At 40.8% G+C, this 119,179-nt stretch overlaps 8 protein-coding genes across 13 annotated transcripts in view; 3 read left to right on the top strand and 5 right to left on the bottom strand.

The window, feature by feature from the left end:
- The first annotated feature begins 12,520 nt into the window (after positions 1 to 12,520).
- On the top strand, positions 12,521 to 16,470 carry npas4a (neuronal PAS domain protein 4a). The gene is given in 9 exon segments (XM_054598121.1): positions 12,521 to 12,710; positions 13,089 to 13,237; positions 13,342 to 13,444; positions 13,565 to 13,874; positions 14,001 to 14,110; positions 14,272 to 14,407; positions 14,532 to 14,983; positions 14,986 to 16,320; positions 16,442 to 16,470. Coding segments are annotated over 9 exon segments (2,814 nt in total).
- Positions 16,471 to 20,261: 3,791 nt separating this feature from the next.
- On the bottom strand, positions 20,262 to 57,761 carry mrpl11 (mitochondrial ribosomal protein L11). 2 transcript variants are annotated; one of them, XM_054597766.1, is made up of 6 exons: positions 57,650 to 57,761; positions 45,791 to 45,965; positions 26,571 to 26,666; positions 22,750 to 22,843; positions 22,153 to 22,312; positions 20,262 to 20,498 (listed from the first exon to the last, which is right to left on the bottom strand). In XM_054597766.1, exons 2-6 carry the CDS (start codon positions 45,911 to 45,913, stop codon positions 20,387 to 20,389), a joined length of 585 nt encoding a protein of 194 aa, XP_054453741.1. In that variant the 5' UTR covers positions 45,914 to 45,965; positions 57,650 to 57,761; the 3' UTR covers positions 20,262 to 20,386. The 2 variants fall into 2 exon arrangements, with proteins under 2 accessions (XP_054453741.1, XP_054453742.1); XM_054597767.1 differs by having other exon boundaries at positions 20,268 to 20,498; positions 57,668 to 57,761.
- Positions 36,116 to 37,180, top strand: tmem265 (transmembrane protein 265). Its single transcript, XM_054597765.1, has one exon. The coding sequence runs from the start codon at positions 36,116 to 36,118 to the stop codon at positions 37,178 to 37,180; it is 1,065 nt and encodes a 354-aa protein (XP_054453740.1).
- A 1,888-nt stretch (positions 57,762 to 59,649) lies between the features above and the next one.
- si:rp71-46j2.7 (uncharacterized) lies at positions 59,650 to 70,574 on the bottom strand. Its single transcript, XM_054597724.1, has 16 exons — positions 70,237 to 70,574; positions 69,662 to 69,770; positions 68,065 to 68,278; positions 67,650 to 67,792; positions 66,492 to 66,666; positions 66,281 to 66,336; positions 65,146 to 65,336; positions 64,926 to 65,036; positions 64,662 to 64,787; positions 64,103 to 64,201; positions 63,852 to 64,010; positions 61,988 to 62,612; positions 60,854 to 60,917; positions 60,570 to 60,757; positions 60,399 to 60,487; positions 59,650 to 60,277 (listed from the first exon to the last, which is right to left on the bottom strand). The coding sequence occupies exons 1-16, from the start codon at positions 70,426 to 70,428 to the stop codon at positions 60,179 to 60,181; spliced, it is 2,640 nt and encodes an 879-aa protein (XP_054453699.1). The 5' UTR covers positions 70,429 to 70,574; the 3' UTR covers positions 59,650 to 60,178.
- Positions 70,575 to 75,077: 4,503 nt separating this feature from the next.
- On the bottom strand, positions 75,078 to 77,277 carry slc25a5 (solute carrier family 25 member 5). Its single transcript, XM_054597253.1, has 4 exons — positions 77,063 to 77,277; positions 75,854 to 76,340; positions 75,610 to 75,750; positions 75,078 to 75,504 (listed from the first exon to the last, which is right to left on the bottom strand). Exons 1-4 carry the CDS (start codon positions 77,171 to 77,173, stop codon positions 75,347 to 75,349), a joined length of 897 nt encoding a protein of 298 aa, XP_054453228.1. The 5' UTR covers positions 77,174 to 77,277; the 3' UTR covers positions 75,078 to 75,346.
- Positions 77,278 to 77,926: 649 nt separating this feature from the next.
- Positions 77,927 to 84,416, bottom strand: slc25a43 (solute carrier family 25 member 43). 2 transcript variants are annotated; one of them, XM_054597910.1, is made up of 5 exons: positions 83,945 to 84,416; positions 81,685 to 81,926; positions 81,387 to 81,559; positions 79,184 to 79,318; positions 77,927 to 78,672 (listed from the first exon to the last, which is right to left on the bottom strand). In XM_054597910.1, the coding sequence occupies exons 1-5, from the start codon at positions 84,214 to 84,216 to the stop codon at positions 78,460 to 78,462; spliced, it is 1,035 nt and encodes a 344-aa protein (XP_054453885.1). In that variant the 5' UTR covers positions 84,217 to 84,416; the 3' UTR covers positions 77,927 to 78,459. The 2 variants fall into 2 exon arrangements, with proteins under 2 accessions (XP_054453885.1, XP_054453886.1); XM_054597911.1 differs by having other exon boundaries at positions 81,685 to 81,921; positions 83,945 to 84,130.
- An 11,401-nt stretch (positions 84,417 to 95,817) lies between these two features.
- On the top strand, positions 95,818 to 113,814 carry lnx2b (ligand of numb-protein X 2b). Of its 4 annotated transcripts, none has more exons than XM_054597372.1 (10): positions 95,818 to 95,906; positions 102,870 to 103,459; positions 104,888 to 105,081; positions 106,678 to 106,877; positions 108,513 to 108,944; positions 109,983 to 110,129; positions 111,020 to 111,194; positions 111,961 to 112,204; positions 112,291 to 112,449; positions 112,546 to 113,814. In XM_054597372.1, exons 2-10 carry the CDS (start codon positions 103,053 to 103,055, stop codon positions 112,679 to 112,681), a joined length of 2,094 nt encoding a protein of 697 aa, XP_054453347.1. In that variant the 5' UTR covers positions 95,818 to 95,906; positions 102,870 to 103,052; the 3' UTR covers positions 112,682 to 113,814. The 4 variants fall into 4 exon arrangements, with proteins under 4 accessions (XP_054453347.1, XP_054453346.1, XP_054453348.1 ...); XM_054597371.1 differs by having other exon boundaries at positions 95,822 to 96,078; XM_054597373.1 differs by having other exon boundaries at positions 95,822 to 95,940.
- Positions 113,815 to 115,302: 1,488 nt separating this feature from the next.
- The window catches only part of chic1 (cysteine-rich hydrophobic domain 1), a 5,655-nt gene continuing 1,778 nt past the window's right edge, over positions 115,303 to 119,179 (bottom strand). The window contains exons 3-6 of the mRNA XM_054597723.1: positions 118,387 to 118,542; positions 117,938 to 117,994; positions 117,330 to 117,389; positions 115,303 to 116,743 (exon numbers count right to left, since the gene is read on the bottom strand). Coding sequence (XP_054453698.1) covers positions 116,693 to 116,743; positions 117,330 to 117,389; positions 117,938 to 117,994; positions 118,387 to 118,542 — 324 coding nt within the window. The 3' untranslated portion in view covers positions 115,303 to 116,692. The remainder of the gene's footprint in view (positions 116,744 to 117,329; positions 117,390 to 117,937; positions 117,995 to 118,386; positions 118,543 to 119,179) is intronic.

The raw sequence follows: 119,179 nt of genomic DNA on the forward strand, positions 1-119,179 counted from the left end.
TGAGATACTTGATTACATTGGAGCCTTGGGTGGATTTATATAAGGCTTTAAGCTAGACCTGCTCTACCTTCAATTTCTTTACTTGTTGCGTAAATGTGGTTACCAAGAAACGACAATGTGTTGCTATGGGTGTGTGGGTGTATAGCGGCAAAAGGGACCTATGCTGAAAAGACATTCAGCCCTGAGAAAAATAGTTCAAATAGGCAGAGCTGAAACTGAAAGGTGCGTGAACGGCGAGCAGCAGAAGCTGGAGAGGAATTTTGTGAATCACAAACAAACAAACTGATTATGAAACATATATTAATGCTGTGACTTTTTAGCTGAAAAGAAGAAGGCAGTGTGGGAACAAGTATTCAGGTACGTTAATTAAAAGTACCAATGACTTAACATTATTTTATAATGTTATGTTTTTATTTGAATAATATTTTGAGTGATCATAACTAAAGATTTGAACAATTTATTGTAGTTTTTGGGGTTCCTGGAAGCTTTATACTTTGTTAAAATGAGAAAATGAGACGTCATTTCAGAACATAAAAGTTTACTTAGAAGGCGTCTAACGGGGAGTTGTGTTGATCCCAAACATAACTCATGTCTCTTTGTACAAATTACTGTTTGGCAAACAAATGGAATATATGTTTGTTAAAGGATAGCCGATATAACTAATAGAACATAATAAAACATCCCTGTTTGTGATAATAGCAACTATTTATTGCAATTTCTATATTTTGTAACTAATCAAATATCAAATGTGCCAGCTCAGTTTGTGACAAAGGGAACGGCAACCACTTCAATACTCTACATATACTTGAAAAGGTTCTGCAATTATTACTGTTATCATACATACAGCAGTGAGGAAGTACGCAAGTAAAAGTAAATAAGTATTATCAGCATATTGCATAAATGTGTAAAAAATGATAGTAACAATATTTGTTATGCAGCCCAATTTTATATGGGGTTGAGCTCAGTTGAACAACTTTTAACTCTGTTAGGCAGCTGAATCTGTAACATTATGTTTTATATTTTATAACCTGATGAAATTGTCCATCTGTAAAATCTTAATCTGCAAAGTGACTAGTTGTTTGGTGAATGACATGGAGTAAACAGTAAAATATATTTCCCTCTAAAACAGAGTACATCACATCTGCCCAATAACTCTTCACAACTACTCCTGCAATAGATAAAACATTACACTCAAAAACACACAAAAACACTCTAATACCCACAACAATCAGGCTTCTCAAGAGGTAATTAAGAGACCACAATATTTCCAAACCTGCTTTTTATAGCCATCTCTATCAGGGTTTAATTAAAAAAAACAATGTGATATCAATATCCCATAAAATGCTTCTTTCCTAGAATAAAAGAGGCTTGTCTATAACCTGTTTATGGTTTCCAGCTTGTTGACATACAGGTCTTGTTTGTGTTTAAATGTATTTTTGGAGCGCTATAGATAGAAAGCAGGCTTCAATGGGGAAAGAAATGAACAAGCCCCAGCTGACAGGTAGTTGACCCCATCCATTCATGAATCAGCCCAGAATGAATGAATCAGGAAATAACTCGGGACAGTGGCCCACACAGACAGGGAAAGTAAACTGTAATGGTAGGGGAGTCACGTGATCGGTATCAAAACGCCAAGTCAATGGAGATGTAATTTGAGCAAGGACAGCGAGAGAAAATAAGTTTTATTGTATAGGTTTATTGGCTGATGTGAAGCCCATTCAGCACATCTGTTCCTCCCTCGCTCTCATCAACCCACTCTCTGCTTTTGTTATGCAACACCTTGCTCTATCTGCCTAACTTGAACATATGCCTGGATGGTATACGTTGGAATTAAGCTAACGCTAAAATGTAAAATGTATCCAGATATCGAGTCTGCGGTCTTTTGTCTTCGATCGAACGGAGCGAGATGCACACGGAGGGAAACGGGTGAGAGAAAAGGTAGAGAGGGAGTCTCAATGTAAGATCTGCTGCTAGAAGGGTCTCTCATGATGTAACACATCTACATCACGTCACCATGGCAACCCCGCATCAGCACCAACTCACTGTGGGGAGAAAGAGTCAGTGTCTGTGCTGGTATGTTACAGTAAAGCTTCTGCATGTGTCCACAATAAACAGAAAGACATATGGGAACAAATGACTAGATGATAGAAATACACATTGTATATAAAAAAACATATAATTATTACATTTAAATTATAGTTTTTCTTGTATTCAAATGTAAGAGTGATGCGTGTTTTACCCTATAAACTTCATCTTATCCTTGAGCACGGACACACATTCAATCTCATGCAGCACAATAAAGCCTCTCATGCAAACTCCGTCCTCAATAGAAATATCTTGGCTATTTATCGAGTTATTGTCACCATGTTCTCCTGTGAGTCTAAGTATAATCTGAGGGACCTTGGGGAGACAGAGAACTATGAACACTAAAGACGAAAAAAGAACTTGAGTGCAAACTTCTGGCCCCTTTTCTGTGACCTGGCTGCTAAAAATAAACGGGATATTGAAAAGCGAAGAGAAAAGGTACAAGGCTACTCCTTCACAAAGCCACACCGATAGAAGGAGGCAGGGAGTGATGGGTAAAGGCGGGAGGTGAGGAGCAGGAGAGTGGGTGGAGCTGTGTGTGGGTGTTTGTATGGTTCATATTCACAGATTGCGTCTGTCGACGGATCTGTCAGGCTTTGAATCAGACGGAGTCAAATGTAGTCAGAAGGAGCTGGTGTGTGAGCTGAGCAGCAGATAACGCATGTTTAAATAGCACAAACATATTGTAGGCACCATGATAACACATATGTGAAATTGTGCTCATTTTGTCTACATTCACAGCTCTATTCCACAACTGCTGCTGTTCAAATGTCGTTTTCTGAGTCTACAATTTGAGGCCCAAACTCATGAATCTTATATTTTCTACAACACATATCCTGTTGGGGCACACGATACATTTGAAGGGCTGCTAGTTGATTTAAAGGAATCAGAAAACATAACAAAGAAGGTCTTTTGGGCTTCAATTAAGTTGTAAGTTAATGTCTTTGTTTTAAGCGGTTGGGATCCACTAGGCCAGAGTTACAAATGTACTTGACCCTAATATCTCCAGCATGTGGGAGGAGCACCCACAAGACACATACATTTTTTTTAATTATTATTATTTCTCAGTCTGAAACAGGTCCTGTTATATCAATTCTGGTATCCCTCAAGACAATAATAATAATAACTTTATTTATAGATCCTTTTTCTTAACATGGAGGCCTAAGACATGTATGTAACCGCAATGCCAGAGTACAGTTTATTCTACTATTTATTCTCAATGCAGCAGACTGAATGATAATATGAATTCATCCTTACCGAGGTTTAGCTTCTACATTTCTACAGAAACAAATCCTAATTTTGATAATGTGGTAACTTGATTCATCTATTGCAACCCCCTTTTTAAAACTGATCTATTTGTTAATTTATGTAACAGGAGCCGTCCAGATAAACACTGTCACATAGGCAGATGTAATGTTCGGTGTATATGAGACATCAAGCTGAAACTAATTTACAGCCCCCACACCGTGCTTAGCCTTTTCAATTCAGTGTTTATGTGTGTATGTATTGTACATGACTGTGTTTGCATTTACATTTACATGCAAGTGTGTAAATGTAAGTATATTTATGTGGTTTTGAGCAACATGTACTGTATACGATAATCAATCTCCTTGTTCTAGCTTGTTTAGTATGTGAAAATTTAGATTAGGGTTACTATTATATCGTTATCGTTATACGAGTCTAGATATCTTCATAGATTTTAGATGTTGTAAATATGAATAAGTGTTGTCTTTTCCTTTAACTCTACGATATCATCACAATATCAATATCAAGGAATTATTCAAAAAATATGGTTATTTGATTATCAACCAGCCCTTATATTCATATAAAACACACTAATGTCCATTTTCGTGCTTTACAGTAAGTTCCCGGACTGCTCCCCTCTACCTCTCTGTCCCTAAATTTCTATCTCTTTCTTCCTCAACGCTCCTCTTTACTCCACATCCTCTCTCTCTCTTTTTCTCGCTCCCGCTTCGATGCAGGAGTGGGAGTTGTTGCTAGGCGACAGATTAGCTCTTTCCTTTCAAGAAGCAGAGCTCAGACCTCGACTCTCTGGGTGTAAAAATAAACAAAAAAAAAGAAAAGACAGTCTTAGAGGAAAAAGGACAAGTTTCTTTCACCTGAGATCCACATGAGATCCACATGAGACCCCACCCCCACCCACCCATCTGCTGCACTCTTCCCCCTGAAGTGTTCCAGTAATAATTAACTTTTATATATAACCCCATTTACATTTAAGATTAACACAATCTATCACTCATCGTCAGCAAAAGTGTTGACATTTCATCTGAAATAAACTGTGTTGGAGCTGCAGCAGAGACTGATGATCTATCCTTTCTGTTCCCTGTGATGTGATGACTAAGGTTGTGGTGAACAAGCTGCTCGTCCCTCATCCGCAGCTCCAGTCTATGCCAACGGCCGAAGCTGTGAAAGTCACACCTGTTGGAGACTGTACGTGTGTGCAGAAAGAGCCAGAACACTCCTGCGCTTTGTACATTTGCACAGTGAATGTGTGTGTGTGTGTGTGTGTGTGTGTGTGTGTGTGTGTGTGTGTGTGTGTGTGTGTGTGTGTGTGTGTGTGTGTGTGTGTGTGTGTGTGTGTGTGTGTGTGTGTGTGGAGGATAGTGAGAGAGTAAGTGTTGATGAATGAGTGTGTAATCGTGGAAAAGCTAAGTATATGAGTGAGAGATTGAATGAGCAAATTCTAGAGGTTGATCAAGGTAACGTGAGTGAGTGAGTAAGTGAGTGAGTGAGCAAAAAAAATAAATGTGTGGATAACGGAAACAGAACGTGATTTTGTGAGAAATCTGGCGAGTGAGTGAGTAACTGGCAAATCTAAGTGAATGGGTGAAGATATGAGTGAGTGAGCAAATAATTGTGTGTCTGAGAGAGTTAGTGAAGTGTGTGAGAAAATGAATGTGTGGATTTGAGCACAATTGAATAAGAAAGTGAATCTGAGTGAATGAGTGACAGGGTGACTTTTCCATAAGCTTCAGATGTACTCTGAGTTAAGAGCTAATAGCAAATGTTAGCATGCTAACATGCTAAAAGATGATGAACCTGTAAAACGTAATCCCTGCTTTATATCAGCATATATAGCAAAGCACCAGTGTGCCTGAATACAACGTCACTCATTTACTTCATCTATAGCTGACCCTTAGTACGCCGGGCTAATGCAACACATTAATTACAATGAATTTTCATAATAAATCACACAGCTCTGATGAATGTCCTTTATGAACGCTATAATAAAGTGTTGTCTGCATAGATTAAAGTGTGCGGATTTCTATTTTACCAGTTTGAGCTTTTTTATACTTCCATCACCCTATTGAAGATAAAGCTGGGTGAAGCGGTGGTTTTCCTGCATAATAAATCACATTAGAAAAAAAGAAACCTACCCCTGACCCAGACAGCGCATTCAGAATGTACCAGACATGTTTCTGTGAATGAGTTACTGAGTAAAAGAGTTATTGAATGGAGGAAAATGAATGACTCAGTGAGTGAATGAGTGAGTGCTTGGCTTAATGTGCCTGGGTGAGTGATTGTGTCTAAGAGGGTTACAAGACTAAATGAGCCTCCGTATGAATACTGAGGCAAACAGGAGTTTCTTTCACAAAGACGTCCTACTAATTGGATTCATTTGAGTCCATTTGCTGTCAGGGAGACGAGGTACTCATCCCTCAGACCCCTCGCTCTTCACCCATCCGCCTCTCCACAGTCATGTTCATCTCTGCCACCCACCTCCGATACCAACACAACCCTGTCTCATAATGGCAGGGATTATCATGACAACTGCAACAATGACAGCGCTTGAGACAAGAGAGTGTGTGGGACACCGGGACAGCTTAAGTACCTACGAGACTGCTGGGTGGAAAAAAATTCAAACAACTTTGAGTGTTTTTTGTTCTGGGAGCTCCTGCATAAAGATTTGTGCTATTTTTGCCCAGAGAAAGTCTGCCAGCGCTGTTTCTTTTTTTAAGGCAATCTCAAAAACACAACAGCTCGAAGAAAGTGATGGGTGCTTAGTCACAAATCCAGGGCAAATTGAGATTCACCTGCAGAAGCAGACTCAGAGTTGTGTTCTGTTCAAACAACAGGGAACCAGTATACTTAATACTTAAAACCATTGATCTGCTTGATAATGTTCACATTACTTATCAGGTTAGAGTGAAGAGGATTTATGCTGCTGTGTTGTTCAATTCATCACTGTAAATTGACTGTGTTTCACAAGGTTTGAATTTAAATAAATTCATTTATAGTTTTATGTCTTTGTGGAACTTTTACATGTGGCCTCTTTAGAAGCAGAAGTGCCTGCAGACTGCAGAAATTACAGCAAAATTTAAATGATGCATCAAATTGGACAACTTATATTTTACAACAGCACTTAAGTTTCCCCGTCTTCTAGATGAAAAGTCAAGGGATCATCAAAATTATTTATTTCATTAATTTATTTAATTCAATTTATTCAGGATATTCGCACTGAGATTTTGAATCAAAAGATGGCAGCGTAAAAGTTTCACTGAATAAATGCACATAAAAGAGATAACAAAACAAACCAGCAAAATGCATCAATCAAATAAATTTCATTCTGTGTGCCTTGGGTGCTAAAACTATCTTTAATCCTGTTTTTAAAATCTTGGATGTTTATAAAATCATCTAGTTTAAAATGTCTCTTGAGCACTCATCAAGATGAGGGTCCAAAAACTTTAAAAGCACTTTCTCCAAAAACGGGGCAGTTTCCAGGATGACTTACTTCATTTTTTCACAAGTTCAGAGGTTGCAGCTACTGAGTTTCTGGCAGTAGAGAACATCGATAACAAGGAAGCTCATGTAAAGTGGCCTTAATTCAATTAATTCCGAAGGAGACATGAATATGTCAACCAAATTTTACGGTAATCCATCCAATGGTTGTTGAGAAACTACAGTATAAATGCCAAACTGATGGTGGCGCTAGAGGAAAAGTCTGTGGATCTCCAAAGTCATCCGGTAAAATCATCTGGGGAAAATGAATCTGTGCCCAAAATGTTGTGTTGGTTAGGTCGTTGAGATGTTATGGTCTGGACTAAAATGGTGGAACGACGACTGACAGACAGACTGACAATGTTATCCCTATAAAGCCACTTTGCCGGCATGGCTAACATTGTGACAAACTATGTCCTTTCTCAACTTTCCAACAGCTCAAACAAATCATCTATTGTTTTATCTTCTCACATCTTGAGAATTGTAATGCACTTTATTCTTGTTTAGGACAAGAAGCTGCATATCCGTCTGAATATTCGCATGTAAGGCCAGTGCACTGCATCCTATCAAATAAAGGTTTAAATATAAAATAAATGTAATAACGTTAAAGGTACTAAACAAATTGCCCAGACTTTGTGAATGAATCATATCAAGGTAAGTGTTTAGCCATTGTGCTTTAGTAATCAAGGTCAGAGATTTCCTAAATGAAGTGAACCATTTCTGGCAGCTTTAATGCCCGTTAAGAAAATATGTGTTCTCCAAGATGATAACTTAAGAGCCGAGACATCATTTGAGAGCAACGCAGTGGGACAACAACGCTCGTCACATATAATTGAGAGTCTAAAAGTTTCACATATTCATAAATCTGAAAAAATACTTAAATAAATGGTCAGTGATAATAAATATGTGATTAAATAAATGAAACAAATCATGTACACCGACATGGTTCTATAAGTATGAAGAGAGATTCAATCTAAATAATTCACTGTCAAATCACTTTATGGTTGATGGCGACAGACAACAAGGTCAAACACGAGATGAAAGTATTTTAGAGGCCAGTCATTTGGAAAAAAATCAATTTTTTGTGCTTAAAGAATGTTTTCTGTCATAAATTACTCTAATGGTGGCCAATATGAGACAAGCCCACAGACTTGCTTACAGGCTAGTTAATGATGCAGCAGACTTAAATGTGTTGTCTGCTCAATTTAACGTGATTTTTTCCACATAAAACATGAATGCTGGATTGTTATGTTGCTAATGAGACCAAGATGCAGACGATTATATTTGGTGAATCTTGTGGAGAACAATTTGTTACCTAGTGGCAGCTGAGGAAAAAGAAACTTGAAGGTTTTAGTGTTCAACAACTTTGGATACTTTAACAGCCAAACTATTGGTGAAGGATCAAATGTTTCTGAGAAAAAATAACTCAGGGGGATGTAAATACTACCATGCAGTCTGAGGTAGCTCCTGAGGAAAACGTCAAGAACCTTCGAGTGGTTTAGTGCATTATTGAATGGGAAGAGCTGTGGGACGATAAAATAAACATCTTTCACAAGTATAAAATTGAATCCAACGTCATTACCAATAAAACGTGGAATCCAGTCGAATAAATAAGGACTGGGACGGTCACAACTGCAACATATGTGGAAAAAAACCTCTTAATGAAGAAAATCTGTTGAAAATAAAATGGATCTAAGAAAACATCCACAGGGCAATGAAAGACTATCGCATGACTGACATATAGAGACAGACAACCTTTCAAGCTCACATCCACACCTATGGGTCATTAAGAGTCATCAATTAACCTAAGCAGCATGTCTTTGGACTGTGGGAGGAAGCCAGAGAACCCGGAGAGAGCCCACACTGACACGGGGAGAACATGCAAAGTCCAAACAGAAGGCCCGTCTAGCCCAGGTATTGCCCATTTTGCCGTGAGGGGACAGTGCTAGCCACTACACCACCTTGCAGACCCTTTTCATTTTTGATTAATCTAATATTTTTTATTGTTTAATGATTGCTTGTTCAAGGAAGATAGTGTAAAATGTCCATCAGAGCCCAAGGTGATGCCCTTCAGTTTACTTTCTCCTTAGTGAGGCAGCAAATCCTCACAACTAGGAATATGGAACCAGAGAATATCAGGCATTCTTTGATAGAGAGAAATTGTAAATAATTTATTGGTCAATATAACTTTTGCTAATACATTTTTTGTTGACTGACTATCTGATTAATCAATAGTTTCAGCTCTAATGTAAATTCAAGGAGATTTCAGAATTTCCATGCCCTCTATGAAAATATCTATTTGTTTTCAGGTTTTTTTTTAAATTTGCAGAATAGAATTCCATCGCAATAACATAATTTCACTACACAATTACTGTGGCCAAAATAATTAACACATACAATATCATTGTGATGACTACAGAAAATTTGAACAAAACTAATCAATAATAATGCTATCAATAAAATTCATCCTTAACTTTATTTATTGTGTGTTTTGTCTTTTTGGCAAAGGAGTAAAGGTAGGAGGAGAGAGAGTCTGTAACCAAAACTGTGCAAAAGAGTGATTATCATGTTTTGTGTGTATCATTAGCATGAAGTCAATTTCTAAATATAAAGGTTATTATCAATAATGTCTCAAACTTTTACCCTCACTTTGTTTTTCCAGCTTTGCATTAAGGACATCCTCACTCACCTTTGGTCCTTGTATACTGTTGTAGTCATCAAGTCCAGCATGAGGAATAACATCTGGATGATCTTTGAGCCCTGAAACAAGAGCATGACTCAACTTTAGACCTTTCACCGGGGTGAATTAAAAAAAAGAAAAGATGTGCATAACCTCTATCCAATTATGTCTTCTGTGGATGAACTGCTCTAATGAATGAGTGTGACGCTGCATCCAGAATAGCCAAAAGGAGAACTGATGTCACTGTCATGACACACTATGGTCCCCACTCTGGCAACAGACTGGTGTGTGATGTATTTCTATCGGCTCTGGAGGCGCTGCTGGCCCATGTGATGTGCAGCAGAGATGGCAGGCTCATATCCCTCATTTCTACAGCTTAAGAGCTGAATTAAGTGAATATTATTTGAACTGTACATACTGAGGGTAAGGTCTGGGGGGCATTTTTTGTAGAAATATAGTCAATCAATAAGTACCTCTTGTTGCAAATCTGCCATTCTATTGACCAGGAATACAACTAGAAAAGGAAGCAGAGACGGCTGAGTCATCCAATATAAATATGAGAGAAAAACAAACCTCAAAGGAGAAGAAACATACACAGGGACTGAAACAAGCAGAGCTGAGACAAGAAGTTGGATGATTCACCAAAGAGCTATCTTCCGCATATTAAAAACTTTCAAAGAAGACAAACACTGGGACAAAGTAATCATTATTTTATTAATAAAATGGTCCTCATCCTGTTGACTCTACATTCATTGAAGTAGATGAGGTTTTATATTCTTGAAGAAATAAACTGCTTATTGAGAATAACAGAGACACATGTTTTATATCATGCATTGCATTGACTTACATTAATTCCCATAACATGAGTAATACCCATTCTCTCACCACACACACACATGCACACACACACACACACACACACACACACACACACACACACACACACACACACACACACACACACACACACACACACACACACACACACACACACACACACACACACACACACACACACACACACACACACACACACACACACACACACACAGCAGATCACCTTGTGGGTGGGAAACAGCCGGAACATGCTCTCCACTTATTTTTCAATGGAACATATTTGCCACCACCCCTCTCATCTCTTCACACAAAATAATTCAGAAAGTAGAAGCTGTGTGACACATGTGTGTGTGTGCTGGGCTCTACGTGTGAAGCACATACTCGGATCTATTTTTGGGGCTAAAAGTGAAATCTCCTCATCTATAAATAGGACAATCGTAGCGGGATACGGGGGCGCGCCTCTCAGTCCTCGTGTCGGTCACCGGTGAGAGCTATTTTTAGAACCAGCACTGCTTACCTCACGTGAGCGTGGCGACTGGTTTGCAGGTCTATTTGCGCGCGCCTCTTATTATTCATGAATTTCATTCATCAAAATGACTCCACTTTCATTGAGCTTCTTGAGGATCGTCCTTGAAAGTTTTAAACACAACAAAGCACCGCCTTGCGCATTAACGTCATTTGTTAAAGAGAGAACTATAATAAGATGGTTGCTGGTGTTTGATGGTCTAAGCTCATCTTTGAGCGTCATAACGCTGCTGGTGTGTGTGGTCTGTGCTGTTTCTTTCAGTATGTGTGGCGGGTCATGCTCTGATTGATTCCTATAGTCCATGTTTTTTTTTAGTTGATTTAGTTAATTCTCGCCTGTTCATATTCAAATCTGAATTACTTTAGGACATCTCAATGGAGATTTATCTCTGACGTTTATCCCAATGCTCATAAAATAAAAGAATTCATAGCGTTTCTGTGTATATTGAGAAAAAATGTTCACAAAATGAGAACAAGATTCCCTCTTGACAAAAATATGTATTTATATGACAATTCATTTAAGGTACTGGACATCCGCACCAGTCATGTCTAACAGTCTAAAACATGGAGGGAGATTCTGTGTGTGTTGATGTTTTCAGCGGCTCTGGGATGATCTCCATTCATAAAAGGCGACGGAGAAACCGAGAGATGTGAAACAAACAGCCTCAGCATCCACGTCCGCCTCCCGCAGCAGCGTCCGGCTCTGCACCACCAACCGGACACGCTTTAAACGTGAACACTAAAATGTTGTCGAAGTCAAATGAATGAACTGCATCTAACGAGCACCTGCCATGTTTACTGACAGGTCCCGGCACACAGGCAGTGTGACGGGTAGCCTACTTCAAGTGCCAGACACATAAACACGGATCCCTCGTTCGTATGCAGCCCAGTCCTTCCACCCCCTCCCTCCCTCCCTCCCTCCCTCTCCATCCTTCCCTTGCACCCCCCACCTCCTCCCCCAATACACCGGAGTCCGGTGACTCCGTTTACGTTTTTACGCTTGCTCCGCCCCTTACTCGGTTTTGTCCAAATCGGGCTTTTTGCGTCGCCGGAGCTCCCGATTCCAGCCCTACGTCATCACCGAGCAGAGGGGAGAGCTGACGTCGGAGGAGAGTCACCGGGAGGAGCGGGCACCGGGGAGGGCGGGGGAGAGATCAGCACTGCTCACACCGATACGAGACAGAAACATCCCCCTTCTTCTCCACCCCCTCCCTCCGTTTTACGTCGGTGGCGGTGAGTCGGGAGCCCCCCTACTCCGGTGGAGTCCCGGGCTATATAAGTGACCTGCGAGCAGAGTCCCTCAACCAGATTTACGGGTTCCGGACTTCAGTGCGAGAGACGGCTACCACAGCCGCCGATTCACCTGCGCTCCGTGAGGGGGGACAGACATCCAGCAGCCGAGCTGGACGCTGTGGCGGAGCTAAAGCAGACTGAGACGGGAAGGTTGTTGAAACCTTTCTCTGGAAAGAAACAAGCTGAGATGAAATAATAACACACCTCAGAGCTCTCCCCACTGCTACAGCCTGGCTCTCGAGTCCTCTCGGAGACAGGACACCCAGACTCCAGCCGAGGCTCCGCGTTAAACGACGCTCTCAACTCTCCAACTCAACACCTGGAGGAAGCTCGATAGTTCACCGCAACAACCCGACCGAGATGTACCGCTCAACCAAAGGAGCCTCCAAGGCTCGACGGGACCAGATCAACGCCGAGATCCGGAACCTGAAGGACTTGTTGCCCATATCCGAGGCAGATAAAGCGCGGCTCTCGTACCTGCACATCATGTCGCTTGCCTGCATGTACACCAGGAAATCCGTCTTCTTCAATCAAGGTAAGAACGAATCTAGTGTGAATAAAACGACCTGTTGAGGACAGTGCTGCATAGAGAGCCTGCGATCTGTCACAGTGGCGGAATCAACAAGTGGCTTAGTGGCACTGCAGGCAATTGACTTGATATAAAGCTCATTTTTAGATAAAGTGTAGCGCTGTGGGTTATTCATTCATCCCAAATAATCGATGTAGAAGCTCCTGGAGGCGTTTATCGGCGGTGTGTCGCTGTCCGTGGTGCTGAAGTGCTTCAGAGAGCCGCGCCGCTGTCCAGGGTGCTGAAACACACTGCGGACACTGGTTTCTTCATTGCGGGGGATCAAATATGTTCAGGTTTATTAACATGTGTCTGCTCGGTCTCTTTCCACATATTTTTTTTCCTCTCTAGAAGCAGGAGCTGGTCTCGAGGAGAGGGCGAGCGTTCTGTCTTTCCAAGAACTGTCGGAGTTGATGCAGGCGCTGCCGGGGTTTCTGATGCTGGTGACTGGGGAGGGGAAGCTGCTCTACCTGTCAGACAGCGTCTCCGAGCACCTCGGCCACTCCATGGTGAGTCTACACGCAACCAATTCATTCCTAGTTTAGTATGTATAATAAAGCTCTGCCTTAGACTTCATAAATAACGTTTCTGTTTGTATTTTTTTTTTTTTAAGGTGGATCTTGTGGCACAGGGGGACAGTGTTAATGATATCATCGACGCCTCAGACCACTTTATCATGAGGAGCAACCTGTCAACCTCCACCTCACTTGATATGGGTAAGACAAACATTAAATTCACATTTTTGAAAAAAAAAAAAAAAAGTCTCCATCTAATGCGGACTAATTGCCGAATATTATTATTTTTTAATAAACCTCCTCTCTTCTTCTCCTCCACAGACCGTCTCTTCCGTTGCCGTTTCAACACCTCCAAGTCCGTGCGGAGGCAGAGTGCTGGGAACAAGCTGGTTCTGATCCGAGCTCGCTGCCTCTCTCCCCTCTCCGCATCCCCTGCCACCGGGTCCTACTGGACATCCAACCCCGTCTGGGTGTGTTTCTGCTCCCCTCTGGAGCCCCACCCGACCCGCTCTGGCCCCGGGGCCGAGAGGGAGTCAACCTCCACCCCTCCCCTAGCTGACACCAACTTGTTCCTGGCCTGTTTCCACTCCCAGCACGGCCGGGACATGAGGCTACAGAACGCTCAGGACAGGTGAGCTCACAAAAATAACAGATCCTCACCCCCACCTGTTGCTTTAATATTTACTAGTATATTTATAACTATATATGGGTATAAAAAATGTCCTCCTAACACATCACCACCCACTCTCTCCTACAGTGTGAGCGCCTATCTCGGCTTTGATGTGACAGCTTTACGCTCCTGCTCCTGGTACAGCCTCCTCCACCCACAGGATCTGTCACATGCCTCCGCTCAGCACCGCAGCCTATGTAAGTGTACTCTTCACATATACCTACCAGTTACAACCCTCCGTGCCCACACAACTACACACACATCGTGCTCACTGGCCCATCCACGCAGTGAAAAACAATATGATGATTAATAGGATTACAAACCGATGCCAACTTGTGCTGTGACTGTTGTTCAACAGTGAGAGAGGGAGGAGAGGGCAGAGCTGAAATGGTGGTGCGTGTGCAAGCTCAGGACCAGTCGTGGGTTTGGCTCTACATGGTGCTTCAGCTGCAACCTGGAGAAATCCCCATCAGCAGCAACAACTACATCATCAGGTATTTTACTGCCTTCATTTCAAACCACACACCACTCACCAAGTAGGAGACAAAACACATTTGAAAACAGGTAAAAACACAATCCTTACTCACTGTTTCTCCTCTGTTTCTTCTTCTCTCTCAGTGAGTCTGAGGCCTGGTCAGTGCGACAGCAGCTCAGCTCAGAGCAGACCCAGCTGACCCTGGTTCTGAGTGGTGGTGCTTCTCAGCAGGAGGGTCTGAGCCTCCAGTCTCCAGACACCCTGTCCAGCCCAGACCAGGTCTTCACCCCGAGCAGCAGCGGCCTGTCAGCCCAGTCCTTTGACTTCAGCACCACGGGCTGCAGCGTGGGCTCCTCCGATGAACCCGGGAGCTCTGCTGCTGAGGCCATGCAGCTGGAGGGTGACCCTCGTTCCAGTATCTCATCCTTGGAGGAAGAAAGCTTCTTCCAGCAGCATCCTGCTGAAGGCCCCTCAGCCGCCTCCTCCCCCACTCCAGTCACTGTTGAAACAGTAGCAGACTTAGACTTTTTAACCCAGAACATTCTCCTGCCGCCTTCCTTCCAGCTCAACCCTCCTCTGCCAGCTCTCCCCCTGCCTCTCCCCCTATCCCCACCTCGCAAGCTCAGCAGACCAAAGAGTTTGTGTGCACGCCACCCTACACTCCCCATGTGGCCGGGTCTAGCTTCCCATTCGGTGAACCCCTCTTCAGCTTCGACCCTTCTGGCACTACCACTCCACCTCCCTCTGCTACAACAGCCTCCTCCACCACCTCATTGGCCCCTTCAGCTTCCTCCTCAGCCCCACCACCTTCCACCTCCAGCCCCTCTCCCCCAAACACTACCAAGCTTGCCCTCAACTTAGCTACTCAATCCACCGACTTCCTCTTCTCTGGCGAACACGGCAGCGGCTCCCTTTATGAGAAACTGCCCCCCACACCTGACAGCCCCGGAGACGGCGACTGCACAGTGATGACCCTTCCCGAGGTTCGGGGTCCGCTGTATGTAGATGTTCCACTTGGGCCCCTCCAGTGTCCCCCTGAAGGCCTCCTCACCCCTGAGGCATCACCCGGTAAACAGCCCTGCCTCGCCTTCTTCTCCCTGGAGAGAGAGAGGGAGAAAGAAAGAGCAGAAATCTCCCTCTTAGCTCAGCACATCAGCTCCCTTGCAGAGGGATTCTACCTGGATCCACTCTTGTCCAAACTCTCCCCTCCCTCTATGTCTCCCTCTATGTCACCCTCATCCTCCCCTCCCTCCCCCTTCCTGTCTCCCGCCATGGAAACTGCTGAAGTTGATTCAGTCTACATGCTTAGGGAGTTTTATCCCATCAAAGCATGGAGAGGTCTGGACATCCCCATGTTCCTCGACGACGATGACTCTCTGTTTGAAGAGAGCATCCTAGAAAACCTCCTCCAAGACAACTTCATTCTTCCTCAGTCCCCTGGCCTCTCACCCCCCTCCCCCTCCACCTCCCCAATGCCCAATTCCTCCAGCCCAATCTCTCCTCAAACCCCAGTTTGCTGGCACCAACCCTCCCAGTTTGAGGGAGTGGGCCACTTCTGTAGCGTCCAATCGGCGCAATGTAACTCCATGGCTGGGTGCGGGGCGACTGCGGCTGCTGAGGGCGGGGCAATGGAGGAAGGGGAGGGGTTAGCGGAGGAAGCAATGGAGATCGAGGTGGTGTCATCTCCTGTGTCCTCCTGCTCCTCCATCCCAGCTTCCCCTCCCCTCATCCTCACTGCATCCCCCAGGCCCGCCAACTCCACGCCCATTGTCTCGCCCACGCCCGCTGTGTCTTGCAATCAGTCCCTCCTGGAGGAACTGGCCGTCCTGGAACCCATGTTTGGGGCAGGTGCCTCGATCGCCCCTGGCTTAGGGCAACAACCTGAGTTGTATCAACTCCAATGTCATCCATCATCACAGTGCTTCCACAAAGGTAAGAATATGTCTCAAGTCTCTTTATTTCATCTTAGTCTTGTTAAATGAGATAAAAAAACGGTTTCTGAAAATACACCACTAACGTCCTCTTTCTCTCTTTCCCTTTTTTTGTCTTTCAGATGGGAGTGGAAGTGTTCCTCCGTTCTAAAATAAGTCTGTGACTTACTTCATTAAGTATGGCATATTGTCATATTTTGTGGAGCCCCTTTTACTGAAAAGTAAAAAATTATTAAGTGTATAAATATACATAATGTATATAAAACTTAAGGACTTTAACTCCTACATGTCTCCTGAGAACAAAGATTGGCTTTATATTTTTGTTCAGTCATTAATCTGTATACTACTACAAAACTGGTGCAACATTTACTTGATGATTCAAGCACATGGACTCATAACTGACTGGGTTTTGAGTCCATGTGGTGTCTCTCAGCTTCTCTGTAACACAAGCTTCAGATATGATCAAACAGAGAAACATCTCTGAACTTGTAAGCGCTGTTTAACTTCCAGATGCGCATTTGTATTCACTCGTAGTGAAAAATCTGTTGTGAACAAAAAACAAAACATTTCTTGCTATTTCAATAGAGAGATGAATTATAGCACTTTTGCCTGACAAGCAGCAACGCAAACCCAAACCTCAAATGTATTGGAAGTCAAATGTTTACAAATTGTTTACATCCTAATGAACACTATGAGTACATCAAAATACGTTCTTACTAAGAACTCTATCCAATCTTCAGAGCAAATACAGCTCTGATTTGATAGCACTCTTCCTCACAGCCTAAGAGGCAACATCCAAACTCACAAATAGAAATCAACTTTCAACCAGATACTTTGAGTTTTGAGTTTGCGGCTTTGAACCTTTAACATTTCATATTTATCTCTCCATCTAAAATTTTGTGTATCTTTGTGATGTGCAAACAAAAAAGAAAAACATGTGAAGAGATCCTGGCATGTGAAGATCTCAAGGATGTTGAAGATGTCCATTGCTTGACGAGACGTGACACCAAACAAGAAATTGTCTGGAAGTCTTGAAGCTCTGATCATGTCACAAATCCACTGCTACGCTGTACTGTACATTAGACTCTGAATGTGGGCTCTTCAGGTCCCTGCTGGCCTGAGGGCAGTCAGCTGGATATTGTTGCAGCATCAATATTTGCAATGCTGGCAGCTTATAGCGGCTCCTGTGTGCCTGAAACGGCCCTGACCTGCTGAACTCTGAACTCTTTATCATGTCCATTCAACGTGGACATTTACATCGTGGCTCCACTGGAGTGCGGTGTAGCGAGGCACAATTGACTATGTGAATGAGCGATTCTTCTTTTTTGAGAGGGGTTAGAATACAAAAGTTTTGTTTTAAAAAATGAAAAATAGGGATGGGGTGCTATTTCTATTCAGTTACTAAGCGACACGGGTTGAGAATGGTACTATTCCCATGGTGTCGACATGCTCACGTAGAGTTGTCTACGGTCAAGTAAAGGATTGATTCCTACGTTCTAGCTATTAAAGGCTAAGTAAATATACATGTGTAAAATTACTATATTGTATGTGTGATATTTGAAAACCATGTTATTGCATATGCATTATGTCTGTGGATATAGGCATATGTTCTTTTCAGAAAGGTTGTACACATTTGTACATTTGTATGAAACAGTTATTGGTCTGTATATATATAAGAAAGAGATTTTTATTGCATAAGATTGATATATTCTAAACATCTTACTTACTGCAGAATGGACATTGTGGACCAGTGTTCTATTGTGTTGCTTATAAGTGTATTTGATTGTCATACAAATGCATTTATAATAAAAGTGCACTTAATGCGACTGATGCGTTTGTGTCGTCATAGTCAAGCCCCTTGTTCCTCCCCCTGCCTCATCATCATCATCATCCCACCATCCCTGCCTCTTTTCCTCCCTCCCATACACTCTCCTCCATTTCTTCCCCTGGAGCGAGTTTCGCTCAGCAACAGCACTGACGCACACACATGACGAGACAGAATGAGACACTATCTGACTCAGACTGACGCACACTCTTGGCATCGAGGTTTTTGCGTGCGCACAGGCACAAACAGTTGGCCTCCCACTTATGATGCTCACACACACACACACACACACACACACACACACACACACACACACAGACACACACAATAGTAGGCATATGACCCCCCCCGCCGCCAGCCCTCTTTACAAATCACAGTAGCCCACATTCACTCGATGTACCTGCGACTCTATCAGCGTTCAGCGCGTAAGACTCCATATATAGGCATTCCTGCTCAAGAGCTCTGACTGAAACAGCCTCCCATCTATTCTCAGCCTCCATTCAGAAGGATCAGGGAGGGGAGGGCTGGGGAGAGAGGGGAGACAAAGAAGGAGCAAGAGGAGGCTAAAATTAGAGGTACAGTAAAGAGGGATGGGGGACAAAGTGATGCTCTGCCGCCACAGGATGGAGAGGTGAATATTATAAAGATACATGGATAACCCACTACCTTTACATTATGATAGATAAAAGAGAGAACATGCATTTATGGATCTTTTTCGGCCATATTTCAGCACTTGTACCAAAAGACAAAATATAGAATTCATAACATGCACTGAGGCAAATCTCTAAACATTATACTGGTTTCCTGAGAGCGAACATTTTGTTCCATCACTAGCTGCTGCTGCTGCAGTGTCTTTGATGGAGTGAAGATGAGCAGTGGAGGAAGAGCTGCTCGGCTGACTGACGCTATCTTCTGGTAAAGACAAGTACTGCACCAGAGAGGAGCGTAGTGTGTGTTGTGAAAGAGGCCATGTTAGAAAAAGGTCATGAAGAGAGCAGGGGAAAGGTCGGTTTAATACTTCATGTTCCCTGGACCAAATAATATTACAGGTGTAATAAATGACACATGGATTCAAAGCTCACATGAAGGTAGAGTCCATGTAGGGCTGGGTAATATGGTTGAGATCATTAGAATATAAAGGATAAGTTCCCATTTTTAAAAGCCTGACTTAAAACAATACTCACATGCTCACAGTGTACATACATGGACAGTTTTGTTCTTATGCCGACTTTCATGCCGGAAGAATCCCGGATTCAGCTGATCTTCAAAAGTTTGCACAGAGTGAGGAAGGAATTTCTTCACGTTCAGTACACAGAGGGAACAATCACAGCGACAAATAGGACTTTGAATGAACATGGAGGCATGTGCGTGTTCATTTAAGACCAATTGGAAAAAATTGTGAACCTTTTATAACAATATATCTTCTGAAAAATCAATAAAATGACATCGCAAATGCAGGAAAACACATAAAATAGTCTGATGTTCCAGGCAATGAACTGAGTTGTCATTTAAGGCTGCAATTAATGATTACTTTCAGTCACTTATTTTTCTGTTTAATCAATGATTCTTTTTTTATTTATATCAGTGAATCATGAAAGATCAGCACTAGTTAAAATACTATGTATTACATGGAACCGAAACGTCTATATGTGTTTATAAAAAAGTTTAGTGTTTCATAACTTAAAACATGTTTTTAATTACTTGGCTTGAATTTATCTCGGACAATATGGTCAATCGTCCATGTGATTTCTGCAATAATTCATGTGATGAACCCTTCAGTTCACAGATTGATGAGGTCTAATGTACAAGAAACCATCTGCACAGCCTGACAACAAACCAAAGCGCTTTGAGAGGTGTTAATAATAGATAATAACATCAAAGAGACTGAACATACAAATCCTTCCAAGACAGAGAAGTTACAGTTTCATTAGCTTGGCTCAGAGGAAATGAAACACTCAGGGTCATAAATATTTTTGAAACTTAAGTGGATGCTTTTCTTGCCAAAATATAGTCGATGTTAAATATTTGAAATCAATCTAAATGACTGAATCCGAACAACTAGCTGTAGAGAAATATATAAATATCAGATGTGAATAAGGACACAGAAAAAGAGAAGTCACACAATAACTAATTGTTTATTAACTGACACAAAACATTAACAGTGTTTGTTTGTGAATAAAGTTCACATATAGAGTCAATAGAAATAGGAATGGGGGTAACATAATAAAAATATTGCAGGTCTTCATTTCTTTTTGCCCAAAGCTTCTGCTGCAGCAACGGCAGCTGCTTCTGCATCAGCTTTCAACTTCTCCTCTCTCTGCTCCAAGAAGAGTTTGTACTCATCAGCTGAGAGACTGAAGAGGAGAAGGGAAGAAAAGAGAGAGAGAGGGGGAGAAAAATAGAAGGAGAAATTATATTCGGTTACCCCAAACTCTGACTTACTGCTACAGGAAAATCTAACCTTTTGTGAAAAGGTTAAGAGTAATTTTGTAGTTAATAAAAGTGGACAAATGTGGATGAAAAACAATCCTTCAGATAAGTGTTACATTAACTTTAAAGCTAGTTTTTGTCCCAAAGAATCAAAAAGCAATGATCTTCTTTTTGGGTTCACCACAGTGCAGCAGTGTTCAACACTTGTCCAGGAAGGAATCCATTGTAAAACCGGCAGAGATAACAATTTCTCCACATGACAGTACTTTCAATTAATCATAATGCATTGCAGCCTCAAGACATGGTGAGTTTAAAGCAAGGGGAGAAAAGGATTCTGGGAAATGTACAATATCATCAAGTAAAGAAGAAATAGATGCGACAGATTGAAGGGGTGCGTCTGTGAGAGAATACTGCACTCAAGCAGTTCATGCTGTGCACGAAATAAATGATAAATATCTGAAAGTAAACACAGGTTGATGTTAAGACAAAAAGCCTCTCATGGGGACACAAGTAAGTATGTAGAGGAGTGGAGAGAGTCCACATCTGTAAAATATAAAGTATTCTGATAATAAAGTAAGATGTGTAATCTTTGTGAAGCTTATAGCATTCAGTGCCAAAACATACTGCATACTGATTGTACACAGTAAACTATATACAGTGGGGCAAAAAAGTATTTAGTCAGCCACCAATTGTGCAAGTTCTCCCACTTAAAAAGATGAGAGAGGCCTGTAATTTTCATCATAGGTATACCTAAACTAATACTTGCCCCACTGTACTGTGTCCGAGTATATTGTTTGTGTAGTTAGTGTATCTAAATAGTCAAAATACTTATATAAATATAATGGATATAATGCAACACATGCACTAATGCTCTTCAGTTAAACTGTGACGAATCAACACAAATAGACACATAAATCTTTTTTCATGGGCTAAGTAGTTAATTTAATAAAGCTGTTTTACCAACGTCCACAACTTGTGTTTCTTGCAGATGAAAAGGACTCAGAACAGGAGTATAAACATATCAAATATGATGTGGAGACTACAACGTATTTTGGCTGCAGCGTTATTTGAAATACATTTGAGTATATACTGAACTGTAGGTGTTCATGTTATTGTGGCCGCTGAGGTCCTTTACTGTTCTCTTGTCTGACCTCTAGTGGTCGTTAGGAGGCATAGCAGCATCTAGATAGATAGATATTCCTTTATTGATCCCCATGGGGGAAATTCTGGTGTTGCAGCAGCTCAAGGACAGAGAAACAGATTAAGATAATAAATAAAACATATAATACAATAAAATAAAATAAAAAATAAAAATAAAAATGTACAGTATATTTACATGTGTGCAAAAATCTACACGTGACACTGTCTGCTGCTTCTTTGTATCTCTGCAAAATTATGTGTGAAGCTTTATGTTTCTGTGTGTCATCACATTAATACAGAATAATAACAAAAATCTGCCTCTATCTATTAACAAGTCCAGGACAGGCCTCTGACGGCATGCACACTTGTTGAGTTAATGGTAATTTAAGGCCAATAATAATAATAATAAATTGCACTGAGCACAGAGTCAGGACTTACTTGTTGACTATCTTGATGCCAAGCGAACGAGCCGAGCCGATGATGCTTTTGACGACGGTCTCAAGGGAGGTGTTCCTCATTTTGAAGCACTCGTCCATAGCTTTCACCTGGGCGATCTCATACACCGCCCTCACCGACACCATCCCCGCTGTCTCATGGCCTACACACACACACAAGATATGTCAGACTGCGAATAAAAAAGGCACGAATATTGAATAAACGTACAAATAAGTTTAGTACAAAATAGGACAAATGGTGTGTGTGTGTGTATGTGTGTGTGTGTGTGTATGTGTATGTGTGTGTTGGGGATGGTGCAGAGGTGGTTTTAGGAGTCAATCGCTGAAACGAGGCTGGAGATGGCTTCATAGCTTGGAGCATAAAAGGGGGAAATCCATAATTCTCTTTTCTCACCACTCCACCTTTGCTACTTCCTTCCTCTGCTGCAGTTTGCCCGCATGTCATGAATATAAGATCAATCACAGCAACGCTCAAAACCGAGCCGAGGGAGAGACGCCTGTCCGTTACAGGATGGACTCAGCAGGTGAAGATTGGAGAGAGAGAGAGAGAGAGACGCCTCAGTGCAGCAGCACATCTCACCTGTCTTTCCGGCCCCTTTTGCGATGCCCGCTGCCTGCTTGAGGAAGTAAGACACTGTGGGCTGCCCGATCTTCAGGTCATACGTTCGGTCAGGCTGAGGAGACAGAAGAATCAGAACTTAAACATATAGCCAGGATTCATTATTCTATAAAATGCTTTTCACATTTATTTATTCATTAATTTATTTAACTGCTCACTACCTCTCCACTTTAGTTTGCCTACTAATGCTGCACAAGTCAAACTTTCTGTTTTAGTAGGCACATACAGTATGTAGTGAACAATGAGACTCCAGGCAGATTTACTATCAAAATTCATACAAATCGTTGAAATAATAGGAGTTTAATTTCAGTCAGTGGTGGTCATCATTTGCTGGCTGAAATGAAAACCGTCCTCATCAACTGTTAGCTTCATGAGTTGGAAAAAAACACTTTTTTTTGTAATCTTTCTGTGTTAAACAGGCACTTGATGGGTTCATGATATCAAGCTCAAAAACTGAGGCTAAAGCTGTGTTTTCCAGGCAAGAAGTCATCAACCCCCCTTCTGTGATTGCAGCTAATGTTAGACAAGACAAACAAAATATGTTCCTCATAAATGTTTTTAGTTCTTCAAATGCTTAAAAAAAAGAAAGAAAAGAACACAACTCTCCGAACATTTCAAATTTGGATTACCCCATTGCTAGCACCACACACACCATTTCATCATGTGGAAAAATGTAAAGCCTGACAGATGTTACTGGTTACGGTCACTAAAATCTGCTTTAAAGCAGTCAGCTCACTGCAAGAAATACAACTCTGATGGAAAAATACTAGATTCATCTATTGGGTTTAAGTTTGATGCAAATAAAACCCCAAAGTTGAATGTAAAAAGCTTTTAAAAGCCACCATGTCTTTATTTTCCTGTGTAATTGGAGGATGTAAATTTTAAAATAAAAAGGGATTAAACCAAACAAAACTGTAAATATGTCCTCTGTGTCCATAACGTTAGCTACGGCAGGGACCAAAGAAACTGTTTCTCAGTTTATGATCCTTGATGATCACTGAAATTAATAAAACTGAGTAGATGCACAGGCATGAGTCATTAAGTTTTCCTGTGTATCTAATACTGATTTAAATCATTTTCTAATTAAAATTCAAAGCTGAAATATCAATTTAATAAAGTTTGGACCTACTATTCATGAGAGGATGAACCCCCCCAAAAAAATTCAAAGCACATTGCTTCATTAAACTGCAAAAAGTTAAGAAACATTTATAATTGAGGTTATATGATGAAAGCATCTCGCTGGTCCTCATCAGAGGTTTCAGCCTACAGTATTGGAGCTCCCTGTGAATCACAAGGTATTGCTTTTACTTTCATCTTTCTAAGGTTTAAGTAGTGCTTCTAAAAAGAAAAAATGTATAACTTCAGCAGCTCTGTAATTACTTATCACTCATTACAAAAGTTACAGAAACAAAGATCACACTATAACAACGTGTATTTTTTACTAAAGAATATTAGATATGTTGGTTCCCACCTCTAAATAAAAAGTAACGGTACCAGTTTATCCTCAAACGGAGAAAAAGCAATGTAGAAAACTTGATTGAAATATGACATTTCTGTTGTTTCATGAATTAATATGCGGAAGGTTGTATCAGATCTGTTTTAATCTGCCGCTATAGAGTGATGCAAGAATGAGTCCAACGACCCAGGAATTTGTTTACATTTTCGCACTTCCTGTTCTCTCTTCTCAAAGTCAATGTTTTTTAGTTTTTTTAAGTCATGCGACCGTAATGTAGTTTGTTTAAAGGCTTACGCTACCATTTTACTTCAGGCGTTTGCTTTTACGCCTCAAAAATCACAAAAGTGGTGTTAAACAGAGTTTATTTTCTGAAATAATCCTAAATCCAACAGAAATATCCCGTCGGCTATTTGTTCAGGGAACCATTTGGATGCTCACATCCGGGTTGGCCTACAAAAATACGTCATCCCTTCAAGTCCTCTACTTTTGGTCTCTTAAGCAGAGCGGAAGCTTCAATGATGATTAAGTCACATGCTTCATGTTTGTCATCAGAAAATATGTTTCCATATCACTCTGACAATTTTGCTTTTTTAGATACAACAACGTCTCCACCTGAGCCAAGCTTCTTGCAATTTCAAGGTTCTGTAAAATTTTTGGTGTTTCCACTTTTTTTTGCGCAAATTGCAAATGTGCATAAACGAGGTGGATGGAAACACATCTAATGAGCTGAAAGAGGCCATCTGCTCTCCAGCCCTCACTAACTCGCCCTTTCCATCCTCCCCTCTGGGCCAAAATAAAAATAACCTCATCATCCTCTTCAGCTACTCTGAGCCTTTTCTTTGCATTCTGATTCATTCTCTGTTGGAAGACGTTTATTTACTAAAATCTGACAAAACAGATAAAATCAATAAATCATCTGTGGAAGGTTTACTTTGGATCATCTGTTATATATAAAAAAAACAAAAAAACAATCATGGGGTAATAAGCTGTAGGCTGAGCTGAGAAGATAACACAGAGCAGGTGATTTGTCATCAGACTTGTGTTATCTAACAGTAGTGACCTTTCGACAGGGAGCAGAAAAGCTTTTGGTTGTAAAGGTCCGATGAGTCGCTATTGTTTCCTCCTCCATTTTAGAAGATGAAACACAAACATTTTTCTGCTCTGAGCTCCTTCTGACGGGCAAAATTAAGATAAAACCAAAAATAACGAAGACGGCAGGACGAGAGATAAGGAAAGTTATAGTGTGGGAACAATTATGCGAGTAATAAAAAAACTGTTTAAGGTTAATAGCTCCGTAATTCAACAACTTGAACTCATACCTTTCGCTTAAATGAGAGGCGTTAAGCTTAGTTTAGCATAAAGACTGGAAACAGATGGAAACAACTAGCCTTCTCTGTCACAGATAACAGAGATGTTAACATGTCTGCAGCCTCTTAGACCTGTTACATGTTTGTGAATTAAAGAAATTAGCTAGATTAACTAGTGAGGTGCAGGTAGGCTGATTTTTTATTTTTGGACAGAGCCAGGCTAGCTGTTTCCCCCTGTTTTAAGTCTTTATGCTAAGCTAATTGCCTCCCGGCTCCAGCTTCAGCAGAGTGCTATCAACCTTCGCATCTAACACTCAGGTGGGAAGTGACTTTCCAAAAATGTCAAGTTGTTCCTTTAAAGTCGAATGAAAAGCACCAAAGGATGTGATACCGACAAGCCTGAGGTGAAAGTTTAAACCTGAGAAACATTCGTCTCACGGGCTTAAACATATTGCATGCGCACGTTAAAACATCACATACAGTATTAAGTGTGAACAGAACAAACACAAAACTAAAAACCCACCAGCAGATGGCAGTGATGGGCAGCAGCGAGGTGCCACATGTGATGGCAGAGCTGTTGCTGCATATTGCACAAAGTACATTCACGCCTTTAAACGGATTAGGCTTCCCCTCCTTCCATCACAAACCTCATTACAACACATATTTATTCAGCCGAAAGGACGCAAGCTCCTACACACAGAGGTGGGAGACGGGGGGGCGGGCGTGACGAGTCAAACAATCCGACGTTGAGTAAAATAAAATCTACAAGCTCATAACACACACCTTTTTTTTGAGTAATTCACGTTTCTTGCATGCACTTAATGCTTCTTGACTTCAAGTTCCTCTGGGCATTGCTTCATTAATGAATGCTAATGGAAAGGATTACTTTGCTGGAAGAGTATGAATAATGGAAGTGCTCGAGTGATGTTATGCAGCTAGTGGAATTAACCAGGACGGTGGGAGGGAGACGGGCTAAGTGTAAAGGGTCAGCGATGGGTTAGAGAGACCCGCAGACGCACCTTCACATGGATCTTGATGGGGAGAGGGATGCCCTCCTTCAGCTCCTTGGTTTTCTCATTGAAGTCCTTGCAGAACTGTCCGATGGGGATTCCTCTCTGGATGGGAAAAATTAAAGAGAAATAAGCATTGGAAATAAAAAAAAAAATGATTGAGGATCACTTTAAAATGTATGAGAAATCTGAGCCTGCAACATCAGATGAACGTCACTTGTGTCACACGGTGCAGCCAGAATACAGATGCCTGAGCTGCTGTCAGTCAATCAATCACCAACACTTCACGGAGCTCTGACTATATTTGGAGAGTGGTTCGGGGGTGTGACAGTATCTGCATGTGACGTGTGTGTGTGTGTGTGTGTGTGTGTGTGTGTGTGTGTGTGTGTGTGTGTGTGTGTGTGTGTTTATATGGCGTAACATTTTGGTGGAGACATTTTCACACTTTATAGTAGTTATTCTTGTTATATTCACACTGAGATGCATCCGTGCGTGTTTGTCTGCAGCCTCTCTGCTGTTCCACTCAGTGTGGTTGTGTGTGTGTGTGTGTGTGTGTGTGTGTGTGTGTGTGTGTGTGTGTGTGTGTGTGTGTGTGTGTGTGTGTGTGTGTGTGTGTGTGTATGTATGTGTGTGTGTGGCTGTCACTCCAGCTATGACTGAATGCATGTTGGTGCCCAGAGCCAGAGAAAGCGAGTGATGAATGATCCTCCCATTTTCCAGCTCCTGCAAGGCCAACCAGAGCGAAAGCAAAATGGATGGGTGACATTAAGTCAACACTCGGCCAACGCTGCTCCTTTGCACCAATTCTTCTTTGGAGCTGAATTTCAGAGGCAAAGACTAATAAAGAATCTAATTATTACCACTGGAATATAAACTGACCTTCACCCGCCATTCTTCCCAAAGGCAACACACTGATTGAAATGTTCATTTAAAAAAAAAAAAAAAAAAAAAAAAAAAAAAAAAAAAAAAAAAAAAAGGCTTCTTTTTTTATTCGGCTTAATGGAGCCCCTCAGATTCAAATAAAGGATCTGATGAAAAGTCAGCCATCCGGAGAAATTTTCCAATGACAGCACGGGGAAGACATTTATTTGAACTTAACGGAGCAGAAAGTTCTCTGAACATCATTTCGACTAAAGGCTTCAAAAGCACCTGATGAATGTTAATCAGCTGCCTGATCTACGTGACCCCATCACTCCATTTGGGGGTCTGCAACGCTGCTCAATACTCACTGGCGCTTCTATTCATCCGCTAACACAATCATAACAAAGTGATTGAAATTTCAACACATCGCACGAGTCGATGCAGGTTATTGTTTCAGAGCTGATGGGTGCTATTTGAATTACAATATGCTACTAATGAAATGAAATGCTGCTTTGTCTCCGGAGCCCTCGCTAGGCTCTACCTTTCCTCCCCTCCCATGCTTATTTATAGTAATCCCATGTCAACCTCACTACCTTCTACCCGTGCCCCTTCCCTCCCTCCGTCCCCCATGAAACAACATGGCAAGGGTAAACAAATGTAGAGGGAGCACCGAAGGAAAGTCTAATTAAATTTGGATTAGTATAAAGGCTGTGATGTTGCGTATGAGTCGAAGCAAACCCCCCCGGCTCTGCCTCACGCATTTAGCTCCCATTCCCTCCCTCTGTTCAGCCCAACGTCGGATAATGATCTCTCCCACCGACTCAGATGGTCCTTTCATGCCACACAAAGCCATGAAAGAGCCTCCCTGACCAGCCGGAGATAATGCCTGATGCTTCTAAAGTGTGCTTAAGCACGAACGTCGAGACATTATGCAGACAGAGGAGCGACTGCTCTAAAGATAGACGGAGGCAAAGACTTCACATGGCCTCCCTGACCAGATATTCTCCTCTGTTGAAATAGGGCTTGAACAAATATTTTAAAGGGGCCTGAAGCGTGGCAAATAAGAGGATAGGGCACGACCACCCACTTGGGGATAGCAGACAGTTTGCCCCTCAGCTCTGCACACAATCAAGTATGCACCAGAGACATCATATTTAATCATATTTTAATTAAGCTGTGCCACAGGAGTCCAGGCATCTCGTCTTCTGAAGGTGGCAGCGTGAGGATGTTTTATTTTGGCCTCGGGCTATTAAATAGTTTAACCGAAGTAATTACTGTGATTGAATCATGTTGGTAATCACAGTCTTTAACTGAAAGCAAGGTTCAAGGTCAGCTCCTCCAACTTTGCATGACATTTAACAGAGAGAGAGAGAGAGAGAGAGAGAGAGAGAATGGGAACAATAACATTCATGCCCTGGCCAAATCGCCAACCCCGCTCACTGCATCTGAGCATCTAATCATCCTCGAGTCCGAGCCGCTGGATAAATCCTCTCTCCTCCACCATGACTGATTAGAGCCGGGTGCTCTCCAGTATAAAATGGCTGCAGCCCGTCACCCGAGGCGGGGCCTTCCACGCCGGCTGTGGGCGAGGACATTCAGCCGCACATTTTCAAAGACTTCTGAGATCCTGGGCACCGGGATTAAACGCTAATCTACGAAGATATTTTCTCGCCGTCAAATCCAGTAGCGACAGCGGTGAGTAATTGCTATGAGATCCATTCAAGATCATCGCTGCGGAGTCTTATTGCTCATAATTATGAGCAATTAGACGTTTGCAATTAAAATCTGGGAAGTGTCCATTTGATTTGACCCTTCCACCATATTCTCTGAAGCCTTTTTTGACACTCCTTCCCTGTTAATGTGATTGGCCTTTCAGCTTCACTAACTCTTTTTAACAAGATGTAGCACTGCATGGCGTGGCAGGATGGGGGGAGTGTGCATGGATGGAGGGGAGAATAGACGGGAACGAGAAAGAGAGAGACAGCTGAGGTGTATTAAAGTTGTCAGGATGTGGCCAGTGATCGTCGTGGTCAATATTTGAACAATGAGAAGGGATTTGTGTAACCAAGGTGAACAACGGGAGAGGAGACAAGTAAAGTGAAAGGCCACAGCAGGTCCTCATGAATATGGGCGAGTGTGTGCGTGTATGTTTATGTATGAACACTTTGGCCTCATTTGAATCTGACAAGACTATCTGTTCAAGAGTGGATATGTGTGCATATTAGGCTGCCCGGGACTGCTGACGGTGAGGAAGTGTTCACTGTGTGTGTGGTCGCAGGTGCCTCTGTATCTGAGAGAACAGGGCTAAAAAAGAAACGAAGGAGAGTGGAAGCGATGGAGGGAGAGATGAGAACGAGTGGGTGAGTAGGTCAAGAGAAGTATTGTGCTTATGGGAGCATGGCAAACATGGAGATAAAAGGACACAGAGGCAGGACAAGGCCTTTGGGGCAGGAGAAAGGATTAATTGCCCCTGGCACACAAGGCCACCTGATAAATTGCCCCGAGGCGATCGGCACAGTGGAGGGCCGAGATACGGTGGAAAAGGTGTAACAGTGGCGAGAGGCTGGTGGGAGGCGAGGTTAATTAAACTCTACAGTGTGAAACACTCTCATTCATTACCTTCATTACCGTGTTCATTTAATCTGCTCCGCTGTTGGCATTTTATCACATTCATCCCCATCGTAGCGTCATACAGCTGATTAGGTTTCATGTTGAACCCTTCAGCTGCAGAGGAGGAAACGGAGAGGCTGAACAGCCGCTCAGTTTAGGTCTAACAGGCACAGACACACACAGCACTAAATAAATTGAGTTCACGCTGGACATGCATTTTACTTGATTTTGCACCCTGGAATGGGTGGATTAGTCTTAAAAATGAAAACGATTTTTTCACCCCGAGTCTCCAGTGAACTGTGCTGAGGCCAATATACAGCCCTGCACAAAAGAGCTGAGGAGCGCTGCTCACACGAGCATGAGCGCCGACCTGACGGAGCGGACCAAATTCGGGACTCATCTTTATAAACAACCAAAACAAGCCAAAACTTCTGAGAAGTGTTATTGCCGTCTGGATCTTTTCCTTTTGTTTGTGCCTGGCACCAGAAGAAGTATTTGCTGTTTGAGGGCATTGGTGAAAGCAAGCAGGCGAAAGGGTGGAACAAAATGGATTGCATCACGACAAAACATCCCATTTTCAACTCCATTAGGTCCCCCTCACAGTCTTGACAGTGTTGTGCTTTTTGCCACTTCAGATGATTAATCACGTGTGGAGGTTGCAGCAGAAACACAGGAGCCTGAACTGCAGGCATCTGAGGCTCCACGCTGGGGATGTCTGAAAAATCACAAGACTTACTGACAAGTGGAGGAAAGACACATAAAGAAAGAGTCAGGGGTTGGAATAAAGTCAGACTGCAACAACATCTGATAGCAACTGTTTGACAAAGCTTGTGTTTGTCTTGTTTTCAGAGATAATAGTGAAATTTTGCACGCTAAAGGGTGTTATTCAAAGGGGAACTCCGGCAATTTTGCACATCAAAGTCTGTTTACAGGTTTCTGGGAGGACTACTGCATATGTGAACACAGCTGAATAAAGCCTTTTGTTGCTCCAGAGGGAGTCTGATAAATTGCCCCAAGTGATGTCACATCACTCGTGGCAAACATTACATACATTAACTGCCACCAGCATAACACACCCAAATCTCAGGTGTTGACAAGGAAGAAGAATAAGCGCGGAATAAAAAAGGACAATATCTCCATTTCTGCTGCATCAGGTCTTTTTTTTAAATTTATTTTTTTTACTGCCCATGCGTTGGACTAAATCAGTGCTCTATTAATTCATGCAAAACACTCTGAGGTGACACTGAGAGAAAGAGCCAAGAGGAGGAAGGTGAAGTGACTTAGTCCTCCATGTTTGTGGAGGTCAGTGTTGACGCCTTTAGCATTCTTGGACAGTCTGTGTCCTTCCAAACTTCCCCGATCATGTCAGAAGCTAAAAAGTGATGACTGCACAGTACTGTGGACAGCTTGCCTGCCTGGCTGCCCCTCGCCCTCCTCTGCTTTTCACAATGTTCTCTTGCTGTCCTTTTTTTTTTCCTGCTTCGCGCTCCCTCGCTCTCCTCTCTGAAAGTGAGCCAGTGTGCAGAATGACCTTCAACCACACCCACGGGGAACAAAAGCCCCCAAAAAAGAGGAGGGATAGTAGCAGGGTTGAGGAGAGAATGTGATAAACATGAGGAGAGGCGTGAGAGAGAGGCAGCGAAAAGAAAACGACGGGTGAAGAAGAACAAAAAGAGAAGGAAAAAAAAAAACACGCTGAAGTGAGCAAAATGGAAAATCTCTCTTCTCTTGGAAGCCAGCAGAGCGCAGAGCTGAATCTGACAAGAAAGATGACTCTCCATCCCCTTCCCTACCAGTCTGATTAAACCTCTCACTCGAAAATGAAGCCAGCACACAAAGAGCCTCAGAAAAAACGAGGGAGTTGAGGACTGGAACCTTTTGCTAAAGGTGCAGACGGGAATGCCTTCAGATACACTTGAAGGAGCAGGACCTTGAGGGAAGAGGTGACGATATGAAATTCCTTTGAATCGCATCTGCGGCTGACAATGGAACCAAAATTAAATTCTTGAACTGCGAAAGCAGCCGGCTCTTCTTTTTTAAAACAGTTTCGAAAAGATTAATTTTCGAGCAGATCCGTCTCAGAAATTCCCAATCCTTCTGTTTAAGCGCGCAGTAAGCCGGCTGTAATGAGTTAATCTACAACAGAGGGATGATTTCCTTGTGTGACTACGACAGTAAGTAGAGAGGACTAATTAAAGTTGTAACATCTGCCTTCTGGGCTCTCGGTGTGTCTACAGGCTACAAGCATCTTTCGCTCCGCTTCCCCCGCTCTTGTTTCAAGCGGGGAAGGGGCAAATAAGGTATTCGCCTAGCCTCAAAACAAAGCACCTATTCTTCTGCGAGTGGCATCATCGTGATTACCATAACCAATGAGTGTACTGTAACTGGGCGCCCTCAAATATTCATAGCATCTTCCAGTCTAACTTCCACAGCTGCTGGTGGAGCAGAGGAGGAGGAACTGAGGAGGGTGGGAGGTCTGGTAGTGGAGCACGTAGCCTGCTTACAAATTAACACCACAACCCAACTCGGACAGTGTGAGTGAGTTTCTCCTCGACCTCCTCTCCCGTTGCAGCGCTCTGCACCCCCCCCCCCCCTCTCTCTCTCTCTCCTTCCCTCCCTCTCTCTCTCTCTCCATCTTCTCGGTCTGCGGTCTCCACTTTAATGATTTGGCGTCGTCGCTGATGCTGCTGCTCCACTTCTGACCGACTTCCATCCCCACCGGCGGCTCTGCACAGCCGGAGTCCGACCGAGCAGCAGCAGCAGCCCCCGCACGGCTCTCCGGCTCTCCGCAGCTGTATCAAAGAGACACACCGAGCACGCAAAGCCCCGGACACTGCGGGAGGTGACAGATCCAGAGTCAGCTTGAGCCTCTGCAATAAACCCACGGAGACGTCGGCCATGCAAGATCTGCACGGAGGGCGAAATCTTGATAAGTATGAGGCGTTGTGTGTTTTTTTTTTTATTTTTTTTTATTTGGTTCCCACAAACTCGTGTCTGTGGCGATGACTTCCAACTCCTAACAGCCTCGAGATGAGTCTCCTCCTGGAGCCCGACTCCTCACAAACACCCGGACTATAAGAGCACCACTTTTATTTTTATTTTTTTATCACCGATCCCGGCTCATCAGCGACAATAAAAGAGACTTTATTGGTCACCGGCTGCGCCTCTACTTGGAAGAACAAGCACATTATTCGCTGTAAATCAAGCCAGGAAGATCGAGCCCAATACGAATGGTTTGGGTAACTACAGCCTCACTTTACTACCAGCAATGCACGGATAAACCCACAGCACTATACCTGCTGCTAACAGGGCAGTTATGAAACAGGTGTTGCAGAGAAGCGGTTTCATAGAGATTGTTAAATTGCCAGAGGATGCAAGAAGTCGCTCTGCATGCTGGGGCAGTTAATGATAATCATTTATTTCAAGGGGGAAAAAAACAAACGAGATAACTCTGTAAAAAAAAAAAGAAACAATAAAGCCCCCTCAGGCAGCACTGGGGCTGCTAGCTCACAAATCAACAGATGTTTCAGTCATGTGGCTTTAAGTCTGGAGAGGGGATTTATTCATCAGTGCATCATCAGGGATTGCACACTGCCTGCCTCTCGGTTTATTAATGTATTTACACATAATGGCATAGATGTTGTCCTGATGCCCTTGGTGCTCCAGAGGCACCTGTGATAACCTGTGGAGGATTTGGTCTTTGATGTGATTTGGAGCTTTATGGCGTCTGTTTATGGAGATAAACTGGGGGGTGTAAACACAAAGTAATCTGTGCTCCACATGGATTTCTGTCCACCTGGAAATCACCCAATATTGATGGAAAACAAATGATAGTGGCAAACCCACCCCTTGCTTCATCTCTGTCAGTGTGTGCTGCACAGAATTGGGGAGCTTTTATTTTGGTTTTGGACGATTACACTGGTGCAGATGGAGGGAGAGCCATGTGCACTGGTGTCATGATAAAGAAAATGATTTTAAAAAAATCGATTTTCTGTAGAAAACTGACTACAAAAAAATGTACAAATCTTTCACCTGCACACTATTACATGCCATTACTCATGCTTACAGCGAAATAGGCTGCCTCACCTTGTCAACCGCAGTGTCATTTCCCAGACAGGAGAATGATGAATTGGGTCATTATTGATGAGCACAGTGGACACACGGGCTGTCATCCCAGTCCTTCACTCAGAACAGAATAAATTACACGGCGTTGACAGGGAGTCAAAACACAAACACGGGGTGACAGGGAGATTTCCAGGGTTGAAATTTAAGGCTCAGGTTGAATATCTTAAGAGGCACGACCTGGAGAAAAAGCCAGCTGCAACAGTGGCTGTAAACTTCTCCATCTCCTCGCTCCTCGTTTTGTTCCTCGAGAAATAATAAAACAAATTTGAATTCCAATATCCCCTCAATCTGCTGCTTGGTGAAATTCATTCAATTTTGGAGGGAATGGTAATCAGGTTGCGGTAAGCGGTGAGACAAAAGGCTCCGAAGACAATCAGATATTATGAACGCTGGCATGAACCACGCTTGTCCTCCCACTATCCCTCAGATCGGATTAATCACTCGAGATTGTTCCTTTCCTCATCTCTTAGATTCATCTGTTTCAGAACAAACTCTAATGTCTGGGACATTTCAATAGCCTGTGTGATTAATACATTCGGATTCATCCAGGCCAAGCTGGTGCATGAACTGCGTGTCTTCATATAAGAGGGTGGAAGTCATTTTCTATCTGCATTTGAGTCTTCCTCTTCAGCACTTTCACCCCGAGCTTATTTATGAACTATAATGATCACGCAGTAACACTTTATTAGCATGTAGACAGCCAAGAGGCCTATTAATCTTTCACATGCAGTCCTGTGCTCATTCTCCCTCTCGACGGACACACACACACAAACACAATCTCAAACCCCCTTTCTTTTTTTACCCAGTGGAGTTCCTCAGCCCTCGTCAATGATTCAGACAGCACCAAGGAGATGGCAGAGCTCCTGTTAGTCTTACAGACAGGGAAGTGATGCGTCTTCCATCGGCAAGATATCAATACTCACTTTTCACTGGCAGACTTTTCTCAGAGGCCGCAATCATGCCGACAATCTCTCGCTCGATCACGCTGAACTGTTGCCATTACGACACATCTGAGCCGGTAGTGATTTTGTATTATAATGGCATCGATCCCGTTGAGGGGTTGACACCCCCCGAGTGGTGCTGAGCAGATAACAGACAGTCCACTGGTCTGTGCTGTGCTTTTCAGCCAAATACGATAAAGAGACGTTGGTTCGATTACACTGTAAAGTCAATGATGATTTCTCACGCTATATCAATACTGAGGTTTATATTGTCTCTGGCTGAGATATGAGCTGCAACAGAAAAAAAATTGACCCTGAGCCAAATTAGCATTGCCTGCATGCACTCACCCAGATGTACACCGTGTGTACACAAAGACACGAGTCAAACAAATCGCCAAACAAATAGCAAGTTATCATTATTCATCTGAAATGAGACGTGGATTTGCAATGATTAAAGACTGCGGCACAGTATGAGAATAAATACGGCAGACTATAGAGGCAAGGAAACTGCTTTGACAGGGCACCTAGCTGTGCCTGAACACAATTAATTAATAATGAATAAGAACAATACAAAAAAGGGGCAGAACCAACAATAATTCACAAAAAAAAAAAAACAGCAGTGAACTCAGGGGGAGACTGAGAATCAAACAGAAGCAAAGCTCGGATCTTTATGGAAAATGAAGACTATTTAATTCAAAGAGCCGCAGACAACCAAAAAAACCCACAATTTAGCAGGCTACTCAGCTTGAGCAGCCAGGCTAGATGTAGCTCCGACCAAAGATGAAGGGTCGCTCACTGCTTGCTAGGCAGCCAATGTCTTTAACCATAGCAACAAGCATCAAACTATTTTACATTCAGTTTTAAATTAGTATGAGGAAAAACAAGAATGTTCTCATCCCTTAAATCTGTGAGTTTTACTGGGGACAGATGGCTCCGTGTGCAGCGATGTGAGCAGAGTTTGAATTGTGACGGTGGAACAGATTTACCACTGTGCCTCTCTGTACGTCTCTTTCAGGCATGGTGCCCACGCCCCAGGTGTGCGTATCAACCCTGGTCACAGTGAGCACGATGGCAGTGGTGGACCTCTACCTGCTGGAACAGAGCATGCTGGGGGCTCGCGGTCCTGCGGGGCCTGGTGTGTGGCAGTGTGCGGCAGTGTTGCTAGGCGATGTGGGCTTCCTACTCGCGCTGCGCTTCGTGTCGGCCGGTGTGGTGTCTGAGGCGCATTCGCCGCGTCGTGGTTTTGCCAACGCCCTCTGGTTCCTGTTCCTGTCCCTGCTCCAGCTCAAGCTCTTCTTTGTCTGCCACAACTACAGGCAGGAGCGCCGGCCGCCCGACCCGCTGGCCAGGAAGACCCTGACGCTGCTGCTGTCCATCTGCCTGCCCTCCCTGTTTCTTATCCTGACAGGGGCCGACCACATGACCCCGCAGCGCAGGAAGCAGGAGGTGCGGGGCCGGCTTCTGTGGGTGGTGGTGGACCTGCTGGATGTGCTGGACCTGCAGGCGGGGCTGTGGGAAGCCCAAGGCGGGGCAGCATCGGGGAGTGGAGGGGTCGTTGAGCAGAGTCTGCCCATCTGGGCCGAGGGCCTGGTCTTCTTTTACTGCTACGCCCTCCTGCTGCTGCTGCCCTGTGTGGCCCTCACTGAGCTGGGGGCCACCGGCCTGCCGGGTCAGAGGGGGCCCCGTAAGGAGGCTCTGTACCCTTGGCTCAGCTTGGTCACTATCAACATCTTCACGCTGGCCCTGAGGGGCACGGGCATGCTGTGGTACAGGGACCCCCGTGTGTCCACCGTGTTCCTGGGGAAGAACCTGCTGGCTCTGGCTGTGAAGCTGAGCTCGGCCTGGGAGAGACACAAGCAGGAGCGCGGCGCTGCTGGAGCCGCGACTGTGTCTGGACCAGAACCAGGAGACTCGACCCTGCCAAGCCAGAGCTCAGAGCAGGGAGAGGGCCAGGCCCAGGGGAAAGCTCCTCCCTCTCATTATCACACACTGTCTCGCTCCCAGAGCCACACTCTCTCCCATGTCAGCCTGGAGCCCACAGAGACGCCCTTAGGACCCTCTTTCATCTCCCATGAACTCTAGAGAGTCGCTCGGAACATGCACGCATGCACAAAAAGCATGTGATCACATCCACACTTAAAAACTCAGACCAGCAGAGCCAGTATCTCATCCATACAGATAACTTGTATTGAATTTCAGTACAACAGTGATGGTTACAATGCCGAACGGTGGAAATGCATTTGGCAAGCTTGGCTTTCTGCACATTTTGTTGTGCTGAGAATAACTTAAAATGCATTGCTGGGATTTGTGGGAGTGTATTTTTTATATTGAACACTGTGAACAGATCTATCAGCCTGTAAAGAATATTCCCGAAATGTATATTGACGTCTAGTAGTGTTTCATTCCCTTCTTTGATATCGGCACAGCTGCCCAAACTGCCACAGATTTGTTGAATTTGTTGCATTTAGTCTCTTGCTAGTCAATTTACAGCATCTCATCAGTGTTTTACTTAATTGGTACATTTGAGTTCAGGTCAGGTGGCTTGTCAGAAAAATTTGATCAATACTCTTCTGCCGTAAGATGCCAAATACAGACTGTGACCTTTAGTGTACTTTTTTTCCCACTTTACAGGGACCTTTCACAGAGAAAGGTTTAATACAAAGGAGTGATGATTTATTTTTCCCTTCAGCTCCTGGATTCAAAAGCTGTCTGCCTGTAAAACTCACACTCTTCACGGTGCTCCAGTATTTCAATTTAGAGTCAAACCCAGTGGAAGGAGTACATTTCCTGTTTTTCTACAATAAAAAAGCAAATGTAAGAGAATTAAATAAATAAAATGTGTAGCAGATGTTTTCTCTTCGTATCCTATCTCTTAAATAATCTCATGAACTCCCAAATTTATCTTGCAACCCTTTGGTGGGTCCCTACAACGACGATGGGCAACACAATTCATCCAAAAAGCCTGCTAATATCATTTATTAGTTGTCTGAAGGGAAAAGTTAATCAGCGATATCACTCACTGTGGTGTTTGGAGTGAGTTTGCTTTTGGTACTATGACATATTTTACTTGATTTAAATGCAGAATATGAACATGATTTTCAGAGATTGCATACCATTCAGTCACTTTTATTTTTGGAACAACTTTTAAAACCCTCCTCCAGCGATTTCAACACAACATTTTAGCTAACTATTTATGAAAGATATCATTACCATAAATAAAATCTTCCCATGGTAGAGCTTGAAGATGAGCATTTTGCATCATCTTAATCCTATTGCAACACAAACTACAGTCTTTTTTACTACATTGTTTACAAAGACAGAACACCAATGTAAGTAATCCCTTTACTGTTTCAGAACACATTTAAAATTCATGTTTTGATGTTGTCTGTACTCGTCTCAAAGTGTCTTTCAATCAATTTCAAAAAGAAGAAAAAAAAAAAAACTGTCCAGCTGCCTGTCCCCCTAAATCCCCCTTTTCACTGGAGATGAAAGATAACGTTTTCATTCCATGAATAATGGATCGAGCCTTTCATTCCCTAAATTGTGAACATGTGGTTTTTGGGGCATCATGTGATTATGGGTCAGAGCAGTAGGTGTAGAGGATGTACAGTACAGTCAAGTGCCTTGTTTCCTCATGGAGCCACGAGGCCAACACATTATGTGTACCATGTGGAACTTGGACATATGCCATGTGTACACTGTGTTATTCCACAGCTGCTGTCTGCTACACCTCCAGGACAGAGTGCAAACTAATAAAAGTGTTTCATACTCGCCCTGTGTTGACAGTTCATTGACTATTTTGTAGGAGCTAGTTATTGGCAGCCTGTCGCCCACATATAGGGGAAAACAGGAGGAATCGGTCCAAATCATTCAAGGCCAAGAGGCCTTTGGGTCAAACAACTGCCTCATGTTTTTAAACTATATGAAAGTAAATCAGTTCGCATTCTGCTGTCACAGAAAATTGCATGTTTTTCTCTCATACCGGAGCTGGTGAAGTGAATGGATGCCCACCTCCTCCTCCTCCCCCTCACATATTCAAGCTAGAAAAAGCGTGCTCTTTGCTTCGTGGTGCGGCACACTGACAAAAGGCTGTCATTTATCACAATTATGCCTGCGGCCCCATCAGCTTGGATCCTCTCGCGGTAATCCTTGAATGTGCTGTCTTGTCTGTTTAATGTTGAAAGAGAGATGGGGTAGTGCCTGTCAAGAGTTGTAGTAAGTGTGTGATATTTTCAGAGTGAACTGGCTCTCTGCTCAGAGCGGCTGTGAATGACCCTGCCGGCCTCCCCTCTTAGCTTAAATGGTCCTATTAATTGAAATTGAGGCCATTCGTCAAAAAGCAAGCGCTTATTCTCAGTGCTTTATGCTTGATTTACAGGCTATATTAACAGGATGTATTAAGACTAATGTACACACTCAGGCACAGAAAAAAAAAAAAGGCATTCAAAGTTTCAGTGGGGGATTTCTTGCTTGTTCAGAGAAACTTTTAAGGGAAAACCACAGAGGGATAACCAGAGTAGTAGACAGCATCCAGCTTCTTGCCCTCGTTCTTTCATCTCCTCCTCCCTGGCTCACTCTACATTTCAAACATACGCATTCTGGATGCACTCCCTGTTGGGCAACTTCTCATATTTCTATTATACTAAAAGCAGCGACTGCATTGGCAGCCTCGGCAAATGACTACCTCCTAGAATTTGTTACACCTGTTAAGCTCTAGATACAATGCTCAGCATTTTCCCTCAGCTCCCACCGACTCTCTTAACCAGAAGAAAAGAGTCGCTCTCCTATTTTTCTTTCTTTTGTTGCTTCTATTCTCCCCCTCCACTCCCATGTGTTAATTTAACTCCAGTCTGTAATTATTCTCCTGTACCAAAGCTGTCAGTTTCACTTTTTTGTCTCCGGTTCCTTCTTTTATTTCTCTCGTTTGTTTAAATTTGCCCCGCAGCCGACAGGCGGCCTGCCTCTCTGCACTTCCCCTGTCAGGGGTGGTTAGACAGAGAGGAGGGGGAAAAAACGAGGAGGAGAGGCTGGGTAAGATTAAAGGGCCGGAGCCACCGCCTCAAGCAGAGTGGCTGCCGACTGCCATCTATTTACCGTTACACACAGTGTGTGTTTGATCAAGCACAGGAGCCCAGAGAGACCAACGCACACAACACGCCGCCTGGACAACAATGACATCCCAAAGGGTCCGACAGGAGGCACCTTTAGACAAACATATGGCTTTGTATTGCTCTGTTGAGCATTTGGTTACAGACCGTCTCACCTCATTACCCCTGACACGGCGACAGCTACAGTATGCCTACGAGCTCACGCCCCCGCGGTCTGGCAGAAAGAGACACATTTAACAGACAGATGTCTAAATCATTCATCAGAGCACACACCATCAGCTGCGAAGCTTTTGGGCAGAACTTCAAAATCAATTCTGGGAGAAAGAAATGATGCAAAAGAGTCAGAGATATGTAATACTGGAGACAAACGCGCACTAATACTGGTCTCAGGTGACATCTGGCTTAAAGAGGTGATAAGTACTGGTCAATTTACATGATACTCAAATGAAATGAAATTTAAATATTTAGTCGGTTTATCAGTAAGCTGGTTGACATTCATCATCATTATAAATCACAGGTGTTCAGTAAATATAAGAACATATCTTTAAACTGAATTGACTATTGTGGTGGGAATTACCTGTAAGCACACAAACACACATAAAATAAAGCACAAAACGCTGTTGTAAAACAATTATATTGTGATTTCAAAATGAGAGACCGTGAACTACATCCCAAGTCTTAAAGAAGTGTCTCACATAATTGTGTGCAATAGATTTTTAAAGCACTCCGAGGACAAAGAAATCACATGTTTAGCATCTCTGCCGCCTATACAAGAAGGTTGATTTGTCAACTGCTTTTCTGCTCCATATCTTATGTGAAACAAGTTTTACTTTGTATGTCCTATAGCTTGTTATACATAAAATACAGTGGTTGCATTTGTCTAAACTATAGATAAGATGATGCCTTTACATCCTGTCATGCCACACGAGCACACAGGAAAAATGATAAAACTCAAGTACCACGAGGACTCTCCCCAAATAATGCGCTAAACGTGTGACAGCATATGGTATTGCAAAGCTTAGAGAAACAGAATACAAGATTATCTATTCTAAACATGAATAAACGATAAACCTGATGCTTATATGGTAGTTTACTTTTACGCTATTCTGAAAATCAGTGGCTTTTAGCTTTGGCGCTCCATTAAGCAGTGACTGGGATCTCCGCTGTGACTCAACCTACTTCCTCTTTAAAAGTCTATTAAAAGACAGCAACATGGCTTGTCCAGAAATACCTTCTTCTGTTATCTTTAGTCTTTTATTAGGACCGACCTGAGCCCTGGAACAATTTTACCTGTATTTACTGATGTGGAGAAACTGCTTCATGAGGGAAATGTACATTAATTCATCTCTGAAATGTACTCCTTACTGCTGAATTGAGGGCCCAAAGCCAGGTTGGCATAAATCTAGAGCGAGATGGGAATCAGATCCAAACACAGTTGATGAACAGCTCTGGTCAGATTTATGGCAAATCAGTTTGTCAGCTTCTATTAATAAGCCAATACAAACTGGTTCACTAAAATGTCCTCCATCAACTATACCTCACTGCACAGAATTTACATAAATCCAAACCTGAATGTCAGAAATAGGTAGGTGTAGTTATAGAGGTCGGCTCCGTACTGCACCGGCTCTAAACAGCGGTGAGGCCCTGTTGGTTCTACTTGTGTGACACCTTGAGCAAGATCACAGGAGCCATTAGATCCTGGTAATTTGCTTACTGGGGAATTTCACAAGTGGCAGCAGACTAATTCAACTAATTCACAAATGAAATTGATGGAAATTGCTTTATGTGTAAAAGAAACACATTGCAGTGACATCTAAATCTGATTCCTCTCTCCTCGTTGATTGGTGGTCTTTGGAAATGAACAGTTGCATTCCTCTTAGTAAATGGTAACACACACGTACAAGAACTTTATGTTCATTTGGCAGCTTTATCTTAAGTCTATAGTACCATCACTGACTCCACCACAGGGACGTGATCATATAAGCAGAGGGACTCTTTAAAAGGCAGCCTGATCTCCTAAAAATTACACTTCCATTCACCGAAACTGCACTGTGAAATGCGTCTTGAGGGTAATGTATTTTGTCTTGCATTACATCTTTGACATATCAAAAATAATTTGGAATGAGTCTGCAGAAGTCCATGTAAGGAGGAGGCCTTACATCCACTATCCTTATTCTTGCCTGTTATCTTGAGCTGTCACATAATTCATATTCTTTCAAATGTTTAAATTCCAACCATCAAGCATCCTTTGGGAAAAGAAAAAGTGTTTTTTTGGGAAGAAAACACCCCAAAATACCACAAACGACCACTGATGCTGACATTTCAGCACTCGTGTCACTGCGACAGGTTTTATAGGATGTGAGAGACACGGAGGATTATTCAAAAATGCATGAGTGTTATTGTTTGGCATTTTATATGTGCCTATGGGGAGCTGCCATTAAAAACGATCCCTCTGTCTGTCAAGTAATGCAATTCTGCAATAAAAAAAATGTTTTTGCACCCAATGTTGTACAGTATTTTCTCTTATGCAAAATTAAGCAAAAGGGTTAAAAAATATTAATATTCATTAGGAGGCAGGACGCGCTACAAACTGAAAAATGTAATAACCTTTAGGGTTGAGAGTTGAGCGACAGTCAGAGCGAGTTTCTTAAATCTCAGCTTGGGAGGATCAGAAGGAACTCAGAGGTCTCCAGTGTAGCTGAGGGGAAGGAAGCTTTAGCTGAGCCTTAAATGTGATCAGTGAGAATCTTAAAATCAATTATACATCTAACTGGTAAACAGTGCAGAGACGGTAAAATGGGGTTATTACGGTCTCTTCACTTGGCAGCAGTAGAAACTCTGGCTGCTGTATTTTTCAGGGGCAATAAAAGATGGTGAAATTGGATGAGATTTAAGAATAGATCTGCCTCTTAATTACTGGGGGAAATGGCTAATTACTGTAACTACTCATTGATTACTATAAAAGAGAAGTCACTGTCAAACATCAGTCCAAACATTTTGACCTTTGCGTGTGTGCGTATGTGAACAATACGTCTTACATCTGTGATCATTTATATAAAAAAAAAAAAAAAAAAAAAAAAAAAAAAAATTGTTCATTTATTTTTTTCTCCAATGGAAACAAGCTATAATCACAACATCGGACACATCATCACTTTTTTAGTTGATAAAGCAATTGTGTTGCCTTGATGCAGATGATGAATTCATGCCCAGTATTCACTCTCTTTTAGCTCTACATTTGGGCAGCACAATCTCCTGAGAAAAGGTGACTTTTTAGCTTCTAAATGCTCAAATGTGTTCACCAGCTAGTCGCTAACTGTGTCTGTCGTCTGTCAGGTGTTGAGCATGTTGTGTACAGTGGGTTTTTAAAGCGTTTTTCAACTGCTGCAGACGAAAAAAACGTGTGACAGCATTGAGAGCGAACCAATACAATAAAGTTGTGGGCTGGAGATTCAAACAATGAGTATAAAGATGTAGAGCTGAGGAGAGCTGCAGAGTGCAGGGATAGTTATCTCGAGCAAAAGATTAGTTATTGGAGAAAATAATCAGCAAATTAATTATTAATGAAAGCATTTGTGAACTGCAGCCCCAATATTGGAATATAAAAGGTGAACACCAAGTGGAGGTGTAGATCAATACGGAGAAAGTTTAAACAAAACAGGAGAGAAATGTGTTTAATTAAAACTTCAGTCTTTGTGAGCACTAAATCATAGTCCCTGTCTGGCAGGAGGTTCAGATTTCCATTAATTAACTGAATTTATGTTAAAGTTGATGTTGTGTCGCTGGTGACAACAGAGTACATCATTTTAAACAAAACCATAAAGTAATGACATCGTAAGAGTCGACGCCAGATAAGAGAAATGAGATGTTTTCACTTCATTTAACTCCGTTGTGACATCTCAACATTTGCTTGTTCCTGACATTATTAATTACGTGCAGCTTCTTTCTCCCAGTTTTGTTCACTTTCCAATTCTCCTCCCCGAGTGTTGTCAGAGATGGATTAACTGTGAGAATTGATCTGGTTTCCAAGTGTGCACCAGCATTTGAGGCTGATGAGCTCTGTCCATTAAAGAGCCTAACTGGATCATTTGTATGTACACAACGAGACGTAGGGTTTTCTTTCATTCAGTCTCCCAGAGGACCATCAAAGTTAAATAGCTGAATGTCCATCAAAGCAGGAGCAGATTGTGCTTTTATGGTGTAAAATAAAATGTAAATTTTACAAGAAAGATTTAAAACAATACACTTGTGGTGATGAGGTTAACGAACAGAGCATCACAACTGGACACTTTTCAATGTAATGAGTCCCCGAGGCCCAAAGATGATCAACTGAGTGAGTTTGTTTTTTAACTAATTGTAGTGTTGAACTCATGCTTAACGTTATATGGTTTTTATTATGGTTATATTCAGGTATGTTGAAGATTAAACAAATGAAATCCCAAATCTGAAAACTTTCATTTTCAAAACATTAAACAAATCAAATGTGAAAATAAATTTTGTCAGAAATTATTGATCAGTCGGTTGTAGTAAAAATCTTTCCTCTGAAAGTCTGATGATGAAATAAAAATAAGCGGCAGAAAATTAAGACTCTCATAAGGATTAAGCCTATGAACATGAGACCATGTTATTAAAAGTACAGTGTGTGTCACACACACACACACACACACACACACACACACACACACACACACACACACACACACACACACACACACACACACACACACACACACACACACACACACACACACACACACACACACACACACACACACACACTTTTTCAGATTTAAATTGCGTCAGAGACACAGGACGTCTCCCAACACCATCACTGGAAGGATAACTTTATTTACAGCGAAAAAATAATTCACCCTCAGGTATTTTTCTCCACATAGTCCAATCCATCTTTGTTTTTGCTCAAAGCTTGAGGACTGCCGACTTATTTTATTATTGTACCAGCAGATACATACATTTTTCTAGTGAAATTGGCATCGCTGGGGAAAGAGTTGTAGGTGTGCATCCCTGAGCAAGAAAAAAACAATAAACAAGACAACCTCAGATGTCTCTCCGGAGTAATTGAAGCAGAGAGAACTATACAAGAATTTAAGACAAAACCTTCACAGGTTCAGTACCATTTCATCAACTGGCTTGTAAAGAGTGAGGCTAATGTATATGGACAGCTGCTGTGGGTGGAGGGGTTCGTGTTTCTGGCCTGTAAACTGTGAGAAAATAGTTGCAGACTGAAGCAGAGTGTGGCACCTACCTGCACAATGGAGCTGTGCGACTAGAATAAGAATGGGAATATGAATAGGGCTATGAGAGGAGACGGAGGTGGTGGTGGGGATGCAGGATGAGGTGACTGAGCAGAGCGAGAGAGAGAGAGAGAGAGAGAGAGAGAGAGAGAGAGAGAGAACTATGTGATTGGCAAAGTGAAAATAGGGAAGGATCAGGTTGTCTCGCAGTTAATGAGATCTGTGTGCAGTGGGTCAACTAATAAAATGAAGACCTGCTCTTGCAATTAAGTTAATACTCCTGATTATTTGGAGCGAACAGATGGAACAAGAAGTGGAATCGTAAGTAATTTTACCTGTCCCAGGATGGGGCCCAGTGGGGGTCCGGGGGCCGCTTGTCCTGACCTCACTATAGCCCGGATTACATTGCTGACATCCAATTTCTTCACAGCCTTAGCTGCCTTAGAGATCTTTGACATCCTGGTCTCAAAAGCCTTAAATCTGCCTCCACATCAACTGAGAATCCATCCACTGAGAATGCAGAAGAAAAAACAAACAAATTAGTCTTTCATGAAAACACAACTGCAACAAATCATTTACACGCCGGGCTCATTAAAACATCATACACTCAAATCGATACATATACCCACAGGCAAAAACTGTGCCTTTCCATTCTGCAGGGGGCGAGTAATTAAAAAAATCTTTGCCTTCGATCGGCTCAGCGAGAGCCACTTTCCTGGAGGTGTTTGCAGTGTGGATCAGTGCTGACGCTCGCCGTGTTGAAGAGCCTGAGAACTGGCAGGATTTAAACTTCTCCCCCAAACATCAGGGGGTGCATGCCAAAACGCCTCACCCCCAGCCTCACATGTGTCACCACTAAACTCCCCGTGCTGCAGCAGAGCTTCCTCTGCATCAGTAGAGGTCGAGAGTAGAGGGCAGATAAGGGATAAGTAACAATACTAATACACGGAGGAGGGCTGGAAGTGGCATCCCGCGCATGAACGCAAAGAGGGGTCGGCTTTTTCATTCCACCTTAAAATGCATTTGCCAAATTAGGAGTCAATTAGTGGAGTGGGGGGAAAGGCTTGAACTCCTGGCTTTTCTCCTGGGAGGCAGAAAGGCATAAAAGCAAGCCTATAATCCTCTGCTGGAATAAAAGTGATACTGACACAGCTGTAAAAAAAAAAAAAAAAAAAAAAAAAGGATCAATGACTAGAGCCAAGGGACAAATACAAGTTTTAAGGTTGAGCCTTGTGATTCAGGGGAACCCTGCATTCAATAAAAATAAGTACTTGAGGGGAGAGAGGAGGTCCAGCAATGATTCATTGTAGGCAACAGAGGGTATCCAATTAGATCAACAGAGGAGACAGTACCAAAAAGATATATGGGACCTCACGCTGCTTTAGAGCAACAAACGGGGGGAAACTGCCCCCAAGAAAAGTTGTGTTTCTATCTGCGTTGCTGATTATCCAGCCGCGGTTAAAGTGCAACCACCATGAGGCAATATTAAAGCATTAATGTGATACGAATACTGCAAAAAGAGTCCCAAATACAATCCGTTTAGTTTGAATTCCCTCTTTACAATGCAAGTCTCATACACTTCTACACTGCAGAGGTCAATTTCACGCTACTCGCCTAATGTGTTCAGATACTTTGTTGTAGAAAAACCGTGATGCAGTTCAGATCAATTTTGGAGCCAGTTAGAGAATGCAGAGCCCACTATGCATTAAATCTTAAGTGAGAAAACCTGCTGCTATTAAACAGTGACAGAAAGGCTCATGAATCCTAAATGGCAAGCTGCAGATAAATAAGTAAAATAGCAGTTTGAGGGGGGATTTTAAAAATTAATGTAACCAATAAAATGACATACTGTACATCCAAAGAGACAAAGCTTAACTGGAGTTTTGCAGGAGCGAGAGAAAAAACAATTAGGGTCCAGCATCAAATGTTGGGTTTAATTCCAATTTGGGGCAAAGGGAATAACAGTTCTGCGAGTGGGGAAATGACAACGTCATGCTTTAATGCACCGCAACTCCAATCTCTGTTGGAGTATGAATAATAAAACCGCAGTTCCCTCACAAAATGAAATCACTCATCACAAGGCCAAGAAAGGGAACGCTGAAGAAGAATTGACCTACATAAGGCCTCACAACTGCGCTGACGGTACGTTTCACACAGCAGCATTTACATTAGATTCAAGGAATAAAGGAGCATTAACTGTGCAGCGGCAGGAAACATGGTTTCAAGGCAAAACAATAAGCCGAAATCCAAGCTGGGTTAATGTTTTGCTTTGAATAATCAAATCAAAGCCGCAGTAATTTGAAAGGAACAGGCACAATTTTGAGCTGCTCTTTAGGCTGAATATTATATTCCTACAGCAATTACTGGCATCAGCGTCTTGGATAACACAGAGTACACAGCAAGAGCGATGTGTTTGGGCCGTGTAGATTTGAAGCGTAGAAGCACTTTGTTTAAACATGCTTGATAAATGACATGCTGCATAGCCAGAGTTTAAATTACCACCTAATAAAGGAGGGCGAGGAGAGCGATAATAGAGCAGAAAACACTGCAAATGTTGGACCATTCTCCAAATTCTCCAAACTGTTGTTGCACCCAACAATGTCACTCCTATTCCTGACATTTTTAAGGGTAATGTATTTATTTTTTATTGCGATTATTCCATTAGGTTCGGCATCACGTCTCATGTCGGTTCGGTTAATGAAACATGAAGTTCTGGATTTCCAATTAGATGAGGAAGAAAAGTAATCTAGCAACAATATAGCTCTTTTTTAAATGCATTTTTTCCACTTCGTAGTGAACAGACAGAAGACAGGAAAAATCTGTGTTGAAATAAAGGAGGCACAGCTCTGTATAATAAGGATGCTCAGGTCACAAAGTCATAAATATCAGGTCATATTCAGGAGTACTAGTTCAGCATACGCTGTAAGAAGTAAGGCTGCCAGGTCTTACATGGCTTTAAATATCCTCTCCAGATGAACCAAGAGGAAGATTTAAAAGTTCATACAGCGTTGTGATGAAAATGACATCTTAGTTTTTTAAAATCATCTTGCAAAAATTCATCCTTACAGTTATAAATTACCGCCAAAATCCAGACTCTAAATCCGAGTTGTTTCTCAGCCTATTCTATTTAGGAAATCTCTCCAGCTGCCTGTCAGACAAACTACCTGGGATGGAAACACAACATCTTTGACAGAAGTAAACATGTCAAAACTATGCACAGGGGGGCGAAGCTGGAGAAAAATCCCACCTGCTAATAAAATGTGCAGCTCTACATAAGCTGTTGTGGAAAGATAACCTGAAATTAGAATAACCTGAAACTCCCCTTGTACAAACTCATTACATCTTTTATCATCTGTTCATTATAATGAGTCTGAAAATTCCTTTTAGATTTTCACACGACAGCATCTTCTGTTTCAGCATAATTAACACTGACTGCACTTCAAGGATAAAGATGACTTTGATTAACGAAATTAATCAGTTTGCTATTAAAAATGTGCGTTTAATTGGACTGGTGAAGCACAACACTGCTTGTTGTTTAGGATATTAGGGCTCTCTTTAGTCTTCATTAAGGAGACACGTCAAACAGTGGCCAGCATCAATGGACCCTCCAAATCGGTTATTTATTTACAGTTCGAGGTTAAAGATATTGATCTGCTATAAAAAGACATTCTTGAAAAATGGAGGAAATGGACTTTAAAAAAAAGTCCCAGACCGTCCTGAATGTAAATTATACAGACACTGTATCAGCCTCGAGGAAATCCTATCTTCTTCCTCATCTCTCAGTCTGATGAAATAAAAGCTGAATATAAATTGATTTCTCACTGGGATCATGCTTTGTCCCTGCAACAACACAGAATCAAGTCTGGTTCAATAATCTTTGTTACACTTTGTCTGTTTTCTCATCTTCACATCTCAGCTAATTTCAAAGAGAATCAGTGAAGAAAACGAATAAGTCAAATATTTTCAAATAAAACAGATTTTGTGCTGCCACATGAAAAAAAAGATTAGAATAATAAGGATGATCAAAGATTATTATCTCATTCAACCCCTTTGACAAAGATTAATTTGAGCATAAATGCAGTATTAACCTGAAACTGTGCTTCAATGAAAGCTTTTCCCACATTTTATTTCTATCAGAGCACCTTTATGTGGTTGGTTTATGTGTCTCTACAGCTTTTCTCGATGTCCATCCTAAACCATCTTTGTAGGATTGGTTCTGCACACCAGACTAGAGCTATTAATACTGACTTGTGCTTCCAAAGCTTGATTACCAACACGGGAAACGGTTACTTTAAATCCTGTGGTGTCAGAATAATAAAACAAAAGTAATAAAAGTTAAATTATTGCTTATGGGAAACTTGGATGTAGGCATATAACCCTAGATTTAAGTATTTTGTATATTTTTTAGTCACGATAGCAGCTAGCGTTTTGAGGGATGGAAATGTCAGACCACCACTTCAGACAGAAATATCTCAACAACTAAAGGATGGAGTGACGTGGTATTCTGTACAGCCATTAATGATTCCACAAGGATGAATCCTATTGACTTTAGGAAACCATGAATTTTCCTCTAGTAGCGAAACCATGAGGTTGACATTTGCCATTTTCTTGCATGTAAACTCATCGCTCTGCTGCCTCGGGGCGACTGGTTGCCCCGTCGCTCAGAGGTCCCTGCGGCCGATCCACCCGGTCACAGCTTTTTTCTGTCCTGGCCCCTCAGTGGTGGAATGAACTCCCCACTGACGTCAGGACAGCAGAGTCGCTGCCCATCTTTCGGCGCAGGCTGAAAACTCACCTCTTCATGAAGCACTACCCTGAGCCTTCCTTGTAGCACTTATTGCATTCGTATTAGTTGTTGCACTTATTGTATTCGTATTCGTTTACTGCACTTATCCTATTCGTATTAGTTTGTAGCACTTATTATATTCGTATTAGTCTGTTGCAATTATTGTTTTCGTAGTAATTTGCTTCTGCACTATACTTTGGCTCTGGTTTATGCTTTAAGATGATTGTTCAAGAAAGGAGATGCACTTATGACTTCTGGTGACTAGTAGTTCTCTTGAATACCTATGTTGAATACACTTCCTGTAAGTCGCTTTGGATAAAAGCGTCTGCTAAATGCCTGTAATGTAATGTAATGTAATGGGTATGAAAGAGGTGACAAAGATGTGGTCGCTGCAACAGTTTTTTACCCATTCCAGAGATCAACACATCTGGGTGATGCCATCTGTTGTTGTTAGCATGTTGGATGTGTTTCCATTACATACAGCTTAGGAGCAACAACAACACGCCGTCCTCATCTTAAACACAACTCTCTCTCTCTCTCTCCAGCTGTTGAAGCAGATTGACTTATATTTGCCTATGTAATTATATTTTATTTTGCTAACAGATAATTACACAGCTCACAGTCATATCTTGTATTACTAGTTGCCAGATCACGCAAAAGTGTGTTGCTGAAACGGAATAAGATATTTTTTGAAAAATGAGAGTGTTATTATAGTGTCAGAATGTTTGGAAGATGAGTGTCTTGTGGAAAAAATGGGTCCAATATTTACTTTTGTGACTTTGGAGCTGAAGGTCTGTCATTGGTGTTAAGAGACTCCGGACTTTAACTTTTTTTAACAGGGGAAGCAATGTGACAATAAACACCACGAGATGATTCGTCTACCAACAGGGATTTTGTCATACCGGGTTCATCCCTATATTTCTGGGAGTATTAGTCCATTAAAGACAATGTTTAAAACCCCATGAAATATATACCGAGAGGATTTTTAGCAACATCTTTGGGGATATTTGATTTGATTCAAAGGTGTACAGTTAGGATGTGACAGGAAATTATGGGAAAAAGAGATTTAAATAAAAAACAGAGAATCCCTCTCTGAAATCATTGACAATATAAAGTATCCGACCAAACCACAACACCACCATGAAATGCTGTGATAGATGATTTTATCACCAATTCCTATTTTTTCTTTCTATTTTCTTCATTTACTTACTGTTCCCCACATGCTGCACTAACATGGTATTTATAGTGTAGCTGATAGTTTACAAGCCTAATAAGGATGGTTTTAGATGATATAATAAATTCAAGCAAGCAAGCTTCTATCTTAGGTTATGTGTAAAATGTGTGATCCATTACCTGATACATATTTCTTGTCCCAAGGGTCTAGGTTTGCGTTACTCTGATAAGCGCTGAATTATTTTTATTCTGGTCTCAACTCTCAAAAAATCCATTCTGTTTCCATCTCAGTAAAGATAAAGACCTGTCAGAGCTCATTCCCGAACAGAAACCATTATCAGTTTTCTTTGGAAATTAAAAGGAAATGGACAGAATATATTCTTATCTTCCACTGACATTAAAACTATGACAATCAGTTTTATTCAACTCTTAGTGTGGCAGTCCATCTAGTGGTTGCATTCTCCTTTACATTATATGTAAGACAAAAGCTGAGAGATTAATTCACAATAATTTAGCGGTAAATCAAGTGTGTGTGACTTCTGTGACCACTACAACAACTCGCCACCAAACTAATTGAAGATTAACAAGAAGAAAGGCCCTGGAGACAATCTGAAGCCCCTAGATACTAATAATAAAAGAGCACAGGCAAATTCAAAATTATAAAAGCAATTTCATATTTCTGCCCATCATTGCAGAAAAGTTTGAATACCATTAGAGCCACAATAAATGACCGGCGTCCTTGAATACACAAGATGACAAAATCTGTTAACAGCACAATAAACAGCAGAGGAAGGAACTTCACTGGCAGCAAGGAACTCTGGGATGCGGTATTTGTTTAGATGGCGCCACATTATGAATTAGGAGCTGCAGATTAACTGTAATCGATGAGTCTAATGCAGCAACCAAACAGAACGAACAAATGTACTGTGTCGTGATCATTCACCGAGCCACATGGGACCAGATTAAGAGATAAAGTTTCAGAAATAAGTTTATAGAGAGCCAGTCATATGCCAATGCTGTTCCACTGCATTAGTATTCACCCCATCAAACTCCGGTCCTGGAGCTATTGATTGCTGAATGCCAAGTGCTAAAGGCCAGTCAAATAAAACGTAGAACTCAAGAAGAGTCTGAATGATCCCACAAGACTGAAAAAGGGAACTTGCATGACCTGATTCAACTGAGACCTGAAGCTAGAGGTCTAGTCTCTCCGAGCTCTCGGCTAATCTGCGCGTTTCAGAAATAAACAACTCGTAATTTTTCACAGTATCAGGAATAAACATAATTTACATCAAATAGTCTGACGTAACACCAGCTTTAATTAGTTTTAAACTACAGAGTAAGCAGCAAGTCATAAGATCTGCTTCACATCACATTTTCAGGGTGCAATTATCTTGGGAAAATATATTCTAATTAAGTTATAACCACATAAATTCATGGTTTACATTAAGCTGGTGTTGTTACTGTGCAGACGGACATTTATTTTGTGCCAAAATATTAATCAAAACTGGAGTGACGGACATTTTCAGTGTTCAGCAAGTTTTTACAGTCCAGTACATTAATATACAATGCCTTGTTCCAATCGTATTAATATCCTCATTCCCATCACTGAGGTGCCCTTGAGCAAGACCCTTAAACCCCAACAGCTCACTGGTCGAGCAGATCAGACTGTAACTGTATACTATAGTTTCCAGGTGCAACAGTGTGTCCTTGTGGTAAATAATAGAGATGCCCCTACTACTGGCTTCACTGGTGACTAATCTATCAACTGTTGGTGGGATTGATTTATTCAGTCTAAGAAACAATAGAAAACAGTGAAACATAACTGTCACAATTGCCCAGAGCTCAAGATGATGTCTTAACATTATTATTTTGACCAACAGTCCAATCCAATTCAATTAAATTCAATTTATTGTCCTCAGGGAGAGCAACAGAGGAGCGATCCCTCTCTCAGAATTGGCAGGAGTGCAACAGAACGCAAATATATTCCAAAAGCTATAAAGTAAGACACACACACAAAACAGGAGTGGATCCTAACATTCAAGAAGTTGAGCCACGTTTATTCCTTTGAAAGTTGCTCAGCGGCACATGAAAGAAAAATAAGTTTAACTTCCGAGTACAAAATTCCGATAAAATTAATCCGATCTTCCATTGATCTGCCACATCCATGGGCCCATAGAGAAGTGAAATAATGCTTTTAATAAATCTGCCTCCAAGGAGAAACTAACTGGGATTAAATGCATTTACAACTTTAAGGACATACTGATCAAACAAGGGTTAATTAAGTGTAACTCAGAGATTGATTTCCATTTTTTTAAGGCTAGTACAAACAAATCTTTTCCAATGTAAGTCTATAGGAAAGAGAGTTTTTGGGACCAATGACACAACCTGACGAACCCAGAAGCTGTAATTTCACAGTTTGGCCACCGCTCTTCCTAAAAAGCTTGACCCCTGACACCATCCAACACCTCTGGTATGAACCCTTGCACCAACTGTGAGCCAATCACATACGCTTGTAATGTTTGGTGTCCATTACATTTGTGGCCACTGGCTGTATTGTAATCAGTTCACAGTTGTCAAACAGTCACGGAGCAAAAGTAAGACGGTTAACGAGGGCGGCAGCTGTTCTCTGCAACGCTTTGGTGCCGACTACTGAAGCAGCAGATACAGTCCCATCACTGCAGCCTGGACTCAAACCAGGACATTGTACTTGAATAGTGATGACTCCCAGTCTAAACTCCCTGCATGTATTATCTCTCCTCCCTGTGATCAAATCCCAGGGAGGCCGTTTTCCTTCCTGGCTCCCCTGAATACATTACCCTCTCTCCGTCATGTTTGAACGGTGCGACAGAATCTGCTCAAACCGCCTGCACCGTGTATGAATCTAAAAAAGCAACAACATCAGCAGCAGAGATGGTCCCTGAGAAATACAAAGAAAGGGAAAAGAGCCCTCAGTTCAGGGTACATTTTTTGCAGACATGCAGCATGTTTTTATATTTTCTGGTCTACATAGCCGACTGTTTTTCGAGTATCTGAGCATGAGGCACATTAATACCAAACTCTGGTGTGTCAAAGGCTGAAGTTACATTAGGAGTTCAACTGAAACTAAATTATAAGTCTGGATAAATGATTTATAAAGTCTGGATGTACAAAGAGGGGTGATCCATTGCTCACATCATTAGACTTCTTTATGTTGCGGCTGCTATTCAGCATCAACACATAAACAACAAGCAATATGAGGAAAAGGAGGAGGAGGAAAAGCATTGCAGTCACAGATTTGATTGCACACATACAAACCATCTCTAGGCAACATGTGGATGCACACAGCTCTGACATTATAACGTCCAGCCTTCAGAACTACAGCACAGAAACTCTAAGCCAACTGTGACTGCAGCCAGAATGTGACAGTAAACCCTCTGAACTCTGGAGCCATCGGCCCCCCTGGGTCTCAGCCCCGCTGCAGCCAGACCTCACATCCAGAATACTGGGGAGGCAGGATAGTAACAGCGTGGGTAGGTGGGTGGGAGGGTGGTGTACTAGGAGATGGACACCAGAGCAAACAGGGGTCAAATATTAATCGCTACAAGGAATCTGGGTGAAGTTAAAGTCAGAGCTCGATGTTGCAGCCAGCAAAACTTTTGCAGTTAGGGAATGACTCAGCTCTTTTAAAACACTATTGGCTGAAAATCTTTTTTTCACTGATGTTTTCTAAAATATTTAAACCATTCGGGGATATACGATGAAAACTTATTTTTAACTGTACTCAAATCTTTTCTTTTTATGTTAAGTACTACCAAACCTTTTGTGAGGGGAAAATCACTCTTCAACTGAACCGCTTTAAACATAGATAGACAAACACCCAATGATGAGGGGTCATAAGCAAAAACAACAGCTGATAAGCATTAATATACATCATCTTACGGTACGTACGGTATCAATAAAGCAATGACATTGCAGGGTTCATTATTTCACAAAAAAGGGATTTCTATTAAATAATCATCAGTAATGTGGATATAATAACTAAGTGACTGAAGGCAAATACTAAACCACTGGAAGAACAGTCTAGTAAGAAAAAAATGCATCACTTTTTTGTAATGCAGCCTTTAAAACCAGTTAAAAACAACACTTATGACATACGATAATATTGATATGTTTCCCATTTCTAGTGGAGGCTACAATCATAACCTTAGCTCAATGCTCTGAAGCAAAGGCTCACCTTGTTCTTTTTACCTACGGTTTAAAGCTACTACAAGGAGTTTACGAAACAGCCTTTATTAAAAACTGATCCATCTCTATCACCTAAGTAAGCAAACAAGACCATCAGCGAGAAGATTGTCTATTTCTACATAGTTCTTCTTAATGCCTGACAACGGGTCCCATTAGATCAACCTTCTCCTGTCACTAGTGGTTGCAAAAAGCAAGATGGTGACGGACAAAATGCCAAACTCAAGGCTTCAAAACAGCAATCTAAAAACAGATGGGTGACATTACAGTGAAGTTCACTTCTTATATACAGTCTATGAGCAAGATCAGCAAAGAGAAAAATAAAATAAATTGAGTGAAGATGGAGCACGGGCAAAAACAAGAGTCCCCCTGGTCGGTCATTCAACAGATTGAGAGGATTGAAGGATTAAAAAGGATTCAAAAACAATCCAGAATTGCCCCTCTTCCTCATAGACTGGAATTGTCCATTACAATTATGAAATACATTACGAGACGTGGTTTTACATCAATATATGAATTTACACTGGTGGTTAAAACAAAGCTAGCTAACACTTTGGCTAACTTTAGTTGAATGCAGCATTTAGTGAGCAAAGTAAGAACCGCAAAGCTTTCTGTGAATATGAGCATAATGACCAACTTAAACAAGGCAATCAACATACATTTGTATCACTGTGCATCCTGCAAACAGCTGTGTTTAATAATAAAAACAGTATTAAAAAGGAGTTGCTTCTTTCTTTCACTCGCTCGCCAGCACACACCAGCCAAATCAAGATCTTTATCACACAAGGCAGAGTTGACATCTTCATTTAGGGAAAACAACTGCTTTTGTCCACAATATCTGCACATTAACTTAGATCTGCAAATAAAAATATACTTCATAGATGTCCGGTTATACTGCCAGGTTACTAAAAGTACTTATACTAAATTAGAATCGAAATTTTTTAGTAATGATCTTGATTGACCTCTAAAATACAGGCTCCATACAAACAGGATATGTAGTTGATTCTCAGATAATATTTGGAGACTTTCTGAAGCAGTTCCAGGGAAAATGTAACCTTAAAGCATTGCCTCATTCCCGTTTAAAGATGGAAAAGAATTAGGTGATTTACACTGTAGTGTCAAACTGGGGGCCACATAGTCACTGCAGGAGAGCAAACATAACCAGACGATATGTTGACATATCACAATAACTATTGACATCATTCATTGCAGTAATTACAGAAGCGATAGTTGATGCTATTAGTTTCAATTGTGCTCTATGACAAGTCAAATGCCTGTCTTTAAAAAGAAAAAGTGAACACATCAGTCAAATACTTTGGACTGATGTGTTCTTACCATCTCATGGACCTTGTTTCTCTCCAGTTCACGCTCAATATAACAGAAGATCTTCTTCATAACATTGAATAATTATGATGAATTAGCAACAATGAAAGTAGAAGTTTTCTTAGGGAATGTTTTTATTAGAGTTTAACACTCAAAATCTCAGCTAATCTGCATCTTGGTTTGGCTTTTTATTGGCAGTGGCCTGGGAACATAAGCAAACAAACTCACACGGTCACCTGATTGGTGCATGCATGTACACAAAGTGGTTTTTTTGTTTATTAAAAAGAGCCTTACTGACAAACAAAAACACAAATGTCACAATAAAACATGTAGGACCGGTTTGCTCATCAATGGGAGCTTTGACTTTGAACACCATGGACGATTCTTTACAAACTCTTTCCACTGAGGACCCAAACTGTGTGATGGGGAACAATTATAAGACCAGTACAATGTGCGCACAGCATCATGTCATCTTTTAAAACACTTATTAGCGACACACTGCCTTTACAGCAACGTGACGCACAGCTGCAGCCCTCCGTGTCCACAGTCACATTGAACAGTGAGAAGATACAGCGACGTCTCCTGCGTTAAACTCACAGTATCCGGACACACAGATTAAACACGTTACAACAGTGGAAGGAGGGAAGTGTACAACTCTAAAATAACGAAGTAAACATCAGTGTTGTCTAACCTGAGACTTGTCCTGTACCTTCACGCCGTTAGCAGCTCCCACAGGGCGCAGACATCTTGGATTACTGGACGCAGCTGGCTGTTTGCTGCTGGAAACCACGACGCTGCCCCCTGCTGGACCGGAGGAGCAGCTGCAGCATCCGGGAGGAGTTAACTGAGGAGCTTATATTTAACTGTTTCATTTTAATTTCCACTATGACAGTATTTTATCTCCTATCCGTCCAGATGAACACACCGTTCATTAGCTGCTCTGGAGTTTTCCCAGTTTTGTAGCATCACACCATCTTCATCAGCAAAAGGAGTTATGGAAAATAATCTGTAAATGGAGGTGTTTTAAAATTGTATTTTTTCCCCCATGTTTCCAATTTTCCATTCCTCCAAGACCTTTAATGTATCAGCTGGTTCCAACTCTTCATAAACGGTAGACTAAATATTAAACTGAGTACATGTTTATACCAAAGACTTGATGTCTTGTCAGAACCATTCCATCAAATATTCCAGATAAATGTCCCCCAATTTCAGTCTGATCTATTTGCTATATTTAGAAACTTTTGAATCTCATCTAGAATTTTAAATAAAGCTCTGTGTTTGGGAACACAATCCCATCACCATGTCTTGTTCTGCAGCCTTGACTTTAGTTTCATTTAACATTCAAATGTGCCAACCCAGTCCCACAGCAGTCTAACTAATATTGTTACATCCAACACCATTTTGTCAGATCTGTGACCAACCAATGAACATTTTAATGCATTAATTTAGATTTTCTGCAATCTGTCTCCTGCTATTTTTCTACTCTTTTCACTTTAGCTCTTCTGTGTATTTTTTAATCGTTCTAGATGAATTACTGTGCAGCACTTCCTATGGTTACTCAATGGTTTCTTTTTCACTGGTGCTAGTCAACTTTGCTTCTTCCTATCTTGAAGGACTTATTTAACAGCTAGGCTTATACATTTATGAATACAGTTTTATTGTTACTAAGCATGGTTTCAATGGAATTGCATTGCTAGGCAACAGCTTGAGTCCATGTTTATTTCCTGCTTATGCGATTCACATTCACAACCAAAGAAGCTATAAATTATTCCTTGCACTGCAACCAGAAATAAACTGGGAATTAACTATTAATGTTTATAACTGTGACATGGCCTTCACACTTTTCCCTTTGGTCTGACTGTGATATCTTAACTCTTCCTGATTTGTAAACACTGCCTCTTTGTTGTCCAATACTGTTTTCCCAGATTCACAGTTGCTCCAACTGCTGTTTTCAACCTTTTGTGTTTATTAGAAAGAGGTCCTTATAGTAGCTATTCTGGGACCATCTCAATGAGTTCCTATTGAAAGCTCCAGAAAAGGCACTAAATGGACTTTGTGGTGAGCGTTTTCTCAACTGCTCTTTACAAGATCAAGAATCAACTTTGACCTTTGAACAATGTTTAGACAACCAAAATGAATGAGTAAGCTGAACTCTGGCAAGAGGTTGTTAAAGCACAGACTATATGCTCACCTGCACGTTAACATTTTAATCATGAGTTTGTCATTTTTGACAATCTCCTTCCTGTGACCTGGATAAGAATAATCCTGTAATTAATTATGTTACACTTACATAATGAAATAGCATGAGCCATTGAGACCACATTTCCATTAAGGGTTATAGAAATATGTCTAAAGTTGTTGGCTAAATTGTTTTTAACAGGACAGCAAAGCATTTCAAGTTTCTATTTTTAGTTAATTTATTTTAAAATCAGAATAATTTGTATTTTTCTGCAAATGTATTTAAATGTATCTTAATCCAGTAGAAACATGTAAGTGCCTGCGTATAATCATAACATTAGTAATATAGTCCAGTATGTTTATTAAAGTCATTATTTTAATACATTTCACACTTCACTTACGGCCAGGATTTCCCTTGTTGGATGAACTTGTTTAAATCAGCTGAAATGTCTTCTATTCCAATATTGGTAAAAAAGCAAATAAGTCACTTAGATACGTGATACCACAAATATAACCGAAAGAAAAGCTCTTTATTAAAATATTTTATTTGAAATACAAATCAAGTTATTTACAGTTTCCTTTGATAGTGGTAATTTCCACTTTAACAGATTAAGTTGATTGGTAATCGTGGGATATTCTATTTTATAAAACTTTGGGTCAAAAAAATTCAGAAAACAAACTCACCATACAAAAGTGCTCAAAGTGACTATTTTAGGAAATGTAATTTTTCTTTTAACATCAAGATGTAAATGGTGCAATCTAAAATGTAAATACAATATGCAAAGCCGGCTCCCAAAAAATAATGTTTCTGATTTCACACACATTTAAGTCAGGGTTAATCACTAACAACTATACAAAATAAAAGGAAATTCACAAAAATGTTCACAGTACGTTCGATGTTTGAGGTAAAACTGACAGAGATTTGGCAGTGATACAGAAATGATCACAATTATTTCAAGGCATTTTAAGATGTTTAATAAATAATTCTAAATTTTAAAAAAAATTGAGAAAGTACCATTAAAAGGATTAAAGGATTCACAGATCATTTGGTGGAGTTGGTCACTTTCTGTAAGGAAGCGGTGCTCACATTTAGGGAATTCTCATTGGGCAGAAATTCCCTCAATAGGAATGACAGGAGCATCTGTTATGAAAGATTAGGAAACACAATCAGAACATGATTTGTATATTATGTTGAATAAAATGTGACAATTAGATACTATAAACAAAGGATGGGGACAGAAAGTACATTTTGAAATACTTACATAAACCAGCGTTTTGTTTTCTTCACTGTTTTGGAAAATATTAAAAACAGACTCCATGTCCGTCTTCTTCAGGACAAGAGAGTTTGAATCTACAGAGAAAATAAATGGAGATGGATAATCAACTGCCAGTAATAGATGGTTATCCCCCCCGTGCAGAGAGGCGTCACTTACATCTGGCGTTGATTAGGTTGTGTGCTCTTTCCCTCGTCTCGTTCTTCTGCTCGTCAGTGCGAGGAGGAGAAGGAGAAGAAGGTGCTGATGGTTGAAAATCTGGCCACTGTTTTTCCCGCATGGTGTCAATGTAAGCGGCCATCTGCACCTCTGTCGGGTTCATCTTGTTCAGGAAAGAGTTCACTTTTCTGGAGAGGAAAACAACCAGAAGTCACTCATATAGAAAATGATCCAGGTAACCTATAAAACGCTGCAAAGGGTTTGGGATTCAGCACAAAACTCACTTTTTCAAGATGGGCATTACAGGTTTCAAAATGGCATCAAATATGTTTATGAGGATGGAGTTTCCTGTTAAGAGAGACGGACAGACAGAGTATTAGGTTCATCTTTGATAACATCGGAACAAAAAGGACCATTTCAGTGTTTTTTTTGCATGTTCAAGCTTACAAAGCTATGCAGCTGCAGAGTTGGGCGTGTTTTTTCCTCATCCAAATCAATCATTTAAGGTCAGAGAGTGTTGTATGTTTGTGAATTTCTCCGTCTTGCCTCAAAGGCAAATAAAATGGACTTGACCTGGCTTGTTAATTCTCTGCAATTTGGGCACTATAATATACCTTTTTACATACCAGAGTCAAAGTCAGCATAAGTAATTAAGTCTGTAAAAGTAGTAAAAATATAGATTAAAGCTAGTTAAACAAGACTACCAATTTCTATTGCTTATCAAATGTTGGTAAGCAATGTTGGTAAGGCTGATGCTTTCTTCCTTTCTTCCAGAGAGCCACTGGTTTTGGTTTATTTTCAGTACAATGTGAAAACACTTTAATGGGTCTGAAATTTGCCTGAGGTATCTAGCTTTTCTTTTCACCAAGGTTGCGCTATTGTTTAATGCAAAAAGAATGCTTCTGTTGAAGCTTCTTGGATGAGTGGTGAATCATTTAGTGAACCAAGCACTTAAAAACCTTTGCTCAGTTTTAGTATTTAACATTTCAAACAACCTTCATCTACATAAAAAAAAACCTGTCAGAGCATTTAATTATCAAGGTATAATTATCCTTTTCATCACATTAATGTTTGCTTATAGCTGTCTTTTGTTGTTCGGCTGCCAACTGTCAAAAAACAGGATTGTTGGAGCTCATCACAAGCACATGAATGCACCACCTAAAAGACTAATAATGGTGCATACTTACACCTTAAAATACCACATGATGATTAATAAAATAAACTGAATGTTCACTTTAAAGGATTACAATTTTCAGGCCTCTACAGGTTGATTTTCTTTCAGTACTAAAACAATGGGCTGTCTTAGAATTCAGAAAAAATGCATTAATCTATCAATAAAACTGCATTATGCTTTAAAACAACCTGTGTGATTCTGAAGCTCATAATGCTGGGAAAGATAGTTCAAACAATGAACAAACCAGATATTTCTTTCAGCAGATCAAATATGGCTTTGGTCGCCTCCAGCTGCTCCCAGTTGACCTGGCTCTTCTGACACTGGGAGTCCTCCCCTCTTGATGGAGTGCCCTGGTCCTTTACTTTTGTCTTGCTGGGTCCTCCTGACATCTTGAAACATGTTTTGTCCTTTTTATATGACCTTACACTAAAATGAGGCGGCGACGGGCTTTCTGCACTCTCTTGCAAGTCCCCATTCTGTTTCCTGTGTGGCGAAGAGTCTTGATCAGGTGGGTCTTCGTCACTGGTGTTTTTTGTCGAGACCAGTGACTCTTGTGACCTGGATCGGTTCAGTCCTTTGAAAATCATTTTCAAGTGAGAGGTTAAGGGGTTATCAGAGTCCTCGGTTTTGTCCTGGGAACAGTTTCCGTTTGAAGAGTCTGAGTTAACAGCAGAGGGAGTTTCTGCTTCTTCAGGCCGTTCTGAAGTAGAATCATGTTGGGAGATAACAATAGCTGGGATTGAAGCACCGTGAACATCACTGCCTTCCTCAGTAAAGGCACCAGGGCTTTCTAAAGGCAGAGCTGTCGATTCTGGACGTACAGATGGTTTTATGATTTCTTTAGGGGTTTCTGTTTGAGGGCTCGAGCTCTGCAGAGGAAAACAAAGCAATCATGATGTGACAGCTGACCCAGAGGCAGCAGACTTCATGGTTCAGAGTGGGAGACACCAGCAGCTAAACTAATCCATATATCGCACAGTGATGTCAGCTTGAATCTACAGAAAGTCTGTGTTGAACAGGTGATGGATGCAAGGTTTGAAAGATATGGATGTTTATCATGAAGGGACGAGGGGCTGCTACGTAATAGTCAAAAATTCCCTTCCATAAACACTTTTACTTGAAATCAAATAAAAAAAAAAAGCTCATGAGGTCAAGGAATTTAAGGTCTTAGGAAAAAAAAACTGCGGTGCTATAATATCAGACTGCACTTTTATGCTACGATGAATGCGCTTTGTTTTTTTAAAGCAAATCATTTACAACAGATACAATTAGTAATTGCAAAATCAACACTGTACGATTCAATTAACAATTATTCTTTCAAAACCAGAATCAGACCTCCTAGAAGTATGTTTTCAACTGACGTCGGATTTTAATTATGGGACGGCATTGTCTCCTTTTTTTTTTAATAAAGGATAGGCCATTGTATCCTTTGCTAAAGGCGATAAGAAAGGAAGCATTGAAGCACCTTGCCTTAGCAGTTAAGATAGTTCTTCCAGCTCTCATCATAAGGTATTTTATTCAGATACGATCCTTCCTAAGCAAAAAAAAAACTATTCCAAATCAAATTGCATTATGGGAAATGAAGGATTCATTGTTTTTGGAGCTCGACTCATAACAGAGGCTAGTCAGGCAACCCCAGATGGGTCTTATTTTAATAGTTTTTGTCATTTCATGACTGTGCCTTAACCAAAAAAAAAAAAAAAAAAAAAAAAAGGAATTGCTGGGATCCGAGAACACAGGGAACGAAACACAAGCAGTCAAACGATCAGACAAAACAACAGTTTATCCAGAAAACGGTATGTGCACACAACCGTGGGAAATATGTCAAAGTTGAACCAGGATCTGTAAACTGAAGGATGTTTGGACGGGACAGTTTGAGTAATGAATCGTATCTCTCGTTTTTTTAAACCCTGTCTGATCGTCTCACTTGTTCTTTTTCCATGACGTGAACATTTTTAGCATTCACAGATTTCAGATATAAACTTGTTCAGCACAATCTTAAAATAATGATAGGAATGAATCTACAAAAGTAAACCCAAGGTTGCAGTGAACCAGATCCTTCTTTAACAAACGCAGACTTGATGAAAAGCAGATATGTGAACCTTTACCTCCTCTTCCTCTTGACCGGGAGTCAGGAAGTAAGCCAGGCCGCTCAGAAGGCCCCACACGCCCCCATTATGTTCCTCCTCATTCAGCAGTTTGTCAAGAGGGCAGAGGAACTGGAAAACCGGTTGAGTGAGACCGATGAGATTATCGGAAACTAACTCCTGGAAAAGAGAAGAACAAAATGTTGACTCATGAAGATTATGATTTTAGTGTTTATCTGTCAGCACATCTAGATTTGTCTGGTGTCTTTCACCTGCAGAAAGTGCTCCACTGATACTCTGGCTTCTTCTTTGACCTCATTGTTGACCTCTGACTCCTCAAGCACCAGGATTGTTGGCAGACTGGTTGAGTCCTAAAAACAACAAAAATATTTTTGTTTTGATGATAAAATAGCCTCTAGACTGAACAGTGCTCGGTCAACCCCACTGTTTTTGACATCTGGCAAAAGTCTTAAAACTGTATCCCGTAGGAGTTCAAGTTGAATTTGAACTTAGAAAATAGTTGTGGTTTGTTTTCACAATAACACTTCTCCCGCTCTGGATCATGCTGAGCAGACAGTAAGCAACCAGTAAAAGTAAAAGAAAGAAAAAAAAAATCCTGACAAACAGTAGACCTTCTTTTTCCTTTTATATTGAAAAACATACATGTATACCTGCTGTAAAAGGTATAACACATATAAGGTAGCTGGGTGTACCTTATAAACTGACAATGATGGTATAGCAGATGTGATTTGGAAAAGTGAAAAGCAGAACATTATATATAAAACAAGAAAAGAAAAACACAAAACACTGTCCTTCCATCTGCCTTTTTACCTGCCATCTGTTGCGGAAGTATATAACATCCATGTAGGTCTTCCTGATGTCCCACTGGAGGTTCTCGGGGCTTCCCTTCTCCTCCAGGTGAACGGTGAAGATTAACTCCTCATCCTCCCAGTCGGCCTACAACACAGATGTCTCCTGCTCAAGCTGCAGCTCAAACATTAACATACCATCCGAGGACAAGCTTTTACAGAGCCTCAGCAGACAGATAACAAGCCTGCGGGATATTACACACTGTCACTGATATTTATTACTCACACGAGGGATGCTGACAGCCCAGCAGCCAATGCGCCACATCTCGTACGACAGCTTGAATTCCATCATGTCCTCTTGCACGCCTGTCAAGTAGTCCTCCAGATCACTGTCCTCCTGATGGTGTTTGGCCCCCCCACAAAAAAAGCGACAATGAATCTGTCTCGTTTCACAAATTGTCTTCCCGGCAGTTTAATACATTGCGTTATATCTGCAGCGGACTCACCCTGTCAGAGTCCTGCTGGCTGTGAACGGAGCCCTCCCTGCTGCTGACATCGTCCTCGTTGGTCACTTCTCCCTGGATCGCCATGATCCTCAGCACCAGCTCCTGCTCCATCTTCTTCATCTTCTTCTTCTTGTCCTTCTTACTCTTCACCTTGTCCACAAATTTAAACCATCCTTCTTTTAACTTGTTAGCTGAAAATGACAACAACAACAACAACATGATAAAAGTCAGAGTGATTTCCACAACTTGTGTTATCAGTATTTTACCCTTTTCTTCTTTTAACCATCTCTTATACCTTCTATATTGTTTACACCACAGCACTGAAGAAGCACAATGTCCTTGTCTGAGTTCTTGTCTGATACTTAGTACTGAACATGGAGAGAATAGCAATGCATTTTACCTTGACCTTAGCAGCACTTTGACAGTAAACAAGCATTTGTATTTCTGCACTGCAAGTGTTGCAACATTTTAGCATCACTAAGGTTGTAAATGTAGTGAGAAAAACTATTCACTAGATTGATTATGCATGTAAGCACTGTGTGCATAATTAGTAATCACGCAATTATTGGTATAATCAATATGATGGACTAATAATTAGCAAATATCCCATCAGATTTAAACAATCCTTACAGATTAAGACAAATGATGGTGTTTTTTTATGATGTGATCATTACAGATCATACACATATTTGTCATATCGCAGGGTTCATTATCATGGAATTATCCGGTCTTATTTAGTCATTATGGATTGTTTGCGAAACAAAGAGAAAGAAGATGCTTGAAGACAACACAGAAATGATTTGGCATTCAGTTTACTGTCTGTGTAGTTGTCTGTACCAACAAACAAACAAGAAACAGGGGATTAATTACGTACTGAAAGGCGGGCTGGTAAAGAGAAGTATAATGTCACGTATCAGACAACACATTGCTATTCATCAAACTGCCGTAAAAGACATTATGAAAGCAAAGGCCTCTGTTCTCTAAACACCCCCAAACTACTCCATCTGTCTTTCTCAAGTCTCCATTATCTCAAATCTGAAATGTTTTCACACTCAAAGCTGAAAACCAGGTTACATCACATCCTAAAAGTGTCAAACAGCCTTTAAATCACAACAACTCAAATCACACAACACACCTTTCCTTTTGGTTTTGATCCCTGTGCTGGTTGAAATCCCTGCTCCCTCCATGCTCCTAGAAATATATAAGAAACAAAACAAAAAAAGCCATCAAACAAAACCAGGTCAGTTTCAATTACCAAACACAGAAGGTGTCTCTCAAAGCCGTTTCTTTGAGGCTCACTGTAACTCAGTGGAGCCAGCGGGGCGCAAAAGATGACAGCCACTCACTCTTCACTGCACTCGGCCTCGCCTTCGCACTCCTGTGAAGCCAGAGAGGTTTGATCCAGGTCTGATCCACAAAGCTCCTCCACAGAGTATTTGGGGGTCACGCTGTCCAGCTGGCTCACCACCAGCTGGTTCAGGTTGTCGGGGTCTGACAGCCATTTCACCAACAGACCCAGCCCTGAAGTAAACAGACAACACACTCATCCTACTGGTTCTGTTCGTCCTGACATAAACACAAAATAAAGTCAGGAGGCACAATATTCACATTTAACCACATTAATAGATTGTAATGAGTCAGGTTTATAAAGAGAATCCTAATGTTTATCTTTTGACTTTTTTATGAATATGTATTTGTGTATGATCTGTTATATAGAATTATATAGTGTCTTCTCAACGCTGCACAGTTGGTAATAAAATATTCCTAATAATGATAATTTGCTTTCTTGCCACAAGTTAGCAGTATCCAGTTAGCTTAGCAAAGAAGTCTGGAAACAGCCAACTTGTCTGTACAAGGATAAAAAAAAAAATCCAACTACCAGCACCTCTAAAGCTCAGTTATTTACATATTGTATCTTAGATACCGAGCAAAGTACTCTTATTTCCCAAATTGTCGAAGCATTACTATAAATTTGCCATATCAGCACCCTTGAAACATTTCTTATGATTTCTGACATTTTATGTGAATGAGTGGTACAATACATCGCAATATTAGGAAAAATCAGGATCGTCATTTTTAGTGTGAAAGCAAAGTTTCAAATTATTGCAAACACACAGTTATGTATCTATGTATAAAATACTCTATTTACTTAAAAAACTAGCTGTTTCTAGCTGCCAAGATTGAAGACATGCAGATAAAGTTTTAACAACAGCCGTCAAAATCACTTATTGTAACTGAGTCACATGCATAGAAAAATCTACTGCACAGCAAGACTCCCACAAGATAAGCCATTTTATCTGCCTTTTAAGAGAATAACAAAACCCTAAAAAGGGAACTGGCAAATCACTGCGGAAGTTTGCCGCACAAAATTCATGTCCTCAGTTCTACAATGCCACCGACAATAAGGGATTACATATGATTCACACTTGTAAGAGACATTCAGCAAGGCTTAGCTCTTATGTAAGAGTGTGTTCCTGCAGAAAGAGAATTTAACGCCTTCTTACCCTGTAAGGCAATAATCTCATTTAAGGCACAGCGGTTGACTTCTTGGCCCACGAGAGATTGGGGGAAAAGGTTACGTACTACAGCGTCAGAAAACCTTCGGAGAACTGCAATCTCCTCTGCTCTGGAGCTGAACAAGAGCTCTCTGAAACAGAAAGCAAACGAGAGGTTTATTGTTTTAAGTGTACTGAATCATAGATGTTTCACCACTATCTGACAATCACTTGATCTAAACCTGTAACACCAGTCAGCATAAAAACAACCATGAGGATCTCACTGTAGATATGATCTTGTAAAAAGGTAAGGGAAATTATTCATAGGTTATAAAAAAATATGCAGGTATTTTAAAGAGTTTAGACACTTTTACTGAGTGCAAAGTTTAAGTGGAGCTGCAAGAATTCTAAGAGAATGTTTCACCTGTCAGACTGCTTCGTATTATGCAAGTGCTGGGTCAAAATACGAACAGAGCCCACGACCGCCTGGCGAACATCAAAGTCTTTGGCTCTGTCAATGATGCGGTCGATTACGAAGTCGAACTCCCTGCTGAGCACCTGGTGCAGAGGCTGGTGCTCGCGCGGCTCGGGAACATGGTACCAAGGCAGGACCAGCTGGGCGTAGGCGCATTCAAACACTGAGGACAGAAGTCACAAAAGGAAAATTCACATTCACACCAAACTCCTACGCTCTCCTCCTGAACATCAAACCCGAGAAGCAGCTTTAAAGCTTGTTTGGTGATATTCAAGCTGTGTTTTTTATTTAACACTTGGGCGCAGAGCTCCTGTCCAAACAATTCAATTCAAAACGCGGCACAAATATGACAGGATTTTCCTCTGAACCTGATGAAGACGGGTCCCTCTGGAAAGCATGTTTTATTTACAGCAACATAATGTTATTCATATATCATGGGGGGAAAACTGGCCTAAAGCGCTGACGAGGGGCTTTCACACAGCGTTTCATTTATGTCTGTGGACCTTGAGATTTTATTAGAAACTGTGAATTATTTATGTTTTCGGTGATTCAGAGGCATACACAGACTTTCAATGAAAAAAGCACAAAAACGAGTTTTAATAATTCACTCTACGTGTATATAGACTGTATTATAGTTGTACGTCTTACATTTTCAGCTATATTTGTGTGAATAAATAGTGCAACAACATTTTTGTACAACCATAAACTGTTTTTGAGTGATTAAGATGAAATATTTTACATTTCTACAGGAGCCTGTGAGTTTTTTTCACCTGTTTTGTGTGAATAAACTACACAGGCAGCTTTATACTTTGTTCAGTTGACAAAATCAGAAAAAAGACTGGAAAAAGGGATATAATGTATGTGGGGTAAGGACAGTTTAAAAAAGGTGCAAATGGAATACATAGTTAGCTGTAATGCACCATTATCATACTGGACTCAAGAGGGAACTGGAAAAATGAAGTGCTTTCATTACCAAATTATTGCAAAAAGCTTATTTTACCTTCTCAAATCCAAGTTTTTCAATGGTTATCAAGGTCTGACTTGAGCCAAGACAAATTTTAAATGTAGAAGACATTAAATACATGTTTAGGGCCACTGTTATTCTCACATAAACTGAGCCCAGACCTGTGTTACCAATATTAAAGCCTAACACAAACCAATTTAATAAACACTCCATGACTAGACACAAAGCAAACACTGCTGATAATAAAAGGCATGCAAACCAGATACAGTATCTTAGTTCCTGTTTGACATATCACAGCCAACCCATCATGAGAGGGTTTGTTTTTGATCCTTTTCCTACTTTCGTTAAAGCCCCTCCTCGCCTGGTGTAACATGAGACCCAGCTGCAGCTGTGTCTATGTCAAAACTGTCCTTTTCAACTGTGTCAGGTCAAAACAGACTTAAACTTTGCTGGCAAAACAGCCTGAAGTCAAAGAGCAGAACCTTGATTTTCTTAAAAACATTCGCTCACATCTCCATGAGAAGTGTTTCTGAACTGTAAAATCAGATGTAAAAACAGATGTTCTGCTTTTACATGCCTCACCTTGCCGTAGAGACGTCTTTACATGTGGATACTGAGACTCCAGTGGTTCTGCCTGCTGGCTGCTTTCTCCATCTTTAAAGTCATAGGGCAACTCTTCCTCTACTGTTTCCTGGAAAAACACACAACTATTCAGCCACATACCAGGAATTGATGATATATAGAGCACAGAGAAAACTTTAGCACCATTAAGAGCTGAACTCTGGGTGACAGTGAGCTTATGTTATGATCGTGTGAAAACAAGTTCTTCAGGCCTCAGGCTATGAATGAGAATAATTCAATATTTGACTACTTAGTATCTAGTAAACTAGTGTGGAAACTGGGAAAACAAGTTATATGAAGGATTTGTATTGACATCTTATTATTATAATCATCAATTAACAGACTTGTCTCCTTTATTTAAGCACATAATGTGGTTTAAAGTGGCATCATATGATATAATAATGCATCTAACGCTCACATGTGTAATATTTGACTCATTAAAACATTAATCCGTTTCGATCATGCAACACACCTCGTATAATAAACCATTTCCTGCAATAAGAGACCAAACAACAACAACAACATGCATGTAATACCTGGAGGGGGCTTTCCTCCGTCTCCTCGTCAGTTTGAGTGCTGCTCTCTCGTCCACTGTTAACGAATAACAGCGGAGTGGAAAGACAGAAGAGGAGACATAGAAAGTACTGTGCGACTGTGCGCCCGCAGTCTGAGGAGAAATACCACACCAAGCCGAGAGCGATGGCGATGGAGAGCCGCGCGAGAGACATCTTCCTTCCTCACGAGAGGCTCTTTCTGCTCGCGCCCCTCACTTTGAGCTGACGTGTGCTGCACGCGGCCGGAGCCGGTCTGTTCATCCACATGTTTTAGTATGACCGAGAACAAACCCGCTGTTTCCTCGAGATCACCGACTGACGCAGTGGAGAAGAGCCAACTTTATTAAAGTGGTCATAGCGGAGCCGCGATTGGCTGGAGGAAATGCCCTCGTGCCTGTTGTTGATTATGGCAGGATGCCCTCTAGAGGTTACTGTGAGGAAAGAGTGGTTTACATCTATCTATCTATCTATCTATCTATCTATCTATCTATCTATCTATCTATCTATCTATCTATCTATCTATCTATCTATCTATCTATCTATCTATCTATCTATCTATCTATCTATCTATCTATCTATCTATCCATCCATCTATCTCATCTATCTATCCATCTATCTATCTATCTATCTATCTATCTATCTATCTATCTATCCATCCATCCATCCATCCATCCATCCATCCATCTATCCATCCATCCATCCATCCATCCACCCACCCATCTATCTATCTATCTATCTATCTATCTATCTATCTATCTATCTATCTATCTATCTATCTATCTATCTATCTATCTATCTATCTATCTATCTATCTATCTATCTATCTATCTATCTTTTTTGACTGCAATTTAATCTTTGCTTTTTAGTGAAAATAGCTATTTATAGTAAATGAAAAGCTTTGAAAAAGTTAAAAGGGGAAAATCCCTGTTAACAACTTATAGACATCTGAACTCATAGACCTGCTTTATTGTAAAAGGTTTCATGCCAAAAAGGTTGGGAGCCACTGGTTGAATATTTTATGTAGATTGCAGAGATTGTACGTTTAGTGATAGTTATACATTTTCCTTCTTTAATGACTCCCAAGATCATAGCATCATATCATCAGTCTACTACAATCTTTTTTTAAATATATGTATAAACGACTGAGATCAGATATCATTCTCCAGATTAAGACAAATAATTAAGATTAATCAATAGGCAGACAAATAAATAAATAAATACCAGATATAGTGTATTACATTATAATTGCTTTAATGACTAAGCTGTTTTCTACCTTTCAAATTATACAAGCTGATGCAATGGTGATGAAAAATATAAAATAGCCATATTAAAACGAAAATGAGCTTCCAGCTGAGCGTTACTAAAGCTATTTGGGAAAATATGCAATAGCTCTCATGCTCTGAATTAATTTGGATTAGAATTATTGCACACATTCTTTATACTTTATACTGTGAACCTTTTCACATGCAATCCTCTTTGTTTCGAATATTGTTCAGCTTAGTTTAAAAAAATGATATATTTTGCATATTTTTAATGTATTTTTTCAATGTTATATTTACGATTCTCGACTTTTGTAGTACTTTTTAATAGCAGTGTTCTTTTCTTTATATATTTATATGTTATGCAACTAACCAACAAGGGAATTTCACTGTAAGTGAAAACCTACTTTTGATGTCTGATTCTGATTTAAAGTAGAAGTAGGCATACAAAGGCCACAAGGTGGCGCTAACACTGCTCTTCAACTAAACAACAGACAAGAACCAAGAAGCGAGAAAACAGTTTGGGATTTTTACAAGGAATATGATGATAGTATTTGATCCAAATATAGTCGATTATATAACTCTATCACGATAATGAATACAATGTTGAGAGTAATTCAACAACATACAGCTGCAGAACATCTGTCAAAAAATATCACTGTAAAGCAGGAAATTATGAGAATAAACAATAAGAATGAGAGTAAAAACATATATATTTCAACAATTACTAGATATTGTATTCATGCAAGAGGCAAACAACTTAAAACTGAAGACAGAGCTTTTGTGGTATTAAATGATACGATTCTCTCAACATAATGAGTTAAACTATTAAGCAGAACATCTTGTATACTAATAAAGCTTTGTGTTAAATGTCACGATCACTAAGGCTACTACAATGCTTCATGTTACTTCCTGATTAAAAAATGCTATTGTATGTTTTTTCGTCATGAGCAGAAATCACTGAGGTCATGACCCGGTGGATTTATGACGTAATTCAGTCAACAGCTGAAGTTAGGTAACAGTCTGCCTGACAGAAGGCTTTTAATGTGAAGGGCTGAAGCTCCACTGATCCGTAGACCTCCACGTGGTTACACACACTGACTACCAGGCCCCTTTTAAGATTAATGGACTGTAACTGTAAGCACATTTACTCAATATAATTCAAACAATATAATGTTCTCACTGGAATACTTTTTCAATACCATTCACAAGGAAATATTGTACCTTTTACTTGATTTTTTTGACAGTTATTGTTACTTAACAAATTAAGATTTAACATAAAAAAGATATATACGATGAGTTAATAAAATAACTTAATTTTTATAGATTTGCATACACATTTATGCATTAGTAACATTAATCTTAAATGTGTGTGTAAAATTAATATTTTTACATGTGTTACTTTTAGATACTTGATATCAGTATCTGTATTGTTGAATCTCAAGCTTAAACGTTTACTTTAATGGTGCTTTATTAATCAGAATGTTTGTCACCAAGTTAATTTAGAAATTAAACAAACCCGGAACTCAATCTTTGAGGCAAGTGTGCCCTTTTAAAATCAGTACTGTGTGTCAAGCTTTTTGGCTTGGTCTACACATGCTTTCAAGGAGAAATGCAGACTCATTTAAAATTGTGAAGTAACAATCTGCAGGAAGACTCAAAACAATGCATAAACAGAACATGATTTAAGGAGTTATTGCCTCTAAATACTGAGAAATATTATTAAAGCACACTTTTGAGATCATTGCAGTGTACCAGCAAAAGAAAAGCACACTTGAAACTTGTTTGACTTGTGTCCCTGACTTGACCCTGAGGAGGACCGGCGTATCTAAAGCCACACAGACAGACATGGTGTAAATGTCTGTGATCCCTGTTGCTTCTGATTCACTAATCCTTGTTAAAGTTGTAATGGAGCAGCTGTAGAATGAGGCTACCTGCTGAGAGGGCCTTTTGTGGATGGAGTGGTCAAAACAGTATTAAAACCCATTTCCCTGGGTTAGTGGTGACGTCAAAGACTTTCTGAATCACTAACAGGAGATTAGACTACGCCCAGCTGCGTAAATCATGTAATCTGATACTGTTGCTAAAATTAAGCCATGACCTCCATTCAAGATCAGTCTGTGTTGAGTGTCCAAGACACAGTGATTGTGTCTACATACTACTTACAGAGCCGGGTGCATTTTAAGTTTACAGGATGACCACATTCATCGGATTCTTTATCAGAATAAATTGTTCAAATATCCCAATTAATACAGAAATAAAGATTCATTTGTATTGTCATAATCCTTTTGGACATTTCATTTGATCAAACAGTAAGTGAAGAGTCATGTGGGGAAAAATACAAGACAGAATTAAACTTCTGATGAACTGCAAGAGTGAATAATAGTCTAATATTTAAGGCCCCAATTAAAAGTATTCCCATAGACTCCATTTATGTAGTCACACTTTCAATAAAAGTAACTACAGATGCAGTGACTGAAAACTCAGAGGATTTCTGAACACTTGGCTTTACTGGCATTTTTCCAAGTCATTGCTAATAAGAATGTTGGACCACATATGTCAAATAGCTTCATAATTGAAACCGCGTGGTTTTTGTTTTTTAAATCCTGAAATGGATAGATAATACTCAGAGGGGTTAGCAGCTCTGTAATTGGTCAATTATAATGGCTGGAGACTGATCAAAGCTGCGAAGTGTCACAACGTGACAGTATGTTGGTGAGATATCAATAGTTTGAGGTAGTTTAAATGTGCACCGCTGTAGACATTTCAGATCAATTCATGTGGAGAATTGTGCTGCTACAAGTGTCCCATATTCAGAAAGGGATCACTGGGACAAACGTTACAATCTGTGTCATTTGAATGACCAGTCAAACCCTGGTTAGAGATGCCAAGAAGTACAAAACGTCCTGCTTCTTTACAGCTGACAGGATCATGTATCAGGAAGAATTCAATGTGGCACCACTAAAAATAAACACCAACACCAGCCTAAAATCCATCCAGGTGACCATTGCCCCCTTTGATGTAACACATAGCGAGAAGTGAGTTTTTAATGCACTTAAATTGACAAAGACATCTATAGGTCGCATGACCGAGATACTAAATAGCTGAAACAGGTGTGTCATACTGGTGAACGGTCAAACAGCTCAAGGTTAAAGTCACACCAGTCTGGGTCAGAAGAGACTTGGCAGGAGATGAAAGTATATTTAGAAGGTTTCATTAATCCACCTCGCAACAGGTAATCCTGGTTGCTTTTCTGCAGGGAGTCATTCGTGCAAATATTCTGCTAAATGTGAAATGCACTGGTTACACTTCTGACCAATCACTTTTCTGCAAGCATGCCTTTGATGAAATATTGTCAGCAGGTCAACTTTCTCAGCTGATTTTGGCTCGCCCCCAACTACAACCTGGGAGACCTCTGCAGCTCTAAGGTTACATTTCACAGGACAGGCTGCCAAACGGCTTCCTGAAGCAACACAACTGAGCTGCACGCACACTCAGTCACTCCGTCTCAAGTGGTAACCTTCATTCATGACACTATACCACAAAACAAGGCAGGAGAGTCACTCAGTAAGTAAGTTGCATTTATTTCTGTTTTTGTGGGCAAGGTTCCTGTGTTCAGGAAATAACATTCAGGTGAGAAACAAAACAAAACAAAAAAAAAAGGAGAAAGCACGGGGCCAAGAGAAGAGCGCAGACCGATTCCCCCAGTACAACTAGTAGAAAATACTAGTTGGTCCCTATAAATATATAGTTTGGCATTGAAGTCCTTCCAAATGTACAAGATATGTTACAGTCAACTTCACAACATGAACAGTGGACATACAAAAAACAACTTAGATGACTTTCTTCAGCTCATCATACAAGACCAGCACAAAGGCGCCTCCCATGCCTCTGAGCACGTTAGACCACGCCCCCTTGAAGAAGGCCTTGGAGCCCTCATCGCGTGCGATCTTCTTCCAGCAGTCCATGGTGCCACTGTACATGATGTCAGCTGATGGGGGGGAAACAGAATTACAAAAGATGTCAGGTATTTATTCTACTTACCAAGCAGTAACAAAAAAACAGAAAGTTATATTTCCCATGTTGTGTTTGTTACCTCCTTTGCGTCCAGACTGCATCATCATACGACGACGGACGGTGTCGAAGGGATAGGACACAAACCCGGCGCACGCTGTCACAGTCTGAGCAATCATCCAGCTGACAAAAATGTGTGTGTTCTTGGGGTCTGGGAGCATGCCTGGAAGAGAAAAGTCAAATCAGGAAGGGCAACTAGAAGTCTCAAAAGGCCCGGGAATGAGAGATACATCAAGCTTTGCAGAGCTTTTTTGATGAAAACTCACCCTTGGCTGTGTCGTAGACGCCAAAGTAAGCAGCTCTGTAGATGATGATGCCCTGCACGGACACGCTGAAGCCCTGGTACAGACCCTTGATGCCATCAGACTTTGAGATCTTCACCAAGCAGTCTGCCAGGCCTTTGAACTCACGCCCCTGTCCGGCTTTGCCGACATCTGCGGCCAGACGTGTTCTGGCGAAGTCGAGAGGGTAGACGAAACACAGTGACGTGGCTCCGGCGGCGCCACCGGACGCAAGGTTACCTGCAAAGTATCTCCAGAACTGCTTGCGGCTGTCCACGCCGTCAAGGAAAACCTTCTTGTACTTGTCCTTGAAAGCAAAGTTGAGGGCCTGAGTGGGGAAGTATCGGATGACGTTGGCCAGATTCCCCCTCCAGAAGGAGATGAAGCCCTGCTCTTTGGGGATACGGACGATGCAGTCAATGATGCCCTTGTACTGCTTGTCCACGGTGATCTGTTTGCTGGCATGTTGGACCTGTGATTGAAGGAGAGATACAACAGATTGCGATTAAAAATAGAAAAGAAAAATAAGTAGATCAATTATGACATAGCCCCCATTTCTTCATCAGTTTGAATGACCATTTAACTTGACCCTCTAACTTGTCTTATCATGACTCCCAATGTGACACATTTATATCCACGTGCCAGAGTACAACTCCGATGGCATCCAGTCAACAATCCGCAGCCCCTCCTGCGCGCCGCTGCTGGGCCCAGCGCAGCGGCGGAGAGCCACTATGGCGCAAGCCTGGCTGTGACCTTGGCTGTGTGTGCTGTCCGGCCAAAACTGAAGACCCGTCATGGAAGACGAGGACTTTTTCTTTTTTTAAACTTTTTTTCCTTTTTTAACCCCATAATCACAGTATAAAGATCATTTCTGGGCTCTGTGGCGCACTAAACAAAAGCCTGCAGCTCATTGCGTAACAGGTCTGATGTGGCTCGTTTGCGCTCATTCCTCATCTGTGTCTGCAACAATCTCTGCCACAGCTGCTCTGATCCACACTGTCCACACTCACGCTTCTGCAGTATCTTTACATTGTTTCCATTTTTGCCACACAACACATCAAGACAATCTTGTTACTATTCACCCTCCATCTCTTGGAAATGACTGGATAAAAACGCTGCAAAATTAATGACAGCAGTTTTGTGTCGCACACTGGAGCAGGCAGCGACTTATTACATTATTACGTCAACACTCACTTGGAGGAGAAGCTTGACTCTCTCGATGGGGGCTACAGCTGTTTTGGAGATGGCAGCAGCAATACCACCAGCCAGGAAGTCCTTGGCGAAGGAAATAGCGGTCTCATTCATTTTCAGATGTTATCAGACACCGTCCCGTCACTCTGATGGTTGAAATGGCCGACTCCAACCTGGAAGAGAGCGGATTTAAGAAGACTGAGCGCGAGAGATGCCGTGAACTTCGACTCTTGTGTCTGATTGGTCGGCTGTGGGGGAGGTGGGCGGGGTTAACTGATGTCCTCTGATTGAGATCTGGTGTTCTCTCTCTCTCACTCTCTCTCTCATCACTAAACTCATATTAGGACAAAAAAAGTCTCACTATCTTACCATCTTAAGTTGTCTAGATATTGATATTGATTGAATCACATCTCAACAGAACTGTTAAGATGTTTGAAGTTTTCTGAATACGTTTTGGCTCAAAGTCAAATGTCAGTTTGTAGCAGCTGAGGCCTAAAGGCTATTGTGGGTAAAGGTCATCCCATCTGTTAATGTCCTTTGCCTGTCACTCAGTTCCCCACAGTTTGGAGGACATGATTGAATCAGCTGACTGATCCAACCATATTACCTGAATATCAAGTCAGGCTGATTGAAATCTCACCCAAAAAGTTGCCTGTTGTCACAAGTTATCACTAAACACAAGAACGTTAGTTGAGAAAACAGGTTGCACGAGCAGCAGAGTAAAGACATTAAGCTGCATTTTAACTACAGGTCAAAATGGAGTCATTAACTGAAGCAAATGTCAGAAATAAAGAAAAATAAGCAAGACAGAGAAAAGTTGGTCTGAACGATATCTAAAATGTTTACAAAAACATACAAAAAGAACACTTCAAATGTAAAGGTGAGACATTTTAATGTTTTAAACCCATTTCTTCCATCACAATTCATGTTAGCACATTTACATGATTGATCGTAACCTACTCAAACCTATGAAGCATTAACATTTTTACAATCATTGCACATTAAAAATATAATCTATCGCACATAAAGAGTTAGAGAGCTTCAGCAACCCATTTGGATAAACTAAAGTATGGCACTATATGATGTCAATAACGGAAATAAGTCCCCAAAATAAATAGCTAATGCACAAGGAACATAATATTTGGTTAAAAACAGCCATTGAGAGACATGAAGGGTGAATGAACAATTGATAAACATATAATACTGTCAGATAAAATAACAAAGTTTCTGACAGAGGTAGATTGTTGCTGACTGGACATAATGTAAATGCATGTTAGCACCTTCTATGAAGACATGAAGACAGAAATGTTATGTAATCATTACAGAAATAAGCCTCTGAAGTATTTCATTTTATGCTGTTCAAGTGTGGTCATCAGTCAGACATCTCCTCATGTGCAGGTTCACCAGCGGTTTCCAAGAGAGGACTCCCCCGACCCAAAGCTCCTGTTCTTCAAGTAGCGCTGTGCCTCCTGCAGCTCTTGCGGCCCGAGGCTCTGGTCGACGCCCGGCGCAAGTTTGTAGCTCAGCGGTGAGACGATGTAGCCGTTGCGGTAAAGGCAGACCTGCTTACACATCTCGAAGCAGGTGAAGAGAAGGCCGAAGGAGGGAACAATCTGAGAGTGAAGGAGACAGGGGTGAGCGTCAGAGGTGAGTGTCCCACACATAGAAGGTCGTTGTCTGGTTTGATTAGCACTTAAAAGTGTGCTTAATGTGTCTTCAATTCATTTTCATTCAGGTTGACATGTTGGATAAAAAAGCTGCTCATGAAAAGGCCTCACATTTGTACAACAGCATCCAACTATCATGACATTTGCAGCTGAAATATGAGAGTGGAGCATGCTGTTCTGGAGAGACTTTGCTCACCTTGCTCGTGATGTTCATGCTATGATTTACACACTTAACATTGGTTTCCATGCCCCCCCCACATCCTCACTCTCCCTTTAGCGTAGGCATTAGCTGACAATTTCTTCCCCGTCATAAAGCCACTCATGTTCCTGAGCTTGTGCAGTTATTTCAGTTCCGAACACAAGAGGAAGTAGAGCAGTGCTCAATTCCGTATGACTGATGGAGAGTATAATATGGCTGAGATATAAATAATAATAATATATATGAGTGAAACGGTACCTTTATTGTGTTGGCAGTGAGGCCATTCCACAGTGAGAGGATGCCCTTGCTTTTTACAACCTGTACGAAACAGTCAATCATTCCACGGAAATGGACGTCGACTCCACCAAAATGGGGAAGACGGGCACTCTGCGCCTGAGAAAAGAATAAAAGTGAAAATGAAATGCAGTGAATCATCCAAACGCCATTATGTGTCCGTAAAATAATAACCAGAAAGGTCAAGAGAAGCACGACAAGAGAATTATAATTTATTGCAAATGGGGGGGGTGTTTAATGATGTAATATGCACATATATCATCAGCTTTTTGCTAATATGGAGTATAATGAAGGGAAGTTAACTCCCTCAACTTAATCAGTTAACGCTGATACCTGTCACTTTGTGTGAGTGTGTCTTTATTTCCAAAAGCTTCCACTATCTATATCTACTACTAACAACACCATGACATAATTCAAAACATGGACAATAGGAGCATATAATAAACACAACGTGTCCTTTAGAGGGTAAATTAGGGCTGTTGAAGATCAGTCACACAGGAGACGAAAACTTGGGAGCAAAGCCAATTAACAGTAGAGGAAGCTTTGAGAAGAGATATGTAATTATGCAAGTGAACAATATATTAAAGCTCAACAGACTCAAACTGTGTGAGACAGTCCCACTGCCTCATGTGTGTGTGTTAACCACACAGACAACTCTACAGGCTGACTGTCATGTGACAGAGTAAATTTATCTTTAGAACAGGGGTCATGAACTACTTTCCTCACAACCACAAGTACATACACACTGTCAGGATTGGACTTTTTCTTTTTAGGCCAAATATGCCCATCATTGAATAATTTCATTTTCAACACAATTATTTTTTATTTTAAATCAGTGTTTAAAAAGAAAAAAGAAAAAAAAAAGTGCTTTGAGTTTGTCCCCTATTCTTGCATGAGGATACCCATTCACGGATAGAATGCACATATGGGTTGGTAAATTATTCCTAATAAAATTATTTCCATCTCAATTGTTTTAGGAGTTCAATATAAAGGAGCAACAAATGCTGGATATCCTAAATAACAGAACCCATTTTATTTCCTTTCTCACACTTGAATTTGTTAGTATTCTGCGGGCCGACAGTCGACCATTACTGCTTTAGAAGTTTCAAGGTTCCTAAGGTGACCCGAAGCCATAAAGGGTATTAGACTGTTCAAACAGCTTCATTTGTGGAGGAAACATTAAGCTAACCAGTGAGTAAAACAATACGTAGCTTCTGCAAACATCCTCAGCTGTTTTCCTATCATCTATTCTCTGACTGCTTTTTAATGTGTAACTTTAAGACACAGACGAGAACTGAATCTCAAAGTTAAATCATTATGTAACGTGGCTCTTTATGGTCAGGTGACTTGGTTGTGATGGTTAAGTGAACTGGACATATGCAACTCTCACCTTGCCTGCTGTCTGATAGTGAACGTCTATCTTTAGAGAACATATCTATAGCTTCTGCAGAACCGGGACACGTTTGCATTCCCAGCTGCTGTTGAACCTTGTGGTAGTTAATAATAGGATGATAAAACCGGAAGTAGTATTATTGTTCCCCATGTGTCCTCCCCAACTTTCAGATGACATCTCAGGCACCACTTCAGGGGAAAGTGGTGTAAACCTACGTGTCCTCCTGTGACCAAGGTGGATTTATATGTCCTGACTCTATAAATAGTCATAGGAAAATTATTTTTAAAAATGCTGACTACTGACATTATTAAATTTAAGAATTTAGACTTTCCATGATTGGAAAATATCGAGTGACCAAGTAAGGTTAAACTTATATTAGGTAAACGAACACTGCCCCCTTGTGGACTGACTGTGGTAATACAGTCAGTATACATGACCTCAAATCCAGTTAACTTGTTTTGCTTTTACAATTATTTCCAAAATATTTCAGGTATGCATTAGAAAAAATAAAGAATTCATAAACAATCATAGATAATACAGTTAAAGATGATTAGTTGGTTTAATTGAAAGATCTATTATATTATTTCCAGCATTATCAATAAGGAGTCAAATAGTCATGTCGAGAAATCTCAAGAAATCTTGCCAGTTAATTATTTTAAATACTTAATTTCTGACACTCTTCATTTATTTAGTTTAGTTTATTTTAAATGGGTCTGCATGTCCTAAAACACATAACCTATATTGAGAAGATAAAGTGTTCTGGTGGTAAATTACCTGCATCTTTCGCTTTACAGTTTCAAAAGGGTAGGAGAGGGTTTGGGCCACTCCCGCTGCGAGACAGCCGTTAATGAAGTTCTGGAGAGGAGTGAAGCGAAAAGGAGGCTCCTGCCAGAGTTTGTCCAAGTTCATGTAGACTGCATAGCAACCGATAGAAAAGGGAAACGCACCTGTAGACAAAGGAAATAGGATGTAAGTTACAGTAAAACGCATCATTAATGAAATGTTTTTTTGTAGAAAACTGTTCATCAGGAGGAAGATAAATGTTAGATATTCTGTGAAAATGCAAACACACCCAACAGAGTGAGAGAAAAGCCCCTGTAGAGAGCAGGCAGCCCTTCGTTCCTGTAGATCTTTGAGAGAGTGTGAACCACGCCGATGTAGGTGGGCTGTCTGCAGTTCTGAATGATGAGCCTGGTTTCTGCCACCTCCAGAGGGTACGTCGTCATGGCAGCAGCAAAACCAGCCAGGCCACCGGCGAATATGGCTCTCCACTGAGAGATGAAGCCCAGTTCATCCATGTGGAGGTGGACTATCCTGGACAGACAATGTTAAAATTAATGACACATCATTGTATGGATTGCATTGATTAGAAAGTGAATGATTCTGTCATTTATCATAGCTTGCTGGCATTATTTTTAGAGATGGAGGTTTTTCAGTGCACTCATTCTGCTTCTGTTTTTGATGCTCCATCTGTTGTCAGTGTCTAATTGTCATTTCACACCTATTTTGCCTATAGGCAGAACTCAGAAAAGTAAATTACCAACTATAAATGATCAAAATAAATTATGAAGCAAACATTTCCTGGTTCAAGCTTCTCAAATGTGACGTTTTGCTGCTTTATTGTGTTTGATACTAATTTATTTCAAGTTGAAACAAACAATTATCTTCATTATCTCTAAATCTGTCAATGATGTTTGCATTATATCACTTCATCATTAAGTTGTTTATCATCAAAACTGCTGATTGATTCATTTACAATTGCCTAATCTATTTATTGACTGATCATTTCAGCTTTAAATTGAATAACTTTGGGTTAAGGACTGTTGGAACAAGACATTTTAAGATGTCACCTTGGGTTCAGGTAAAATGTGATCACTTTTTTCAGACATTTTTAGACTTAATTAGTAATCAATTACTTTAAAAATGCTAATTTAATTACCAACAAACACATAAGCTGGTAATAAAAAAATAATTGTAAGTTACAGACCCAGTTCAATGTAATTAGTTGTCATGTCCATGTCCTCACCTTAATGTTTTGTTTTTTAAAATAGCATTAAGTTTTCATATACATATATATTTGTGTGTGTGTGTGTGTGTGTGTGTGTGTGTGTGTGTGTGTGTGTGTGTGTGTGTGTGTGTGTGTGTGACAAAGAGGAAATGGAGTTCTCTTCCTGGTACACGGTGTACATTGTACAGTACATGACGGGATGCATTGATGTTTACATGCACACGTGACCCGAAGCGCGAGGGGTTGCAAGCCACATAGTGACTGCGGCAGCTCCGCTACAGTCAGTACAGATTTATGACTTCCCTTTCACCGCCCTGCATGTCTGTGTAGAAGACATGATACCGGCATGTTTGTCCGGCAGTAACCCGAGAGAAGAGCGACGGATGTTTGGCCCTGAGTTCAGCCTCACAGGCACCGGACCAACATTCCACAACCAAAAGTTTTACTCCCTGGACATTTTATTATCATAGAAGACAAAGAAAGCCAGCAATTAATTTACATCTGAGAAGTTGGAACAAGCTAATCTTTGACATTTTTGCTTAAAATAATGACTTAAATGGTTAGTCAATTATCAATTTATTGATTAAAATATTAAAAACATACAGCGACTATTGATCTGTTAATCATTCGTGTCCTTTTGAACGATGGCAACAGATCCACTGTGATTATTTGCAGCTTCTCTTTGACTTCTTTTCATAGTAAACATAATATTTTAGGATTTGGACTGTTGTTAAGACAAATCAAGACATCTGAATGTGTCATATCGGGCTTCAGGTATTTTCCCCAAAAAAATTCTGTCATTTTGAACACAAAACTTATAGCGATTAATCGACCAAAGAAATGATTGAAAATCTAAAAATAGTAACCAATCATTTTAATCTATTGACTAATCAATGAATTGTTACAAACAGAGCCTGTTGGGAGTAGGACAACAAGATAGACCTGTGAGACAAAACTCAGGGAAGGGACAACCCGAAAGCCTTTCCATATCGACTGAGTGAATACAGCCTTCTGATTGGTCGAACAGAGAAGGTGTGGCTCAGTATGGTGAAACAGGAAGTACATATTTAGCTGCTTGAATGAAAGTAAACAGGTTCCTTAAACGTTATTTGATCGTGTGAAACCATTAAAAATGGTCACTCATTATTGTACTAAAGTCAATGTGTCCTCTACTCTTTGTTTCTAACACATATAAGTCAACGTCAGCTGATCAAGATGGCTCACAAGCTAATTTAGGATAAACACAGAGCAAAACAAATAAAAAAAAAACAACAACAAACGCTTTATGTCGATAAAAAACTATTTAGATCCAAACTTTGCTTACTTTTTGTATGTTGTGAGATGAACTGCGGTGTAGGGGAACAACCGCAGACAGGAGGCGATGTTTCCTTTCCAAAACCCTCGAAGTCCCTCATTCTCGTAGATGAGGAGGAAGCTTTGCCAGAAGCCCCTCTTACAGTGGAAAGTTCCCACCTGACTCTTTATTTTAACCACCTCCAAGGGCGACGTCACGGTTTTGCTGAAGATCCCGGCGAAACCGACGCACATGAAGCTCTGGGAACTCGTCAGTCTGTCATCTTTCTTCACCGAGGCCATCACTGATTGTCCCCCCGGCGTCCTGTGATGATCTCAGTCTTCTCCGAGGGACAGGGGACGATTTGTTTATGCAGGTTAGACATCTAAGTGTGGAGGCCGAGGAGGTATCCGTCTCCTGCCCAGACCAGCGGTGTTATGGCACCGAACACGTCGCTTTGGCCTGTAGTGGTGTTTCAGTAACACTAGGGGGCGCTCTGCGACCTGTTTTTTTCCCCACCAGAGTACACTGAAGTCATTTATTAGTTATCAATCTGAGAGACATTTGACCCCATGAAGTATGGAGGACCAACAATGACATAAGTATAAATAAATAAATAAATAATTGTATAAATAAATACAGGAATAAATAAATAAATGCTTAAATAAATGTTTGAATACAGAAATAAATAAGTAAAATAATAATTAAATGCTGAAATAAATACAGTAATAAATAAATGCTTAAATAAATACTGAAATAAATAAATAAAAGTATAAATAAATAAGTCAATGCTGAAATAAATATAGAAATGAATACATTAATCTATAGATAAATAAATAAAAGTTAATAATCAAACAGGACATAAATTAATACATATCCTACATTTATTTCTACATTTTTTTCACTTACATTTATTCATTTATTTATTCATTTATGTATTTATACATTTATTTAAGCATTTATTTATTTATTCCTGTATTTATTTATACAATTATTTATGCATTTATTTATTTATTTATTTATTTAAGCATTTATTTATACTTATGTCATTTTTCGTCCTCCATAGAGGAGTAGCAGTGCTGTAGTTTGAACGGGATTGCCAAACGTCCAGTGAAGTCAAGTCAGCAGATCATGATGTATTAGTAGTTATTATTGTGTCCACAGACACTGAGGAATTTTGTCTGGTGTTCAAAATATGATTTGTTTAAGGTAAAAATAAATGTAATAGATATACCCAAGTATCTCACTTAAAAACATGTTTATAGCAATGGCACATTAAGTGTCTCCATTTTGTGAGACTATAATGTATTTTTTAACATAATTTCAATGGAATACAGTATATTATGTACTGTGTTATTATATAAACTTGTGATTAAGTGCAGTTATTCTTTTATATTTTTATATTATATTTTATATTACTGTCTATATTATAGTAAATAGGAAACAGTGAAGTAGTTGCAGTAAACCATTCCTTAAATTTTCAGGTGACCACTTGAGTGACTCTTTTGGTAACCATTTATTTTGAGGACTTTGTCTCTATAGGTGGCGCAATACTACAACTTTCTGTCAACATGGCAACTGGTGGTAAAATAACAGAATATCCTACAAGTTTGACTATAAACTGCACAACTCAAAGTATAAAAGCATGTTTTTTTGAACAGGCTTTTTTGAAGGCTACTCAAAGGATTTTTCTTATATATTTTCATGTATTTCTTTTTTATGATGCTTCATTAAGAGATAAATATCTCTTTTGGCATGGCATTATTTGAAATTGCGTAACAAACCAGCCTTCTGTTCAGTGAGTTTTTGAGTGAAATAATAATAATAATAATAATTAAGCCTTTATTAGTCCCACAATGGGGAAATTATTTCTCTGCATTTAACCCATCCCGGAGGAGCAGTGGGCTTCTGTTCTTGCTCAGTGGCATGTTTTTTGAACCACCAACCTTGTGGTTAACAGCGCTCTAGGCCACAGCCGCCCCAAGAGAGAGGGTGGAGGTTTATTTCAAAGCAAGAATAAATGTAATATACTCCTTTTTTTGTTTAACATCTCCAGTAACATTTAGTCTGATTTACTGTCTCACTGTTTTCATCAGCAGGAATTTGTTGTGGCTGTCTTGTTTCAGCACCATGTTTGTTTTTCCCCTCGTCCTGGCCCGCCACAAGCGCCTCCCTCCCCTGCCGGGCTGACAACCTCAGTTGCATGTGAGGAGCCCACCTTCTGTCTGCGGCTGGACCACTTGGCTCCTTCACAAAGGCTATCTGGAATAACAGAGCCAACCAGAGGAAATGACAGCCTGATCACAAGAGGCCTCCCTCACTCCCCCTCTAGTTGCCCACTGGGGGTGGGTAAAGGTGTGTGTGTGTGTGTGTGTGTGTGTGTGTGTGTGTGTGTGTGTGTGTGTGTGTGTGTGTGTGTGTGTGTGTGTGTGTGTGTGTGCGCATGTGATACCGGCTTTCCCTTCTGAAGAACCAATGTACAGTTGAGGTAATTGAACTGATGGTTAAGAAACAAGGGCAGAACTTATTACTGCCCATAGATGTGCAGACAATACATTTATAATTCATGTTAGCTACTCAGGCGCCCAGGCTTTTTAAAAGTTTTAGGGTATTTGAAACGTGTTAGAAGTAAATCAATACAATCAGTAATACATTTTTTTCCTCCTCAGACCAATAAAAGAGCTCACATTGAAAAATGCTTTAGAAATTCTTTGATCTCACTGTCATACGTGGTTTGTGATACTCGAGATAATGAGAAGTCTTCCTTTAAAGATAAGTGGTGGGACGCTGTATCTTATCAATTAATGCTTGAGCAATCAAACAAGACACCACCAAGACTCTGCTGCCACTCTGTCTCCTCTGCTGTCCTTCCTCTGCCCTTTACCCACCAGTATTCATAGAGAATACACATAGAGCACTGCCCTCTTCCTGTATGTATGTCCACCCCCCCCTTCTGAATGAGAACTTCCTTCACGCAGCAAAGTAGTGCGGGAGCAGCCTGCATGCCTTTGTGTCTCTAGCACCGGCACGTAGCAGTAGGTGTAGGCTGGCTGAGGCATTGTCATTCTCTGGATGTCATGCGCAAGTCACCCCTTGATCTCCCACTTTGAAGTGCACTGCTGGAGGAGACCCGAGAGCGGTCTGTGAGCTCACGGCAGTCAGCAGAGGGCGCCCGGTACCAGGGAGGCCTGAGTCGCTGTCATCCCCACAGACTGGTGCAATAAAAATCTCACCTCATTATCTGAGACAGTCACATCACAGGCTTGTGTTGCCAGGGGAGGGGGAAAGGGAAGAAAGGGTGGGGGGTGGGGAACAGGCTGGTGTGGGTGACACCAGAGTCTGTCTGTGTGTGAGTGTGTCTTTTTTTTTAAGGGTGGGGGGTGCATTGGTGAGAAAAATCAGGCATAAGTACAATTCACTGTGGCACCATGTTGACACCTCTGCCGACAAGGCTGAGGCCAAACTGCTGCCCTCCTCGGCTCACTTCACAGGGACGGGAGACTTGTTATGCAGAGGAGCCTCATTCTGAATTAATGGTTTATGTGATGGGTTAAACTGTGAAGGGTTGTCGGGGTTTGTTAGGAATAGTAAATGCAATTTTGCACCTCATTACTGGGAACAGTCTTTATTACAACAAACACTAAAACTTGTGTTATCTCAGCCCTGCAGACCAGTAAATGTGCTTAAATACAGCCTGTAAAGTGTCAAATGTGTAGTTAATGTGTAGCCTTAAGGAGCTAATTTGTGTTTCAAGTGCTGATCCATGAATTATTATACTCATGTTGGATTAATATTCCAATATTCCAATGTGCAGTGACATTTTCAATGGAGTTGTGCATTTGTTGTTGCTTCCTTTTTAAGAGCAGCTGTGGGGATTTCCAAACATAATCTATGTAAGGGGAAATAATTTATTTAATAAAACAATTTCATTTGCGCAAAATTGTCATTATTTTGTGTGATTTAAATGTATCTTGTAATAACCTAACAAGGAATGATGCATCACCTCTTTAGTCAGGATGTAGATGACCAGGAGGTCCATTGTCTGTGAGGATGCAGAGGGCAACTTCTGGCAGCTGGTGCCCTCTTATCTTCCCATGTACAGCCAATAAATCAATATCAAATCTAAGGAACAGGAAGCCAGATGGCCTTCCCACAAACCACTAGGCCAGGGCGCTCTCAGGGCCTCCTCGGCTACTGTACCACCACGGTGCATGCTGCAACCCCTTTGAAGACATACACATTCAACAAGCAGCTCAATGAATGACTAAAGGGAACAAATAAGCTGTTACGACTCTTCTCATTTCAGTGTTTGTGTTTCCATCCACATCAAAGGCCTCGGTCTGTTTGATATGCAGCCCCCACACCTTGTTCCGAGCCATGTACAGGTAGAGGGGAGGAGCAGTCCATTGAGAAGCGAGAGGGTCATGTGGCCGCTTCTCTCAGCCCTTGCTCGAGGGGAGTTGACCCAGACGAAGGGTCTTGTGGTGTCTCTTGTTCCCCAGGGAGCTATTGGCCCTTACACCAATCACTGGACACATTATTTATTGGGTGGCCTATTGATTACACGCTTTTAAGGAATATTCATAGAAGTTTGGAGCAGTATGTTAGAAAATAGGAAATGCTTGAATTTTAAGATTATAATTAATACAATATTAAGAGTAAAGACAGAGCTGTGTAGTAACTGACAGCTGTCTCGGAGTAAGGCCAGAGAGGTCAGTTACCTAAATACATCCCGCCAGACTCATTTGGATTTCTGTGTAGGCCAGGGGTCAGGTTAAACAGTAGTTTGATTGAATGGCTGTTCACAGGCCAGTGTGAAATGCCAGCTCTATTGCAATGTGGGAGTGGGAAGGAGGGGGTTTCTCTGGCCTTTGTGTGGCCGCGGTCTTAGAGCACGGACCCATTGTTGGAGGGCCGACCAGCCAGCCCCTCAGACTCTCCTTTGCCCTGCTTTGTCTCGAGCAGCGTGACCATTTCCTTCATCCAGGTCAGGGCAGGGTCGTGACTTTGGACACCGGTCCTCCCTGTCTGTCTACTCAGCCTGCATACTCATAAATGCAATCCAACACTTAAGACAGATGCATGGTTGTCACATGTCAGTGTTAAATAGAAGTAGCTGTGATGGAGCGGATTTCAGCCTTTTTGAATCAAGATGATGACAGCAAGAAGATCAGATGTCATCCTGATTCGAACTCACAGAAGCACCAAAATGATACCTACAAAACTCAAATTATAATATTAAAGCAACACTGACATGATTATTTTGTCTGTGTAGACACCTCAATTGATCTACAATGTACAAATGAGAACACTTTTAGGATTAATATAATTTGCATGGCGAGAGATATCTCACCTGCACATTTTTGCGAGTGTGTAAAACACAATACTGCATACACAGAGCTGAGATAACCTCTTTACTGCCCTGAAGTGTCCGAGTTATGCAACTGTGAAGTTTTTAGAAGACTGGACAGTACCCTCCTTCTATCCTGAGGCTGGACCTGCCTTATCACAGCCTGGCCATCACAGTGATAAGAAGAGGAAAGGCCAAAGGGCCGTAAGGAACAGTGTGCATGGTTCAGGTCAACAGTGTGAGGAGGCTGGATTCAAAGGGGAGGGAAGGTGGACAAGAATATTATCTGATAAGAATCACTGAGGTCTTTTGATCTCCGAGGGGCTGATCCTGGGCTACAGGGTGTCATGCTGGGCGGACGAGCAGAACGACACGGCAGGTACAAACAAGCGAGCTCTTGAAGATCATCTGGGGCTAAGCATATTTACACAGGGAAGACTGGAAAGTCTCTACTGCTGCACACACTCAAACACAAAAACCTGTTGTCCTCAGGTTTTCACGCTGTAGTAGCATTCTTTACACATTTAGTTTCTTTTTTTTTAACCAGAAAGCACAAATAATGCCTTATGTCTGGTCAGGCCAATTCCTAAATCAGATTTTTTAAGTTGAAATCACAATCAGACACCAACAACGGTCTGTGAGCCCTCTGAAGAGAAGCATGACTGTCACAGTGTGGTTTTTGTGTGTTTATGTCTCATAAGTCACTGATTAAAGCCGTCATGTGGAGGCCAGACAGGACCCGAGGCTGCAGTGCAAGCTGTGGCCTGAACCAAATGCCTCGCTGTCTCACCCAGGGCAAGGCGGAGGAGGGATTTTTTTTTCCGCCTGGTGTGGCCAGAGGGGAGGTTAGCAAGCTGCTGCAGTGTTTAAGTGTCCTTGGTTTCATAGCAACAGTTAAAACAAAAGAGCGGACACACACACACACGTATTTGTATTTAAAGCCTCACTCTCTTTAACAAAACACAGCTCAGTGAAGTGTAGTACTTTGAAGTTTAAGGACAAGTTTGATGATATTCTACGATCTTTTATTTCTTAAGAAATCTGATAAAAATAAAATGGAAGTATTGTCTGTGTATCTAAAGCCTGCTATTCCTCTGTGCCAAAAACCTCCATTAATGTCCAAAAACGATTAAACGTCAATGAACTACACCGTTATACCAACTCACATCCTTCATCACAATGACTTTGGGCAATGTCGTTTATTTTGTGTCAATCCGCTTGAACATCTTCCTGCTGCAGTAATCACCAAATGTGTATCAATCAGCAGCAGAAAATAGTCCCCAAAAAATGCCCTACTAACTACTGTTTGAGTAATGTTCACCATAAACTACAGTGCCCAGTGTTTTTGGAGGAATTATTAAGCCCTTTTTAAGAATGAAATTATACATAAGTGAACAAATTTCCCCGCTGCGGGACTAATAAAGGATTATCTTATCTTATCTAAATTGGACTTTGAGGCTGAGACAGAAAGTCAGACAAACTAAAGAACTGTTGGTTTTGTGTGGGATGTGTTGACGATAACTAAAATATTGGAAATATAATTAGATTTTTTTCAGTTGTTTATTTTCTAGTAAGTGTGAACAGGAGAGGTTTCATTATTTAGACAAATTGAACCAAGCTTCTCCTCATAAATAGATTTTTAAGTTGTGAAAAATCTATTTATTATTTATTTTTTCCATTCTTAGTTCACATCAAGCCAAGACAACGACAGCAAAGTATCAGCAACCTGTTACATCCACGCTCCAATTAAAAGAATTAAGATGTAAGGGGCCTTCATTATCAGCTCTCTCTGAAGGACATCAAAGGCCGAGGTGGAGTGAGAGTGCAGCTGCCCCGACGGTGTGAGTTTCTCCTCTCTCACTCCAGAGGAACTTGTTTGTGTTGAGGATGTTTACTGATCCCAGGAAAGACAAACAGCCTCTTTCTTGTTTGTTGGTACCACAGCAGCTCAAACAGTGTGTGTGTGTGTGTGAGTGTTTGTGTGCGAGACAGAGCTGCAGGATGTATTGTATTGTAGGTCAGTGTTTATCTTGTCTCTTGTGTTTTCACCCCACTTCCAAGTTTCCCATCACAATACGACCAAATTCAACATGGAGTTAATATTAGACCAAAAACAAAAAGCAGCCAAGGTAAAAACCAAAAAAGGCAGTTACACACAGCAGATGTCTACAAAACATCTTCGATTGGCAAAGTCATTAGAATTTCTGATGTAACGATAAGTGAAAGCTTAACTTCAGTGTCATAATCAATCACTTCATTCACTCTTCCTTGTACAATTAATCAACAACAAATTGTTATTAAACGCTTACATTTCAGAGCATTTCAAACATCTCAGATATGATTCCTCTTCTGAACACATGGTGTCACTCTTTCTCATCTCTGCTGATAGAAGTCAGAGGATATCCTCACATCCAGTCTACATCTATCAGGAACCATTGAGCTGTCAACTGGTTGAAAAAACACTGTTAAGGGCATATGAACAGAATTGGAATAATGCACATTATGCTTAAGTTGTTCTTTATCAGAATCAAATGTGTCAACTGTTCAAATTCATGATTTTAGGAAATTTGAATTAAATAATAAAACTGCACTGTCATAAATCTTTTCACTTACATTCAAATGTGTTCTGTTATGAAAAAAACATTTTTGGCTAATTTTAAGGAAATTATTTGTTGTATGATGGTCAAAGAATACTGTATGTAAATTATTACATATTATTACGTATTACTGAGGCAAATTATTTCACCTCCCATTAATTCTATGATTCAGTTAATACTAATATGGAAACAACTTAAATTTCTGGCTGTATAATGAAATACTGACCAATTGACATCTGTATTGTCACAATAGTGGCAGAGTGTCTGATTCTGTGAGGTTGTATCAGCAAATGTCACTTTGTATTGAGGTTTCCTACCAGCGTTATAAATCCTGGGGGAAACAGGCCTTCACAGAGAAGTTTTATGGCACAGAGACTTCCCTTCTATTCTGCAGGGGGTATGGTGCTTTACACCGTGTGTTCGCGTGTCACTGTCCTTTTAACTGGCTCTGTCCCAAAACTAAAGAGGTATTTTTCTATTCAGCATAGTCCAGGTGTTCGCTCACAGATGTTTTGATAAGACGGGAAGTTTAAAAATGAAGACTAGTATTAAGCAAAGATATGTAAAACTATTTAAAATGCATTTATTTTGACTAAATGCAGTGGTAGAATGATTAAGATCTTTTAATTAAATTAAAGTGGCAATACTATAGTGTGGAAGTACACTGTTACAAGTACAAGCTCTGCGTTCAAAAGCTTACTAAAGTAAAAGTATACTCACTTTACTTAGTGGTAAACTAGAAGTACTCATTATGTAGAATGATCCATTTCAGAATAAAGTATTATATTACTGGATCATAATTAGTGGAGCAATAATGTGTTCATCAATCTAATGTTGCAGCTGGTAGTTTGATGCCAAGTCTAATTACTTCATGTACTGCTGGGTATTTTGACCTATAATTGTATATATAATCTGCAAAGTAACTTACTGAAGTTGTCAAATAAATGTATTGGAGTAAAGAAAAACAATATTGTCTCCAAACTCTAGTGGAGTAGAAATAGCATGAAATAATAATAAACAAGTCCCTTAAACCCTTAAAATACAGTTGGATAAAAACACCCCAAATGCTTCTTCATGAAAAATTGTTCTAGAATCATCACAGTTAAAGCACTCAACTGACATGATAAAGGTCCTCCTGGTTTATTGACGGATATTGAGGCCCTGTCTGGTGTCAAATGTAATTTTAAGAGCTTACAATTTTGTTTTTGCTTATATGTTGCATATATCCCATGATTATGTGTGTGGTCATATTCCTATACATCACACTTGTGGTCTGGTTGTACTCTAGTGTAGAGGAACTGTATCAGGAGGGTTGATGTAAGACTCAGCAGCTGATTTTAGTCCTCCAGCAGGTTAATCCATTGTTTTAACTGTGACAGTCATCAAAACACAAATCTGAGAACTGTAGAATTGTATGAATGAACAAATTAAAATCAAATTACATCTTCATGCTATAGTATGTATATTGTATTACATGTAAAATACAAAACTATTAGTACTACACTGCCATTTACTAAATATAATATAATTTGTACTGTACTTCTGTACTACAGCGATACCAACTTTGGAAGACAATCACTTCAAACACTGTTAACATATAGAATGTGCATGTCAATAGTGTTTTCACATACAACTCTCCAGTATATCACTCTTATTTGTCACTTTCCATTTCCAAGGCTCTTGTTTTATTGCATCATGGCTGAACAAATAAGCGTTTAGTCTAGAATAGAATATTGTACTTTTTACTCTACATTAATTTGACAGCTTACTATTACTATTACCATTTTTCAGAATAAGATTTTACATACAAAACACAAAGTTTGTAAAATATTAGAACCAGCTTTATTGGCCATGTATGTGTACACATATAAATAAATTTGATGCCGGTCTTGAGTTTCTCTGTGTTACACAAAGAACAATTTACAGGAAGATAGAAATAGAAAAACACCTGAAAAGAAAGGGCAACAAACCAGAACACAGACAGGTAAAAATAAACTGAACTTTTATGTACATACAAGTTGGTGATGCATATATAAATATCAAAAGCATCAACACGTCGTGCGTTTCTGCAAATTGATGCAGTACTAAACTATTAAACTAACCAGTTTTTAAAGTACTTAATATTAGCTATTGATCAATTGAACAGTGTAATTGTAAACAGTACTTTAGTCATTTAAGCAGCTGTGGAAAGTAGCCAAGTGCAATTACTCAAGCACTGTACTTAAGTACAAGCTTGAGGTACTTTTACCTCACTTGAGTTCTCTACTACATATAGAGCAGTAGGGAAATATTGTACTTTTTACTTCAATACATTTCATCGCTTTAGTTACTTTGCACATTTCAATAAATACAAATGAACTTACTTATGATGTATTATAGGCTAAGATTCCCAGCAAAAAGTAACTAAAAGTGAACTCCACATTTACCAGCTGCAACATAAACATGATGTACACATTAATGCATTACTGATCATAATCCAATACCTTTTGACATTTTAAGTAGCCTACATTTAGCTGATAATACAAAATGTACTGCAACTTAAGTAACATTGTGATTGCAGGACTTGATAATGGGGTATTTCTTATACTGAGGTATTTCCATTTAAGTATCTGAATACTTCTAGCACTGAAGGAAATGTATTAAGACTTTGGGCTTATTAGAATAAAACATGCAACAGAATTTTGTAATTGTTTTGATGTACATTTCTGCATGCAAGAGAATATTGGTTGCACCACTAACTATAATCACATACTTAACATTTTAAGTAGCCTACATTTAGCTGATAATACAAAATGTACTGCAACTTAAGTAACATTGTGATTGCAGGACTTGATAATGGGGTATTTCAATTTAAGTATCTGAATACTTCTACCACTGAAGAAAATGTATTAAGACTTTGGGCTTATTAGAATAAAACATGCAACAGAATTTTGTAATTGTTTTGATGTACATTTCTGCATGCAAGAGAATATTGGTTGCACCACTAACTATAATCACATACTTAACATTTTAAGAGCCTTTGGGTTAATATGTAGAATAAAACATTGTGATTGCAGGACTTGATAATGGGGTTTGTAATTGTTTTGAATTGTTTTGATGTACATTTCTGCATGCAAGATAATATTGGTTGCACCACTGACTATAATCACATACTTAACATTTTAAGTAGCCTACATTCAGCTGATAATACATGTTTGCAGGACTTGTAATGGGGTATTTTCTTTATTTATACTGAGGTCTTTCCATTTAAGGATCTGAATACTTCTAGCACTGAAGAAAATGTATTAAGACTTTGGGCTTATTAGAATAAAACATGCAACAGAATTTTGTAATTGTTTTGATGACATTTCTGCATGCAAGAGAATATTGGTTGCACCACTAACTATAATCACATACTTAACATTTTAAGTAGCCTACATTTAGCTGATAATACAAAATGTACTGCAACTTAAGTAACATTGTGATTGCAGGACTTGATAATGGGGTATTTTCTTTATTTTTGTAATTGTTTTGATGTACATTTCTGCATGCAAGAGAATATTGGTTGCACCACTGACTATAATCACATACTTAACATTTTAAGTAGCCTACATTTAGCTGATAATACAAAATGTACTGCAACTTAAGTAACATTGTGATTGCAGGACTTGATAATGGGGTATTTCTTATACTGAGGTATTTCTATTTAAGTATCTGAATACTTCTAGCACTGAAGAAAATGTATTAAGACTTTGGGCTTATTAGAATAAAACATGCAACAGAATTTTTGTAATTGTTTTGATGCACATTTCTGCATGCAAGAGAATATTGTTTATTTATTAACTTGTAGACAGGCGAGCAGTTTCTGTTATGACTGAAAACCCCATTTGTGGACACATCCCTAGCAGCAGTACTGTGTGCGTACACCTGCATGGACTTCTTCCTGAACAGCTTTTTGGCTTCAAAGTATGTTTGCTCGAAACTGGGAAAGTCGCCCAGACCTCGCCGGCAGGTTGAAGTACACCTGGGGGACATCGGGCTGGGACCAGACAACCACAGCACTGCGGTAAAAAAACAGCTTCAGTCAGACATCCTCGTCGGTGAGGAAGCTGCTCAGTGTTTTAATGTTATTGTAGTTATTGTTTTTAAACGCAGTGAGCCCACAGTGTGCTCTTTGTTTCAGCTAGCGATGCGTTCACGTTAGCTAGCTGCTTCCGGATAAAACAACCTTCACACAGGTAAGGAGAGTTTCGGTCTCCACTGGGGCCGATTTTGGTCCGTTTTATGTAAATCAGACAAACGGCTGCTTTTTAAATGTTTATGAGTGTTCGAATCTCGTGCTTTTAACGGTTGAACAAAGACGTTCTAGAGCCACGTAGTCACTGTTTAAAGTGAGTTACGGGGGCTCAAGGTGTGTGTAGCCGTTAGCGCCGTTTCAGCAGGTTAAGAGCTGAAGGTGACGTCACGTGGTTAACGGCCGATTTATAACCGTTTGACCGAAACCTACGGAGCCTAACTGCTATTACCTCTTCTGTCATGGAGACCCGTCACATCGTGGTGTGTGTGTGTGTGTGTGTGTGTGTGTGTGTGTGTGGGGGGGGTATTTATGGCCCAGGTGACAACGCACACATCCAGGCAAAGTGATTAAAAATGTCCTTGTTACTGTTATGGAGTGGCTGGTTACAGTCAACCTCAGTGGAGCAAAGCACATTTACTCAAGTACACTTATGAGTACTTTATACTTCAATACACAGCAGCAAACTTAGGTTTTACTTTACTACAGTCATCTGTTAAAGTTTGGACACACCTTCTCATTCAATGGTCTCTCTCTCATCTATCTATCTATCTATCTATCTATCTATCTATCAGTACCAGTCAAAAGTTTGGACACACCTTCTCATTCAACTACTTTGAAGAATCTAAAATATAAAACATATTCTGGTTTGTTGAGCATTTCTTTGTTTACCACATAATTCCATATGTGTTCCTTCATAGTTTGGATGTCTTCAATATTAATCTACAATGTAGAAAAACAAACAAAAAAACAACAACTTTTGACTGGTACTGTACAAAACATCAGTTTATAAATACGAGTCATAAGTCTGTTTTGATCGCTTGAGGTGGAAATTAATAGTAAAGTTATATAAAACTAATAGAAACGCAACAGAGAAACAGTATTAAAGACACAATTAGAAGGTAAAAGTGACAGTAATGAGACTAATGGCAGAAAAGTCAAAGTATATTTATGTAAACTGCGCACCAAAGTAGATTATGGTTAAGTAATGATACTAAGGGTGTGTCTATTAATATGGAAATACAATGTAGGCAATTATAAGTTAATTTACAGTACAGCAAAACAGAAAAGCAATATTGTACAAGTTGTTATAAATAAATCAGATGAGTCTATATTGGTGCCTCGTTAAGGAGTCGAACTGCACTCCTAGTTCTTTACTGAAGTATTTTGGGCAGCTAAAAAAAAGCCTGACTGTTAAAATTAGCCATATCTATTTGATTATGTGCAGCAACTTCAAAGATCAGTCTTCTAACAGACCCATTGTGTACTTAAGTCGTTTTTGACAAGTGTGATATGTACTATTTCAGTCCAACGACATCACTACCTCCAGCCTTGCTATTAAAAGTCTGTTCTCAGGAGATTGTGAACAACTAAATACACATTCTGAACACAGTATTCAATAGTTACATGCAACAGTATATTCACTAATATATATATATATATATATATATATATATATATATGATTTTAAAGAAAAACTCACTCAAACATGGGAATTTAAAGTACATTTATGCATGTGTATGTAAGCTCCAAGCCAGTTGGACTAAAGAGGAGACACCACACATGAGTAGTAACTAAAGTTTATTTTACATTAGAGGGAAATTTGTGTAAAGAAACTAAAGTTAATACAGAGACAAAGCTGGAGGGAGACTGACATCAGTTTTAGTCCTCAGTCCCTTTTAAAACCATCTTCTTACCTTCAGGTTGTCCACCCTCAGATATCCACAACCTTGGTATTAGAGGAAGCATCTTTGAGACAAGAGGGAGACAATCATGGTTGTAGTGGGTGCGGTAAAAGGCAAAGCAAAACCAAACATGTGGGACATTGCACAACACCATAGTGGGTGTCAAGGCCAACCACTCAAATACCAAAAAGGGAGGCAACTAACCCTTACCATTAACCAAACCAGATATAAAGCAAATCTAAATTACTGCATTAACAAAACCTAAAGGTAGCACCCACAAACAAACCTAAACCATTGGACATACTGCTAACTATATATAAGCCCAACCATTGTGTTCAGGTAGTTACTGGTGGGTGGGCTCTTATTCAATGGAAACCAGTGGGTCCTGAATGTCCCTGCAGTGCAGTTACCGCCAGAAAGCCACAGACATGATCCAGATCATATAGCTCTACCCGTGTTTACTGCCACCTTAAGAGATACAATTGCAAAAACTAAATGGGGGAGAACTTCTCTAACCAAGAGACTCCTCAAACCAAAATGCACAATGTAGTAACATTTAACAAAAAGAGAGTAAAATATTGCTCTGCCTCATAAGAAACCAAAACTCATGCATGATACGCACCACATTTGCATTTAAACAAGTAGACATACTCTGCAATTTTGAGCCCAAAGCTCTATACAAGGTAACAGACCCCCATAGTCACAGGAGGTAGACACCAAAAACAACACCAGGCCAAATTACCACAAAGCCTGGACTTCATCTTACCAAAGTGGTTCATTTGATCCCGAACGAGCCTCCATTTTGTCACAGCTCAAGGCTGGACAAAGGAGGGGAGACCACACATGAGTTGGAACATAAAGACATTTATTGTACAGAGCTAGTGTGGTGCTAAACTAGATGAATCAAAACAAGACAGGGGTAGAGAATGACTGACCGACTGACACCAGCTTATATAGTCTTGCAGTCAGACCAGGTGAGCTGAATCTCCCTGATGAACCGACTCCACCCACGAGGCTCCTGCTCAGAGAGGGTCATCACAGTGTGTCTGTTCATAGTGATGTTGTTGGAAAGTTTGTTGTGTGATGCAGCAGCTTGGAGCCCAAGAAAAATTCCCCTTCGGGAGAAGAAACTCTATCTTAGCTTAAGTATTTTAGTGTTTGTGCCACATCTGCACGGTCTGTTGCAAGTATGCAGGCAGTAGATTTTAAGATTAATTGTTGTGGGGGGGGAATGAATACAATGTGAAGATAAATAAGTTTTGTCTGGTCTAGAAAATCCAGATCCAAACCAGCCTTGTTTGCGTAAAATCAATCATCAGCTGAATAAAAACACTCATTACTGTTACCGTCTTCCCTTCATGCTGAATACTAAAGTCACATCCATGGCTGATGATAAGTTAACACCATGGGTGGTGTTTGTTTGGTATGTGCGGGGGGGCTGCTGTACAGTGGGAGGCTCATCAGCCCATAAATATAAGCTTGACCTCCGCGTGTGACATGTCAGCGAGACACTCGTACCAGCCCACGTGTTAGTCTGCAGCGAGGCTGAGGATCTAACTGGTTTGGTTGTATGGAAGTACAAACTGGGATGAAATCATAGTGGAAACACTTTGGAGAATCAAGGTTTCAATGTCACTCAGATGATTTTTTCAGATGATGTTGTTGAGGGTTTCCTGCATTCAGATATACAATGCAAATGTTGTTATTTGTATTCAAAGCAGGATACTTTGCATGTTGTTGCTATACCAGTACATAAGGTTCAAACAGTGCTCTGAATGGATAATTACATGGTATTAAATTTTGTATTACTTGTCAGAGAAGATATCCATGTAACTGTAATGATAAGTAAAGTTTAATTAAAGAAGCCGTAAAAGTTTGATCTTAGACGTGTTGGGGCTTTTCACTTGATTATGTTATCCTCAAACACAATGATTAGGTCATTCATCTCTGGGTGGCAATTTTGATTCATTTTCCATTCTATGTGCTGTATTTATTCCCGGTATATCGGTATGACCAGACATCAGTGTAAGACAGACGTAGATGAGACACACCTCCTTTCTCATGAACTCATGGAGGAATTATTTGTCTAGCACGGCTTCACCTGCGTTCGCTGAGGGTGTGGCAAGGCGGCACATGTGACTCACCCATATCAACCATCAAAGCCAGTGACTTTGGCTCAGCTTTGAGGGGAACGCCACTTCTGGTAATCCTCTGGGAGACTGGAGGACACTGCAGGGCCACAGATATTTCCCTCGAAATCACATGATCACAAGGTATTTGATTTGGATAAGGCGTTCCCTCATTTAGGCTGGTTGTATTGAGCAGCTTTGTTTGGCTCTAAACCTGTAAAAACATATTTCAAGTAGCTATTGAAAAGCTGTCTTGTGTTGGTTTCACAGACATGAATTTAAACAAAAGTCTACGATGTTTCTTTGGGAATCCTGTAAAATAAATGTCTCGCTCTTGTGTAGGATTAGGATTAAACTTGATACATGTACTTGTGATGTTGAGGTAGATTAATGGTGATATAGATACAGACTTTCTCAGGGAAACTCGAGACTAAAGGAATTTTCTTAAAACAGGAGATGACTGAAATGAAAATGTTCTTTTACAATTTTCTAGGGCTGAAAACAATGATTTGTTTAGTGGTTTGATTTACAAGTTAATTGTTAAGTCTAGTTAGAAAATATATAAAAAGGTCCCATGGTGAAAAATCTTTTTTTACCAACAGTCCAAAACTCAAAGCTATTCAATTTAAACTGCAACTAACACTTACTTTAATTAACTGATCTGCAAATGATTTACTCTATTACTAGTTTGCCGTATAGAATTTCGTAAAATTGTGAAAAATGCCCATCACAATTTACCGAACCTAAGGTGCCTGACTGAGAGTCCAAAACCTAAAAATATTCACTTCATATAAAACAAAAGCAGCAAAGCTTGCATTTACAAAATCAACTAATCGATTCACTGACTAATCTATCAATCAACTAATCCGAGTCTCCATTTCACATGAAGGATCTCCAGAAAGACAAGCAGCGTTTATTGATGTCACTCCGTATCCTTGAGGAACATGGAGTTATATACTGCTGTGTCAGTGTGGTGGCGGTGGACAGTGATAGATGGCTTCAGAGCCAAACACCTTCAGACACAATAAGCAGGAGGGAACCAGTAATCTCCAGGGCCTCTGTACGTCTTCCTGTGAGGATGACCTCTGCTCTAATGAAGACATGCTTCATCCTTGGTGGAACCCATTGGGTGCTCCATGTGACTCCCAGCTAGGGCACGTCTCCTTTATCGCAAAGCAAATAGTACACCTTTGGGTATGAAGCGATATGAAACTGGGAACGTTTTATTGACAAGAAAACCAGCCGAGCCCTTTGCAGTAAGGCAGCATGGTGTTTTTAAAGTAAGTTCATTGTATCGTTTTATCACATTCTTGCATCGTGACATGTGATTTCCACATAAATGGAGCTCAGCCTGGTTTTCTACAGCGTTCTTCCCTCTCTGTGCTACGGGATCCATGACCCCCTATCCATTACAGGACGAGGTATCACTTGTACAAAGTAAAGACAAAGGGAGAAAGAAGTCCTGTGTGACCTCAGCCAGCGTGCACGTACGGGTCTTGTGTCTTTGCATGCAAGCAGTCGTCCAGCTATCGAGAGTACTTTACCTGTAGTAGTGCAGCATCAGCATTCTGAGCACCACCACCCCCCCCAACATTCATAAGCAGGAGGAACACTTTCCTTTCAGTCTGCCTAGTTACACCAATTCCCCACTGCATTCCTCACACCGGTGCAGTCAGAGCTCATACACGTCGACACTCATGCACACAAATATGTGTCCACACACACCCTCACACACACACACACACACACACACACACACACACACACACACACACACACACACACACACACACACACACACACACACACACACACAGACATTATTCTGACGGTGTGCCGCCGGAGAGGCAGGGCTCTGGTTTCATTCAGGCTTCAGGCAGCTGCGAGGTTAGAGTCTTGTGTTTGCATGCAGTGGCTACTTGGAGCTTGACAACAAGGATATCATCTCGGGTGAGTCGCTCCAAGGCAATAACATTGAAGATAAAGCTGTCTTTTTGTGCCTGAAATCTTGGACTGGGGTCACATAAAGAGAAGAAATACTGAATGTAGTTAGTTAATTGTGGTGGCTTTTTTCCCTTTTTTTAATATGTGGTAATGTGCTATCGAATATCTCTCTGTACTCCGTTGTGTTTTTAGGATAAAGTCATGCATCTCAAGGTTCTATTTGGTGATGATTTGTTCATTTCTGTTCCGCTTTAGCCTCTCAGGCAGCATTAAGTCTTCTGAAACGATGCCTGTGAAAGTGTTCAGCACAAAACTCCTTAGATGTATTAGAGGCACATATTACCTGTCGTACAAAAGCTATTTATTGCAATTTAATGATAATTTTGCTCCTAACCATAACAAACTGTTAATAAGGCCATATACAGGCTGTGTTATTGGATGCAATTCATCTTACAAGCTAGATTTTATGAGATCTAACTAAATGTATTTAGTGTAATATATGATGTGATATTTATTTGATATATTTGTTCATAATAGTGACCAAAAGAATGCGATCCTAATAAGCTTTCTCCTTATGGGAGAATTAAAGGAGATTAGAAGCTGCACAAAGGGATGGAGACTAGTGCCGATTAGGTGCAAGGGGTCATTAGTGATGGGGGTTGCATTTCTTTCCAGTTCATTCAAAATTCTTACTCTGGTGTAGTGCCATGCCTTTGTTCCCTCACATTAGCAGGGGTTTGACTTTTTCCTCTTGCCTCATTTCACAGAGTTTAGCCCTTTCAGTGTGGAGCATGCTGACTTTTAGCTGAGATGAAAATTCCTTTTGTCCCTCAGGAAACTAGCTGAGAGGAAGCAGCTGCGGCTTGCTGCCATATTGCTGCTGCTCTGTGGATTTGTCATTTCCTGTGGAGCTGGCCCGTATGAGTAGTAACAGTCCAACTTTAGCAGCGGACCTAACTGTGTTTCTCTCTCAACAGAAAATCAAAATGAAGACATGAGGATAACATTGTTGACTCTGGATCATGGTTTCATTTTTCGCAGTTTGAATGGATTTTTTAACTTTGAACATGCAGACATAGATGTGTGACCAAACACAGTTTTAAGGATATAAGAGGACGCTGATCATTTCCAGAGAAGTTTGGACTGATCTTCTTCAGCCAATGGCTACAACAGACACCAAAGTCGCAGGCAGCGTTACCACCGCGGGTCTGTCGTGGGCGCGGGTGTGTAAGGAGTGCGGCCAGCAGCACGAGGGCTCGGACAGCCACCTGTACGAGTACCAGGATGAGGTGGACGATGAACTGGTTTGCCACATCTGCCTGCAGCCCCTCCTCAGACCTATGGACACCCCTTGCGGCCACACATATTGCTTTCAATGTCTGAGTAACTTTTTGAAAGAGCAGGACTTCTGCCCCGTGGACCGCCTGCGGCTGCAGTTGCATCAGTGCCGTCCCTCCAGCCTGCTGGTCAGGAACCTGCTGGACAAGCTGACCGTGATGTGTCCCCACTCTATAGAGTGTCAGCAGCAGATGCAGCGCTGTGAGCTGCAGCCTCACCTGCACAACAGGTAAGACTCTGGATGGGATGCTGACTGGTCATGACAGCAGTTTTAGGGGATATTGGTAAACCTTTACACGGCTAAAATGATTGGTCACAATGCGTGTGATCTTAGACCCTGTCTTTATTAAAAACAACGGGGTGTTCACAATATCAATGTATGTTAGCTTTGAGCAGAGGGTCATAATTCATAGCAAGTCTGTTTCAAGAAAACGTGACATTGACGGGGTTGAATCACATGGTCTCTGAAGGTGGTGCACTGAGCCATCCTACTTTCCACTGAAAACAAATTCCACTGACTAGTCATGTTCTCATAAAGGGAGTATTTTGACATTTTTGGAAATACATTGTCTTTCCCACAGTTATGTGATAAGATTAAAACTCTCATATCTGTCGGTTTGATATGAAGCCACAGCGTGTTAGTTTAGCGCAGCACAAAGACTGAAAGCATGGGTAGATGTTTACCTTTGTCTGGCTCTGTCTACCTACCTCCACCTCTTAAGTTCACAAATTCACACATTATATCTTTTATGTTTAATCCATATATAATTGATGTGTAAAAATGAAATATTCCAACTTGATTGTACTTTTGTATTTAACGCATATACATGAAGGTGGTATCAATATACTCATCTCGCTCAGCAAAAAGGCTGGCTAGTGTATTTGTCAAATTATTCCTTAAAGTGAATGAATTTTATAGTAAGGTGTATTAAACTGCTGATACCCTCATATACATATACTGCTTGCACGCGTCTCCACTTTAACCTAAAGATAAGATCTAACGTTTGAGTCATGACAAAATAATTTGTACTTCTTCTAAACGATGTAAAATAACTGTAATTCTCCTCTACATGCCCTCTCAGACTGTGTTTTGCTCTTTTTGAAGCTGTATTCCTGGTTGCTTAGTCCCTCTATTGACACAGAAACTGCTAATTATTGAGCTCAAGGTGATGTGTGGGTCAGTCGACTTGTTTTTCACATGGCCGGTGTTCTGCTTATCATCCTGGTGGCCAGCCATGACGCAGTCAGCTGTGGGTGGCAGATAGTCCTGCTGTAGCCTCTCTGTGCAAACAACAAGGATACAAAGTTCAGGCATGAGGATCAAGCAGCAGTCCCAGCACTCTGACTGCCTTAATCAGACTCAGCCTGTCTCATCCAGACACCCTGCAATGCAGTAAAACTGTCCACTTATCTGCATAGTGCTTCTCTTCTGAATCCTGTGCATAAATACTCACTTCTTGTCTCCTCTTTGCCCCCTCAAAACACTTTTTAACCTCCATTTTTTAATATTCATTCATCTATAGCACTCCATAGTGACTTGAATCATTCACACCCCCTTCTAATATCATCATAAAGATTGCGTGTTTAATATCACTGGTCGACTATCAGCCGTATCATTGTCTTTACCGGTTTCCTCCATGTGCCTATCTTTCCTCAGATGTCCTGTTTTTAGAAGACTGAGGGAGGAAGCAGAGAAGAGGAAGAGGCCCTCGTGGAACGAGCTAAAGGGACGTAAGGGTGACGGGGAGTCGTCTGGTGATGCTAAACATTCAGCAACACAGTCCCGAAATCCCACCAAAGATCAGCCTGAGCCCGGGCTGATTAACCCTGCCTATGAAGAAAGTGAGGATGGTAAGAAGTCATTTTATTGTACTTACAGCCAACACTGTATCAGCCGCTCTCTGTTTTCTGTACAACAGCAGAACAGGAACAGGGACTTTTCTGTTCTCTTTGTACCCACGTACACACAAACCATCACTTCAATGATTTACAATAGGAGGTTGGTTAATTCTTTAACACCAAATAATGTTTATAGAAGTTTCCAGGTTGAACGGAAATAGTGATTGAAGGAAACCTAGATCCTTGTGCCCGTCACCTTCAGTGTGGGTGGTTGTTGAGACACACAGACAGGAATCGGTGATGTTTTTACCCTCAAGGTTTTAATTCTGAGTCCGTCCCAGGTGAATCATCAGCCAGGATGTAGGATCTTATATGAGCTCACAGATGTGGTAACCTGACAGTCTCATCTCCTTTGAAGCATCCTGCAAGCCAGAACCAGAGGAAAAATTCCAGTACAACATAGTTGCTAGGAAACTGGTAATCAGTGTCTGCAAAAAAAGTTTGCTTTGGTGACATCATAATCTCAATTTTAATCAGATTACTGCTGTATGCTGTTAAAATCTGAGATGAAAATACAATGATATTACACCTTTAAATTGTGCAATTAAGCTTTATGTTTATTGATTGTTGAAATAATGTTTTTTTCAGCATACAAATCGAAGTAGGTTGCTTCATCCAGGTTTTACTATCTCCTGAATTCATGCTGTTGTACTGTTTGTGGGAATAAAAAGTAGGTAGCACTGTAGCATGTACAATCTTGCTGGTCTGGTTGTTCGCTCAGATCAATATTAAGGTTGAGACACACTTCAGTGTGTCAGAACTTTTTCACTTTGATGATTTCCTGTTTCCTGTATAATGTTGCTGTTCACTGTGTCCTGTAAAAACAAAAGTCAGTTCAAAAACTGGTGACTGGTCGACAAAGCATTGTGTAATTTTGTGCATGTCTCTACTGGTTAAGTTGTACTCCAGAGTTTCTGTAAATACATTGTTTCTTTTAAGCATTGCTGGGAGTTAGATGAGAAGGTGAATATCTATTTCAATGTATTCAGTAAAGACAATGGTAGTAGACCGACTAAGAATACTCCTTTAACTTACTATTTGTACAGTTTGTTTTGCTATGAGGCTTATTATCTGTGTAGGATAATATTAAAAAACACCTGAAACACATTTTTATCAGTTTATAATTACATAATAATCACAACATGTTGTTTTGCCAAGCAGTGTCCCCCTTGTGATGTTTTAAAAGAAAAATGAATTACTGCTTTGCTGTTATAGACATCTTTTCTCCAAGTTATAGTGACACAAAATTTTTGATACCTGGGAACATGGAGACATCACTACAATGAGGTCAAGTGGGGCAAGAGACACAAAAACGGTTGATATTTAAGGACAAAGTTGAACCTGGAAGTTTGTCTGTAAACTTGGATGTATGTTGACTAAGTAATCATGTCTCTTGCCCCATTTGACAATTTCTTTAAAGAAACTTTAACTTCTGATATAAGTGATGGTTCGTGCAATCAGCCAACGAGAGCTGAGGAGTGGGAGTATTTGCTTCATAAACAGGAATAAACAGCTATATTTATTCCACTCTGTTCCTCTTCCCTCCAGACAACACCCCACTGCGGTCCAGTCTGGTGGCCGAGGCCAACGTGGTGGAGCTGTTCAGACAGGAGCCGGAGGAGGAGCTGGGCCTTCGCATCGTCGGGGGTAAAGACACACCGCTGGGGAACATCGTCATCCAGGAGATTGTCCGAGACTCGCTAGCGGCTCGTGATGGCAGACTGGCCCCAGGGGACCACATCTTAGAGGTGAGAGCGACTCAGTAAATTCAACAAGGAAAGTCGAGTATTCATCTTTTCTTCACCGTTGGAATTCAGACAAATCCCGGCGGCGTAGCGTGACACTGTACAGCTGAGCATATTTGGCATAAACACCTTGTCACTGAATTCTCACGACATTGTAAACACGGTGCTTTGAAGCAGGGCATGGGAAAGTAGATATTCAGGATAAACAAGTTTTAGCTCCATGGTAACAAGGCGTGGTTAATATTCCCGGGGCCAACATGTCGCAGTAAGCAGCTTTACCTGGTTGTTGTTGTCACTGATTGACTAACCACCTCTCTGTTTGAGAGGGCGAGCCCTCAAACAGAAGGGGAGTTAATGTGATGTTTTTGAATGAGTTTAAGTAGTAGAGTTATTAATAAACTAGAAGGGCACTCGTAGAGGGCACACCTCCGCCAACGCCGTTTCATAAAGTGAAAAGAAACACGTGCATCCGTCCCCTGATTCAGATCCACTCCACAATTGAATGGGTTCTTCCTTGAGCCCTTGTTTCCTTGCTACACCCGTCCAGCCTTATTATGAATCCCACTGCTGTTCCTGTGTAGCATTCAAGCTCTAGGATTGGCCAGGTGTCCATGTTCGCCGAGGTACAGGTAACCTGATTTGTTCAGGTCCTCTGCCCTGACCAATGGGCTATCGGGACCCTAACTACTTGAGGTCAATGCTTAACCTTAATCAATCGTCTCCGCCTCAACCAGCAACATAGGGGCGGGTCTTGCCAAGAAATGCAGTGGGATTCATAATCACGCACCCTTTCACCAAGTTCCATGAAAATCCGGCATGTAGTTTTTCCGTTTTCATTACAATTTCCCGGAGCGCAATGTGATGTGTTCTTTTGTCCGACCAACAGTCCAAACCCCTAAGTCTTTAGTTTTTAGCAACACTATTCTTTTTTAAGATTTTAATAAGTTTCCTCTTTTCGAACAATGTCCTCCTCCTCGTGTTTCTACCCTCCGGTTCTCCTGGAATGTGGTATCGCTGTAAACCGAGCTCATAGACTATTTCAGCTTCGTCTCTGACATCCCTGGTTCAGTGTGTCCTCCAAAATGTTGCTTTTCCTCCAAAGCCAACCAATCCCAGACCTGGAAATGAAATCAAAAACCTTCCATCCAACATGCTGCCTTCAGGATGTGAAACATTAGCTGCAGTTTTTTGGGGCTTTGTGGAAAGCTGGTGGATGTAAAGAGATACGGCGACTCAATCTTACTCTTCCCCTTGAATCGATGCATTGATTTTTCGTGAAGGCCTAATTTCACATCACATTTGTGCGGCAAATATCACTTTAACAGGATCTTATTTTAAACAGAAAAGGAAAGCTGACTTTAACTTGTAACTCGCTCTAGTTCTGATTATTCTGATGCAGACATGTAGGATGAAACAAATTGAAACATCAAGTGACAGTTCCACTTGTTAAGAACGTAAAGAGAATTATCTTGGAATAAAACTAACAAAATTTGTTAAATCTTGCTTCTCTGCTCAACAAAAAACGTCTAAAAACTTTCTATAGTGGCAGCATCCACTTACATCGTGTAGTTCAATGATTGTGTTTGTCTGCTGCACCACTAACTGCTGTTTCTTCTCTCTGCGTCGTCGTGACCCCAGGTGAATGATGTCAGCCTGGCTTCAGTCCCCCACGCCCGAGCCATCTCAGTGCTCCGCCAGCCTTCCCTCCTCCGGCTCACCGTCATGCAGGAGAAAGGTTTTAAGTCAAGGGATCCACGGTCTGATCTTCACGCTTCCCCTTGCACCACATCCGCTCCCTCCCAGGCTTCTCACAGTCCCCACGGCAACCCTACCTCCAATCACAACCCCGGCACGGTCCTGCAGGTGACGCTAATGAAGAGTCAGCGCACCGAACCGCTCGGCATCAAACTCATCCGCAAATCGGAGGAGAGCGGGGTTTTCATCCTGGACCTGCTGTCGGGTGGTTTAGCAGCCAAAGATGGAAAACTGAGGAACAATGACAAGGTGTTGGCCATCAATGGACACGACCTGAGGCACGGCACACCTGAGAGCGCTGCCCAGATCATACAGGTATGTTCAGACCATTAACTACAAGTGAAACTCAACAGTAGCAATTATTCCATTCCTTCCAGGCTGAGTTTATCTCGGTATGTTGAAAATGTATTTATTGTGGTAATGTAGTTGTGAGCATGAACTAGTTTGAACTCCTCTTTTTGGTACATTTAAAGAATTACAGACAGATTTGGGTTTATGGTTGCCAAAAGGTATTGTACTAATAACATCAAACTGAGGCTGAGAAACAACGAAAACAAACATTATGCAAACATGGACATTCTGAAAAGGATGATGTGAATTATGTAGTTAAATCATAAAACGAAAATTCGGCTGTTGTAACTTTCCCAATAACAGTTGTTTGGGTTTAATGCAGAAAAAAACATTCACTGCTTTCAATTACTTTTGCAATGGTGTAACATAAAAAAAAAACAAGCAGTTGCAGCATTCTTTACATTACACAATACAAAAGTGATCAATAAGAGCAAACAAGATGCTGACGAATGAATCTTTCAAGCAGTTGGCCAACCCATGTAAGAATGTGCTGAGTGTGACGCAGTAGAAAAAAAGGCTGCACCCGCAATAGTAATCAAACAGGAATTATCTCTCAAGAGCATGAGTTTACCCAACAAATATGCAAACTATAAGATATTTTGGCCTGATAGTGGCAGTAAAGGGAAAGGTCACAGGGTCACCAAATTCACTTAAATAATCCGCTGGGGACCATGAATACTCCAAGAAAATGTCAAGGCTTTCTGAATAGTTCTTGTCCAGATGTGTTGCTCTTAAGGAGAAGTGAAAGATGGGTCAATATTTCCATAGACTCCACTGCCAGCAGGGTAAAAGTAAAGTCGTGTGAAAATCGTTTCTCAAAATTATTATGAACAAAAGGCTGCCAGGAAAGCAGCCAGTCGATCTGACACCTCAATGATTATGGCATAAAAAATGGTCCCATCGGAAACCTCAATCGGCGATAATAAAATGCATAATAGAGTGTTTTGTATCTATTTGCTGTGTTACTAATTGCATTTTTATTCAATTTTTTTACGCATATAGGCGAGCGAGGTGCGTGTGAACTTTGTGGTGATGAGACCTGCAGAGACTCAGGAGGAAGGAGGAAGCAGCAGAGAGGGACAACACAGCCGAGCAGCCAGGAGGGCTCCTGAGCCGCAGTACTTCAGGCGCCGCTCCACCTACATGAAGGTAATACTAAAAAACGTCCTCACAAACTAATGCTCGAACTACTTTTTATAATCAAATATTCACATCCACGTTTATTTTGGCCCTTGCCAGCTGTTTACCGCTGGAATTCTAACTTCCTTTTACGCCACTAGCCACCAGGTTCGCAGTATCTCACAAACTTTACATGTTTCTGTTTACACAGTGTAATTGTGACGATCGCTCCTTTTATCAGTCACACTCGGTTGTACCATACACTGTCAGTAAAACGAATAGCACCCCCCCCCAGTTAGGGGTGAGAAGCTTTGAGAGCAGACACCTGCGTCCGTGAGCGGAGATGAAAGCCCTTCTGCAGGCCTCCCTCTGTCCTGATCAAAAGGCCTGGGGTGCTGCTCACTCTGCCGCTACGGGGCCACTGTCTTGTTGTTTTTTGGTCGTTTCTTTGGGTGGCTGAGGATCAAAGCTGGTAACAGTTAGCTTTCGCCTGCAGAGTCGAGCCTTTTCGTCTTGCCGGGGGGGGATGGGTTCCCTGCTGGGGGGAGGAAGACCCCCCTCCTCCCCCGAGCTTCCCCTCTTGATGGTTTACAGACTCCACAGAGAAACAAGGAGGCTGGTTGAAGCTGTCACTTTCCACACATCTTTTCCACTACGAGAGCGTAGTGTTGATCCTCACACGTTACCTCTATCCTTACCTCTCAGCTCCTTCTCAAATGTTTCACATTTGTTTCTACGAGTGGGTTTGTGAGAGGAATCAATTAAGTCAAAGGATCCTGGAGAGGCTCAAGTGTGTGTGTGTGTGTGTTTTGTCAAACAAAATAAGATAAAAATGTACTTGAACCAGACCAGGATTACATTAAAACTCCATTCTGTGTGTTTGTCATTGCTTAGTATTAATTTGTTCATTGTTCCTAAAGGATCCTCCAGGTGGGTTTTCCAGCCAGGAGAAGACTGTGAGTCTGAAGAAGGAGCCTCGTCTTTCCCTGGGCATCACCATCGCCGGGGGGAGGGACTGTCGCAGCCGTCTGCCCGTTTACATCACCAGTGTGCAGCCCGTCGGCTGTCTTCACCGAGATGGCACCATCAAAAGAGGTACAAAGCAGCATCTGGTGACGTGTGATTCTGACGTTGAAGAAGGAATTCGTACTGAAAGCTTTAAACTTTGCAGTTTGTCTTTGTAATGTTATTAGTTTTGGCGAGGGCTAAATATAATTACTATATTTATTATCTGTTTATTTTTTTTATTTTTTATACTTTGTCTATACAATGACATAATGTTGTGAAAAATGTCCGCTATATTTTGTCTTTTGTTGATAATCTTTTGTATATTTTGCATGACCAATGGTTTTCACTTTACTACTCTCATTTGAGAAGCTGGTACCAGCACATTTGTGGCATTTTTAGTCTAAAAATGTGGAGAAAAGGTTTTCAAAATGAGTTGCTTATGAATTTTCCGTCAATTAACAAAGCAATTGATCAACTAACTGATGCAACTCTAATCGTGGCTAAATGTAAATGCACAGGAAGGAGTGTAATCCTTAACTGTGTGGGAATAATTGAAAAAATACACTCAACTCAGCAAGAAACTGTTTAAGGGAAACCATTTCCCATAAACACGTGTTTGCCTTAGAGGACGTCCACATCAAGCCGTTTAAATTTGTAAATGCATCCTTTTGTCTCCGTTTCATCCCGCCGTCAAGAACAACACAGAGATTTTGATCCAAATCGGTTTCACACGAAAAATGGCGATTTCCAACTTTGAAAACTTAATTTTGACATATACTTTGTTTTTAAAATAGAGATCTTCTTATATAAAATGTCCTTCGCCATGTTCACAACATCATGTGTGTCTCCTCAGGCGACATTCTGCTGAGCATCAACGGGGTCGATCTGACCCAGTTGACCTACACCGAGGCAGTTTCTGCGCTGAAGACTCAGACAGCTCAGTCCCAGGTGGCGCTCCGTGTCATCCAGACCCTCTCCGAGGACCCAGAGGAGGACGCCGAGGCTGCCGACAAGAACGAGCTGGACGCTGTGGACGACCCACGAGAGGACGCCCTCAACTGGACGCCCCTGTGGACTCGCTGGCTGGGACTACCAAGGTAGAGCCCGAATTCTGTTCCTCCACTTCAAGTGCATTCAGTTCATTTTGATGTAAAAGACTCTGACTTTGCCTTTTTGGTTTCAGTCCCATGCACTGGTGCCGGGACATCGTCCTGCAGAAGACCAACAACGAGAGCTGGGGCTTCAGTATCGTCGGCGGCTACGAGGAGAGCCACGGCCAGCAGCCTTTCTTCATCAAAACCATAGTGCCTGGTACACCTGCTCACTTTGACGGACGCCTCAAGTAAGTGAAGCCCAGTTTGACACCCACACGACACGTAATCAGCTCCTGCATCCTCTCATCCCTCTCAACGCTAACGGTCTGGTGGTTCCCCTCCAGGTGCGGTGATGAGATTGTTGCGGTGAACGGAGCCACAACAGTGGGAATGAACAACTCCTCTCTCATCCCGATGCTCAAGCTGCAGAAGAATAAAGTCACACTGACTGTGGTGTCCTGGCCTGGGAGTCTTGTGTAGCAAAACACACCTGCACACTCACACTCTTTTCTTTCTGGCACCCTTGTTAATTGTTCACAGCGCACACAGATCCTCTCGCTGCGTTCTTGACTCGGCCACTCACTGTCGCTTCCAAATGTAACTCATGGTTAAGATTGACGTTCAATCTGTGTAATAATAAGAACCATCCTGTGTACGATAGAAATGACTCTCCCAAGCATATTCTCAGCAGGCGCTTTGTTTCAGTGTCCTCTCACACTCAAAGGGCAGACGTTTGCACAAAACTGGATTAATCAGGGTGCAAAAATGATGACAATCAGTGAATCACATTCGATGGACAAACTGGAAGGATGGTTGTTGTTTTATTTGGAGCACCTTTTACTGAATACTTCATGTATTTTTGTTGCTTTCCTGTTTAATAATGCCATCATTGGAGTGATTCACATAAACAGCACCCAAAGATGAAATGTAGTACTTAACGATATATTTAGACAGTTGAGATGAAGAATTATAGTCGACAACATATAACGAAAATGGTCGCTGATGTATAGACTCATGCCAAAGACAGAAATATCATCCTGTCCCGTAGCTTTTGTACCACTAGTGTGATTTTATCAACTTTATTTACATTCAGAATGATGGAGCAATGACGGAAATTCAGTTAAATTATATTGGTAGAAAACAGCTTTGGCCTTGGTTTATTTTCTGTTAGCGGTTGATATTATCGAATTCTGCAACAGGAAATAAACGTTTCTATTGTTGTTCAAAGCTGTGAGATGGTCTATAGAAGCGTTATATAATACTGAATGACTTTGATAAGCGTGTGCCTTGTAGACATTGAAGGACAAACCAGAATGTATACTTGCCTTAAATTTCCACTGCACCAAAATGTGTTTCCCATCATTATTTCCTCACATTTTAAACTGAATTTCAAACATAACAGCTCTGTTCAGATACATTAGTGTTACCTCGTTCTTTTTTGTGTCAACACGTTCCCAGTGGCCTTTCTTGTGCATCGATTGAGACAAGACTAATTGAATAATTCAGACCTTGTTTTAGAGAGATGGCAGTGGAATACAGTGTATACAGTTGGTAATGTGTGTGTATAAGCCTGTTCACTGTTTTATTATGTTCAATAAAATCATGCTGTTCTTATGGTCATTGTGGTGTATAAGATTATATTTTCTGATTCACAATTTGTTCTTGATAAGAAAAAACATCCTCAAGTGTCCGTAAAGTGGTAAAGAATGAATTACAGGACGACTGCAAATGATTGAAATAATTTACCCCGGATAGAAATGTCTAATGAACTGTACAGTCTGTTCATGGATCAGTCTGACACCTAGTGGACAAAAACTGAATAGAATACAGAAGGGACCAAGGTTTTTACTTAATTTAGACTCTCTGGAACACCTATAAAAAAAATATATCGCATTCAACTTTCAACAGTCCTGATATGAACATGCAAAATTAAAGATGGCAAAACTGTAACACTATCAGAGCACAAAGTAACTGTTGTGGACTAAATTGGACAATGGTGGTTCAGAACGACTACAATGTTTTAACAACCTCTCCTGCTCCATCACAGACACACACACACACACACACACACACACACTTGTGTTTGAGCATGCAAACACACAAGACCAGCACAACTTGCTACAAATGCAAACCGTACATTTTAAAGTCAAACAGACACTCTTCTTCTGTCACACGCGGTATGAATTACCAGTAGTAGAAAGTGTACTCAGATCCTCTACCTCAGTAAAAGTCCTGCATTTAAGGTTCTACTTGTGTAAAAGTACATATGTATTAGCTAAATCAACTTAAAATATAAAAATCTAAATTATTCTTGTTATTGCAGGACAAGTTATATAGTTATAGTTATAATTCCTACTGGTGACCACGCATAAATTGTAAGGAACTACTAACTTTAGATACATTTAGTGGAGTAAAAAGTACAATATATCTCTCTGAGATGTAGAGAAGTAAAGCACCACGCAAGTAAAAGTAGAGGCAAGTGTCTTTGTGTTCACAGGTCTTATTAAGTATTAAATAAGTAAGAAGTAATTTTTATCTTCCTTTTTAGCTGTTTTTCAAATGAAATCCTGAATTAATTAAAATAATAAACTGCTTGGCTGAATCTTATTATATATTGTATCCTATTAATAATTCTTCTAAATTAACTAAAACTATTGGTGGTTGCTTTAAACTATTGGAGCACTGGTTCAGTAAAATGTTACTGAAAACTAATCAGTGAAAGACTGTGAATGTGAAAACAAAGGACCATAAAACCAACCAGACTGTAGTGAAGCCACCACTTCAGTGTTCGGGGGTTGTGCAGAGATAAACTAAAGACCAGGTCCAGTTTTCTCTGACCACTGATCCATAACGTTAGAAAGTAGCAGCCAGTTATAGTACCGGCATTCCTGAGTGTTACAAATGTGTCGACTAATTGCAGACTGTCTTGTTAAAGTTAACGATTCAACACCTTGTTAAACATGACAAATAGACACTTTTCTGTGGCGGAGCGTCAGGCTTTGGTCGATAATGATCTGTTTTTACTAAGATGACACATCATTCATTCAGTGTGGCAGTAAACGACAAAAAATGATTTCAGATGAAGAAGGAAGCAAAGAAAATTCAAAATCAACAATTTATTTTCTCTCTCCGTTGGGATCAGGTCACCATGACGAACATTTACAGGAATTGTAAGGACAATACTGGGAGGAGGATTTAAAATACTCCTTTGTACAAGAGAACAGATTTCAACCCGTCTTCTCTGTGGTTCACCGACTATTCCAGAGGCACTCTAATGCAACGCTGCAATCTCTTGACTAAGATTCAGGAAAATAATACTAACACTGACAAAAGAACCATCTGCTCAGCCCGTCACGCACTGTGGACATTGGCTTCCACACACTCCAGGAGGAGCAAACAGCACAGGAAAGTAAGAGTACAAAACTATAAAATGTAAAGCTGGGATGACATGATATTATTTGTAAATAGGTAGTGGAAGAGCAGAGTATAAATCGTTATCTTTGAACTGCACATCAGAGATGCAACCCTTTTTAAGTTAAGGTTAAATGGATGACGACCTATTGAATAGCATCTTTATTGGCAAACACCACATGGTAACATGCACTGCTGTGGATGTAACATCAGGACGCGTTATCGTCTGAAATCCTGACTTTCTACTGGGCTCAAGTGCAAATAACCGGTCTGAACTCTGGCATCATGTACATTGTAACTATATGGCTTACAAGGTAAACAGGTCCATACAAACTAGAAAGGTACATAGACATCTTTCATTAATCAAAACTATGGTACATCAATATATTGGCAAAAAAAACTAGAGCTAAGTAACTTTATGTAAACAATGATAAACCACTGTACAGCTTATCCTAACATGGTATATACAGGTCATGTTCTTCTACTAGCTAGTTCCCATGTACAGAGGGTCAAATGTAAAGAAATAACAGTTAGATGACGTCACTGTACGTTAGGCAATTTCAACCATCCCATCTACTTGCAAAGAACTGGATTCTAAGAGAGCAAACCCAACAAGCCTCTTTTAAATCTACAGACTTGTTGAGTTACCCGGCGCCTTCCTCCTCCAATACATGTGGAGTTATTTCTAGAAAAAAATCATACATAAGGCAAGGATAGTTAAGGAAGGTGGAGGCGTCACATTCTTTGCAAGGGATTACTGTTATGGGATAAGTTGATGGTTCTTTGGGGTAAATGCACTTTTCAATAGTTTCACTTGTTTGTCACATGTAACAAAAAAAAAAAAAAAAAAAAACACATCCGAGTGCAACAAAGGGGACATGTCTAGTTCTGTCGGGAAAATGTGCAAAATCTGCTCTAAAGCAAAGTGACAGTGTTGCAAATTCTAATGTACAAGGTACTGGGAGATGTACAGGGTTGTCACGAGAGACAACGGTGCAGACCCTTATTCCAACATACTGTATATACAAGGCACTAAGGATAAGATTCAAGGGCCACGCATCCAGTCTTCTGACAGCCTCCTCAGTCCGGTCGGAATATAGGATATTTCGGTAAGAAATCTATAAGAATCACCTATAGAGAGAAAAAAAAAAAAAAAAAAAATGATTATTTAAAACAACTGCAAGATGTTAAAACATAAGGGTAATGCTTTACTTTATGAGTGCTGTACCTATAAAGAACCATGTAATTTGGTATTAACAACACAAACAAAAGAGACATAATTCTGATAGAGCAACCCTGTCTCCTAGAATCAATGTTTATATCTAACTCATTTGCAACAGGGTTTGGGTTTTGAAGGCAACTATTTTGTTAACTGATTTTCAAGCAAAAATTTCACACATGTGCTGGATCTATTTTCCAAAATTTGAGCATTTGTTGCCTTTCCTTGCAATAAGGATATAAAAGTAAACTAAATATCTTTATGTTTTGTTGTGTTGGTTATACAAAAAAAAAGACATTTAAAGCCATTACCTTGGGCTTTGGGTAATTATGGTGGGTTTTTTTTTTATTATTATTTTGTGATATTTTATAACACGCTTAATCGATTAATCAAGAAAATAATCTGCATATTTATAGCTAATAGATACACTCAAAACATTTATAAAGTTGAGTAATCATTCAATAATTCACAGTTGTTTTGTTGAGACTGCCTACTTACATATTCCATCATATTACTGCTTTCACATTTTCTTTTACTGAGTTTCCAGTGCAGCCCCAGCTGAAAGAAAGAAAAGACACAGACACAATGGATGAACATCTCTCTTACTCTCAAACAGACACAAATACACACACACACACACAAATACACACACACACATACAAATACACACACAAATACACACACACACAAACAAACACAAAAAACACACACACACACACACACACACAAACAAAGGAAAATCTGTCTGAAATCTCCCCTCCAGTGTCGGGGGAATTTAGGAGCAGGGCTGTCTGGTCTCGCTGGGGTCAAACTGTGGCCAGACACCCTGAAGAGCTTCCTTTAGACCTTTGCACAGCTACTAGCAGTAATTTGTTGCTGAGAGACAAAACAAAATTAACATAGCATTTTACTGCTGACCTCACGGTCTTCTCAGACCTCGTGCACCAGATCTGACTCAGCTTTGAGGGACTTGTGTGGCAGGTTAGAGGTAACAAGACAGATTAATTGTCATTATCCATCACGATTACACTCAACTTGCATTGCACAGTGGCACAGACAAATAATCACTTTCACACTGGTGCTAATCTACAATTTGTCATTCTTACCTTGTGGTATAATCGGTTATTCTCCCACTCTAACAATTTATGAATAGACCGTCTCGTCTGATGGAATAGAAAACAAATGCATGTACATTAATGCAAGCACCAGAACAGTCATCACTCAAATGAACACTTTTACAGGTAACAGTAAACAGCCACAGTGTTAGGATTTATGGACTCAACTCCAAATCTACCAGCTAGTAATTTCCACTTTGTTGCCATCAATCCTGAGTAGTAATACCACCTTCAAATGACACACCCTTGAGCTGGGCAGGAGAGGAGCTATGCAGCGTGATGCGTCATTTCTACAGAGCCCCTAATTGAACACGAGTTGTTATGGCCCTCTACACTTAGACCAATGCGGCTGAATTGCTATAACAGCCCCTGAGTAATCAGCGCTGATGTAAAGGAGAGTTAAACTGTCCAACGCGTGTCACAGGAGTTGTGGAACTTACTCTCTTGTTGAGGCAGATAACGGGCCATAGACTGCAGCCTACTGTACAACAACAGCACAGGCAGCCGCAAAGAAGCCACTTCACATTCACAGGCAAGTTCTTCTTCAAACAGGCATTCACCCTGCTGATGCTGGTTTTGAATTCCTCTGGTGCTACCTAGAGAAAAAAGAGAGAAAGGTTAGATGTGCCCATACCAAAATAAACAGCTCCTAGGGGCTCTATGCAGTGGAGGGAATTATATGAACGTTGAAGTAATAACCCAATTACTAAACACAAGAGGGGGCGAGAAAATTCAATTGTTTGTAGGTGGTGCTGACATGAAATATTCCTAATTGCTTAAAAGAAAACCTGTGTACAAAGATCAAAGCGCTTCAGTAAAACCAACAGGTAGATAATTGCAGATGTTGTCCAGAGATGAGATGAGATCTCTAAATAGTATGCCTCTGATTTGCTAACCAAGCTCCAGACTGTTCAAGGCAAAGAGGGACTCAAAGGAGAGATAAGCTCAGAGCCTGTGGCAGCGCCGGCCAAACAACTTGAATGGATGCTCATTCCTCGGTGAGTCTGTACGCCATAAAACAGGGGTCGTAATCTTTTATGACAGGATGCAAAGGTCTCTTTGCAAACAGCCAAAGACCTCAGAATAAAGCCCAGCAGGGCCTGATCTGCACCCTTCAATCATCATAATTGTGACCTCATCCATCACATGTCACCCTGGGTCACAATACTGAAGGTACTTTTTATTGCCCCACACTTCCCTCGGCCTGCTCTTACCCCTACAGCCTTTTTGTGT

This window comes from Anoplopoma fimbria, chromosome 4, assembly GCF_027596085.1.
Source record: "Anoplopoma fimbria isolate UVic2021 breed Golden Eagle Sablefish chromosome 4, Afim_UVic_2022, whole genome shotgun sequence".
NCBI lineage: Eukaryota > Metazoa > Chordata > Actinopteri > Perciformes > Anoplopomatidae > Anoplopoma > Anoplopoma fimbria.

Excerpts from the sequence above, each read along its gene's own strand:
- tmem265 (XM_054597765.1), top strand. The coding sequence starts at position 36,116 with ATGGTGCCCACGCCCCAGGTGTGCGTATCAACCCTGGTCACAGTGAGC.
- mrpl11 (XM_054597766.1), bottom strand. The coding sequence starts at position 45,913 with ATGTCAAAGATCTCTAAGGCAGCTAAGGCTGTGAAGAAATTGGATGTC. Across the intron at positions 22,313-22,749 it reads AAAAGGGGCCGGAAAGACAG|GCCATGAGACAGCGGGGATG; the intron begins GTGAGATGTGCT and ends GTGTGTGTGTAG. Across the intron at positions 20,499-22,152 it reads GGCATCAAGATAGTCAACAA|TCTCTCAGCTGATGAGTACA; the intron begins GTAAGTCCTGAC and ends TCTCCTCTTCAG.
- si:rp71-46j2.7 (XM_054597724.1), bottom strand. The coding sequence starts at position 70,428 with ATGTCTCTCGCGCGGCTCTCCATCGCCATCGCTCTCGGCTTGGTGTGG. Across the intron at positions 64,202-64,661 it reads ACTTCCGCAACAGATGGCAG|GACTCAACCAGTCTGCCAAC; the intron begins GTAAAAAGGCAG and ends TGTTGTTTTTAG. Across the intron at positions 62,613-63,851 it reads CCGGTCAAGAGGAAGAGGAG|AGCTCGAGCCCTCAAACAGA; the intron begins GTAAAGGTTCAC and ends TTTCCTCTGCAG.
- slc25a5 (XM_054597253.1), bottom strand. The coding sequence starts at position 77,173 with ATGAATGAGACCGCTATTTCCTTCGCCAAGGACTTCCTGGCTGGTGGT. Across the intron at positions 76,341-77,062 it reads GAGTCAAGCTTCTCCTCCAA|GTCCAACATGCCAGCAAACA; the intron begins GTGAGTGTTGAC and ends CTTCAATCACAG. Across the intron at positions 75,505-75,609 it reads GCAGTCTGGACGCAAAGGAG|CTGACATCATGTACAGTGGC; the intron begins GTAACAAACACA and ends CCCCCCCATCAG.
- slc25a43 (XM_054597910.1), bottom strand. The coding sequence starts at position 84,216 with ATGGCCTCGGTGAAGAAAGATGACAGACTGACGAGTTCCCAGAGCTTC. Across the intron at positions 81,927-83,944 it reads CATCTCACAACATACAAAAA|GATAGTCCACCTCCACATGG; the intron begins GTAAGCAAAGTT and ends TTGTCTGTCCAG. Across the intron at positions 79,319-81,386 it reads CTGTAAAGCGAAAGATGCAG|GCGCAGAGTGCCCGTCTTCC; the intron begins GTAATTTACCAC and ends TTCTTTTCTCAG.
- lnx2b (XM_054597372.1), top strand. The coding sequence starts at position 103,053 with ATGGCTACAACAGACACCAAAGTCGCAGGCAGCGTTACCACCGCGGGT. Across the intron at positions 105,082-106,677 it reads CTATGAAGAAAGTGAGGATG|ACAACACCCCACTGCGGTCC; the intron begins GTAAGAAGTCAT and ends TCTTCCCTCCAG. Across the intron at positions 108,945-109,982 it reads GCGCTGCCCAGATCATACAG|GCGAGCGAGGTGCGTGTGAA; the intron begins GTATGTTCAGAC and ends TTACGCATATAG.